This window comes from Magnolia sinica, chromosome 1 (genome assembly GCF_029962835.1).
Source record: "Magnolia sinica isolate HGM2019 chromosome 1, MsV1, whole genome shotgun sequence".
Taxonomy (NCBI): Eukaryota; Viridiplantae; Streptophyta; class Magnoliopsida; order Magnoliales; family Magnoliaceae; genus Magnolia; species Magnolia sinica.
In genome coordinates this window covers 11609814-11741310 of record NC_080573.1, presented here as the reverse complement: position 1 = coordinate 11741310, position 131497 = coordinate 11609814, and the positions used below count along the sequence as shown (strand labels likewise).

Genomic DNA, 131497 nt, shown 5'->3' with positions numbered 1-131497 from the left:
TTGTAGGCCCATACTCATGTATGGATGAAGTGGATATATATATATATATATATCTATGTCATGGTGGTTCCATCAAACTTTAGCTTCAATTATCAAGAAATCTCGTGGGAGCAATTTTTCTTTCCTTCGGAATCATGTGATATTTTTTGATATATGTATTTAATGCTAATTTGAGAAAAATATTATACAAAAATACATATAATTATATTAAACCAAAGCCTTAAATCTAAGCCCACGTGTCACCACTGACTTTAGGATTTTGAATGTTTTCAAATCTAAGCCCATGTGTCACAACTGTGCTTGTGTATTGTCCACTTCATCCATTAATTTCGTCCACCGGTGAAGTTATCGTAGTAGGCTGATATATAAATTTCCACGTGGCACTTTCTTTGTCTGATGGCTTACAAAACGCCACTTGAGCTTTGGTCCTTTGGATCTGCCCCACACGAGCGAAACTGACGGACGGAATGGATGCACGTGGTCCTCGCAGTGGGCCCAAAGAGGTTAAGGTAACGAGGACACGTGTCGCATCTCCTCCTTGAGCTGTGCAAAGACGTCGGTTGTGTAGCGGAAACGGATTGGCTACTCCCCCCGACACCAGCGAACGGCTGATGGTCGGTGCTATGTGGGCCCCCCATGATGTATATGTTTCATCCATTCCGTCCTTGTATTTTTAAAGATCATTTTACATTATAAGTCCAAAAATTAGGTATATCCAAATCTCAAGTGTTGACTGAGACCACATTATAGGAAACAGTGTTGAATGAGGGTCGACCATTAAAAACATTTTGGGTGCCATAAAAGTTTTGGATTTAGCTGATATTTGTTTTTTCTCTTCATCTGGGACTTTATGACCTAATCAAATAAACAGTATATTGGGCCTTTGGAGGATTTTAATGGTGGATATCCAATCACTACTGTTTTCATGTGGTGTGTTCCATCTGAGACTTATATCCTTCTAATTTTTATAGCAAAGTACAAAATGATCTGTAAAAAATGGATAAACGGAATGGATGAAATATATACATCATGGTGGGGCCAGAAAGCACCGACCATCAGCCACAGAGCTGGTGGCAGGGGGAGTAGCCAATCCGTTTCCTTGTGTAACATATAATTCCTCGAAACAGACAACTTTGGTTTAAACCGCATTTTGTCCGAATCTTACATTGGACTATTCATGCATGCAATGCATGCACCGTGAACTTGGTGGGCCCACTGGTTCTACGGTTTCAAAGAAAACGCGTGAAGAGGGCCGTAGGGAGGGGCAACCTTGAAGTGGAGCCGCGTGACACCGAACTGGTATTCGTCTTTAGTGATCCACTGCTTTGCAGTCGCTCGCATCAGGTTGGTGGAGAGCTTGCCGGATCATGTGTCAAAATGGCACACATGTGAGAGATCTGATCCACTCATCAGGTGAGTCCCACCATGAAAATGTCGTTCTGAAAAATTAAGGATGGTTATTTCATCAGGTGATGAAAATAGACTGTTTGTATTTATTTTTTTCTACCTGTCCCCTTCTTTTTAACACAATTTCTACTAAATAGTGAGGTGGAATGATAGTTATTTTTAAGTTTTGCCTTATATAAATGTGGGACTACGGCTGTACAAAGCTAAGCTAACTCAAAAAGTTTGCTTGGCTCAACTCAATGTAGCTCAACTTGGCTCGGCTTCAATGAATATTCGAGGCGAGCCAAGCTTTATATGACCTAGCTCTTTCGAAAAAAAGTTGAGTTTAATCGTAGTGGATCTTGACTCGACTCGACTCAGCTCGAAGCTCGAGCTCGGCTCGACTCAAATATATATATATATATATATATAAGTTAAAACTTAAACACTAATCTACCCGTATGTCTCTTTCTTGTCCTTTGCCTTTCTTAACCCAACCATCGCGAGTTTTGCGATCTCTCTCTCTCTCTCTCTCTCTCTCTCTCTCTCTCTCTCTCCACTTGGTCACTCGCTTGAGCTCGACTCAGTGTCTGCCCAACTTGTCTCAGCCATACGACACTCGGCCACTTACTCGAGCTCTTTCTCTCTTAGCACCAATAACAAGGTACCTATATGACTTTATCTTTTATATATGTGTGTGTGTGTGTGTGTGTGTGTGTGTGTGGGAGTTGGGTTGGGTGGCTGTGTGTGAAATGGGTGTGGGTTGGGTCGGGTTGCTAGCTTAAGTCGGGTACAGGTTGGGTTGGGTTGAGAGCAGGCTCAACTCGAGGTAGGCTTGCCTTAACTCAATCTACCAGCTCGCCTCGAGCTCGACTTGAAAGGTTTAGCAAACAAGTCAAACTCCAATAGTAAACTCGAAGCTGAGCTCAAGCTCGAGGAGAGCATGGATGAGTCAAGCTAAGCTTGACCCACCTTGACTCGACTCGGCTCGGCTTGATATACAACCCTAGGTGAGAGCTATTTGATGGACGTCTTGGATATCATACTTATATTCTACTTTAACAAGTGTTCTGCAATTCTCTTTTTCTATTTCATGCGCGTCAGTACACTTAGGATTTTTAATGACTATGGAAATGGGAAAAAAGTCGATGTAGAAGTACTTGGAATACACTCACTTCTATCTTTACCGTCCAAATAGTGGGCCTCTTCCTTGATAGAGGATAGCCCAAAATCACACCAATCAAAAGACGATCCTCACCACTCACCGAGTGCCTGTCAAATGAATGAATTGTATGGAACGCAATGAAATTTGATTCTATTTTCAACCAATCATGGCCAAGACACCAATGATAGTTCTTCACCATGTTAAAAATCATCGCGGGGCATTTACGACGCATGTGGACTCACAAACGGCTATCCGAACCATTCCAAATCGTGGAAAAGACCGGTGATCATTCATATATCTAAAATCACATTGATAATGTAATCCTAACCATCCAATTTATGGTTGTCACGTATATGGTAGAATAGTGACCGGTCCGAATTTAAAGGGCAGAACCAATGGTTAAAATCATCTAATCTATTTGGAATTTGGGTTATGGCCCATCCACAATTGATCTAGAGATGTTGATGGTCTGTATTCCTCGTAAAGCTATACCAGATGCTGTTGAAAAAAAATGTGGATATACCGAAAAATGAAAAATAAAATGAAATAAAATTCAATTGTTTTGTTTCACTAGGCCGAATCACATAAATTTATTAGTTGTATGTTGTGGCTTTCGAGGTAGCTATCCGTTTCTGAAAACGGTTGATTATTTCATATTAAAAATCTGACCGTTCTCAATTGCTTATAAAGCCCTGTATCATTTCATATCCATCACACCTAGGCTCTTAGTAGACCACTCTCACCATCTTGTGGCGGAGCGACTAACCACTCTACGACACGATGCGTACAACCACTCTACGACATGATGCATACACGTGCGAAATGCAAAGTGCGTCAACTAGCATCACTACAGCCACACTGCCCACGCCCTTGCTCGTCCCCAAGCGCATGTGCACGCAGCACTGGAATACACAACCCGAGTGTCCTAATCTCCAAAACTCCAAGTAAGAATACTACACACATATAAACTCCAAATTTTCTTCTATTATTTCCAATGTAGGACAAAATCATACACCGTACTTTTCTATATGAAATTCTCTAAAACCATTTTGGCAGCAAAATTCCAAAATTTTGAATTATTTTTTCAAAAAAACCACAAATTTCAACAGATGCAGGTTGAAGAGTCGCCACCGATTTTCAAATGGACCCGACCTGAAAAATGCACGTGTTTTGGACAGCGGGAAAAAAAAAAAAGAGAAGAGTCGCCACCGATTTTCAAATGGACCCGACCTGAAAAATGCACGTGTTTTGGACAGCGGGAAAAAAAAAAAAGAGAAGAGTCGCCACCGATTTTCAAATGGACCCGACCTGAAAAATGCACGTGTTTTGGACAGCGGGAAAAAAAAAAAATTCTAATTCTGCGGCACCATGTTTATATGTAAAATCCACACCGTCCATCAGGTGAGAAATATTATTTGTGCCGTACATAAAGATAAGCTTAATTAAAATTTAATTAAGGCCTCACGAACAGGAACGATGTAAAGTTGCTCCCAAAACCTATATAACTTCACATTGTGTGGCCCACCTGAGCAATCTATCAGGCCGATTCTTGTATCTTTTGTGCATCCTGGCGGTTAGACCTGTTAACTGGTTTTATGAAAGATGCAAACCTTGGTGGTCCTGCATACAAAACCTACGGTTGGCATTCATCCCCCATGTTTCATGTGGTTTGGCCCATCTGACTTTGTGATGTAGCTGATTTTCGGTCATGGGGCGAGGGTAGAAACCTTAAAGACCGAGTCTGATTCACATGTACAACATGGTGGGCCCCACAGACTTGGTTGTTTTGAGTAAGGTGTGAAGCAGATGATTCTACTTGAGCAGGAACTGTGGCACGTGCACACGAAGTTCCTACAGTCGGAAGTTATGTGGGGCCCACAGGATGCCTGTGAGAAATCCACTCTGTCCATTTGTTTATCCGCTGACTTAGCAGAAAAGGACTGAAAAATAAGGCAAATCCAAAACAGAAGTGACCATGCCACACAAACAGCTGGGATTGAACACCCACCATTGAAAGATGTTTGGGCGCTACAAAAAGAAATGGATCAGGTAACATTTGTGGCTATAATAATCTAGTGGTAGTAATCTTATGAATGGTCCATATGACATATAAACATCATGGTTTGCTTTAGAAAGGTTCCAATGGTGGACGTTTTTGCTCTCATAATTCCCCATCATGTGACCCATGTAAACTTTGTCGTGTGGCCCAACTAAAATTTAGTGGATTTCTTGGGGGCTGTTTGGATGTCTGTAAATAAAATACACTACAAATAAATGATTTACGGACCGTTTTTAAAAGTTGTGATTTCATTCACCAGCATTTCATTCATGGGCTATAATTTTAAACTTTTAAAGAGCATTTGGTTTTCATTTATTAGTGCAATTCATGGTAAATGAGTAAATGATTATTTACCTATGTATTTACAGCAACAGAGATAGGCAATAAAGAACTTCTTTGTAAAGCTATTGGCTTCATAAATTACATTTGTACAATTTCCACATGTAAGCTATTAGAGTTGAGTTGGACCAAGTTAGGGCTGAATCAACTTGATCCAGTTTTGAAATAGGCTTGACCCGAACTTGATCTGACTCGATACCGAGTCTAGCATGCTTGACTCGATTCGAGTCCAGTCTAGCCTGGACTGATCCGGACCAAGTTTGATCCGGTTAGAAGTATCGGGTCGGGTCAAGTTGGCACTGAGTTGGATTGAGAGATGAGGGAGGGAGAGACCGAGAGAGTGGAGAGGAGGAGGGTGATGGTGATGGGCAGTTGCCGGGCTTGGAAGATGAGGGAGGGAGAGGGAGGGCTTGGAAGATGAGGAGGATGGAGGAGGGAGGAAGAGAGAGGTCGGACTTGAAAGATGAGGAGGATGAGGGAGGGAGACAAAGATTTTAGGATCGGGCCGGGGTAGGGTGCTAAGGGTAGGGTTAGAGAGTCGGGTTTCAGATCGAGTCGGGTCTAACCGGATTGAGTTTCAGGTTGAGTCGGGTCGAGTTACTAGGTAACTCGAAGTCGACTCGGTTTGAGTTCGGATTGGGGGAAGCCTACTCGGTTCGAACCGACTCACCCATTCAGTTTGGGTCGAGTCGGATGAGTCAAGTTAGCCAAGTCAAGTCGTCTGGTGACCTCTAATAGTTATTATGTATGTATTTTATCCATGTTGTTATCCATACATTACGCTAGCTCATTTTAGGGCATTAGCCTAAAAATGAGATAGATCTGAAGCTCAAGTGGACCACACCATAGGAATTAGTGGGAATTAAGCACCTGATGTTAAAAACTTCTTGGAAGCCATATAAGTTTTAAATCAAGTTGATATTTGTATAAATCTTTCATATACCTTAGCGTGATCCTATGAACCGATTGGATGATTAGACACATACACATCTCTATGGACCTACAAAGGTTTCAATTTAAAATAGTGTACTTCATCAACCTATTTTGTATGATGTGGTCTACTTGAGCTTCCAATCTACTTCATTTCTTGGATCATGCCCCAAAATGGGTTGGTAAAAATGGATGGATGGTGTGTATTACACACATACATCACTATGGGACCCATAAATTTTAACAGTATCAAATCCCGTTTTGATTTCATGTAACAATGGTACCCAAGTTAACGTGGACGTGGAGTTGTCTATAAAGCTTACTACTCTAAAAAATACATTTATACAATTTCCACGTGTAAAATTTTGTGGGGCGTACTGTGATGTTCATATCTTATCTACATTGTCTATTTGTTACGCCAGCTTGTTTCAAGGCATGAGTCTAAAAATGAGGTAGATTTAAAGCTTAAGTGGACTGCATAGTAAATAGTGGGAATAAAATGCCTAACGTTGAAAGCCTTTTCGAGGGTAAAAAAGTTTTGGATCAGTTTCATATATGTGTATACTCCTTCATACACGCCAATGCGATCTTATGAATTGCATGATAGATATATAATACATCCCTGTGGGCTATATAAAGGTTTTAATTTTGAACGGTGGACGTCCTTAAGGGCATGTTTGGTTGATTGTATTTAGATGTATTTCCATATAATTTGTTTCTAAATTCAGCATTAAAATGCATACGGTTAAAAATTGCACCATAACAAGTCATTTTCAGCAAAAACTTGGTGGGCCTCACCATAATATATATGTCATATTCATATTGTCTATTCAATAGTTTATATCATTTTAGCATATGGCCTAAAAATGAGGCAGATTCAACACTCAAGTGAATCCCAATGCAGGATCCTTACTCTTGATCCAGTGGTGGACTCTCAGTAGTTTCGCACCCCGTCAAGGTTTTGAGTATTCATAGGTGGTGAAATTCCACTAGCGTGAGGGTGTGTGTGTGTGTAAAAAAAAAAAAGTGAATCACAATGCAAAAAACAATGGAGATTGAATAGGACCATTTAAATGTTCTTCCCATGCTGCTCATTACAGCTTTGGATTTGCTTTACTTTTTTGGATTATGTCCAGAATGATTTGGAAAAAAAAATGAATGGATGGCATGGATAAAACACATACATTATGGCACGACTCACATAGTTTGTCTCAATTTTCAAACCTCAAAGGCATTGTTGTCAAAGTAAGACAGCCTCTTTCACCCAAAATCCCTGAAGCAAATTGGGTCCAACCTTGATTGGACCTTAAAGCGTCTAGAATTACATGTCCCCACCATGATGTCTCTTTTTCATCCATCCCTTTTTTCATACCAGGTAAAGGTATGGGCCCAAAACTAAGGTAGATCCTTTTTTCATACCAGGTTAGGGTATGGGCCCAAAACTAAGGTAGATCCAACATTATAGTGAACCATACAAAAGATGACTCTTGTATTTAATCCATTGTGCATTTAATGTAACCCAAGCTTACTATTTGGTGTGGTCCACTAAAGCTTCGATTTACCTTCTTTTTGAGGATTTGAGAAAAGGGATGAATAGTGTGGATAAATAGATACATCACTATGGGCTCCCATGCAAATTTAGTCGGATGCTTAAAGGTCTAATTAGAGTCAAACACAATCCGTTTCCTAAAATCCATATGTAAGTAATTAATGTTAAAAAGGAATAAATATATTGTAATTCTTTGGGTCCTTACTCTTGCCTAGAGCTACACGAACCGAGTTAGCTCGGTTAACTCACTCAACTCAATTGAGAAAATCTTAACTCGGCTTGGCTTGAAATTAGGTTCAAGCTAGGTTGAATTAATTTATTGACTTTGAAAAATTTTGAGCAGAGTTTGAGTTAGACTCAGCTCGACTCGACTCGATTTGGAACTTGACTTAAACTCGACTTGATTCGAATTGATTTGACTCAGATGGAATTCACTTAATATAAATGTTTTGTAAATATTTATACATTTAAATAAATTATAAATTATATTATGTATATATATATATATATATATATATATATATATATATATATATATATATATTAAAAAAATCTAAAACTTAAACTCAAGCTTAGCTAGTAGGCTTGAACTTGGCTTAAATTTGGCTTGAGCTGTCCCAAGCAACTAACCGCGCGCGAGCTTAGTCGAACTGTCCAATTAACTCGATGACCGATTTAAATTGAGTTTGAGTTGGGATAGCCTGTTGGCTGAGCTGAGTGGAGCTATGCTAAGATAGACTTGGTTAGCTGGTGTACCGCTCTACTTTTGTCCAAATGTGTGCGTGCGTGTGAAAAGAAAAATTGTAATTCTGTTAATTACATTAAATCAAATAAGCCCTGATCCCTTGTTCAGTTATGGTACACCTGACTTCCAATTTGCCCGAGCTGTGGACTCATCCTTTATAATGAGATGATAAAACAAATGGAAAGCATAGATCACACACGTGCATCACCGATGAGACTCACGGTGAGTATTGAAACTCATTTCATGCCTGTGAACAATCTTTTCAAAGCCTAAATTGCATGGGTATTTTCTTCTCGGACAACCACTCTTCCTAACCGACGCGGGTTTCCTACTATAAAAGTTACTGCACTTTGGAAACCTAAGCAAGGCCCACCGTGGTATTTGTGAAAAATTCACTTCATCCATCTGTTTTTTGAGCTCGTTTTAAGGAATGGGGTAAAAAATAATCCGAATCGAAGACTCAAGTAGACCGCACTAAAGTAAAATGTGAGTAGGGAAATTCCTACTGTTGAAACCTCCGTAGGGTGACAATGATGCTTGCATGCCATCTATACCGTTTAAGGCCTGTTTCCATACGTATTTTGGGATGTATTGTATTGTATTAGAAGTTATGATTTGATGTTTATCGTGTTTTGATTAGAGTGAATAGGAGTTGAATCTCATGCGTGCGAATACAAACTCCAGTCAAATTTTCAAACCGATAGTAGAGTATTGTCAGTGGGTTCTGTTGCCGTCAATACTTCATATTCATTGCGCTGTATTCGGCAGTAGATGAAAGTTTGAAATTTGTATGATTACAAGATATCTGGTATCTATGCAATGTAAGATCGAAACTATTCATTTAGTACATTTCAATGTGAAAATCATTTGGGCTAGAAATCAGAAAGTTGCATAGTTCAAATGGGCCACCCGGCCCAATTAAGTTTCCACTGCACGAACCTGGTATGAAAGGCTTTCCCAGGAAATCCGCGTCCCTTACTAACTTATTGTTAGCCAAACACCTCTAATGCACAGAAAATTAGGCAAGGTATAATCATTCACCGTTTACAAACATCCAAAGGATTCCTCACGGAAATCAATGTCGCCCACGTAGGAATCCGCGAATTTTAAATACAAATTCTACTCGCGCGACCAATCAGTACCAGCATCCATGTCTACTCTCCAGATGCGAGATCCAAACGTTCATCGTATGGGTCTGACATTCCACAGAGAGTACCCGGAACCGTGCTAGTTATACGGGCATGCTGAATGCGAACGGTCGGTATATCTTTGAAGAAGCACGTAAAACTGCGGTCCACCAGATGAATGTACGGATCTTTCTAGTGTCGGTCGCACGGGAGTGGATTAGGTGCGACCCCGGATGCACCCATAATGGTGCGGCCCTTACTGTCAGCCCCACCTTGATATATGTATTTTATATCTGTGCCGCCCATTCGTTTTTTCAAATCACTTTAGTACAGGACCCCAAAAATGAAGTGGATCCATTTCTCAGGTGGACCATACCATAGGAAACAGGTGATTGACATTAATGAGCCACGAAAATTTTAGATCAAGCTGATATTTGTTCTTTCCCTTCATCCATGTGACCTTATCAAAAGGTTGGATGGAAAATAAACACTGCAGAAACCTTATGGTGGGCCCCAGGAATTTTTTAATGGTAGAGCATTCACTCACCACTGTTTCCTATAGTATGATCCACCTGAGATTCAGATCTTCTTAATTTTTGTTTTTATGCTATAAAATAATATTTTAAAACAGATGGACGGTGTGGATATATAATAAATACATCAAGGTGGGCCTCACCGTAAGGGCCGCACCTAATCTGCGTTACATTATCTCACGTACGATAGTAGGATTTTAGATTCAAACAGCTACTCGCGAGTAGCCATCGCCCGTCTCTTTATCTCTTCTGCGAAAACCAGCCCACGGAAAATAGAGGAGGAAAATGGCGGAGAAAATGGGATTGATGCTGATAGCGTCGGTTCTGCTGCTGATGTCAGCATCCGCAGCGGCCGAGTACGTGCGCCCTCCTCCTCGGGAGACCCTCTCCTTTCCATGGAAACCCAAGCATCCTTCCGTCCCACAACAGGCAAGCTTCTCTCTCGCCACGGATCCTGCTTTTGGATTCTATGTTTCTGATTATCGGGAAATTCGGAGAAATTGCGATTTTGACTATTTGTAGATGTGAAATCTAATCCTTATCTGGTGAAATCGGACACGCGGCATGGTTTTCCATGATCCGGATCGTTCACTGGATAGGTCCGTCCCTGAATGGACCACCGTCCTTGATTGGACTGAATTGGCGATCTCCTTTTTGAGATCTTCGTACCGTGTCGGATCTACGTCCAGACCGGCGAAATGAACGGTCCGGATTATGGGCACCTAGGGCACGAGGTTAGGAAATAATTCGTTCAGTTAGGTTTTCCATGTGTCATTTTGTTACTGTTTTGGGGAAATTCAACCTGTATGCACAGACACATTGAAATTTCGAGTATTTGGATGTATCATACAATGCTCGGGCTGTAAGTGTTTGTACATGAAAGGCACATGAACATCATTGTGGATGGATCATGCAACAAAAGTCACCCAGATTAGAATATCTTAGCCATTGAATATTTGCCCAACCCGGCCTACAGGTCAAGCTGGTCCAAGTTCAGTCTAGATCAGCCGAGCTTCCCGTCTGTTGCTAATGCTACTTTAGGTTGTGTTTTTAAGTTTTATTGTGAGTGGGAGTGTGCCTTAAGTAGTGATGTTTACATCCAACGTGTCATATTGAGTAGGTTGTCAAAAGGCACCTGAATCTGTGGATATCCAAAGTATCCAACTCGATTTTATTCGATATGGTTCTAGAATTTGGGCTCGATCTCAGGTTAGATTTGGGTCCTGCATATTTGTATCCGATTAGGATGGGGTCATGTTGGGTCGGCTACCCAAATTTATGACTTTTTTGTTTCATTTGTTATTTAGTTATATTTAAGCCATATAAGATGCATGTTTCTAGTATGGATCTGAATCTGGATTTGGACTCAAACCTGAGTCTAGTTTCGTATCTGGATCTGATTACAGATTCAAACTCCATTTGGAGCACTAAGCTGTGCTCGAGATAAGAAATGACAGGAGTCAATTTGATACCCAAATATGATTGGATTTGGATATGATGTCTCATATATGGTACTTGTATTCAAAACAAGACCCAAATGGGATTTCCTCAGTGAAGTCTGAATATGGGCACACTAGTATTCATAAGTTATGAAGTATTGGCCGAAACCGGTACTTATTGCCTGATATATACCGGTTTTGGTCACAAACGATCTGCTTCATCCACCTTTACATAGAAGTAGGGGCCAACTTGGGCAGACTCGCTCCCAAAGTTGTCCCTAACTCATTTGTATCAAGTCAAGTTGGGTGAGTTGGGGCTATTTGAACCAAGTCGCCCCATGCAACCCATCTTTGAACTACATGGGAATATGTTTCTCGAAGGTTGCAGCCTTTGTGAAGTGATTGGGGATGTTTACATGGTCGAGAACAATCTATCAAGGAGAATTTGGAAAGGAGAAAAATTCAACCACCATTGATGATCTTGGAAGGACACTGTTTTAAGAAGTTTGAGCAGACAGAAATTTAATCGCCACTCAAGTTTGGGACAAATAGGAGAAACTTCTGTAAAAAAAAGAAGAAGAAGAAGTATCTATCTTATTAGTTAGGCAATTTTGAATTGAATGAATTCGAAGAAGTTGAGGTTATGAAATTCATAGATGAAGTTGATAACATTAATGTTGGAAGAGTTTGTAAGAGAAATGTCCTGTAACACTTGAAGTGTTACTGGAATGGAGGAAGCTGTGGATGCATGCATTGCTGAAGTGTTCAAACCTTCAACAATTTCTCAGGATGTTGGTCCCAACAATCATTCTCTTTTGCTAGCGAAGGGAGTTCGGTTACATATAAAGAATTAAGAGAGAGTAGAAACTGGGGAGCTTAAAGGGAAGAGATGATAATGAAGGGGCATTTTCACACTGGGCTCGAGTGAGGTTGCCTGTGGGATGCAGGGGCACACTCGGGGTGGGCGGCCCATGTGAGGTGGTACCCATGTGATTTGGGGCCCACAAGGGGAGTTCAACCGAGGTCCTAACCCATGAGATGTGGGGCCTGGGCTATGAGATTAAGGGATTGATTCGTCATGCTCTAACGGTTCGAGCTTTTAGAGCAAGTAGTTAATTGTCCTACATCAGATGAGGAGAAGAGAAGGAAGAAGGAAATAAAAAGGGAGAGTCCTAGGGCAACAAGTTGTTGTTTTAGCCCCAACGACAAACATACACACATATATTTACTTGAGAGAAAGATATAATGCTCCACAGGGATACGTGGATAAGTCACATAGTTACATTTATTTTCCTACAAGAAGTTGATGGAAGAAAGTTTGGTAGACGGTGTTTGGTAGTATCATTCCTCTTAAACATTTAAATGCTCAAACACCACAATTGTCATTTATGTCCGTTCTTAAAACTTGTATAAACTTTGAACGACCACTCTTTTTAGTTGATGAAATTTTGGACTGACGTATATTCGTGGACTGAGATAGTGTTACGGAACTTGCTAAGTGCTTTGATGATGTCTAGGAATTATTTGGATAATCATTCGATTGCAAGTTCTCACCCTGTAAGATATCCACTTACTGACATCATCAGGCAACATCTGGTTTTACATTAGAAGATTCACAATTGACCTTGTCATCCTCAGCTACTGAGTGAATGATTATTATTATTATTATTATTATTTAATTTTTAATTTTTTTGCAGGGTATGTTTCATATGGTGCCATTATGAAAATTGTTAGAACACCAGTACCAAACTAGGAATCGTGGACATGTTAGTCTAGAAACAAAGTTGAGTTCCAAATGGCATCAGTTAAAGAAAGAGAATTTTCATCATGGTGTATTATTTTTCTAGAAGAAATTTCAAAGAAAAGAAATGGTATACGTGATCCACAAATAGTAGGATTTCTTGTTGGCATTGCAAGCATCTGTATAAATCACAACAACTAGAAAATTTTACTCATTACCATCTCCATCATCTGTATTTTCAAAATCTAATCTCTAAAAAGAAGAACAAGAAGAAGCTCAAAATCTTGATGCGCATGTTCCTATCAGAAGTTTGGCCTATATGTTGGCATCTAAGAAATTTTCACATAGCTTCTGGCTGGAAGAAGGCTGATGGCTTTCCTAATTGGGCTTTTCTGAATGGGGAACTAATTCTTAAAAGAATTTTATTGTGGTTCAGGAGTTGGTCAATTAAAAAGCCCATGATAATGGACATAGCTTGTTTCTTAGGTATCTACAATGTAAGGCCTGGCAAATGTGCTCAAACGTTTCATACAATATGCTAACTGCTAAGTAAAGAATATTTCCAAAAAATAAAAAATAAAAAATACAATAAAAAAGAAAAGAAAAGAAAAATGAAGAAGAAGTAGAATGGATGTCCATATCTATCAGATTCCTTGTATTTCCCACAAATGTGGAAGATTAGAGCTCTTGACAAGAACAAGAAGAATGGGTTACTATTCAAGTGTAAGATTTGTTCACCACTGCCAACCAATATATCAAACTTCTGTTTTAGGAGGGAATCTGGTTCAGAAGATTAGATGTTTCATTTCATGAGCTTTTATAAAAGTACAATACATCACACGGCGGAAAGTATGGACCTCTCTCTCATTGACATCCTATTCCTTTAGGGTACATTTTTTTAAAATTTTTTTAATGTCCCTCTCATTGTAGGGTGGGAATAATTGCTTTTCCGCTAAAAAATGAAATGCAATGTGTATCAGGTTAGACATGGAACGCATGGAATACTGATCTGGGTCAGGAAAGGTGGAAAAAATGGAAGTTCCCCTACTGCGTTCGATTTTCTGTGGTATCTCTAAGGATCAGCAGAACCGATTCCCATCTGTTCCACCAGCAAATCCAGTCTAAATGAGATTCGAGGGTATATCCAAATGGGACATTAACCTAAGGTTGTGGTTGGATGTGCAAGTTAATTGAGTAGCGAAAACAAGAGCAACAGACCAAATTGTATTGTGTTACCTAGCATTCATGATGAGAAAATCCCTAAAATTGCTGTTGCATCCCTTTCAATACCACTTAAAAGTAACATAATTGCAATTTGAAGTCCCATTTCTCAATATAGATACTATGGAAGGCAATTAAAACCTTTTCACTTTGCAATTTCAATTATCCTTAAAAAGTTGCAATTCGATTGGATAGTGCATCCAAATGCACCCTAGATGTATCTTTACTACACCATTTTGCATTTTGATTAATTTCACCTGCAACTAGATCATTGGCTTTTACAGGTCCACATTTCGTTGGTGGGGGACAAGCACATGCGAGTTACATGGATCACTGATGACAAATCTTCCCCTTCAGTTGTTGAATACGGAACGTCATCAGGAAAGTACACAGCATCATCTCAAGGGGAAAGCACATCCTACAGCTACCTATTTTATAGTTCAGGAAAGATACATCATGTGGTCATCGGACCTCTCAAAGATGACACGGTTTATTTCTATCGATGTGGAGGACAAGGTGCAGAGTTCAATCTTAAGACCCCTCCATCTCAATTCCCAATTACTTTTGCCGTTGCGGGCGATCTTGGTCAGACAGGATGGACATCATCGACTCTAGACCACATAGGCAAGTGCAAATATGATCTGCATTTGCTCCCTGGAGACCTTTCATATGCCGACTATCAACAACACCTATGGGACTCCTTTGGGAAGCTGGTGCAGCCACTTGCAAGTGCTAGGCCATGGATGGTGACAGAGGGGAACCATGAGAAGGAGAGCATACCGCTCCTTAAAGCTGGATTTGCAGCCTATAATGCAAGATGGAAGATGCCTTACGAAGAGAGTGGATCGACTTCGAATCTGTACTACTCTTTTGAAGTTGCAGGGGTGCATGTGATCATGCTTGGTTCTTACACAGATTATGATGAGTACTCGGATCAATATAGTTGGCTGAAGGTTAGTCCATTTTGTGCAAAGGATAATTCGATTTCCCAAAAATGACAAGAACAGAATTGAGATTTTCTAAGCGTGTAAAAGGAACCATATTTTGTGTGAGTTGAAACCAAACATCAATAGGCAGGCTAGAGTACAATGCCGGTTTGTCACAAGACTCACAACTCACCGAGTTAGGAAACTCATCCACTGTACACACCATATATGTGTGGCACTGTCAATCAAGACCTCTCCAATTGTGGGTCCCATCGTCAATAGATCATAGCCTGAAAGACTGGTAGGACAAGCTTAACTATCTGATTTTTTATTTTTTTTTCCACTCAATGAATTCAGGCTGCTAACTATTTTTCATTTGTCTATGTGATGGCAAGTAATTGGACATTTAGCATATCCGAACGTGTAGTTTTTGGTTCTGTCTGGATGAGCATGCAACCTCTGCCAAATGTATAGTGGATGAGACGCGACAACTTAGTGTTATGGCAGATGGACATCGTAATCTCATACTGACAAAATTGCCCATTTTAGAATTTCTTGATAGCTCTCTCTCTCTCTCTCTCTCTCTCTCTCTCTCTCTCTCTCTCTCTCTCTCTCTCTCTCTCCCCTCCATGGCCTTCTTGCCAAAAGCAGCAGCAGTTATTACACTCAAGGAAGACGACTGTGTTCTACATGATTATATTACATTTTTTGCACTTGCACACGATTTCCCATAGGAACACATGGGAAAGTGCACAACCATTCTTCTTGCCAGTTCCACCATATGTGGGCCAATTGGGCCAATTAGATGATCCTAACAGCTCAACTGAGAAAAAGCATCTACCATTCAATTTTGGGCTCCATTCCAATTGTGTGGATGGTATTATTCAATTGGCCTATTTTTGGGACGCAGATCATATATGAATTGCACTGCCACATAAGCAGTCAGGATCATGTACATGCTCCTGTGAGAGATCGATGTGCAATTAGCATTCCTCTTGAAAGAATATTTTCATGATGTAAAATTAACAGCATTTTCTTCTTTTGGAGCAAGCTACCCTCGTTCATATCATAGTGACAAGCATCTTTAATATTTTGAAAATATAGTGATACTCTTTAGCACATCCCTAGCCCTGCTTGGTAGCGGTGCATCCATCAGTCCCTAACCCTTAGAAAGTTTCCATGTGGGTTGATGTTAGGTAGGTAGCTGGTTGTTGAACTTTTGCCAATTAATCATTAGAAAAAATAAAGCCAATCCCAAATAGTTGGGACTGGGCTAGAATGATCGTGATGATGATAGTGGTACTCTCTCGGTAAATTTGAGGAAATGATATTTTTTCCATAATACCCCATTATGATCTAAACATTGTTTGAAGCATCCCTAGTATTATCAAAATATCCCCGATATTACCCGTATCTCCAGCTTAGCAATACTGTTAACATTGGAAGTGATACCGATAACACTGGCAGTATCAGAAATTCCAGGTATCGGCAATGTATCACTAAGTATCACCAATGCATCGCCAACTTTCGATTGTGTAAATTCCAGGCGTTGCTTGTATTATTGCCAATGTATCGATATCATCAATGTATCGCTAAAAAAAATTTCTGTGTAAATTCCATATGTTGCTTGTATCGCCAGTGTATAGGTGTTATTTCCATAGTATTGGCAATGTATTGATATCGCCAAAAATCTGTTTATTAAAAAAATTTCCATTTCAAATTTTTCGTATTGGTTTTATGCACTATTCAATTTGTCAACGATAATATTGATAAATATTATCGTTATTGCAACATGGGCGATATTGAGACCATAATATGACAACACATTGTGTGTGTGAGCATTGTTATTATTATTATTATTCCTAAATACGCAAATATGCAGATTTTATTATTCCTAAATATGCAAATATGCAGATTTTAGCATCTCCTGAAGTTTCACTGAAAAATTTCATCGTTTTCCCCATGTTTCTCCAATAATTCCCCACATTTCTGGTTATTGGCGATATCAATAGTGCTTTCGTATCCCCGGCCAATGAAACTTGTACCCATATCGATATCTTGAACACTGGTTTTAAATATCCCCAATAATATCACAGTATTTTTCTGATAAATATTCTATTTTATTTCTTTTAAAAATCCAAAAGTTCTATTTTTCTCGGAACCCCATTTTTTTCCTAACCTTCCCTTCTCTCCCCCTCATGATCTCCATCTCTTTATTATCATTGATTTATTTTCCTTTATTCTTCCCGTCATTTTCTATTATTTATTTCCACTAGATTTTCTGAATATATACTGATAAAATTCTCATATCTTGAAAATATCTTGAGAAGTTTCTTTGCGGAGAATCAGATTTGTGACTTGCTTCTTATGAAGATAACACCCTTTCCGTGCTTGGGTTTTATAGGCCGATCTTTCGAAGGTAGACAGGCAAAAGACACCCTGGCTTCTAGTGCTACTCCATGCACCATGGTATAATAGTAATCGGGCTCACCAAGGAGAAGGGGATGATATGATGGCTGCAATGGAGCCATTGCTTTATGCTGCAGGCGTAGACATTGTTCTTGCTGGTCATGTACATGCTTATGAACGCTCGGTAATCCAAATAGCGATTCTTGCGCATTTTATTTTAGAATGTAGTACTCACCTTATAATAACACTGATTTTGTCTGTCAGAAACGTGTCAACAATGGGAAAGTGGATCCTTGTGGAGCTGTCCACATAACAATTGGTGATGGAGGTAACAGAGAGGGTTTAGCTCATTGGTAAGCATCTCCTTGCATGTCTTTATATTGCCATACTGTAGATGTGGCTTTTCTCTTTTTTTCTTTTCTTTTTTGACATGAAAATTCACCAAAATCTGGTTTTTAGATTTTGCTCAGATTCCATAGTATAGCTTTTATTTATTTATTTTTCCTTCGAGCTAAAACTATATGTATTTGTCCTCTATGCTCTCCTTTAGGCAGTTAATCTCATATATGTTTGCCACGAAGTATCACTTCTTTGCAATCCATTGTAAATGTGGCATGAATGCATGCCAGTCCAGTTTGCGGGTCCTGCTCTAGATGGAGCATAGCTTGAAAATCACACTGACGAATAGGAGTAGAAATGGGCCAGGTTGCGTCAATGATAAATGGGTTTGTATCGAATTTGGACCTGTTTGGGTGACTTGGGTTGAGTCTGGTTCCAAACACCATCCTGATTATCAAATGGCGTGGATTTGGAACCTGTAAAAGGCTACCAGACCTAATCCGCTTTGGACATGACTTTTAATGAATTGGGTTTGGACCACCCAGAAAGGGACTTGGTCCTATGCACATATAGTTTAATTTTTTTTTTCTTTTTATCTTTGATTACCACTTATTGTTTTCATGAACTCACATTCTAAAAGTAGTTGATTTTGTTTATTAGTAGCTTTCTTTAATTAAGGCAGTTAACTAAGACGTTGATGGCCTACGCAAGAAAATATGTGATATGGTGCTTGATAGGAACTCTACATTAGATAGGTTAGGCAAACCCAACTCAGATTGACTCATAGATAAATGGATTGCGTCTAAATCCTCCATCTTCCAACCTGACATAGACACAAATTCCCCTGTTAATCTGTCAGATCTAGGGCTGAAATCCAGATCCTTTTATTGAATCTGTCGAGCTTGGAACTCCCCTTGACCCAACCTTTTTGCATCCCTACTGATCAAAACATCTTAATGATCTGTTTTGTGGCCATTGAATACATAGATAAGAAGAAAGTAGCTGCCAACCCAAGTTCAATGGGCCAAATCAGATTATCAATGAAATTTGAGGGCTGATTTCTGTAGTTTCAATTTCCTTTAATTAATTCCTACAGCAGCAAACTCCCTTGCCAATTGTTTGGCTTAAGTGGGTGAGAGTCCTAGTAGAGTGTGAATTTCAGGCTTTGATCCATGTAAAGCGGCACTTGTCATTATGACAGTCAGTCTAGGTCGGCGTGCATTATGCCATGTGTACCATGGATGAGTTGTCACAAAGGCTTCTTGCCAAATGCACGTGGTAGTTTATTTAACCCTTGATAAATATAAATATAAAAATAAATCTGCATGTATCTTGATTGGTGTTTGGAATACCATGGAGTTCTCTAGAAACAAAAAAGATTTCAGGTAGGATATTTTTTCAAAAGCCCATCTACATCTTTCTACCATTTTGGCACTTTTTGAAATCATTCTAGACTCGTAACCTGATGGTGGATCTGTAAAACAACAAGGTGTAAACGGTTGTTGTCTTAGGCAGTATGAGATGACGAGGCGGTCGCCCCATATCTGGTCTCATGTTCTAGCTATGTATCTTTGTTGGAGCTTATAATGACATGTTTTTTTTTTTTTTTTTTTGTAATAAAAAAAGAGATGGGTGATTTTTTTACCCTTTCTTTCTTTTTCCATTTGAGAAAAACATTGGTACTCTGTCAGAGTAAGATGGATGACACTCAGGCACTTCAAAATTACTTAGAAATTGCATATATGCCATACAAGAGATCTAAATTAAACTGTGCAAATCATGAGTCCTAATTTAGATGTTTCATGAACCAAAAATCAGGCTCATTTGATTATCTATCTGATTGGACGGTTAAAAATGAAAAAATATCCAATTGTGCTATTTCCACAAACAAGTGTCCACAAATCAGAGGTTAGGATAGTTCAACCAATCTGATTTTTAGGACCATGACTTAACGACAGTGGGTTCCACAATTTAAGCTTCATACTCTACCAGAGTATCAAAGAAATCCAGGTTCTTTAGAATACAGGCATTCCACAAAAAATACTCTTGCATGTCTTTTTCTCATCGTACTGAAGTGAATGGATCAACAGGTACATCAATCCCATACCAGAGTGGTCGGTCTTCCGCGAAGCAAGTTTCGGCCATGGCGAGCTCAGGATTGTAAATTCAACTTATGCTTTCTGGAGCTGGCATAGGAATGATGACGACGAGTCTGTAAGATCTGATCAGGTGTGGATAAACTCATTAGCCAGTTCTGGATGTATCCCTTCTAAGAGGCACGAATTCAGGAAGATCCTTATGGCTCCCTAGAACAGAGAACTCAGCGGTATGCGTATAATCGTATAAGACGAGATCCTAGTGTAAATATGGAGTTGTAAATCTATGTATGAAGATTGTTCTATAGACGTCAGTTTGAGAGAGGCCTTGGCTCAGTTTGATCGAGCACTGCTGGAAAGTTGAGGGATCTCGTCATGCAGACTCGACGGGGTATTGTATGGTTTGTGCTTTTGCTCTAAGCTAATGATGATGTAGAGAAAAGGGTATTATATGATCATGATGCAGCAAAATAGGGACTGCTGCGATGCACCAGTTTGTATGTAGGGCCCATGGTTTGGGATCCTGACTGTTGATCTGAAGAAACCAATGGTGGATTGGTGATTGCCTAAACAGGCTCTCAGGTTCTATGATTTCAACCCTGGGATCAGTGGCCTACAAGTAAATGGTCAGGGAAAGGTACATGACCTGTAACAATTGAAATGGGGGCTATTGTATCAACAAACTGGATCACAGAACCAAGGGCCCCATCTGTACAAAATGGAAGTATCAAGACGCTGAGGAAAATACAGTAACTGCATTAGTTCAATGAAAAATATTCCCACGGTCAAAGGGTTGGGATCTTCGGATCTGGTAGGTAGTGCCTATCAAATCGGCGGGGGGAGGTCAGGTGGAGCAGAAATTTCTCATGTTGAGCAGTTAAATGATCACTGACCCTAGGATATTCACGAAGTGTCCAAGTGGGACGATTACATCTGCTGACCCTGTGACGATTGGACTGGCTTGATTATCAGGCCACATTATATTTCAGTGGGCCCCACCAGAGGAACAGCCTGGATCATGCAATTGCATGCCCAGGGAGAACTCTCAGTCTCATGAAAGCAAATACCGTTAGCTGGGCTCTAGGTCAGAGGAATGACTAAGCCATTCATCTGGGTAGCCGGTGGCTGACATGTAAACATTGAATATGGGTGGTTGATCATTGTTTGGAACCATTGAATATGGCAGCTGGTGTTCTGTCAATTTTTCTCGTACAAGTGTAGTCCATCAGATGGTGGGCCGCTGATGCTTGTGATTAGGTGCATTGATTATTTGCTGATGTACTTCACTGGTTCACACGCTATCATTTGTCAATGGGATTACACTGATTTGAGAAATACAGCAATGCGCAACCATGTGTACAACATTGCCTACTCAGTAGCGAGTTGCTAGTGGTCGGCACTATGGACCCCACCATGATGTATGTGTTTTATCCATAATTTTCCAAATTGTTTTTGTGAGCTCAAAAAATGAAGCAGATACAAATCTCAGGTGGACTATACCACAGGAAATAGTGGTGATTAAACACCCACCACCTAAAACTTCTTGGGGATCACAAGCTTTTGATCAAAGCTGATATTTGTGTTTTCCCTTCATCCAGGCCTATGACGTAATAGACAAGTTGGTTGGCAAACAAACATTACAGTGGGGCCTAGGAAGTTTTTAATGGTGGGTGTTCAATCACCACTGTTTTCCTGTGGTGTAGTTCATCTGAGATTTGGATCTGCCTCATTTTTGGACTCATTCCCTAAAATGATGTGGAAAAACAGATGGATAGCATGGATAAAATGCATACAACATGATGGGCCCCACAGAACACCGACCAGCAGCCAGTCCATGGTACGTACAAATCAAAACAGCAATTTCTTTGAATTCTAAATTAAAATAGTGCCCAATTCATACAAATCAGGATTTGGGTGGGCATCCAAACACACCATACAGCAGCATCTCCAGCCATAAGCCTTTAATATCAACATATCACCAATACACCACAGACTAGGACACAATAGAATTACAAGGTTTCATATTCTCTCTGACAAACATATTCTAAACAAGATTCTCCAGTGACTATGACACGGCTATGCACAACAATTCATTGTGCACAATTCAAACCACGATCTAAAGATTTCAAATGAAAAGCCCAAAGATTGGCAGCTGAAGCAAAAGGAAAAAAGACAGCGTACTTTCCTATCCATTCATAACTAACTGCAAGAGTTCACCTGCCTCTCTTAATCTTCGTTCTGTGTTCTCTCTTGCAGCAGCAAGACGTGGATTCCTGCATGAAATGAAACCAGAAACATGTAAAGAGTGATGGAATGATGATTTTTTTTAATTTTTATTATTTTTTTAATTTTTAATTTTATTTTTTTTGTGATTTCAAATTATTATTCAGTGCCCAAGCATGCATTTGAAGAGTTCTGCTAAAGCCCAAGCTGTGCATCAGATCACCAAACAGTGTAGATGATTCGGCCCAGAAATCGGAGTGGTCCACTCATCAAGCCAAACAAGTACAGCAAAGTTGTGTTCAAAATTAAATTTTGCCAAACGGTCCAATCTCACCGTTGTGGACTGCCTGATCAGTAAACTTGCTGGATTTGAAACCAGGTAATCCATAAGGTGGGTCCTACATGATGCACTGCTTGGAAGTCTCACCACCATGTGTAGATGCATGTGTGGGCCCAACAGAACTTTCCATTTGAAAGAACAAAAAAGAAAAGAATTATTCATAGTTCAACCTCTTCTCCAAGTTTGCCTTCCTTTCAAGATCCTCAGCAAGATTGCTAAGCCTTTTTAAAAAGGCAGGTAATTTACAAATGGCCTCAATGCCCTCCTGTCTCGTGCATAACTTCTTCAGAAGGTCAGCAGCAATGAAATATCCTTCCTCCTTGTTTCTGAAGCAGTTAACAAAGAGAGTAAAGGTCAATGAAAGAAAGAAATCCACAGTGGGTTAAAGTTAGCATTAAGAAAAAAGTGGAATTTTATTATCCTCAGACGTGCAAAGTATCACAAGGCTATTGGTTTCAACAGTTCGGGCCCATGGTTCAGAGATCTAGGTGGTTGATATGATGGGCCCAAAAGCATCATAGACTGAAAGATCTTTTAGTTAAATGTGGACTAATGTTGTCTTTTCTTAATTGTCAATTCCGATGGGGTCAATTGAAGAGTTGGGACTATTTTGCAGCATGATTGATCCAGTGGAGCTCATCAGATCAATCTTTCATAAAACTTTATTTACCCATGTCTGTTTCAGTAATTTGTTTACATTTAGTACAATCAGGTAACGTGTCTGAGTGAAAATTGGATTTTTTCCCCCCATGCTTGATCTTGACTGTCCATTTGTCATACTATTTGATCAGATGGGTGGGATCATCCAATAATTGTGATTTACATATCATGGCTTGTCAATAGTGTTATGGAACTAATGAACAATTCAGACTGATGATTGGGTGTTCCACATTTCATGAAAAGCCCTGGGGAAATTGCTAATATCCTAATGGAGGTGTGTGCATGCACACACATGTTTGTGCACAAACTTCTTTTTTCTTTTATTGCGTTAAAATAATACAAACCTAATTTTTTTCACTCACTCGAGTAGACACTTCCCTTCTTTTTCTTTTTTCTTTTTTGACAAACTGAACTATACCTGATATATCTGCTCACTCTCAGTTGGCAATACTATATATATATATATATAAACTTGAACGTGTATTTGCACATCCGGAAAGAGGAAGTAGTTTGCCAGTCTGGGAGAGTGAAGTTGTAGAAAAGTAGATCTCTTTTGGTAGAGAGGACCCTGACACAGCTTCATCCTAAACTACCTAAATGACCTATCAATTGCTTAAAAAACATTCTAAATTCCTCTGATATTACATGGTTTGATTGTTTTGAATGACCAACTGTATGTAATTTTGCCTCTGGAGATTCTAGTAATCTATAGTAGAGATTAGTACAAGTCCAACCAGCCCAATGAGGGGAAGTTCAAAATATATGGTGCATGGTCTAATGGTATTGTCAGATGAACAAACCTTAGCAGCTCCAGGAATATTATTTCAACTGATCCATGAGTATTAATCAGCACTTCTGTGAGATGTGGGTAACGGCCAAGGTTCCTCAGAGTTGAGAGTGCATGCTTTCTAACCTCTTGACAAGGAGCACTACGATTGGCTGCCTGGATTTGGTTCAATAAAGCATTGATTGCCCCTGCAGCCACGAGGGTTTCACAACATTTCTCGGAATGTTCTGTAGCCATATCTGCACAAAAGTTGGACAGAAAAACCACTTAAGAGTGTATCTTCAACAATCAAAAGACCAAAAAATAAAAAAGTAAAAAGTTGTCAATGGATAATCTAAGAACACCTAATGCACTAAAGAGTCTGCCTCAAAATTCCCTTCCCTATCTGTGGGAGAACCATGGGACAAATTCCACAAAGCTCCCAATCTCCATTTGTTCATGCGGTTATATTATGAGCTCAGATCTGTCTGCTGCTGTTGTTTGCTGGCTTTCTTTCATTTCCATTCTTATTGCTACCAATTCTTGCAAATCCATGCAGTTGAACTGATTTGATTACAAGTTTTTTTTTTTTTAGGTTATTTATTTATTTTCTCTTGAATCTTATTCTGCATAGTGCAAGGATCGAAAGTGGTAGAATCCTGATCTTTGGATTTTTAAATCAAGATGCATTTGGGGAGAAGTTAGGCATTGGAGTAGCATTTGGGGTCCCAATTGATTCCAGTTTGCAGCGCCAAGAGAAACACCACAAAACTGGAAGCACTTTTAACACCATTCTGTGAGCTGCTTCTGAGACGCACTGTGGCTCCAAATGCTACTTTTTATTATGTGCCAGAAAGTATGGCGGCGCCAAATAGCTGGAAAAGGTTGTGAAGGTGGTGACAATGATGAATCTGAAATAATATATCTTAGCCTTTTATCTCAAGAATCTGTGATTTGCTTTAATGGTAGGCACAAAAGTTGTGTAACCAGGCTCTTGGAACCAGCCATGACACAGGCTCACATTGATGCCACTCACATGCCAACTCTCTCATCTAGCATCGATCCCAATCCCAACTATTACATGCAGACCCAGAAGGGCAAGCAAGCAGAATCTTGGAAGGCCAATTTACAGGTGAAATGTTAAACACAGAATCAACACATGAATGGTCATGGTCGAGTAGTTGGCAACCCAAAATAACAGGGGATCCCCTTCTACACAACTCACATGCCCACACGGTCAAGCCCCACGCTGCACCTTGCCACAACCACTGAATGGTATCCACAAAGGGAATTTGCAAGAAGTTGGCATCTACAGCATGAAGTGCCAAATGACCCCGCCAAGCACAAAAATATGAAATCAAATATCTTTGAAACAGTAAAAATAGGCTCCATAACTCTTTTGTCTAAGTTTCAAATAGAGAAGAAACTCATCCAAAACCATGACAAAGTACTGGAAATTTTAAAAAATAGAACTGTCTGTGGGATGCACCATACTTGTGTTGGCATTGGCCATGATTTCCAACTGGTTCGGCTGGGCCAGTTAGGAGGCATCCAATTCAAATGAAGGACAAATGTGAACAACAGGGTACCAATAATAACCAAACAACCAATGTGGCATGCCCAATTAGACCATGCATCCATGATTCGATTTTAACTTAACCACCACTAACATGGAGGACAAATGTGAACTATGGGGTATCAGTGCTCTCATTCTTATATCATGTGGAACCCTAAAGAAGAAAAGATGAGACAGATGTTCTGGAAGTGGAAAATTTATATGGGGAATCAGTGCTCGTAATCTTATACCATGTTGAACCCTATTGAATAGGGCTGTCAATGGGCTGGACCACGTTGGCCTTGGTCCGCTTCGGGCCTGACCCAGGCGTAAAATTTAAGCCCGTTTACTAATAGGGATGGGCTCAGGCTGCATCTAAGAGTCCATCAACCCAACCCAAACCTGGCCCATTTAGGGTTTCAAGGGCATTTTTTGTCAATATCATGCATGATTCAGCACACATAATGGACAGCCTAGATCTTGCACAAAAGAGTGTGGCTGGGCACAGGCTCTGGTCAGATTTGGATCCAGTCCATGCATAATCATCACAGTCTGGGCTCAGGCCTGTTTGTTTTAGCCCATCATGGGCTGGGCTCGGGCCAGAGTTCTACAATGCGGGCCAGGCTTGGACAGATTTCATGTCAGCCCGTTGACAGCCCTACTATTGAAGGAGAAAGGATGAGATGAAGAGTTGTTCTGGAAGAGGACAATTTTACTCCTTTTGGACCTTTATGTTGAGTTTATTATTCATCTGGCACAACTAACATGAAATGGCATGTCACCCTTGCATTTTAACTACAAAAACCAACCACCCATATAGGCATATACTCTAGACATGACTCTTTACAACTCATTTGTCACAAATAATTGAACTGAAAAAAAAAAAAAAGAAAAAAAAAAAAGAAAAAGAAAAACAGACAGCATTATTTGAAACCATATCAAGCTCAAGACTTCTTTTAACAATGGAACGGAGGTATATAAACACATAAATTGTATCCACATACATGCATAACAACACACAGAGATCTAATATTTTCAATACATTGTAAACTAATAAAAGAGACAATTATAGCATGAGAAACGATCACATACGAGCATTGTTTCTAAACCATTGTTATTAAATCTTATGATTCGCAATTCCAATAAATTCTTGTGGGTAACTATTTGAATTGTATGTTTGAACCCCATTCTCCAAAAATCCTAATTGAATCTAACTGTGTGGTAAATCTTATCATTGATGATTGGAACCTAACGATTTGACTAACTCTGTGTGCATATTTGTAATACTATTTTAGATCTCTCTCTCTCTCTCTCTCTCTCTCTCTCTCTCTCTCTCTCTCTCTCTCTCTCTCTCTCTCTCTCTCTCTCTCTCTCTCTCTCTCTCTCTCTCTCTCTCTCTCTCTCTCTCTCTCTCTCTCTCTCTCTCTCTCTCTCTCTCTCTCTCTCTCTCTCTCTCTCTCTCTCTCTCTCTCTCTCTCTCTCTCTCTCTCTCTCTCTCTCTCTCTCTCTCTCAGAAATCTCTCTCTCTATATATATATATATATATATCATAGAAATCTTTCTGACTTGTTATTTAAGGTCTACGATCTCAAGTTCTCAACCCCCTAAAAATTTCACGAATCCATACAACTTTCAGAACGTTGTTGTGAACTTTCACAATAGCTGTCTTTCCTGCTAACATGTCAACTGTGTAGGAGATCCGAGCTATGCAGAAGGGGAGCAACACCACGAAGCTTGACTACAACGAAAATTAAACATCTCCACTCATTAGGTGTGTCCCACCAGTATGTAAAATCAAACTATCAGTCTTTCACTGAGTTTCACAGTGTGGCCTGCCAGATGATTCAGTAAACCTGATTTTCACCCTATACGATCTTTATGGGATGAATCACTTCCTGCACAGCTTGAATGTCCTACAGAAGCAGCATGTTGGTTTGATAGACAGGACTGTATGTGAGGACCACATAGAATGCTTGTATGTCATCATTTCCCTCCCATAATGTAGCTAATAAAAATTTCTCCCTACAATACTCAATTACCAAGAAAGAAAGCCCACCTAATGTTGCACAAGTATGCAGAATATTGCTAACTCTATCACTTAGCAGTTGTGAAAGTGCCGCGACAAGGCGGTTCATAAGCCGCATGCTATTGTCCACATTTGTTGCAGACCTCTGCACCCTTTGACGCAAATGCAGTAACTGCTCCCTTGATCCTTTCCGTGCAAGATACCCTTTCCAATATGACTGCCAAACAGAAACAAGTGAAAGAGCCAAAAATTGAACAAAAAGAATTGTTGCAAGAATCCTGAAGATTCACAACGAAAGCAACAAACCACAAGAGGACGCATTCAATCAGAGATCTCTATGTACTTGTATTAGAGAATGCATCCACAATTCCAAATACAAGTTAGAATGAATATTGCCTACAAAGAAAGCATCATTATGGACATTATATAAATACGAACAGCAAGGGCAACAAGTAACTGGACTCTTAGATTGTCTTCACAACTGTCAGCCTTCATTGGGGGAAAGGGAAGCAATGGTGTGGAGTAGAGAAAAGTTGGGATGCTTCTCGGTTTGCTCCTTCTACAAGATACTTAAAGGGGCTTCGACAGGAGAGACTAGTAACCAGACTTTCTTTACTTAGTTCTATGGTGCTCACCCAAGTTGGCGGAATTGTATGGTTGGCGGGTCGGAAAAGGTGCATGTGGTGGATATTCTCCAAAGACGATCGATGGTGCTTCTCAACGTATGCTTGCTGGGCATGAAAAGTGCGGAGGCAATTAATCACCTCTTCATTCATTGCAAGTTTGCTCAAAAAGTATAGGACAGCTTCCTCGAGGCGTTCAAAACCCCATGGGTAATGCTGGGGTCAATAGAAGATTGCCTTTGGGCCTGGCATGGAGATGGGGTTGGAAAGAAGGTAAGGGTGGTGTGGTGACTGGTTCTTATAGCAGTTTTATGGGCTATTTTGTGTGTGTGTGTGGGGGTGAGAAGGGTAAGGGGATGGTGTTGGATCCTGTTTGAAGCAAATTTTGCTAATTTATTGTTTTGGGTAGTGATTATAAGGTTTGGAGGAAGAGGAACAATTATTGTTTCCGAAATTTAGGCGAGGTCGTAGTAGAGGTGGTGAGAAGGGTTAAGCGGGATGCTGTGGATTGGCCATCCTGTTTGAAGTCCATCAATATTTGTAATTTAATATCTTTTTGAGTTGTAGCTGTCATTACCCACCTAAGGTGTTCTCAAGCGGTGGTTTATATATATATAAAAAAGTTTCATTACCTTTCGAAAAAGGAACAATAAGGGCAACAAATAATGCTTAGTGGGGGTGTTTTTGGGTGGTAGCTGTATTGTTTTTTTTCTCTATTTTCAGCTCAATCTTGAGTCTCTGTTTTTCTGTTTTCACCGGTAATTGTATCTTGTACACTATAAAGATGGTCATTCATAAAATAATAATAGTAATAGTAGCAGCAGCAGCAGCAGCGTAGTAATGCCCAATGTTACTGATGTACGGGCTGGGTAAAGATTTAGGAGTCAGACATGCTTAACCCCAACCTCCACTATATATTATTTTAATGTATTTCTATCTGTTTATTAAGCATATTTGTAATTTTATTATTTTCAAATAAGTATTCAAGAACAAATGAACAAAGGCAACATGAATAGCTCACCCACACCAATGTTGCATCATGCACACACAGGTACACTCAGTGGTTTCAAGAATCAGAATAATATCAATTATGAAACTTGCAGAGTAGGAACACTTTTCCTAGAACTTCCGCAAGGGTATATGCTTCTAGGTTCTCATGATGTAAGGGATTTTGATGAGTGCTTGATAAAAAAATTTCTAGGACATAATGATCGTCTGCAGGAGCTTGTTTTGTTCTTTCATTGGATGCATATGATTGGACGCAATATGCAAGGTTCTGCACATGTATATTTGTATGGGAATGAACAGAATGTTAGACAAAATCAACTGCGAGAAGAAAATAAGTGGCTATCAGAGAATGAGCAAGTGACAAATCAAATGTCAAAGAAAAATAAAATTAACAGAGTGGAATAGTAAATGGCACGAGTAAGGAAGTTGATCAAAGAAAAATAAAATTAACACCAAGAGGGAACAAGACACAAATAAAATGACGAGAGAGTATAATTGGAAGTAGGCAATGCTTCATATCAAACTCAACTTTATCTACAACAGCTTTTGTTCAACCTGCTTGACCAAACCAAGTCATTGTGGAAAGGGCATTCAACACGTAGGTGTTCGCTGTTGTTTCAACATTCCTCTTCCTAGCACAGGTGATGAATATGCGGGCGTGCCAGAATTGGGATTGTGGTTCCAATTCAAACCAAACAACAATAACCCCGAGTGCCAAAGTAGGCAGACACTGGGTATGACCGAAGTCTGAGGAGATCGGTGACCTATTCGGCCACTCGCTCAAAGCGTAAATTGATCAGGCGATAGTCAGAGGGTGGGGTTCATCCTCTGAAGATGAGTTCCTCCTTGCCTTCCGTATGAAAGGACTTTCTCAATGCATGAATGACAGAATGCAAAGTGACGATTCAAAAATTCGACCGCTAAAGAGTATTCATATTCTAGTTATCGACTACTGTATTTACGTGATTGGATTCTAATTATCGACTACTGTATTCTAGCTTGACAATTCTGAACGATGTCTCTATTCTAACAATTTGACGGTTACCATAACCGTTTTTGCCCATGCTCTGCTTCCAGATTCTTCCCACGATCTTTTCTTTCTTGAATCTTTAACCCCTATTCAGCATTCGTGGTGACTCGACCGCTAGCTAACTTAATCATTCGGTCGCGTGAATTCATTCGTGCCTCAATGATTACTTGTCATGTGCAAAACACATGATAACACTCTTCGGGAATTTGGTCACATATTGATGGGGACATCATACGCACGCGCACGCCCCCCACCCTACGCACATACTCAAAGAGAAGGAAGGCCTCACTATCAATCTGCATCGACGACGACATTTATGGAGGACCTCTTAGTTAGGGGGTCATGCTATGGAGCATTGGAGTGGACCCGATCATCATAGGGATTCCACCATTGAATCTCATGATCGTGGCCCACTACCCTAGATGATCTAGGATTTTGAGTTTTGATTATTATCGTTATTAGAAACATCATGAACGGTTTTGATTACATTAATTAGTTGTTATTGTTGTTACTTCATCTCTAAGTAATAGTATGTGCACAGGGCGTAGCTTTTGGGGTTTAGGATTTTCTTATAAATAGGCAATCCCATGTAGGTTTTTTTTTTCATTGAAGTTTATAAATAAAATTTTGGGTTTTTTCTTTTCTATTCCTCGGAGTTGAATAAGCTAATTAGGTGCGAAACCCTTCCTTCCTCGAAGGGCTAACTACCGTGGTGCAAAGCCACAAATATCTCAAATCATCCCCACCTCCTACACTCCATATCCATCATCTTCCACAACCATCTCATCTTCAAATCAACCCCTTTTTGTACCCAAGTTCTCATCTACAACAGATTTTCAAATTCTGGCCCTCCAGGGGGGCTGAAACTTCAGCGGAACACCATGCACACACCGGACCGCGGATCGACATGAAACTTGGCGTGAGGGTGGATCTCCCCTGGACGACCAACCCCTAGCTAGCCGTTTCCAGTTTCGTGGGCCCCACACACGTGTGGACTGTCTCAGGTTATTCTCTCTCCCCTATTTCACTTCTCTCTTGCCTTAAATCTCTAACCCTAACCCTAGATAATCCCAAATTCCAAGTTTTCCAACTTTTGCAAACCTTAGACTTTCCCCGAATTGAAACATGGTGAATCTCTTGAATTGGGGAACAATCATTTGCAAGAGTGGATGAATTTTACACTCCTTTGGGCATTGTTTGGTTTATAATTTTATTTTCCAGCCCTAAACGTGTGTAGGCTTGGACCCCCGTAGATTCCCCTTGTTGAATGTTTGATCGTATGTGGACATTCAATCGTATGTGGGACGTGGAATTTTGTGATTATTTAAAATTGGTATATGATCTAAAGCTTGAAATCTTGCATGTCATATTTAATTTCATGTCCTGCATCACATATTCTTATTTTAATCTTTCGACCGTTAACCTCATGCACGTGTGACCCACACCAATTTGACGGAAACGGGATCCGGTCGAATAGGGTACAAACAGTAGGCATGATGCAAAATGAGCCCATCACTATGTATCACAGGCAACAAAGAAAAGTGACTAGGTTTTGAATCACCACAAATAAGTTGCAGTCACTCTACAGGAGAGACATGTCTAACGAAGCTTTCTTAGCAGTTTGATAATTCTTTCCAATTGTGCACCTAAAGTTACATTAACCATAAAGCCCAAGCAAGACATCATGTAAGTTCTTGGCACATTATACTAAATTTGAAGCAACAAATCCAGAAAAGAGAAACAAAAAGCATAATGGTTTGCTATATGCATCCCAATCTATTATTTTACAATACCATCATAGATTCAGATATATTTAAATCCTCTATCTATCACTACCTAACAGCATTTGTTACCTTAAGTAATGTTTTTTTCATAATTTAACAGAAGAATAGCAGAACTAAACAAAAAATTGCCATTAGTTTAAAACTCATAAAAATCGAATAACTGGTAGGGCAAGGTGGAAATGTTAGATGAACATCTTACTTGGACCACAACAATCCTACGCCTTGCTCTACTCGCCTTGCGACGAGCAATCCATCCACGAATGTGAGACTGAATAATGACTGCTGATTTTTTTCTAGACATTAGAACCAAAACTCTCTTCCACCACCTCTGGAGTTTCACAACTGAACACAGTAAAATTTTCATCTCCAGGCTTTGGATAGAGCTCCACCTAATCTGAATCAGGTGAGCTCTATGGATTCCTGAGCAAAGGGATGAAGCACCTGCATAAGTTTGAATCAAAATATTCATTCATAACTAAGCATTGACCACCCATGCCAATGCATGGACAAAGATGATCATAAACTTAAAACTTCTAACAAACAAAACAGATTAACCATGCAGATGGCAGACATACCTAATAGCCTACTCCGAGCAATGTGCCCCCGGATGAACCTTTGAATTTCAACTGCCGCAAGTCTATATCGTTGAAACGTCTTAAAGCATTTTAAAAATCGAAAACCACACTGAATCTTTATTATTGCTTCCCTTTGACATAAGAAATCTCTCCTCATCAGCCAACAACGCCAATGACTCTGAATTTTGATTGCAGCAAACGATTTCTGTATGAACAACTACCCCTTACTTACAGAAATGACCTACTAGTGTAAATAAATAAAACAGGAGTCCAAAAATTCACCCAAAAAGGTAGATGTCACTGAAGCGTATAGGAAAATCGAGAGAGAGAATTTACTTGGATGACAACAATGTTGTGCCTTTTACTATCAGCTTCTCGACGAGCAACCCATCCACGCATGTGAGACTGAATTACAATTGCAGAACTTGTTCTTGATTTGAGAAATAAAACTCTCTTCCACCACCTCTGCAGTTTCAAAACTGAATGCGATAATATTTCAAACTCAGGGTTATGAATGTAACTACTCCTTGTATGACCCGAGGAACCACTACATGACCTTCTTGAGCGAAGACAAGAACCTGCATTTATCAATTTCAAAACTATGAACCCCTAAAAGTAAAAAATTCAAATAACTGAACATAACTCAACCTCCAATAAATGGAACCATAACGTAGAAATAAAACAAGTATTCAATTAACTAAAGAGGAAAATGCAAAGTTCAGTAATTTTCTGAGCTCACTACAATGTATTTACACATCAAACCTTTTAGTGATCCATTGAAATGCATATTGGCCCCATGGAAGATGGAAGAGCCTAAAAAATCTACCTTGCAGTATGATCCTTACCATCCAGTTGGGCCAGGTTAAATCTCAACCGCCGACCACAAGTATCCCCTCTCATGATTTTGTCAGATGGTAAGCACAACTGGTTGGGGATGTGTAAGCCTGACATGGTCCATTCCAAGACATAGCCAAACAAAACCACTATTTCTTTCAATCGAGCATCATATAACAACTCTTAACTAGATTAGCAAACAAAGTAAAAGATGATAGCCAAACCAGCATACCTATTATCCTATTCTGAGCAATCTGTCCTCTAGCAAACTGCTGAATTTCAATGGCTGCAAGTCTATGCTGTGTAAATGCCTTTGAGCAATTTAGACATCGAAGAGCGCTTTGAAGCTTTATAGCTGCTTCCCTTTTATACCAAAAGTCTCTCCTTACCAACCAACCACGCCAATTTCTCTGAATTTTGATTGCAGCAAGGCATTGATAGGAGAGAAATTTACGCTCAGTAAATTTTCTCCAAGCGAGTTGAATATCAACTGCTGCCTTTGAACATCGCTTAAAAATTTCCAGTTCTTTGCTAATGGCTTCACCTTTGTGTAATTCTGCAACCAGCCGAACGTATTTAGACCTTTCAATAGTCCCACGAATATAAGACTGCACAATAGTAGCGGCAGCAGTCAGATCTGCAGAGGCTTTGGATTTTGGAAGAAGTGCACCATCCTCCTGTTGTCTTTGTTTGATCCAAGTCCTTGTTGCTTGTTGAATAAGTAGCACCGATTTTTGTACCCTGAGAAAGCTACGCCTTTCAATCATGAATTTCAGATATCTTTCAAAGATTTCTGAGGATTTCTGGTTTTCTGTCATGTCAACAAAACATCAAGGGGGAGTAAATTTCAATTAAACAGAAGTTCAAAAATATCAAGAAAGTGGAAGATTCACTATCCAGTCACTGACCAGAAAATATCTGTCGGACAAAGATTTTACCAAATCCATTAAGAGATTTTTTCCTGGTTACTGTTAGCCAAGCTCGAACAACAGACTGCAGAAAGGAAGTTGCAGTCTTAATCTTCCGATAATTGTGGCGTTCAGTTGATCCTCTGAAATGAGATTGTATAACTTTTGCAGCCCTTTCTGGACCAATGCATAAAAGTCACTTCCATGGAACAAGAATTGAGGTCAACACTCTTGTATTAAGACTGTTAAGTAAAGTGCAAAATGAAACTCAGTGCTATAGAAGTGTCAAGACTAATTCAATTCTTCTCAACATAAGCGGATGAAATGCCAAAGGAATTCTCTTTGCAGAACTTCAAAAAAGAGAAATATCAGCGAATACATATCAACTGATACTTGTGAAACTCCATTTATTTATTGGCTTTTGCTAACAACCCCTCCTTCATGGGGACGTTATCAACGTCCCCAAACCTTTTAAAGGTTACACGGTAACCTATTGTCAGTCCAAACCGTTCATTCATTCATACAGCTAGAAGCAAGCCATGGTGCAAAAATCATACCAATCAAGTGATCCAAAGCTTCTGATCAATAGCATGAAAATGGACAGTCAAGATTGGCCGGAGAAACAAAGTAGGTCCATTTGTCATATTGAAACAACTACTAGATAGATCCCACTTCGTATTTCTTATTATTCTAAAGCAACACTTTGATTTCTATGACTCTAACCATATGATTTATGGCTTGGAAACAACGAACAGTTGTAACAAATTGGCCCTATTCAAAGGGTTAGGACCACGTTGGTGTGATTTTTACACAATGGCATGCTCCTAGTTGCATGAATGAATGAATGGTTGAGATTGACAATAGGTCACCCTGTGTAACCTTTAAAAGGTTTAACGTACCAATGAAGGTGGGGACATCAGCAAAACCCTTATTTATTTATTATTATATTTATTTTAGGATGTAAGTTGGGTTCAAACCCAAGACCTCAATGTTGAAACACACCCCATCTACCATTAAGCTACAGGTTTGAACTCTGCTTCTTCTTCTTCTTCTTTTAATACATTTTCTTTGTCTCATTGCTAGGATTTTGATCCTAGAAAAGGGAATTCTTTTGCTATTCCCTGCTAGTAGGGCTATCAATAGTTACCCGGATCCACGGGTAACAAAGATAACCAACCCGATTTAAACATCCAGATCCAATTTTTGTCATGTTTGATAATTGGGTGAGGTTAGGGTCCAATTGGTTAAGAGTTTTTACACCCAAATAAAAATCAGGTCAAATTAGATATTTAATGGGATATCATATATACATGTGCATAATATGTTTCTACGAGGTAAATTGATAAGTTAGGGCCTAGGGGTAGAAGAGTAAATGTGTACCACATAACATATGATTTATTCAACTCTCGTGTTCTCATGCCTCTTCGATCACATACGTCACCCGACATAACCAAACACCCAACCTTGGACCGGAAAGGGCACAATCATTTAGACCCAAATAAAAATCAGGTCAAGTCAGATATTTAATTGGATACTTGACATACAGGTGAATAATATATTTTAAGAGGTAAATTAATAAGTTAGGGGCTAAATAGTAAACTGTATTATATAAAATATGATTTGTTCATCTCTCACGCCATCCCTCATCCATAGCATACTTCATCCGGTCTAACCAGCCACCCAACCATGGACCCTACTAGGCCAATGGCGATTGGCTGCCGGACCACTGTCCTTACCCAAACCCTTATCGGATTTGGGTCCAGTTGGTGGGAATTTCGAAAGACGAAAGTGTAAAACTTTGAAAACTAGTTTATAATATTAAGAAGACTGATTCCTCCATCTAGATATAATCAGATTTCATGGACATACTAGGCGGAACATTTTGGACTTTATTTCCCATGTCCCTAGAAAATAGGATCTTATATAGGAGGGCCACTAGGGTTTCATTAGACTTAAGAGAGCATGTTTTGGTACTCTTACAACATATGGACTCCGATATGCCCCACATCATGGGAAGTCCATCTACCTGCCTAATTGATACACCCAAATAGACCAATGCCCATTCATTAATTGTAGCATCCACACCTAGACTCTAAAACTTAATGCAAAGCTCTAGAATGGACATTAGAAGATCTAACCATTACATTCCTATCAAGCTTGATAAAAACAAACATACGGAAAAATGAAAGATCCGATGGTTGAAATTCATCATAAAACCTTTTGAAAACATCTAATGATGTTGGCCAACTAGTTCAAGCTTGATAGAGCAGCTAAAAGGTAAGATCTAGCCACTAATTATAGTCCCGGGCGATAAGTGGATTCCATGCTGAAGTGCATCGAGAATCAAATGAATCTTAGCATATGAACCCAATAACACCTCTATTTCCACCACTAATATAGCATAAATGGTGCATTAAGGCCATCATATCAAGATTCTTGAATTACCTCTACAATCCCAAGTCAAAAGACAAGTCTAAGCTAGTGCATGATTAAGTAAATTCAATCCAAGCATGATGAGTACTCTTGGTTAGAAACTTGACAACATATATCTAATATAAATATCCAATCAAGCCTAGAAGTACATCCTGATAAGCAAACAAAAAATGTACTTCCATGGATGAGGCATTGGCGACTAAATGCCCAGTAGTGGAGATTAATTCATCCTAACTCGTCATTGGTTCATATCACACGGGATGACCACAAACAAATCCCAGGTTTGCCCATACCTGCTGAGGTGGCCATGGATTTTTCAAGTATTCAAGAATAATGGAACATCAACTCCCTAATAACCCATCGACACCGTTATGTCCACTTCACTCTTTCCCTAAGGACCTAAAGAGATTATATAAGGAATCCTTATAACCCATTAAGACCTCCAAGTTTCTAATCGCAATTAATAATGAAAGCACGTAGAAAATGGATCACTAATGACCCTATTTTATTCATCCACGAAGGTCACTAATGACTAAGTTTGATCATCAAGGGATCACTTATGGTACTTGGCTTTCCGAGGCACATGCAAATCCAACGTTGGTACCTCAAATACGGTAATTGGACATGGATCCAACCCCCCAAGGGAGGAAGAGTTTAATCCCAACTAGGATTGTCCAAGTCAAGTCCTTCCCCCATGCATTTGTCACATATTAGGCCTGACAACACCCAACCCAAAAAAAAATCTGGTCTTTGTTTTTTTACCATTAGAGACGCCTCACTTGTTCCTACAAACGCTTGGCTCCTCATCCCTATTATAGTGCATGCCGAAATACTCAATTGCAGTACATATGTGCCATGTGCGAATGAGCCACAAGTGCAATCATTCATCTTTATGCACCAGAAATTGTTAGATTTAACCATCAAGCATCATTCATGTGATACATATGTCAAGTTGTCTCATGTGACAAATTTCACATGTACCACCATACATCAAGCTTACCACAAGTGTTGTTGTACACCATCAAGCACCTAGCATGGGCCACATGTACTACCAAAAATTTTTTAACACCACACATGCCAAATTGGGCATGTGCACATGCTCCACATGTTGTGGATAATCCTTATCCCAAGTGTTTTCCACTAGTTCAGATTAGTCTATGTTAGTAGTCCCAAATGGCTTAATTGAGACGAAACTTTGCTTTCTTCCAAACAAGCAATTAGTATGGTTTTAGATATGGGTGCAATGGTAGCAACTCGAACCCTACTTGTTGATAACTCTATCTACTAGTTTTGCGAAGAACGGTGTAAACTGAAGGCCCACTTAATGGATTGAAGCTATGTCCTCCAACCATGAACCTTTTGTGTTCTTTTCTGCTAAATATGGATTAAGTCACCAAAGATTATCGAGCCCATCCACACACTCGCACATGTGTCAAAATGACATACGTGTGCAAGACGCAAGCTTTCCATGAGGTGGGTTGCGTTGTTTAGGTCATCTAGCCTAATAATCATAATGTCACTTCCAAGGTGGAGCAGCATACAAAAACAAATGGATGGCTAGAAAAAATTGTTTCAATCATCCATTTATCTGGTACATTTTCAACTATGAGGAGTGAAACAACCTATTTTTTAGGCGAAAGATCCATTCAGTGTGTTCCGCAGCTCCCGTCTAATGGAAGTTCAAATCCATCGTGTGTCTTTGGGTATGTATGTTATGTCTATAACATTGATCCTCTTAGAAGCAAATTGTCAAATTGAGTTGTTATATGCATTTTCGTGGGATTTCGTCTACATAAAAAGGGTATAAATATCTTGATCCTCTTACTAAAAACCATTAGTCTCCATGGATGTTAAATTTGCGAAAGAAGCTCCCTACTTTTCTGATAAAAGGGGAAGACACATTCTATAGTTCTTCGTATTCCTATTCTTGGGTCTGATCAGATAGTATCTCTGCCTTCAACACCTAAGAATCCTAGAAATAAGGTTGATATTGATTCCACTAAGTTAAACTTGAAAGTATATGAACGAAGGAATGTTCATAAACACATTACTTCTCAGGACACTACGAAACACGCTTCTTCGACTACAGGTACAGATAGTGTTCCCACTCGATTGCTTATTTATGATGATCCTTATTCAAAACCTACCTTAGATCTACCTCTTATTGTCAAAGAAGCAAAAAGACGGTGTACCTCTCATCCTATTCAAAGGTATGTTTTCTATCATTCCTTATCCTCTCGGCATCAATCCTTTATTTCAATATTTTTCCTCCACCATTCTTAAAAATCTTAAGGAAGCTCTTATTTCTCCTCTGTGACATCGAGCTACAGGAAAGGAGACGGTAGCTCTTGAAAGGAATCATATGTGAGAGATAATTGAGTTACTAGTTAAGAAGAATCTAGTAGGTTGTCGTTGCATGTATATTCTCAAGTACAATCCTGATAGAAGTATAACTGGCCATAAAGCTCACCTTGCAACTAAAGGTTTTACACAAACCTTTGGTGAGGATTATTCTAAGACCTATGATACTGTTGTTAAGATTAACTATGTACGAATGATTATTCCTCTCGTTGCCAATTTGAATTGGCCCTTGCATTAGTTGGATGTTAAGAATGCTTTTTTGAATGGTGATTTGACCGAGGAGATCTATATGCTTCCTCCTCCTGGATTAGTTTGAATGGGAAAGAAGAGCACAGTATATTGTCTAAAGAAGGCAATATGTGGTTTGAAGCATGCTCCTCATTTCTGTTTTGAAAAGTTCAATATGGCAATTGATTCCTATTGGTTCTACTCACATCAATATTGATCATTTTGCGTTTGTCAAGCAGGATGCGAAGGGGACTATTATTGTGAGCGTGTATGTAGATGATATTTGGCTAACAGTGAAGTGTCAACTGACAGTGTTGTGTACTAACAAGCTAACATAATAAAAAATAAAAAATAAAAAGTAATGATGTTAATGGCATATCAGAGCTTAAATTATATCTGAGCAAGGTATTTGATGTCAAAGATTTGGGACCGTTAAAATTCTTTCTTAAAATTGAAGTCTCTTGGTCCAAGAAGAACAGTTTTATCTCAACAGAAATTTTCTCCTAATTTATTGAGTTGAACTTCTTGATGATCCTCGTATGTATCAACGCTTTGATAGAAGATTGATATATTTAATGATTACTAGACCGGATTTGTCTTATGTAGTAAGTTTGGTAAGTTCATGCATGCTCCCCTCACCTTCACCACTAAGCTCCATTGGAGAAATTGCCATGCCTCCTCTAGCAATCCAGGGTTAACCCAAACCTCTAGTCCTCTCGAAGTCTCTTCTTTCCATACCCTCTTCTCCATGCCCACTAACTTCATCACTACCTGCTCCCCACTAAAAGCATCTCTGCCCTCCATCAACTCCAACCTAGACATGTTAGCCGCCACCGCATCCCTATATGACTCCTAACCCTCCTCTCTCATTATTTATTACCGCTTCTACCTTCTGCAGCTCCCAATTTCCTCCCCCCTCTGAAGCCCCTGGGTTATCCCTTCTCCCTAACCCCTTCCCCTTCTCTTCCTTCCTCACCTTAGCTTGATTGATTTCCTCTAGGCCATATCGAGCCTTTTGGATGAGTAGCTTCTTCCCTCTGTAGCCTCTTCCATTAAAAGAGGCCACAACACTAGACACATCCTCCCTCTTCCATCCAGACGAAGGCAAAACATCAAATAATGGAAGATCACTAGATCAACATAATCACTATATACATCACCACCCAAAACCTTCCGAAGACCCTCCCAAAGTTGAATTTCTTCTAGTCCACCGGAAAAAAATTCCACAAACATGGTTGCTAGCTTCACGAGGTCTTCCAATGTGCGGCCACCCCTACCTCCCTTGCCTGCAACCCAACCCCTCTTTCCTCCTCCAACCTTGGTGCAACCACCCTCATCTTCCTCCGAGCCCTTTTCTCTAACCAACGAAGCTCTCTTGTCGACAAGTCGCACCCTTGAATCTCTCTTACTCCCGTCCTACCCTCTCACTAGACCTTCTCCTCCTTCAATGAACCCTCCCTTTCCACACAATCTTCCTCTCACCTTCCACAATCTTTCTTCCCTAAAAATCTACCCCTCTTCAGTCCCAACCCATCCCCCCTCACAACCACCCTCTCAATTTGCCTCCTGATCTCCCCCTCAACTCCAATAAAGACCCCCTCACACAACTCCTTCACCAAACCTCCTCAACACACCCCTTGAAATTCCTCTTGAGATTCTTTTTTGATACCCCTCTGGAGAAACCCCTTGGACTCCTAGTCGAGAATCTTAAAGATCTAATGGTGTCCCCAAACATCCTCCGACCTTTGAGCCCCTGCCGCTCCTCGAAACAAAGAGCCACTCACATTTGAAGAACTTTTTTCCAAATCATCTTGCACAATTGTCTTTACAATGTATCGCCACCGAGTATCATTGATCCACAATTGGCAATACACGTTAATTTGGAGCACATTCCATCTATGCCTCAATACGATACTTAAATCCTAATTTTAGTATGATTCAAAACAAGACTGATAATTTTTAACCACAGGTAATCAATAGAAATTAATTAATGAAAAACCCTCAATATTATATTCAAGCAATCCATCACACTGCGCGGTTTCCTCAGTATTTAAGAGAGACTTTTCCGGACTTGAATTACAATCAGGCATACCAGCATTTTCGATGCAGAGCAGTGGCTGGAAATTTTTTGGAGAATTTGCATACAGACTACGATGATTCCATCCCATAGGCTTATGAATATTTAGTTGATCCTGCAAAAACAACAAGAGTTTTGACCGTAGTTATCGAAGGACAACATTGGCAGACTAAATCATCAATTGGCAAAATAGTTCTAGGCTTACCATGTTAGGCTTCACATCCGGATTATGATCCTTCCATCCCATAAGTTTCTGAATATTAAGCTGATCCTACACAGATTACCAAGCATGCAGATAATAGTATCCAAGCACAACATTAACAATATTTAGTCCTCACTAAGAATAAAAAGTTCAGGATTACCATATTTCTTCTACCAATCAGTTGTGATGAGAGGAATATCAGCAGAATTATCACACTTCGTTCATTACAGGAAGGATCGTTTTCCAGTATGTCACTCATTTGCAACACCTGTAAAAACATGGTAGAATCATGCAATGCAGCAGTAAGCATTTGATCAGACATGAAAACAAGAAAGAACTTACCTCTGGAAAGTTCCCCAACATTGTTGTTACTCTTTGGACCAGAATAAAATTGTGAAGGACAACTGTGTTATCAGATTTTGACAGAATTGACTCTTCATCACTAGTATCCTGAGCCTCCTGTCAACACACAGTACAGTGGAAAACAGTACTAAATAACAAAGAATTATGTATACAGAAAAAAAACAATCAGCATGGAATGAATGAAAAATATACCCTAAGAGAAGAATAGCCATGAAGCTGGTTTCTGAAGTAATAGTCTAACATGTAGCACAGAGCTTTCCCATCAACCAATGAAGCAAAATTTTCAGCCTTCAAATCATAGTTTTTACAAATTGCCTGCAAAGGAAAAAGAAAAAGAAGCTGAACCATTCAAGAAATTTCTACACCACCTACAAGTAGAAAATTGCAATATCATGAGATCATTAGTTTATATATATATATATATATATAAACAACATAATGCATAAAGAAATGTAAAAGTTTTCAAGAAAAGAAAGGAGCACAAGAGTGACTTCTGCACCAAAAAACCAAAAAAGAAAAAAAGAGTAACTTCTGTGCTAAAAGCAGTATGGGAGTTCATCGAAAAGCAGTTCAAAAATTATTTTTGAGAAATACCTAAAACTGGAAGGATCAAGCAGTGGTAACTTATGGGCTGAATTGTTCTGTGGGACCCACCTGTTTTGGGAACTTCTGGGAACCCATTTTGCAAATTGCTGTCATCCCAAATGGTCTCTTAAAGAGCTAAATGGGGTTTGGGTTGAAGAGATACAGACTTTGGTCTAAGTTAATAAAGAGGTATGAAGAGGGATGGCTCTATTGTCCCGATTCCCATTCATATAAAGGCAATGCTGTTGATTGTTAAAATTAGCTTTAACATGAACTTTTTTAAGTTTCAACATTTGACTTTTAACTAAGGCCACTGGAAAGCATTTTAACAGCAAAAGAAAAGGACGAAGAAGAAAAAGATGCCAGAAAAACCAAAATTGCAATTTCCCAAAAGGCTAGTATCCGGTGCGTGCTCCCCCACACCATATGAATCGGTGCTGATTCATCCACCACAGATGCTGTACTTGTCAAAACAGGCCATCCTATTTCTTGGCTCCACTATGGATGAAGTGTAGCCCGAAAATCACATTGATTGAACAGTTTAACCATCCAGATGGTGGCAAGAAATACCCAACTAAAGAAATGGTGAGCCGTCCGAATTCAACGGTCGAAGTCTGATTGGTTTGTTTTTGGGCTATGCTACATCAACAGATAATGTCCACAATTGGGGCAATGTGGATTGATCTGGATGTATGACCGAAGCACATGCTTGAATCACCACCGTTTAACACTGCCATAGTAAACAAAACCAGAATCTAGCCCTGTTATCTAATATATTGAAAAAACATTTCAGTTTAAATGGGAAGCATGTATTTTAGGACAAAGGGACACCCACTTCCAATTCTTAGAACACTTTGTAACATGCTTCGCTAGTTTTTTCAACTACATTTCCCATTCTTTAAGAATGCGTTTCGCTTTCCGTTCCAAAAGCCGGTGCCATATACAGCAGTGTGATAACTACAGGTATAACTTTCCAACCAAATATTTATTAGATGCTACGGTAACAGTGAAAGAGTCCACACAAATTAAGAAAAACATACTATACTAAGATCATATGTTTAGCCTTTTGTTCTCTAGCTACTTCATGTTTTGAATTCCATTCTCATCATTTTCCCTATATAGTTTTGGTTATTATTCATTTCAATGAAGAGCCGAGGATCCCAAATTTTTCGGGTCATGGTTTACTCATCCAAACAGATCAACATACCCACACCCTTGCCTGTGGAAAATTATTTGGAAGCTGACACATAGTTAACCTGTTCAAGCAAGCTTGTTCACACTATATAATATTACAAGAAAACAACCTACAAAAACCTTTCCTGGATTCAAAAAGCTTCACAATTTCAAACATCGTAGAAGTAAGTCGCATTTAGGGTAAGAAGTTTCGTGGTACATAGATTGTCCCTCTAAAATCAATTTTTTTAGCACATATCCTTGCAAGAGAAATTTTCTCCTGAGAACCAATCAGAACACATGAGAACAATTAGAGAACCCATCCCACATGATGGGTTGGCATCCAATCCGTCCATCAGATGCGTCACTTCATGAAATCTCTAGGGCCCAAAAATCAGCACGATCCAAAACTAAGGTGGCCCATAGAAAAGGAAGCAAAGTGGGAAGGGGCAACCGCACTTGATTTTCATCAGCACTGACCTGAATTGCAAAGACTGATTTTTTATCCGATCCTTCATCCAAGCCAAATGAAGGGTCTGTATGGCCTAGATTGCATAGACATATCACGTGGGAGTTCTCAGAGGGTTCTCATGAGAACCAGTTTACAGGAGAAAATGTCCCACAAATATTAACATCTATGGGCTGTTTGGATTTGGGCAAAGTTGTGTCCTAACTAGTAGCCATCGACAACTACACATGCCCATGGTTTGTCAACACATGCGCATGGGAACCAATGCACATTTAGACAAGTAGTCATGGATATGAGACCATTAGACCATGGATTGGGTCTCTGGTGAAGAGGTAGGATACTTGTGAATAACACTTTTTAGTTTCGGTGCACATGAGGATCATATTTATCCATACACAGGCATGACATGTTTCCATGTGCCACGGGTGCAACCATCAAAATTCAAGCATCACACATGTGCATATGTGCCGCCATCAATCTTCAAGCAATAAAAATGTGGCACGTGTGTCAACATTCACATGTGTAATATGCACAAATGCACGTGCATAAGTGCACCACCAACCAAATTTTAATTTCCTCACATGTCATGATCCATGGTGTTTGACAAACAAGTGATGGAACAAGTAGTCAACAACAGCATGTTCATGACTAGCTAGCCTTGACAGCACGCCATGGATTGCTAGTTGCGAAACAACTTTGCACAAATCGAAACAGTCCCCTAGTCTTCAAAAATGCAAGATTGCTGCTTATTGTTCGGAAGGATAAGCATGGTCCTTCTACCAAATTGACTAATTCACGGAATGGAAAATTCACCCATTCGTTTTCTCAAAGAGGCTAAGATAAAAATGGCTCAATTAAAAAAATGCAGCTTTTAGTAACCAACAATATTCATGACAAAATGAAGTAGAGAAAATATCCAAGAAGCAAGCCAAGAGAACTCTTTAAACAACTATTTACACAGTTATAATACCTGGATCCATTCCAGAAGCATTTCTAAGTGGGCGCCAGCTTTAGACATTGAGAGGTCCTGTGAAGTAGAAAAAATTGCTCAATGCTAAAAGAAAATCATATCTTGTGAAGTTTGATTCAAAATTTGAAATTCCTAGAATGTGGGGGAAATAAAACGTTTTTACTTCACAACCAAAGTCATTTCATGTTTGAAATGGCATTTAAATTATGGGGTACACAATACATGTTTGAAATATTGAATGACTTGGGGAACTTCGAGTATAATAGCTTCCGATATTGAGTGAGACATGCACCATCAAATTTATAGTGAGATAAGAATGACTCAAGGATGTTCTTATCTGCCTTGAGATATGACACGAAAAGAAGGGGGGGGCGGAGGGAATGGATCCCATCACACATGGTTTACATTTTCCAAGATTCCCTTGGCACAAAAGGAAGTGGTTCTGCCTAAGGGTGTGTTTGGTAAACTGAATTTTTATTTTTATTTTTTTAAGTTAGAAATTAAAAGGGCGGAGGGAATGGATCCCATCACACATGGTTTACATTTTCCAAGATCCCCTAGGCACAAAAGGAAGTGGTTCTGCCTAAGGGTGTGTTTGGTAAACTGAATTTTTATTTTTATTTTTTTAAGTCAGAAATTAATTTAAGTATTGGATCCATTGTGTACTGAATGTTAAGTATTGATAAGTGTCGGAATGCCTATTTGGTAAACTATCTGAAAAAATTTCTAAACATTGAAATTTAGTAATGAATCTAAAATTTTCAATTTGGTAAAAATGTATGAAATTTGGCAATTTCACCTAATGGACCCATGTAATTTTTTATGCAAAACTTTTGTGGCCCCATGAATGTTTCCACAGTAGACGTAACAGTGGACGTTCAATCCTCACTATTTCCTATCCTTAGGCGAGTTTTGGATCTGCCAAATTTTTGGGCTCGTGTACTAAAATGATTTTTTAAAATGTATGTACAAGTCGATTTCTGATGAACATCGCAGTGGGCCCCGCCTAGCCTTTGAGCACCAAAACTTCATGCGACAGGGATGTGGATTAGGTACTAGCCCCACCAGTCCTAGCTCGGAATACGCTAGGGCTCTAAGGGGCCCACCGTGATGTATGGGTTTATCAACACCATCCATCCATTTTGGCATGTCATTTTAGGATACAACCCCAAAAATCAGACAGATCCAAGTCTCAAGTGGACCACAGCAAAGGAAGTAATGGTGATGATGATTCCTACCGTTGAAACTTTCTCAGGGCCCACTGTGATGTTTATTTGCCATCCAACCAATTCATGAGGTCACATAAGACCTGGATGAAGGCAAAACACAACTATCAACTATCAGCTTCATCCAAAACTTTCGTGGCCCCCAAAAGTTTTCAACTATAGAGGTTTAAACCCCATTGTGTGGTCCACTTGAGCCTTGTAACTACCTAATTTTTGGACTTATATCCCTAAAATGATATGTCAAAATGGAAAGATGGTGTTGATAAACCCATATATCACAGTGGGCCCCTCAGAGCCCCAGCCCGTTCCAAGCTAGTGACAGGTGAGGCTATTTCCTAATCCGTGTTCATGCAATAGGGTGTCGCATGCAATTCGGGATGTTGATTTCCTGCAAAAGCCTTCCACAATAAGTTCCTGCGCTAGGAAAAGTCTGATGGGCCCCACCATGATGTATGTGTTATATCCACACCAACCATCCATTTTGTCAGGTCATTTTAGGGCATGAACCCAAAAATGAGCCAAATACAAATTCCGGGTGAACCACACCATAGGAAACAATGGTGATTGAATGCCCACCATTAAAATTTTCATAGGGCCCTCTGTAATGTTTATTTGCCATCCATCTTGTTGATTAGGACACACGGACCCGGCTGAAGGGAAAACACAAATATCAACTTGATCTAAAACTTTTGTGGCCCTCAAGAAGTTTTTAATGTTGAGCGTTCAATCGCCACTATTTCCTATGGTGTGGTCCACCTGAGATTTGGATCTTCTTCATTTTTTGGACTATGCCCTCCAATGATCAGAGAAAACTGATGGATGGCTTGGATAGATAGCACATCTACTGAGGTGGGCCCCACAGTAAGGGCACCACTCCCTAATGTCTTACCTGGTAACAACTTGTCACCTCCATTTTACTCGAATTGTGTGTCGGCACCCAGGAGGTACTATCTTGACATGGCGAAGTTCCTTGGGCTACACGATGATGTACGTGTTATATCCACACCATCCATCCATTTTGTCAGGTTGTTCTAGGGCATGAACCAAAAAATGAGCCAGATCCAAAGCTCAAGTGGATCACACCACAAGAAACAGTGGGGATCAAACACCTACTATTGAAAACTTCTTGGGGCCCACAGAAGTTTTGGATCAAGCTGATATTTGTGTTTTCCCTTCATCTAGGTCCATGTGACCATATGAACAAGTTGGATGGAAAATAAACATCACGGTAGGCCCTAGGAAGGTTTCAACGGTGGATGTCATTGTCCCCACTACTTTTTGTGGTGTGATCCACTTGAGTTTTGGATCTACCTCATTTTTCAAGTCATGCCCTACGATGATCTGGAAAATTGGATGGACGGTGTGGATATAACAAATACATTATAGTGGAGCCCATAGGACTTTGCCACATCAAAATAGAATCAGTACATACAGAAGAGGCAAAGTCATCATTTTTAAAAGAAAAAAAAAATTAACCCAAAACCACTTACTGCATTCCGACTGCATCACTTACTGCTTTTGGCGCATACAACACCCCTAAATTAATTATGTGATTAATTTTAATTATGGACTATTTTTAAGTGTGTTAAACAAACACCAAAAATAACATAGTAAGTGGCTGAAATTTGATTTTAAAATTTCGGTGACATATTAAGTGGTAAACAAACAACCCCTAAAAGAACAAAACTAGTCTGGGAAGTAGATACAAACACGTGCAGAGTGAGATTGAAAAGAAAAAAAAAAACACACACACACTTTCCCATTGCTCATGGAGGAATTGTTATACAATCAAATGTAGCATGCAATTGACCATGGTGTAGGGCCCACATCATGTGTGTGTAACATGGAACCCTTCTAAAGGGAGCACCCCACTTGCCCACCATGAAAATGGGACACCAAAAATCAGACATCCGATAGTTGGGTGGGCCATACCATGAAAATGAGGATTTTGGCAGTTGGATCGGCCCTGAAAATCATGGTGTGCCCCACCTGATTATTGGATTGGCCCAAGTTTTGTGTCTTCAATTTTCATGGCAAGGCACACCTTTTGCATGGCTTGGATGTCACACACACGACATGGGGCACACATTACACCTTGAGTGTGCATGGTGCAGTCCACTGTATATGATCATTCTCCTGTGCATGTAGCTTTATGTAAACAAAATTATAATCAACTATACAAAAGTACCATATTAGATCTCTTGACTTTACATATTTCCTCAGCTAACAAGGTCTTGTTGATCAGTAGTGGTAGCTGCAAAATAATAACAAGAATCAGTCAAGACATAGCACAACTATATTAAATGAATGTAGCAACATCAATACTGATGATTCTTGCACTAATCATCCATTGAATCCCATGATTTACAAATTGTTCCACATATATGTGTTTATTCATCAGCTTCTCGAAAATAAAAATGGCAAGAAAATTAACAATGAAAGATTATGCTTACCTTGCATCCATATGTAAATGTTCTATTGCATTCATATAAATTTCAGATCAACACATTCAACAATTATCATAGAATCCATCTACAATAAGAATGCAATCCTACCAAAGATCAATGCACTAAGGAAAGAAGTTGCATAAATCACAAATATCTCCAAGAACTATGGAAACTTAAAGAACTGGTAAAGAAAATTGGTAAATAACAATTTTTTTTAAAAAAGAAAAAGTGTTATTCTTTCACATCTTTTAAGAGAATATTCTAAATTATGGTACTTTGAAAATAAATTCAGAAATGGATTACTTTCTACATGATGCTTTGACATCTTTTTAAACAATTAAAAAATTTTAAAAATATGTCTTGCCACTCTTACCACCTTGTATGGATATGGAATGCATGTGTTTGTTAGGCATCAGAAATATATGTATCTGAATATTTTTAACTTCAAACTATTGCAAGAGATTTTCAAACAACTGCTAAAAAATAAAACAATTATATTTAATAAGTCCACATGGAAAAGCAATCCCAGAGCCCTTCATAAAAATAGTACTAAAAAAGGAACGGTAGCTTGTTATTTTGTCAACTAGTATATGAGACATGATAAAAGCACATAAATCATCCTCTCTTTCAACTTGGCTATGATAATAATTTAGCACATTGATCCTTTAGCATATTTTGTTCATTTATTTTGAAATGCAAAATGTGTTTCCGAGAAGAAAACCAAGGCAGTAGTTGGCAAAGAAGGAAGCAAGCAAGATTTCAGAAAAACTTTATATTTATCTTTTTTATTCATAACCAAGAAATTATGGTCAGTGATATTGTAGAAATCTTTCACGAAGTCATTTATTCTGGAAAGCATTAATTCCACAAGAACAAGAAAATCCCAACTAAGTATGTTAATAAGAAATTAGTGTGGATGATCACACATAGATGTGGAGAATTCCAAAAGAGTAAACCTGTAAGTAAACAAAGATGTTCCAAACCAACGAAAGCGTCAGCTCCTTGTCTCCATTGGCAACATCTTCTGCTACAATCACGACTCCATCTTCATCAGATAAAGGCATTCCGGCTTGCTTGAGATATTGCATGGCGACACTGCAATTCAGCAAATTCTTCTTACGGGTGTCTGAAGGAACCACCACTTTCTGCTCATGTGATAAACTTTCAAATCATTAAACCAAGTTACACTGAAAGCAAAGAGATTGAGAGACATTCTTTAAAAGAAACCCACTGTGAGAATTGAGGCATCATGTTCCAAGAGTTGAACAGTTCTACAGAGCCGAACACCATCTTGAAAATCTTCAAATAAATCTGTGATGCCGAATTCATATTCGACCAGCGGAGACTGCAGGAGGTAAGGATTTAGGAAGGTATATTACTATAATATTATGGTCAAAGGGAGAAAGCAATGTGCCTCAGCAATTAGGATTTGTTGACCACAACCAAAGAAAGAAGAAATTAAACAAGCAAAGCAAAAAACAAAGAAGCGTGGGCTGCCAACCTGTTGATAAGATACTTTGTACCCAACAATCACTAGATGTGCAAGAAGATCACCTTCTCCATGCATTACCGGTGATAAGAATTCTAAATTAGTTGATAGAAACAGACGATGTCAGGCCTACCACATAGAAGAATTAATTCTGAAATCTAAATGGAAAGGAAAAAAAAAGTACAGAAGTTAATATGTCATCTTACCATGAATCATTTGTCTACTGGATTTAATATGTGATCGACAGCTGAAGAGTAGAGGGGAACCCCCATCTATTCCATCAACCCCATAATTGACAGGAAGAGTGCTCTGACATTTGGCTTTATCAAGTACAAGAACAAGCAGTAAAAACCTCTTCAAGATAACATTCCCTAAAGCCTCAAAATAACCAGGCCTGTACAATCCCTCAACCATCTTGTTGTATGCATAACATTTTGCAAGACCAGCATGGGAAAAGAACTGTTTGTCAATAATCATCTTTAGGAACAGATCATCTTGGTCAGAATTTCCATCTTCAGTGGGCAGTAAGGAATCGCCACCAAAAACAATATGTAATCCAATCCGGAGCCATATTGTGTTATAACACATGAGGATTCTTGTGGCCTTCTCCTTCAGTCCTACATCTGTAACTAGCGGGCAATGTGCCTTCATTCTCAATCTCCCGTCATCTATATTCTAAAAAAAATAAATTGAAACAGTCATCAATAAAGCAGTTGTAACAAAAAGAACAACAAATACAAGTCAAGGAAAACCTAAAAAGCTATAACTAAAGCGAACATGATGATATGACTCATGACGGCTAATGAGTGGTCGCAGATTGTGGGAGTATTTTGTTAGTATTTAGAAACATACCCAACCACAGCAAGAATATGGTAATGATACAGCATGGCTACATTGAATGTCCAACACAACTAAGCTTCCAAGGATCACACCAATGCAACAATAATGCATATACCAATACCAATTTGAAGTATCTGAGCATAACTACTGCCAAATAAATTCTTGTTGGGCCACCTTAACCAATATTCTTGTCTGGAAGATGCTTTCATTCAAAAAGCCAGTTGTAGTTTGTTCCAAGATTAGAAAGCAACAGTTTGGCCTTGACCAAAACATGCAAATGGGATGGAGATATGATGAACCCCATTTTGGATGAAGAATGGCTCAAAAAATATCACACTAATGCAAGCCCGCGGCCCACTTAGGCCCATCCAGGCCCACTGTAGGGCCTAGCCCACTTAAGCCCATCTAGGTCCACTGCAGGGCCTGGCAAGACATAAAGACCATAGCCCACCATAGAGCCCAACATATGCTGATTTTTTGGCTAATTATTTACAGAATTGGGAATTATAATTTACTATTTTTTAGAGATATGAGGAGTTGATTTAAAGATGTGATGAGGGTGTAATTGATATGATTGAAGATATGGGCAGTATTTAGAGATTTGATTGCTTTCCATGTTTGCTTTTCATTAAGCTTTTGCCATTTGAAGAAAAATTAGATTAGTTTGTAACAAGATTGTGATTGCTCTCTTAGTTGTAGAGATTTCAATGAAGGATTCCTTTTAGGATCTATAAAAGGAGAGGTAATGTTATAGGAGTTAATTATTAGAATAAGTTTCTAAGTGTGGGTCTTCTTTAAGTTTTTGTAAGAGAAAATGTTGATATCAATAAAAGTTCTCTCCCTCTTTACTCCATTGTTCTTGTGAGTATTTTTTAAATTTCTTTGCAATTTAGGTATCAAGATCTCATTGACTCGGTAATCGGATTGTACCATTTTGGTATTAAAGCGGGTCATCTTTGGGACTTTTCGACTCTGCATTATCCTCTAATGGCTTCGAAGGGAGTAGCACAAGAGTTTGTGCAAGTAACCCAATTGATCCGCACACTCACAGAGCTAGTAGATCAACTCACGCATGCGATAGGCAACCTCACTAATCAAGTGGGGGAGCTCCAGCTTCAAGAGAATCTGGAGAGAGAAGTTAGAGCACATGGATGCATAGGGGGAGGTCTCCACCAAGGTCCTAACTAACTACGAGTAGCCCCGATTTATGAAGACACCAAGGATTGAATCCTTCGATTGTTAAAACGTGATAGAGAGCCCGGAACTAAGGTAGAAATTACAGAATTCCATGGTCGGTTGAATGTTGACAACTTCATCAATTGGCTAAGCAATGTAGAAAAAGTGTTCAAGTACAAGGAAGTCATGGATAATCGGAAGGTAAAGCTAGTAACTGTGAAGTTTTCCGATCATGTGTTAGCATGGTGGGATGATCTCTAAGTCGAAGAAATCCATCAAGGAGAAAATGAATTCTTGGGAAAAGATGAGAAAGAAACTAAAAGGGAAGTTCTTCCTTGCGACTTAAGCCCATGACCTCTATCAAAGATGTCACGATTTACGTCAAGGGAGCAAGTCGGTAAATGAATACACAGAGGAGCTCCATACCTTGACATCACGAGCAAGGTTTCATGAATATAAAGACTAAAAGAGTTCAAGATATCTTAATAATCTTAACCCAGATATATGAAATGAATTGGCTTTCAAAGATGTTTTTTAAATGTCCGATACATATACACTTGCGTTGAAAGTCGAGGAGATAATTAACTGAGGACTTGGGAGATGATTTAGGGCCCCACAAGAGTCGTCATCGACGACGGGATAGCATGCTAACTTTCCACGTAAGGCAACAACAGGGCTTCGCATAGGCCTAGGGACAATGGGCCAACGTCCAATAATAAACCCAAGCACCAACGCAGGGGAGGTGGTTATAGATAAGGGGCTAATGCACCTAAGATGTGACAAAGCAACAATCCTTTTACGTGCTTTAAGTATCGATAACCGGGACATCGTTCCTTTCGTTATCCTGAACATCAATCCACAATTGAAATAAATTTGGTTGGAGAACGAGAATATGCTTAAGACACTATGGACCACACGCAAAACAAAATTGAAGTGAACACAGAATATGAAGACCATGAATATGAAGATGAGGTGCATGTTCGGAAAGATGCAGTAGATGTGTATGGTGATAGGAGAGAGTCGTTGGTTAACCAACGAACTATGCTATCGACACCTCGAATAGTTAATGAGGTGTGATAGTTGAGACACAATATCTTCTGCACCACTTGTACCTCTGGTGGGAAGATATGCACTATTTTGGCAAGATGGAGAGAGCAGTGAGAACATTGTCTCACAAGAAATGGTGAACAAATTAAAACTCAAAGAACATAGGCATCTACGATCATATCAGATTCGTTGGTTCAAAAGGGGGAAGAAGTTTCTGTTAACTCCAAGTGCTTAGTTTCCATCTCTATTGGATCTAAACACAACGATGATGTGTGGTGTGACATGGTCCACACGGATGCATGTCACATTTTGTTAGGGAGACCGTGTTTGTGGGATCGAGATATGATGCACATGACTTGAGCCAACACCTATTCCTTCATAAAGGATGGTGTTAATATCACATTGCACCCTATGAAACATCTTCCAACACCCAAATCTGGTAAAGAAGAGGGTAAAAAATCACTCAGTGCGCAAAAAATTGAAGATGAAAGCAAGGAGACTGGCATCACCTATGTCTTGGTTGCTAAAGAAGATACAAAGTTGTCGGATGTTCTGCCTCCTATATAGGAGTTCTTCATGAATATAAAGACTTGGCACCCAAAGAACTCCCGACTAGACATCCTCGTATGAGGAACATTCAACACCACATTGATTTAGTGTTAGGTTCAAGTCTACTGAATCTTGCACACCATCGAATGAGTCAAGTTGAACATGTCGAGCTCCACCAGTAGGTTACTGAGTTACTACAGAAGGGTTTGATTCTAGAGTATGTCACTGTGCATTGTTCCTGCATTAATAACCCCTAAGAAAGATGGATCTTGGAGGATGTGCATGGACAGTCATGCAATCAACCAGATGACTATCAAATACTGATATCTTATTCCTCGCGTGGACGATATGCTAGACATATTGCAAATGTCTTTTCAAAGATTGACTTGCAAAGCGGATATCATCATATACATAGTCGGCCCAGGGACGAGTGGAAGATTGCATTTAAGACTCGAGATGGATTGTATGAGTGGCTCATCATGCCATTCAGCCTTTCAAATGTGTCAAGCACTTTCATGAGGCTAATGACAAAGGTACTCCGCCTTATTATGGGAAAGTTTTTAGTTGTATATTTTGATGATATTCTTATTTTTAGTCCTGATGCATCTGTTTATTTTGATTATTTACAACAAAAATTTGATATACTATAGAGAGAATCACTATTTGTTAACTTGAAAAACTGCTCATTCCCCGTCGATGGTATTGTGTTTTTGGGATATAATGTTTCTGCAGAAGGGATCAAAGTTGATCGACAGAAAATCAAGGCCATTGCAAAGTGGCCCACTCCACGAACCCTTCCAGAGGTTCTTTCTTTCCACAGTGTGCAGACATTTTACCGAAGATTTATCCAAAATTTCAGCACCATCATCACACATGTCATCGATTGCATGCGGGGAGATAAGTTCGAATGGACTAAAGCAACATATCGAAGCTTTGGTGTCACGCCCCAGACTTGGTGATTGGATTCACAAGGGACCCGAAAGACGGTTCCGGCCACAACAGCCTGCGTAGTACCCCATTCTCAGCTCCTGAGGCAGGATTCCGATCCTGGGATCTTACAAGGAGGATTTCCATATCACAATTCCAAACCAAATCGAGCATACCCAAGATCATAGCAAGTAAATCTCATATATAAACCAAGGAACACACTGCAAAATCCACTATGAATTTAAACTTTACATGTACAAGGCTCAAAAGGAAATACATAATATAGAAAGAATGGAAAGGAAAGGTCTGCAACAGGTCCTCAGCTCGCACCAACCAAATCAACGGCTCCTCCGCTACTGCGCTGACTTAGGATCTCCTGCACGGATCAATCGTGCATAGTTATAGAAAGCTTAGAGGGCGGTGTAAGGTGTGTGACAATGGTGCTCAGAAGAAGATAGGGGAGAATGCAGAAGGAAACATGAATGATACCAATGTCACTAGCCATACCGAGGCTAAGCTATGAATGCAGTAAGCCGTACCAAGGCTATGTAATGTAATACATGAGTACTCAACGCCATGCCAAGGCGATGCAACATGAGGCTTATAGAGCCAATGCCAATGCAATGCGAAGTAATGTCAGTCCTCATATCCAATCCACATATCAAGTACAGTTTCATAGTAAGGAATCCACCGGTGTCAAGTACACTACAGGATTTTGTCGCTTTACAGACACGCACAGTCAAACGAGCGTAGGAGACCTCACTACCCACCTGTGGACAGCCAATCACCAGCGAGGCTCGACGGTAGCGGACCCGTTCACGAGCTGGTCAAACTCAGCCTAGCTATTGCCCTCTCTCTCAGGCGGGTAAGGCCACACCCCATCCCAACCGACCACATTGCAATGGGAGTCGCGGCCTAATAGTATAAGGCCCTCGTGCGCTCATGTTTTCCACTCGGTCTCGACGCTAGGGCGTTCCCTCAGTACCGTGGAAGTTTAGGGGCTTTCACCCAGGGATATCCTATGCACCCCAATGCTCAAGTAACATTTCCAGTGTCCACATACAGCCATCTACGATATACCTGTGGAGGCATCGGCCCTGATAAAGCAAGGCCAATAATATCCATGAGATGCGATGCTAGATGCATGAATCACGCACATCAATCATGCACCAGCTCCAAGCACTAAACGTGCACAGGAGGGGAAACTCCATCCCTCTACCGCATCTGCCCAATGACCACGCATAATGTAAATCCAATCACACAATGATACATATGGGTCATGAGGATGAACTAGGTGCGCCATACGGCGATCATAACATACACCTCCTTTACAAGGAGGGACTAAGTCTACGTACTTAGACAATCCTCTAAGGAGTCATCCTCTAGTGGGGGCCCAATAGTTTGGGGTAGCCCACAAGACTAAGGAGAACAATAACATGGGCCTAAATAGATAAACGGTCCTAGCAAGGGTCTATGGTGGGCCTTTAACCACCCACAGAAACCCATGGGCCTACCTTAGGACCACCAATGTGGACATCTAACCACAACTGGTCCCCAAGAGGTAACCCATCTCTAATCAATCGTAGATCAGGGCCCAAGGCCTATACTAATGCATAGGCTTAGTGGGCAACACACATAGCCCAACCCATATGCAATATCATGGGCCCATAAGCAACGTTTGGGCCCAATCATACAGGTCATTAATCCACGTATTGTGGTGGGCCTAGTGGGCAGCCCATCACTCCAACCACATGGGCAATTCACATGTATAAGTCAAGTGAGTTAGGCCTACAACCCGGCCCAAGCATAGAGTTGATTTGGTGGGCAACCAAGGGCCCAACCATTTGTGTAATCCGACCGATAAGCCCATCACAATGATATGGTAAAAATGGTCCAAGGGTCCAAGGGGCCTAACTAGAAAGTTCCAGCCCTTTATGGGCCTAAAGAATCTAACAGCTAGCTACATACATGGGTCCATTAACATCCAACTATGGTGGGCCTGAGAAATGCATTAATTAAGCCCAAGAATTAGGTGATTTAAAGTATGATTTATTCCTTTTAAGTAGCCACAATGTGGTGGGCTCCATTCCTCAAAATATCAGCACAAAGGCCAAGCATTTTAATAATATATTGCTAGATTTTTAACCCAACAGGTTTATGGTCCTGTTGGAGCCCAGAAGATGATCCATTTGGTTAGGACATTAATCCAAGTAGTCCGGCCATCAAGTCAAATGGCCCCACCACATAGGATTACATTACATTATACCGGGAATTAGGTGGGCCACACTGCTAGACCAAAGTCCAGCAGGTAGTCCACAAGGGGCGTCCCAATGGGCTGGACTCTCAGCCCATGTGCTAGCAAAAGGCGGGCCCCACCACATGTACTCCACACTCAGATGAACCATACACAAGTGGGCCACACAAAGGAAGGCCAGGGGGGAGAAAACACACATCATGGTGGGCCACAAAAAGGGGTGGACGGCCAGCCCATGCTGGATGTCCAGCCTGGTGGGTCGGTCCAGCCCTCGCCATAAATCAGACAGATGTCTGTTGGGCCAGAAAATTTTTAGGTGGGTCCTATCATGGGTGAGCCATCTTCTGGCAAAATTTTAGATTTTTCTGAGCTAGGAAATATTTTTATGAATTAAAAGAAAGCAGGCTGTCCAAAAATCTGGTTAGTGCAGAATTATGGCTGACCCTATTTTGAGCACCCAATGGGGTGGGCCCAAGGTCTCCAAAAATTAGGGAAATTTGATTTTAACATCCCCACATATGTATAGTACAAGGTAGGGTCCACCAAAGTGGCCCACCTATTCAAAAACTATTTTATATTTTAAGTTTTCTAGACTGTAATGTTACTGGACAGTCCAAAAAATCTGGACTGTCCACCCCACTTGGACCACACCTTTGGGACCTCAATCAAGGTCAAATGGGGCTGAAATTTGGGGGATATCTAGGTGGGATCCCCACCTTCCAGTAAAGTATATTTGATGGGTAGGAAAGGTCCCCAAATCAGTCCCAAAATCTGACACAAAAATAACCAGAAACTATCCAAAAAATTTCTAGACAACAACATATAAATGGAATGATCTGAGTATATAAGTCCAATAAAAAGGAGATTACCTTACAAACTTGGTGCTATGGTCCACCTTAGTGGGCCCCACAAATATCCAGGCCATATCTCCTCCCAAAAATACATTACATGCATCACATATGGGGGAAATGGGGCACCAACGTCCCAAGTATGGACAGAAAGGGGCATCCACAATGTTTGGATAGGCTGGACATTGCAAGGCCTCTAAGTGGGCCACACACTCAGAGATCAGATAGTGAGGTAAGGGAAAATAAAGAAAAGGAAGAAAGAAAGAAAGATCCGGCCACAAGAGAGGGTCTCTGCCACCATTGAGGCCCTCCCTTCATCACAAACATTACACCTTCCACGATGTTCATGTACAAGTTACATCATAGCCATGCATGCAATAAAATTTCAGATCTAAGGTGGGGATGTCATCCCCACCAAGGTCTAGGGTCTAGATGACCCCTCAAGATCATGGATCAAAGGGAAAAAAGCCATGATGGGGTCCATAAAGAATGGCCCCATAATGGAACATGCATGCAAGATGGTTGGCCATAGGCCTCATCCATGAACACTTGGGGACCTCCACCATCATTTGGTGAGCCCCACAAGCTCCTCAAGGTGCAATGAAAGATCTAAGAAGGTAGAAAAGAAATTTCTAACTAAAACACCCACCTCAATAATTCTACACCAAACTACTTCCAATAGGCTCTCTAGGCTTCAAGCTCCAAGGATCAAGAGCTAAGATTGGAGATAGAGGGTTAGATGAGAGGGTTTTAAACGGTGTAAGGGGCTGGAGATGGGGAGAAGGGTGGGACATTCCAAGGGTCGAGAGGAGAGAGAGAGATGAGGAGAAGAGAAGAAATGAGAGAAATGAAGTTAGCAAGGGAGGGTTTTAGCCAAAGTAATTATTGATTTTCTAGAAAAGGGGCTCTCTCTCCCTAGAGGAGAAATTCTGAAAATTTCAGATATAGGGAAGAGGGAAAAGTGGCTTTTGCATGGGAGAGTAAAAAAGGAGCTCCCTTGAATAGAGAACTCATGATTGCTTACTAGCTAGGTAGGGCTAGGGACCTAGTCTACTCCACCTACCCTATGATGGCTAGGGAGATGAAACCTAGGCTAGGGACTTGCACCAAATCCTAAGTGGGCCCCACAATCACGATCAATTGCCTATAATGTGCACGGCCCACATCTCATGATCTACAACTCAGATTGCTGCACGAGACGCGGCGTTGGAACAGCGGCGACGATGCGGTCGCTATGGGATTAAATTCGGGTCGATCCGGGTCGAGTCCACGTGACCGGACTTGAGGATGACCGCAAACACTATCCGAATACAACGGTCTCTCCCAAGGATGTCGTACTGACAATCCCTCATGGCAGACTTTAATGGCAATCTGATCGAACAACAAAAGTCTTTGAATACAAAAGGGTGCGATGCACCAGAATGAAACAAAACACGAGGTTTACATACGGAGACAGGGATAATACCCTCAACAACTCCCCTAATGACTAAGGGCCCTGCTGAGCTGCGCAAAATCTGGCCTAAGCTGGCTGGGGAGAGCCGTAAGACCCTACCCGAGTGCGTGCATTTCGTTCCTCTAGGTCACGCGGTCCTACAGGTCAGATTCCGGCGACCCGCGACCTTCAGATAGTGTTTATGGTCATCTTCTAGTCCGATCACGTGGACCCGACTCAGATCGACCCGAATTTAGTGTCATAGCGACCGCATCGTCGCCGCGGTTCCAATGCCGCGTCTTGTGCGGCAATCCGAGTTGTATATCATGAGATGTGGGCAGTGCACATTCTAGACAATTGATCGTGATTGTGGTGCCCACAGGATTTGGTGCAAGTCCCTAGCCTAGGTTTCATCTCCCTAGCCATCATAGGGTAGGTGGAGTAGACTAGGGCCATGTTTGTTAACGCTGAATTTTTGCACTTAACGCGGAATGGAGAAAATTTTCCGTGTTTAGTGGTGTTTGTTATTGCGTTGTTAACGCGAAAGACGGAAAGCGCTAAGTGGTTTTTCACTGAATTCTTTCAGTGATAGGAGTCTGGCTTAATGGTGAACGGGGAATGCGCTCCGTGATTTTTCATTAAGCAAAAATTTTTTACTTCCAAAAGTACCCCTTTTCAAGTTATTACGGAAAGTTTTTCTTTTCAATTGCTTGCGCAATACAAAATCAACCTTTAACCTGCAGATCTTCTTTATGCCCCACCATGATTTATGTGTTTGATCCACATCGTCCATCAACCTTTTCAAATAATTTAAGGTGTGATCCAATAAAAGAAGCAAGTCCAATGATTAATTGGACTATAAGGTGGGGATTGAACGTCCACCGTTAAAAACTTCTTGAGAGCTTGAGAAGTTTCAGATCAACCTGATCTTTGTGTTTTCACTTCATCCATGTCTACATGACCTAATGAATAGGTTGGATGGTAAAAAAAATCACAGTGGCCCATGTCACTTTGATCTCTTTGAACTGTTTGGACGCAGATTGCGTACTGCCCCCACCCGTCCCAAGCTCCGAACGGGCTGTTCTGTGGGCAGGCCCACCGTTATGTATCTTTAAATCCAAACCCTCTATCCCTTTTCTCATATTATTTTAAGGCATCAAGGAAAAAATGAGTTAGATCCAACAATCAAATGGACCACATCATAAATGACTCTTGCATTTAATGCAACTGGTGCATTTTAATGCAACCAAAATTATTATTTGGTGTGGTCCACTTGAGCGTTGAATCTGCCTCATTTATGCATCCAAGCCTTAAAATAATCTGAAAAAGGGGACTGACGGTTTGGATGGGCCCGTCCACAGAACTGCCCGTTCGGAGCCAGGGACGGGCGGGCGTAGTACACAATCCGCGTCCTGCTTGAAAACGGGAACGGATTGGCTACTCCCCCTGACACCAGCCAATGGCTGATGGTCGGTGCTCCGTGGGACCCACCATGATGTATATGCTTCATCCATGCCGTCCATCTATTTTAACAGATCAATTTACGATCTGAGAACAAAAATGAGTTATATCCCAATCTTAAGTGGACCACATTACAGGAAACAGTGTTAAATGAGCGTCCACCTTTAAAAAACATTTTGGGCCATAGAAGTTTTGGATCAAGCTGATTTTTGTTTTTTCCCTTCATCTGGGGATTTATGACCTAATCAACCAATTGGATGTCAAATAAACAGTACAGTGGGCCTTAGGAGGATTTTAATGATAGATGTCCAATCAATATTGTTTTCATGTGGTGTGGTCCACCTGAGATTTATACACCTCTCATTTTTGCTATTAAGCCATAAAATGATCTGAAAAAATGGATGAACGGAAAGGATGAAACAAATACATCATGGTGGGGCCCACAGAGCACCGACCACCGGCCACGGGGCTGGTGTCAGGGGGAGTAGCCAATCCGTTCCCCTTGAAAACGGACGCAGATTTCCTGCAAAAGCCTTACGTAGGAAGTTACTGCGCAGGGAATCTGGGTGGGCCCCACTGAGATGTTTGTGTGAAAGCCACACCGTCCATCCTATTTTACAGATCATTTTACGGCATGCAGCCAAAAATCAGGTATGTTCAAAACTTTAATCGACCACACGAGAGGAAACAGTGGAGATTTAGTGACCACCGTTGAAACATTTATATGGCCACGAAGGGGTCTAATTTTTGGTATTTTCACTTCATCCCAGTGAAAATGACCTTTTAAACGGCTTGGATGGAATATAAACATCAAGGTGGCCCCCACCATGCATCCCAACGCGGGAACTTCCTGGGAAAGGAATCCCCGTCCAGCTCCAACACGTGAACGGACTGGCTGCTCCACTGCCACCGGCCAGCAGCTGATGGTCGGTGCTCTGTGGGCCCTACCATGATGTATGTGTTGCATCCATGCCATTCATCTATTTTTTCAGATCATTCTGTGGAATGGGACAAAAAATTAGGTATATCAAAATCTCAAGTGGGCCACATTACAGGAAACAGTGTTGAATAGCGTCGACCATGAAAAAACTTTTGGAGACCATAAAAGCTTTGGATCAAGCTGATCTTTGTTTTTTCCCTTCATCTAGGCCTGTATGACCTAATTAAAAGATTGGATGTCAAATAAATAGTACAGTGGGCCTTAGGAGGATTTTAATGATGCTTATCCAATTAGTGTGGTCCACCTGAGATTTATATCCCTCTAATTTTTGGGGTGATGCACTAGAATGATTTGTAAAAATGGATGAACGGAATGGATGAAACACATACATCATGGAGGGGCTAACAGAGCACGAAGTTCCTACGAAAGGCTTTAGCAAGAAATCCGCGTATGCTCCTCTTTGCACGAAGTTCCTACATTGGAAGCCTATATGGGGCTCATCGAACTCAAGTTGTACGAACAGTTTTAAGGAGATCAAAGTTGGCGGGAAATAATCTGGTGTAGTACCAATTCACGTTTATTTTTTTCTAAAATACAACAGGCTTCTCATTTACTTCTCCACTGCATCATCAATTATTTTTTCAGCATCTTTATAAAAGATTATAAATATTTCTCTTCGACAGGTATTACAGTCTCTTTATCTTTCAAAATTGACTTGATTTTCATGAGTTTTTGTCTTTTCTATTTATTTTAATCAAGTAAATTTATTAAAAGATTTTTACTCAATTGTTCTTCGTTAAACAATTCTCAGTTTATAGTAGACTATTGTAGCGATGACTTCAAGGGATAGTGGCAGGGCAAGATGGAGTGATTTGGAGAAAAAAATATTTATTGATTGTTGTCTTGAAGAAGCACATAAGGGTGGTAGGTCAGGTTCAAGCTTGACCAAACAAGCATGGAACAAATTAATAATTGAGTTGAAAAAGCGTACAAGAAAAGAATTTAATCAAAAGCAATTGAAGAATTTATGGGATTATCTGAAAGTACAATATACTGCGTGGATAAAATTGATAAGCATTACGGGACATGGGTACAATGCATTGACAGGCCAATTCGATTGGCCTGAAGAAAGATGGGATGAGTACATAAAGGTAATTATGAAATTTTATTATATAGTTAAATAAGAAATTGCCTTTCATCAAATTAAGACATGATTTTATGATTTTTTTTTGTAGGCAAATAAGAATGCAGCTCAATTCCGAAATAGACCACTAGCATTTGAGAACGAATTGAGGGCCTTATTTGAAGGCTTTGTTGCAACTGGTGCTGAAGCCTACACAACACATAGCGATAATCTTCCCGAGGAGTATTTTGGGTCGTCATCTCAAATACCTTCAAATACACCTATGAGTGAAAATGAAATCAATTTAGGCAGTCTCGATGTTAATATAAATTCAGCTACTAAAGAATGCCAACAGGCACCGCTTGTCGATTTAGAAGCTCATCAACGCAAACGGCACAAACCAAATAGGAAGAAGGATATCCAAAGCAGCGTAGATGCACTCATACATCAGTTGGAAAAGACAGATGCAGAAGGACCCACTATCAAAGAATGTTTAATGAAATTAAACAGCATGTTATCAATAAGAAGACCAGATCCATTATACTTTAAAGCTCTAAAATCGTTTACCAAGAAGAAGGAGAACAGAGAAGTGTGGATCCTTCTAGAAGAAGAAGAGGATATGAAGCTTTGGATAGAGACTTTAGATTAGTGTGTGGTTTATTTTTTCACATTTTTTACATTAGTTTTATTTCTTTTTCTTTAATGTTTTGACATTAGCTTTGCTTATAGACTTTATATTAGTGCTGTTCAGTTTGAATAATTTTAATATTAGTTTAATAGTTTTATTTCTTTCACATGTCTTTAATTCCATTGTAACTCTTGATTTATCGATATGCTGAAGATTATTATATAGAGCATATCGATTTTTATCGATATAAGATATTTAAGAGATTTGTTAATCTTAACTAGTTAATTGTTTAAACATCTAATTGAAGTCTTTACTTTCGATGTTGACAGAATTATGGCATTAACAAATGAACAGAAGAAATTCTTGAGGAGTATTGTATTAAAGCTGCTATTTAATTATTTAGAGACGTTTACCAACAGAATACAAGCAAGTTCTCCTGCATTACCTGGATCATATTTTGTGAAAGAATTGCTAGATGGTCCATCTTCAGTTTGCTACGAATTGTTTAGAATGGAGAAAGATACATTCAATAGTTTGTGTAACTTGTTTCGCATTCGAAGGTGGTTATTTGATAGTAGATATGTATCACTCGAGGAAAAGATTGCCATGTTTATAATGACAATTAGTCATAACCTTCGGAATAGATTGGTAAGAAATCGATTTGTACATTCAACACAAACGGTGCATAAGTACTTTCATGAGGTTTTATTTGTTATGCTAAAATTTGCCAAAGAAATGATTGTCACTCCATCATTTGATCAAAATGTCCAAGAAATCAGAACACACCGACATCTTCGGCAAATATTTAAGGTAAAACTTCATATAAAAAAATATAAATATATTTACTTATAATTTAAGGGTTAACAATTTACCTTTAATGTTTAGGGTGCCGTTGGTGTGTTAGATGGAACCCTCACTCCTGCATGTATCCCGATAGATAAACAAATACCTTACAGAGGAAGAGGAAGGGGTGAATGTGCCCAGAACGTTATGGCCATTTGTGACTTTAATATGATTTTTACATATGTCATAGCTGGATGGGAAGGGGTGGCACATGATTCAAGGGTACTTATGGATGCTGTACTTGATCCAACAAAGAAATTTCCGTTGCCCCCTCCTGGTAATATTTAATATACTTTTTTATATAACTTGGTAAAATTATAACTTGAAATTTTGCTAAACTGTCATTTGTTTTTATGTAGATAAATATTATCTTGTTGATGCTGCTTACACTCACACAAGAGTATTTATGGCACCATACCGTAATGTTCGGTATTGGTTGGGTGACTTTCGTAATGGTGGGCGGCCTACTAGTAAAGAAGAAGTTTTTAATCATATGCATGCAAAGTTACGGAATGTAATCGAAAGGTCTTTTGGCGTGTTGAAGGCGCGTTTTGCAATTTTGAAGCGGATGACACCATATTCCTTCCCGACGCAAAGAGACATAGTTATTGCATGCATAACACTACACAACTACATCAGAAAAGAATCCATCTCCGATCCACTCTTCCAACAGTACAATGATGAAAATGTTCTTTCAGAGATGAATATCGAATCACAGAATGATATGCCTGAAGTGGAAGGAGTATTTGGAAACTTTGAACAAACTATTATGTCCAATATGCGAGAAGAAATTGCCGTCACACTTATACATGCAAATCATTAATTTTTTATCTGTTTTTATGAATAATGATATTTTAATTTTCTATTAAGTACTTTATAGTTTATTTGAATTCAATAGAATAATTTTATTTTCATTTAATAAAAAATAATTTCTTTATAATATAAAGCATTTCAAAACAGGAGATAGATAGGGGTAAATGTGTCAAATTAACATATTTCAGACATTTCAGATGTTTGTTAACAAACAGATTGTTTCAAATTCAGTACTTAATTTTCAGACTTCAGCCATAGTTACCAAACAAGTTTTTTGACTTCAGATTTCAGATTCAGGCTCCAGATTTCAGATTCAGGCTTCAGATTTCAGATTCAGGCTTTAGACTTCAGATTTAACAAACGGGGCCTAGGTCCCTAGCCCTACCTAGCTAGTAAGCAATCATGAGTTCTCTATCCAAGGGATCTCCTTTTTCACTCTCCTATGCAAAAGCCACTTTTCGCTCCTCCCTATATCTGAAATTTTCAGAATTTCTCTTCTCTAGGGAGAGAGAGAGAACTCCTTTTTCTAGAAAATCAATCATTACTTTTGCTAAAACCCTCATTTGCTAGCCTTTTCACTTCATCTCTCCTTTCTTCTCTTCTCCTCATCTCTCTCTCCTCTCTACCCTTGGAACGTCCCACCCTTCTCCCCATCTCCAACCCCTTACACCCTCTAAAACCCTCTCATCTAACCCTCTATCTCCAATCTTAGCCCTTGATCCTTGGAGCTTGAAGCCTAGAGAATCTATTGGAAGTAGTTTGGTGTAAAACTATTGAGGTGGGTGTTTTATTTAGGAATTTCTTTTCTACCTTCCTAGATCTTTCATTGCACCTTGAGGAGCTTGTGAGGCCCACCAAATGATGGTGGAGGTCCCCAAGTGTCCATGGATGAGGCCTATGGCCAACCATCTTGCATGCATGTTCCAGTGATGGGGCCATTCTCCATGGACCCCATCATGGCTTTTTTCCCTTTGATCCATAATCTTGAGGGGTCATCTAGACCCTAAACCTTGGTGGGGATGGCATCCCCACCTTAGATCTAAAATCTTATTGCATGCATGGGTATGATGTAACTTGTACATGAACATAGTGGAAGGTGTAATGTTTGTAATAAAGGGAGGGCCTCAATGGTGGCGGAGACCCTCTCTTGTGGCCGGATCTTCCTTTCCTTCTTCTTTTTCTTTATTTTCCCTTACCTCACTATCTAATCTCTGAGTGTGTGGCCCACTTAGAGGCCTTGCAATGTCTAGCCCGTCCAAACATTGTGGATGCCCCTTGTTGTCCATACTTGGGACGTTGGTGCCCCATTTCCCCCATATGTGATGCATGCAATGTATTTTTGGGAGGGGATATGGCCTAGATATTTGTGGTGCCCACTAAGGTGAACCATAGCACCAAGTTTGTAAGGTAATCTCCTTTTTATTTGACTCATATACTCAGATCATTCCATGTATATGTTGCTGTCCAGAAATTTTTTGGACAGTTTCTGATTGTTTTTAGGTCAAATTTTAGGACTGATCTGGGGACCTTTCCTGCCCATCAAATATACTTTTCTGGAAGGTGGGGATCCCACCTAGATGTCCCCCAAATTTCAGCCCCATCTGACCTTGATTGAGGTCCCAAAGGTGTGGCCCAACTGGGGTGGACAGTCCAGATTTTTTGGACTGTCCAACAACATTACAGTCTAGAAAACTTAAAATATAAAATAGTTTTTGAATAAGTGGGCCACTTTGGTGGACCCTACCTTGTACTATATATATGTGGGGATGTTAAAATCAATTTTCCCCAATTTTTTAAGACCTTGGGCCCACCCCATTAGGTGCTCAAAACAGGGTCAACCATAATTCTGCACTAACCAGATTTTTGGACAGCCTGTTTTCTTTTAATTCATAAAAATACTTTCCTAGCTCAGAAAAATCTAAAATTTTGTCATAAGGTGGCCCACCCATGATACGACCCACCTACAAATTTTCGGGCCCAACAAACCTCTGTCTGATTTATGGTGAGGGCTAGACCGGCCCACTAGGCTGGACGTCCAGCATGGGATGGCCTTCCACCCCTTTTTGTGGCCCACCATGATGTGTGTTTTCTCCCCCCCGGCCTTCCTTTGTGTGGCTCACCAGTGTATGGTTCATCTGAGTGTGGAGTACATGTGGTGGGGCCTGCCTTTTGGTAGCACATGGGCTGGGAGTCCAGCCCATTGGGACACCCGGGCCCATGTGGGACGCCCCTTGTGGACTACCTGCTGGACTTTGGTCCAGCAGTGTAACCCACCTAATTCCCGGTATAATGTAATGTAATCCTATGTGGTGGGGCCATCTGACTTGATGACTGGACTACTTGGATTAATGTCCTAACCAAATGGATCATCTTCTGGGCTCCAACAGGATCATAAACCTGTTGTGCTAAAAATCCAGCAATATATTATTAAAATGCTTGGCCTTTGGGCTGATATTTTGAGGAATGGAGCCCACCACATTGTGGCTAGTTGGATGTTAATGGACCCATGTATGTAGCTAGCTATTAGATTCTTTAGGCCCATAAAGGGCTGGAACTTTTCTAGTTAGGTCCCTTGGACCCTTGGGCCATTTTTACCATATCATTGTGATGGGTTTATGGGCCGGATTACACAAATGGTTGGGCCCTTGGTTGCCCACCAAATCAACTCTATTCTTGGGCCGGGTTGTAGGCCCAACTCACTTGACTTATACATGTGAATTGCCCATGTGGTTGGAGTGATGGGCTACCCACTAGGCCCACCACAACACGTGGATTAATGACCCTTATGATTGGGCCCAAACCTTGCTTATGGGCCCACGATATTACATATGGGTTGGGCTATATGTGTTGCCCACTAGGCCTATGCATTGGTATAGGCCTCGGGCCTTGATCTGCGATTGATTAGAGATGGGTTACCTCTTAGGGACCAGTTGTGGTTAGATGTCCACATTGGTGGTCCTAAGGTAGGCCCATGGGTTTCTATGGGTGGTTAAAGGCCCACCGTAGACCCTTGCTAGGACCGTTCATCTATTTAGGCCCATGTTATTGTTCTCCTTAGCCTTGTGGGCTACCCCAAACTATTGGGCCCCCACTAGAGGATGACTCCTTAGATGATTGTCTAAGTACCTAGACTTAGTCCCTCCTTGTAAAGGAGGTGTATGCTATGATCGCCGTATGGCGCACCTAGTTCATCCTCATGACTGATATGCATCATTGTGTGATTGAATTTACATTATGCGTTGTCATTGGGCAGATGTGGTCAAGGGATGGAGTTTCCCCTCCTGTGCACGTTGAGTGCTTGGAGCTGGTGCATGATTGATGTGCATGATTCATGCATCTGGCATCGCATCTCATAGATATTATTACCCTTACTTCATCAGGGCCGATGCCTCCACAGGTATATCGTGGATGGCGGTGTGTGGACACCGGAAATGTTACTTGAGCATTGGGGTGTATAAGATATCCCTGGGTAAAAGCCACTAAACTTCCACGATACCAAGGGAACGCCCCAGCACTGAGACCAAGTGGAAAACATGAGCGCACAAGGGCCTTATACCATTAGGCCGCGACTCCCACTGCAACGTGGTCGGTTGAGATGGGGTGTGGCCTTACCCGCCTGAGAGAGAGGGCAATAGTTAGGCTGAATCTGACCAGCTCATGAATGGGTCCGCTACCGTCGAGCCTCGCTGGTGATTGACTGTCCACAGGCGGGTAGTGAGGTCTTCTACGATCGTTTGACTATACGGGTCTGTAAAGCAGCAGTCATCCTGCAGTGTACTTGACCCCGATGGATTCCTTAGTATGGAACTGTACTTGATATGTGGATTGGATATGAGGATTGGCATTACTTCGCATTGCATTGTCATTGGTTCTATAAGCCTCATGTTGCATTGCCTTGGCATGGCGTCCAGTACTCATGTATTACATTGCATAGCCTTGGTACGGCTTACTGCATTCATAGCTTAGCCTCGGTACGGCTAGTGGCATTGGTATCATTCATGTTTCCTTCTGCATTCTCCCCTATCTTCTTCTGAGCACCATTGTCACACACCTTACACCGCCTTCTAAGCTTTCTATAAGCTTATGCACGATTGATGCGTGCAGGAGATCCTTAGTCAGTGCAGTAGCAGAGGAGCCGTGGATTTGGTTGGCGCGAGATGAGGACCTGTTGCAGACTTTCCTTTCCCTTCTTTCTATATTATGTATTTCTTTTTTAGCCTTGTACATGTAAAGTTTAAATTCATAGTGGATTTTGCAATGTGTTCCTTGGTTTATTTCTGAGATTTACTTGTTATGATCTTGGGTATGCTCGATTGAATCGGATTTATAATATAGAAATCCTCCTTATAGGATCCCAGGATCAGAACCTGTCTCAGGAGCCGAGAATGGGGTGCAACGGAGGCTGCTGCGGCCGGAACCAGCTATTAGGTTCCTTGTGAATCCAATCACCGAGTCTGGGGCGTGACATTTGGTATCATAAAAAATAAGATGACAAAAGCTCCATTTCTTGCACTTCCGGACTCCAATAAAGTCTTTGAAGTGGAAAACGACGCTTTAAACGTTGGTATTGGCGTGGTGTCGACTCAGGAAGGAAAGTCAATCACTTTCTTTAGTGAAAAGCTTAATGACACACAGAAGAACCACTCCACGTATGATCTCGAGTTCTATGTAGTGGTCTAGGCACTACGACATTGAAGACATTACTTGATTCATTGGGAGTTCATTATATACTCGGACCATGAGGCGTTGAGATATCTCAACTCCCAAAAGAAGTTAAGTGCTCGTCGTGCAAAATGAACAACTTTCCTAAAAGAATATACCTTCTTTTGCGCTATTAAGCTGGAAGACGGAACAAAGTAGCGAATGCTTTTAGGAGTGATTCTACCAGGAACTCTCGCCGTGGAGGTCGTCGAATTCGAGGCAATAAAAGATCAACATGAAGAAGACCCAATTTTTGGCAAACACTTGACAGTGTGTGTGGGTGGTCGAGATCCAAAGCGTGAATTCATCTCACACAATGAATATCTATTTAAGGGTTCTCGCCTATGCTTTCCCGAGGAATCGATGCAACAAAAGATCATATCTGAGCTACATGGACAAGGATTGGATGGACACATCAAAAGGGATAAAACATTGTCCATGGTGGAGGAAAAATATTATTGGTCTCATATGCGGCATGACATTTAACGGTTCGTAGCAAGATGTTGCCAATGCCAAGTTTCTAAAGATCATGTGCAAAATACTAGCCTTTATACGACGCTACTCGTTCCAATCGTGCCTTGGGTGGATATTTCTATGGACTTCATTATGGATCTTCCTAAGACTCAAAAGGGAGTAGATTCAATTTTTGTTGTGGTGGACATTTTTCAAAGATGGCCCACTTCATTCCGCATAAAAGGACGATGGACGCTACACATATCGCAACATATTTTTCAAAGAAATTGTGCTACTTCACATTTACTGAAGACAATAACTTCATATCGTGATTTGAAGTTTGAGGGCCACTTCTGGCCTACTTTATTGAAGCAATTGGAGACCAAGGGGTCATTTGGAGCCTGTAAAGCCCTTAAGTTGTAAAGGGATTACATGTAATCTAATTACAAGGGTTGTTTGGATGTATGTATTTGCCTGTAAAGACTTTACAGGCTATAAACAGATTACAACTTTTGGTTGTAATCTGAAACCTTATAAAAAGCCATGTTTCAGATTACAAGTCTTTACAGCTAAGAAGGCATTATACATGTTAGAACACAATGGTTAATATACACTCATGATATGTGCGGCCCACCGTAATATGTATGGTACATCCAATCTATCCATCATGTACTTCCCTTGATGCTCTCTTGTGGCTCTAAAAAAACAGCTCGTCCATTATCAAATGGACCACACGAGGGAAGGATGGGTCGTCCACCATTAAAACCTTCTAGATTGCATTTGGGGCCCACTGTGATGGGTGGAAGACATCCAATCTGTTTAATGTGTGCATGATGCTCTCTTAGGACCCCAAAAAAAAAAAAAAAATTTGAAGTCTTTCTTATGTGATTTGCAGATTTTGGAATATTCACCACCTAAGCTCTATGGTATGAATACCTAATTTATTCATTGTAAACACTTTATAGGCTAGCCAAACAAATAATATGTTTACTTGTAAACAGATTACCACTTAAAAGCCAAATGGAATAGCATGTAAACGGATTACACCTGAAACTCTTTTCAGGTGTAATGTGTTTACAGCTAAAAAAATTACAGGCATCCAAACAACCCCTAAGCTTCAATTCTCTAATGCATATCATCCTCAAATAGATGGCCAAACCGAGGTAGTCAACAGAAGCCTTGGTAACCTCTTGAGGAGTATCGTAGGCAACAACATATCCTAATGGAACTTGGCTTTATCTCAAGCTGAGTGTGCTACAACAACTAGTGAATTGTAATACTGGAAAATCTCCATTTGAGATCGTAAATGGGAGAAGTCCACATCACGTACTTGACTTACTACCATTACCAGTACAAGATCAAGTGAGTGAAGATGTTGATGCTTTCGTCAAGCATGTCCAAGACTTGCAAGTTCAAATAAAGAAGAAGATCGAAGACAGCAATACCAGGTACCAAGAAGTTGCAAATGAATATCGACGTGAGAAGATATATAACCAAGGTGACCTAGTTATGGTCTATCTCTGCAAAGAAAGGTTTCCACAGTAAACTTACAATAAACTCAAGTCCAAGAAAATTGATCAATGCCGAGTCAAGAGGAAGTTGGGTAACAACGCCTATAAAATAGAGTTGTCAGATGACTTAGATATCTCACCGGATAAATAACTCCCAAAGAAATAGAATGAAGAAGTTGAACAAGTGTTGCAATTGAAGACTGCTAACACTCGATGTGGCCAATACTGAAATGGAATAACAAGCCATGTTCTAAATGTACGTGGATCATGGGCAACGAATTGAAAGGGTTGGATCCAGACCTCTACTACTTACATGAAGTGCCCAACTCGTCGAAGTCAAGTTTTTTCCAACTCGGGGGGAATGACGCAGGCCCACTGTAGGGCCCAACCCACTTAAGCCCATCTAAGCCCACCATAGGGTCGAGCAAGACATGAGACCATAGCCCACCATAGAGCCCAACATGTGCTGCTATTTGGGCTAATTATTTACAGATTTGGGAATTATAATTTACTATTTTTGGAATATATGGGGGGCTGATTTAAAAATATGATGAGGGTATAATTGATATGATTGAAGATATGGGCTGGATTTAGAGATTTTATTGCTTTCCATTTTTGGTTTTTGTTAGGCTTTTGCCATATGTAGAAAGATTAGATTAGTTTGTAATAAATTGTGGTTGATTTTCTTAGTTGTGGAGATTTCAATTAAGGATTCTTTTAGGATTTATAAAAGGGGGGCAGTGGTGTAGGAGTTAATCATTCGAATCATTTTCTAAGTGTGGTTCTTCTTTAAGTTTTTGTAAGAAAAAAGGTTGATATCAATAAAAGTTCCCTCCCTGTAAGAAAAAAGGTTGATATCAATAAAAGTTCCCTCCCTCTCTACTCCATTAATCTTGTGAGTTTTTAAAAAAAAAAAAAAAAAATCTTTGCAATTTAGGTATCGAGATCTCATTGACTTGATAACCAGATTGCACCGGACAATCTTTACCAATTGATTTCACACAATGACTTTCGCACTGCTGAACATTTTCTGTTAATTGTTCATTTGTTGGCCACCAATTGGACCGTTAAGAATATACCCTATGTGTGATTTAGATGGCTCAGCTTGATTTAAACATTTGGATGAGTTGCCACAATTTAGTGGAGTTGCTAACACATAGTCTAGCCTAAAAAACAAATTCAAATACAATTTATTTAAGAGGAATGATCAGATATGCCCCAGCATGTCACCCACCCATGCATGCTCACACTTTCATGCATGCACGATTCAAATTAGCGGAGTTGTTAACACATACTTAGTCTAGCCAAAAAACAAATTCAAAAACAATTTATTTAGGAGGAATAAGCAGATGCACCCTAGCATGTCATGTGTGTATTACATCAGAGACAGCAAATGTTGGCCCCACCACGAACATCAGATAGCAAAAGATTCAGGGTGGACCACTCGTCACATTGGACACACCGTACAAAAATTATGGATAGTTTCAATCAGCCCTTCTGTTGGCCCAATTCAATGTACAATGTGTGGCCCACTTGATGAGTGGACCAGCCAGGTTTTTGCACCAAATGAATTTCATGGCCAATTTGCAAGGCTCAGATGTTGTATACAGGTGACATGAGGTGGGCCTTGACTGACCATCCACCATGGGGTGTATGTAATCACTCCTTATTTGTAATTTGAAACCCCAATCAGTACCCACCTTCTTTTCTTCTTCTTTTTTTGGAAAAATAGAAACAAAAACAATTTCATGAAAGTGGTACTGAAAACTGACCTTTGCCACCTGATTCATCATAGAAAGCACCTCATTACGACACTTCACACTCAAACACATCTCCATCCTCTCTTTCAAGTCCTCAAAGCTACAAACATCCTGCAATGAGACCTCCAACAACGGGAACCCTGCCGAAGCTGCCCCCGACAATGACGAGGACTCCACATCGCCAGCCGGCGCTGCAGCCCACCAAGAGCAGTTCCTCTGACGCTTCGGGCTCCGCCACGGGCTATCAATCCCAATCCCCCTTCCCTGCAAGCTGTCCCTCTTCCCATTAACCACCGACTCAGATCGAGCTTCTTCATCCCAAGCAGCAACATCACAGCCGCACGATTTAGGGTTCTCAAACAAGAAGTTGAGCCAAGCAGTAAGCGATTTGGATAACGTCCTGATCGTCTTCTCACGACGGATCTGGGCTTTCCGAGAGGACTTCGATTGTTCGAGCTCGAAGGCTTTGAGCCGGCGAGTAGCTTTGGATTTGGAGGCGGAAGGGAGGACGGAAGGTCTGCGGCGGAAAGCGGAAGAGGTAGACGAGGAGGAGGAGAAAGGGGTTTGCTTGGAGGCGGTCAAGAAGAGAGGAAGAGGAGAAGGAGGATTGTTAGGGTTATGGTTTTGGATGGAGGGTTTGGGGGTTTTGTAGTTGGAAATGTCTCTGAGGAAAGTCGAAGGAGTGGGCGGAGGTTGAGAGGGTGGCTGTGGTGGGGGTGGTTCTCTCATTTTTCTGGGGGTGGAATAGCAAAAATGAGGGTCTTCTTTTCTTTTCTTTTTTCTGAGAATTGAGAGAGTGTGGTGCGATGTAGAGATTTGAAATTTGAAGATGGACGAATGTGGGAGAAGAGGGACGAGCGGGAAATGAGAAGATGAAGAGGAAAACTTTGATACTCTGGCGGATTATGATGGTCCATACGCATGTACTAGAAAATTGTACACGTGGAATAGATGTAGATCGGATAAAAACCGTCCATATCATGAGATCAACTTTATATTATCTATAAACTGAAAATTTTTATTTTTTTGCACTACCAAAGACTCTGATTAATATGCATGTTGTTGATTTATGTTTCTGCATATTTTAAATTTTAATCGTATATTAGATATCCACATATGGTGTAACTTTAAATTTATTAACCAATCTGAAGTGTGTCCCACAATATGGACTGTTTACTTTGAGTCTATGTGTTTTCTATGTATATAATTTTTAGTGAATGTGTATGAAGTATAGTACTTAGCTAGAGTACAGGTGTTTATTGAAATTTTAAGGGGAAAGGAAAAGTAAAAGGCAAGATCATCATCTCGTATGAATATAAATTCGGAGAACTGATCGCCAACAGGCAATGGTACCACAACTTGTGGTACATTTCATCATTCCCACCACCTTGAAATTTTTTTAGTGAATCAGTACCATGAAAACGATATTCCCAGATACAAATATCATCTTTATAAAAAAATTAGAATGATCCACTCGATAGGTGGGACACAAATTTATGTTGGGTCATACCGTCGGTTTTCTATTGGTTACGATAGTGGGTCCCACATATTGAGTGGAACATGCTTCTTTTCTGAAAGAGGTCTTCATGGTGGGGCCTACCATTATCATGGTACCGATGTCCTACACGAGTAATGTGTTGATGGTGAATAAGGTAAGGTGCAGCAAGTTGGGGCACATTGCCTGTAGGTAATCAGTTCTTGAAAAGCAGACCGTCGGGGATTCGCGCCTCTAAAAGCGGGTGGCCCAGTTCGTTTTCGTGGGGATAAAAGTGGGCCCTGTAGATGGGTCTGGCGCGGGTACAAAACTCATTTTGGGAATGATTTGGGATGGCTTTGGATATGCATAACGACTCAGCCTGGCCTGATGGCACTGGACAATGAAAGGTGGACCACACATTGGGATGGAACTGATCAATGGATGGATCCAAATGGCCAAACCAAAATAACAGACAAGATTCATAGGGTTTTGTATATTTAGGTGAGATACGCGTACTTATGACCGCTTTTTCCTTGGCTAAAAATAAAAGATAGAAGTATAAGACTCATCTCTCTCCCTACTTTTTATTTGTTTCGTAAAGATGAATAGAATGAAATACCATTCTCTCTCTATGTAATACTATTCTTATATGGACATAGGGGTGTACACGAACCGAGCTAGCTTGGTTCGCTGGCTCGACTCGACTCGACTCGAAAAAGCTTGATTTGACTCAAAGTTGACTTCGAGTCAAGTCGAGCTGATTTTTTAAGTTTGAAAATGACTTCAAGCCAAGTTCGAGGAGGCACCAGCTCGACTCGGCTTAGATCAAATCCAGCTCGAATTGAACTTGGATTGAACCAGTTCGATGACTCAATTACTTTGCCATTAATGTTGCTCACCAAGTGTTTGATAACATGACTCAACAAAGCGTGGCCGGTGGCAAGCAAGGTATGTATGTGAAACAAATACCATTTTTTTCTTGATTTTTATGTTGCTTGAAACATGTTTGATAAAATACTTGTAAAACCATTGCTTCTATTTCACATACAGAAGGATTTTGAAGGTGTAGTCCAGGTGTAACGTCTCCGAAAAATCCGTACAATGACCCGAGTACCACTTCGGGCAGAAATCACTAAGGACTGAATTCTTTAGAAATTAGACGAAAATTAATTAAGTATTAAACTAAATAAATCGAAGAATTAGCTCGAACCGCTTTCTATACGAATTGCAAGACCTAAAACCATTAGAATCGCTAACCCAATATTACCTAGAAACCTAGGACCAATCTCAAAACCCAGTTGCTCTCTGAAGCACATTGAAACTCCATATCGAGCTTGGACTGCACGTCGAAAGTCTGATGACTGCGAAACTATAAGGTTATGACCATCTTACTAAGCTTGACAATCATCACAGAAATCAAGTCCAAATAGTATCAAAAAATGCACAACTTGAGCCTGGAGCGAAGTGTGTGAGAAACGCGAATATTTTTATAAAATGAACTCAAACTTAAGTGAATTGGGTCGTTCACTTGCAAATCAAATTTAAGGTTTCAAACTGTCAGATTCTGACCCAACTACGCCATTGGATTGGAAAAATTTTCCTGCACCCATTGGTATACTTGTTACCCTGATCGAGTGACGATGACCGTTGAACTGAAACGGGTCCTCCGTGATCAATCCACTAATCCGTTCGAACCGAAACCTTAACCTGCCATTGATTTATTGTCAGAGAACTTTCTTCAGACAGTATGCGAGCAATGAACCTCTAGATGAGCTCCGTTAGCCCGAAACAAACGCCTTTTTGGCTATAACCTAAGTATACCATGGCCCTGGGGCCATTGACATCACTGTTGGGCCTATATAATGCCTTAAACCCACCCCTCTCTTATTCCATACGAATTTTTTCTAACCATAGGAGAGAGAAGAGAGAGAGAGAAGAAAATAGTGGAGATCGAAGGGAAACCTTTGAGATTTGTTGCAGTACTCCTATTGAGCTACTCCACTCATCGAATCGCTTTTACATAGAGCTACTCAACTCGTTTCGACTTCGTTTTTGGGTAAGAAATCATAACCCTAATCTGTTTTAGGAATCCAAATAGAAAAACCGGTGAAATAGCCAACCTATTTCAATGTTTAGGTAGTCGTTGTGCCGTAGACAAAGACGTGGTGTACGAACCGAGTTCGTAAGGAGCGTACCGATAAAAGGTGCGGACTATAAACTTTTAGGTTATGGTTTTTAGGGCTTTCAATGTCAGCAATGATTTATGTCTGACTTGATTGCTGCATATGATCTTAGTTATGACTTTTTTGACATATCATGTATGTGTAAATTAGGTTGTATACTAAATGCATTTTATGTGTTTGTTGAAATGTTTGAATAAATAGAAAATTATGATTTATGCTTGCCATGACTATTAATCTAGAATTCATGTTTGTTGTACATATGATAGCTCATTTGTGAAAGGTTTTGCCATAATATATGTTGTAACTAATTTATTATGTGTATGTTGAAATGTGTAGTCTAAGTGTTTGATAAAATGTCTAAATGAGAAATTACTTGTTGAAATGTATTTAATGAGGGAGTTGAGATAGGATTCTCAATTACCTTATCTATAGTTACAGTTTCCTTCATATAACCTATCTTGCTACTATGTGATTTATGGATGAAATACCTATGTATGGTAACATGTGCAATATGGTTGTTAAAATGCCCGAATGAGAATTGTATTTAAATTAGTTGTTAAATGTTGTTTTGACTATCACATATGAATGCCTGTTATATTTGAGTATGATTGGACTAATACGTAGTCCAAACAATCGGTAACAGTTTCCGATCAAGTGGCCAAACTAGTTTCGCCACAACGGATATGTTTGATGAATCTGAGTCGTACGGTGATTATTGGCAGTGGTTAGGCCACGAGGAGTGTGTATGCACTCCATGTCGATTAATTTAGCATGCGCTTGTATCAATCGAACTTATCAAGTAACCCGATTGACTTAATGTGTGTTTACCATATACGAACACTACTGTTTGAATATAAGATACCACTTACTAATGTAAAGCCCGTTTAACCTTGGTACCACGATCCGCTAAGACTCATGAGCCGGGCATGGTGGTATGGAACACCGTGGTCGAGCTGTCGGCCTATGCTGGGGTGACGAGTCTCCCCGTACTGACCAGTGAGCAACTCAAACTCGTGAGCCAAATACGGTGGTATGAGACACTGTATTCGAGTTGTCGGCCTACGATCAGGTGATGAACCTCTCGTAGTGACCTCGAGTGTAAAATAGGCCTATGCGAATGGTGACGAGCCTCCCATAGTGACCTCGAGTGTAAACTCGTGAACTTGCCTATCGTATGTGATTAACTAGGATTGACGACCCTAGATAGATCATCGTTTGGGTAAGTGATATAAAGGGAGGTACCTTAGCTTCCCGAATATGTTGTATGAATAAGCCTAATTAAGTATTCAGCTAACATGACCATGCACCGCACTGCATGTACTTAGGCAATGAAGGCACAATAGGAGTAGCATGTGCGACCGTGAGATGGTGTTGCTGAGGGAGTGCAGGCACGGGCATGCATCATTACCACATATCATCCTTGCATTAATTAGAGTAGTTAGGGAATATTTTTTGTATTGTTTTATCATTACTGCTTGACTGAATTGATAACATGTTAACCTTTACCTTATAGTACCACTGAGTTGATCACTCACTTCCACTCTGGGACGATGTTTTAAAACACCAACCAGACTCTATTGTAAATGCAGGTGGCGACGATGTCTATGCTGCTGATTGGAATTTCATAGACGAGGAGGAAGAATTCTCCTACGTTCAACTATCAGGCGGGTCTATGTAGAACATGTACTGATCGATGGGATTACAGGGACTATAAGGATTAGTTGGACATTTACATTTTTGTATTTTGTAAATTTTGAATCAACACATGTATATATTTAGCTTGGTAACATACTCATACTTTAGGGATTGAGAAACACTTCTATACATTATATTCCTATCTCAGTCTTCCGCTTGCTTAACTTTTTGGAGTATGATATGTTGTTTCAGTATAATCTCACTCCTGTTTAATACACTAATATGGACAACATTTAAACATCATTATCTATGTTGCATAAGTGATACGTTGGAACTCGGGAGTTGAGCTTCTGCTCGACCCTCGATTTTCGGGGCGTTACACCAGGTGTTTGTGGAAATGCCTCAGTGGCAAACTCGGCTCGATCTTGGCTTGAACTTGACTCGAGCTAGCCCGAGCTGCTGACTGAACCAAGCCGAGTTGGCCAATCAAACTTAAGGACCAAGCCGAGCCGAGCCGAGTTCGAGCTAAGGTCAGCCAATGGGCGAGCCGAGTTGAGCTGAGGTCAGCTTGACTCGGTTCGACTCGATGTACACCCATATATGGACAATAGCTACAAAAGATAACATATGGTAAAGTCCTAAAGAAATTGGGTTTTACACACTGTACGTATATAGGAGAGGAAGGGGAAAGATGTCTCACATGAGAAACCTTATTACAATATCTTAACTCATGATGGTTTATTATCCACCACCTCGACATTCTTCCACTTGAAGATTGGTTCATCAAATACTGTAAAAAATATTCATAATAACAGTTAGAGGTGGGCATTGAGTCGAGTCGGACCGAATTGGGTCCAACTCGATTTGATCTGATCTGAATCCTTGTTGGCCTGACCCGAACCGATTCCGATTCGATTAGGGAAACCTAACCGAGTTGGATCGAGTTAAGTATGTCCAGTCGGGTAGAATCAAAATCGGGAGAGAGAGGGAGAGAAAGGAGGAGGGAAAGAAGGAGAAAAAGCAGGAGGGGAGATAAAGAGGAAGAGAAAGGAGGAGACATGGGTGGGTGTAACACGAGAAAAAGAAGGGAAGGATTAGGGTTTCGTTCAGGTGAGGTGGGTAGTAATAAATGAAAATAAAAAGTATTACTTATATAGTACCCAACCGAATTAGATCATATCTGATTGGATCGGTTTGGATTAACCACGATCCGAACTCGATTTGATATATGATCGAATCTGAATGATCCTACTCGAACCGCACCAATCTAGGCCTTCGGTTCGGTTCAGATCGGGTCAGATTCTGCCCCACTCTAATAACAGTTACCCAAATGTCATTAATTGTTAGGCAAAAATAAGTCAAAAAATTGTTATGCACCAAACAATTTTTTTCATTGTAATAGCTTCGTTAACATAATTGTTGCGTTGTTATCAACGTGAATCTGCTCCAATGTATTTTGTTCGTCTTCCACCACGTCACAAACAAGGTGATATTAAATATTAATATACTCAGTACGAGCAAGAAATACCAAATTCTTTACCAAGTATAATGCATTTTGGCTATTACAATGAATAACCACTACCTTCTGTTTGAATTTTAATTTTTTTAACAACATATTCAACCAAATGTGTCCTTACATTACATGCTCGTATAGCTAATGTGTTATACTTTTATATTTAACAAGGCCACCACTGATTGCAATTTTGACATTTAAGTTATCGCACTACCAGCCAAATATAAAACATAACATGTGGCAGATCTTCTTTCATCATATTCTTTTACATAATCCGTATTTACAGACCCAACTAACTTTAAATTTTGGCCATCATAATAAAATTTCCCCACGAGTATCCTTCATGTAACGGAGAATCCACTTCATAGCAGTTCAATGATAACTCCCCAGGTTTACATGTATTTATTGACTACTTCCACTACTTGCGTAATGTTTAATCTAGCGCACATATGGCAAATATAAGCCCCACACCCACTGATGATTGTGGTGCCTGAGATATATTTGCCTTCTTTACCTTTGTACCAGTACATTGATGCAAAAACAACTTATAGCCAACAAAAAATGGAGTATTGACTAAGTTATAAATATACAATTGAAGCGATGTAAAACTCTTTTAATATAATTGTTTTGGGTTATCCAGACTTTCATGCTCTTCCTCTCTCCAATTACGATCATCCTATAAATATAATTAATGCCACTCAAATCTTTCATATCAAATTACTAGTTACATAAGCTTTTAATGCTACAACAATATCTCTACCAATATTTGCAATCATCATGTCGTCGATATACAATAATATGATAATGAAGCCAACATTAATATAGCTACAAATATAAGTATAATGGTTTGCCTTACATTTCTAAAATCTCAAGCTCATAATAAATAAATCAAATCACTTGTACTGATATATTGGCGTTTACTTTAAACTGTAAAGTAATCTATTTAGCCAACAAATGATATTCTTTTTATTTTTTATTTTAATAAACTCTTTGAGTTTGATAATATAAATTTATTCATCAAAATTTTTATATAGAAAAATAAAATTTATATCAACTGTTCAAGCTCTAAATCAAGAACCGTTGTTATACTCAACATAGTACGAATGGTACTCAATTGGACAACTAGAGATAAATTTTAATTAAAGTCACTACTTGATTTATAAGCATCCACTTTTACCATTAATTGGGCTTTGTATATTTCAACATTCTCATTAATACCTTTCTTTAACTTGTAAAGTTATTTCCAACTAATAGCATCTTTGTCATTTGGTTGATTCAACAAATTTTCAAGTTTTGTTTTATGTATAACTTCTATCTCCTCCTCTATTGATAATCTCAACTAGCTAGCGTCAACAAATTCACTACCTCTTATTATGAACATAGTTCACGGTTTTCTATCTTACAAGTGTAGGTCGTAACATAATCCTCAAGTCAAATAAATTTTTTTATAGTTATCTTATGTAAACCTCAAATTATTTGTAATTCTCTTATGTAAACCTTAAATACTTTGAATTTTAGCACCCAATATCTCTCACACACACACACACACACACACATTCTTCATTAGCTTCATCCTTAACAATATAACCAAGCTATTGTTCTTATGAATAAAAAAGTTGATTTTAAATATCATTTTAAGGTTGCAGTTCAATTATTTATTGTGACTCTTGAGTTTCACAATTCTATATCTTTCAGTAACGAATCATTATTAAAAATTATATCTCAACTAATCATTGACTTATTGCCATTAGAGTCCATAACCTGTACTCATTTGTTCAATTTACATAGTTAAGAAAAATACTTTTTTTTTTTTTTTAATATTGCATCTAAATTAGTTCTGTGCTCTTTGAAATCAACACATAAGTGTCAAATCCAAAATTGTGAAGGAGTGAATAATTAATTGAATTTTCAAACCATACCTCTTTAGGAATCTTACAATTTAGTACAATTGTAGGTGAACGATTTATCCACTAACAATTTTTGTTAACAACTTTCGCTAAAAAAATATTGACTGAGCCCGATCAATATATCATATATTTTGTGACTTCATTCTATTATAGAATATTAAGGATCATATAATGTCTCTCAATGTCATGCTCATTGCAAAAATACTTAAATTTTTTTTGAAGCGTATTATTATTCATTTTCAGTTATTGGACATGAATGATAACATGTAAACTTATCATTTATTGAAGAAATTAATTAAAAAAAACAAAATACTTCGAATTTCTTAAGGATTTGATAGATGCCTCTCAAGTATTAGAAAGAATCTGATTCACGACATCTTTATTTTGATTAATCAAAGGAAAATTGAAGTTTTCCACGCAAACATTTCAAAAAAAAAAAAAAAAAAAACAACCTACATTAACATACTTTAAACCATGAGGTAAAATTTGATCAATAGGTATTTTTAGTTGTTGCTAGCTCATGTGGCTCAACCACCACCCACTTGTGCTAGATTGTAACAAAGTTTATCATAATATTAGACACAATAACATCGTCAACTATAATATCTTCAATCAAATGATATAAATCGCACATCGGCTCTTTCCTTGCTATTACCACATTTACAATATTCAATTAACCATTTCACCAGAAAATTTATAATCATCTCCATTGGATTTTCCTAATAACAAAAATACTATTCCGCAGGTTCGACACGTGTTGCACACAAAAAACTATAAACAAGATACCATCAAATACAATAATTCAAACATTTTCAATCCTTACAGATTTATACATGCTATTATCGCTCATATAAACTGTGATCACGTGACTAATATATGTAAAAATAATCTTCATATAGAGTAATATGCAACGAAACGCCCAAATCTAAAATCCATTGATGGGTCGGATTCTCTTGTAGAATCACAGCGGATAACACATGGAAGACATATCTCTTAATTAATCAGTAATTAGTGGGATGAAAGTTCATGAAAAAATAATTAACTGTTACCCTTCGAGATGTTGCCCGGTGCACTGAGAGCTGTAAGTTATAGTGCTCTAGTTTCATCCATTCACTTGGACATGCCAATTGAACCATCTGAACGGTCCATTTAGTTCAAAACACATTTTTATTGACTACCTCGAGAAAAGAACTGATCGGATGATGAAGTTCTTCCTTCATCTGGCCCCTTTTTTGTAGCGGTTCTTTTGCCAAGCCATCGATGAGATGTCCATTGAAATGTGCATTGGACCTAATGAACGGTCTGGATCAATAGACCGGACTGTCTACTTACACAACCCCACTAGGTGCACGATAATTAAAGTGCTCTGAGAGCACTGGAGCATTTCTCTTAATATTGAGATTGATTTTAATTTAGCTTATATCCCAAATTGCACATAATGTTCGAATATCATTATAAATTGAAACATTGGCACGTGTTTGACATCCTGATGGCTAAAATATCAGGCCCCACCAGTCCTTACAGTAGGATTTTGATGGCAAATAGCTATACTAGGAGTCCTGGAACACCTATTGTACTGTCAGGGCTCTGTAGTGACCACCATGCTATATGTGTAAGATCCACTCCGTCCATCAGGTGAAAAACGTCATGTTTGCTGTACGGTGGGACACACCAAGGGAAACATCTAAAATCATGTCTAAAACCTATCATGCAGTGTGGCCATACTGAGTTTTGGGTTGGGCCGATTCCTGGAGCGTCCACTCATCCTGATAAGGCTAACCTGATTAACGGGTCGGATGAGATATACAAACCATAGTGGACCCCACACACAACCATGGATGGCGTCTCATCCCCATTATTCCCAGTGCTGTGGCCCACCTGAGTTGTGGATTGGGCTGCTTTTTTGTTCCAGGTCATAACATGCAGAAGCACACCTAATGGACGGAGAAGATGTCACACACGCCACAGTGGGCCCCATAATAAAACTCGTGTCATCTGCCCACTGCTTCATTGTAGACGATTCTGGTCCGTCATGCTATGGAACAGCTACTGTGCAAAGGGAGAGAACTGGTTATAGCTGGAAGAAGAAAAATACAGTAGAGCCATCTCTCCTCCACATGTGATAATGGCGTGTGAATCAGAGTCCATCCATCAGCTTTTCATTTCTCACTTTCCTGAAAACCATGAATCCAAACAGGCCCTAATGAAAAAGAGGACTGTCCATGGTGGGCCCTACATTCAAATGTGATCTTAGACCGCTGGACGTGGCCATATCGACAAACTATGATTTCACATTACCTGTAAATGAAAAAAAAATCAATCAAAGACGAACAAAACACATTTCTTCTCAACACAAATCCATCCCCAAGCTTGCCATCCAAAGTCTATTTTCACTCATCACGGCAATAATCCACCCACATATCTCTTGCAATCTTATCTCGCAAAACATCGGCGGGAGCCCTTCTTACAGCATAAGGTTCCTCCCAGGCCTCTGTTTCTGAGAGTTCGTCCTCCTCCTCTTTGTCCTCCTCTTCGGCAGGTGGATATTGGTTCTCAGAGTCATATTCCACATAAAGCCAATCTTCACCACCGGCCACAGTGTGGATGTAATTGTGCAAAGTGCACATGGCAAGGACTAATTTGACTTGGGAATCGATCGGATAGGAAGTCGCTGCGGTTAATATTTGGAATCGTTTCTTCAAGACACTGAATGCCCGCTCGATTGAATTCTGTAGAGATGAATGACGATAGTTAAAGATCTCCCTTTCATTCCGTGGACCTGGTTGTCCATGCGCAAAGTCCTTTTGGTGGTAGCGTATGCCTGGATATGGAGAAATGAATCCCGGAGAATTGCCATAATCCGCATCAACCAAGTAGTATTTACCTAACAGCATTAGTAGACTAAAGTTAGCTACATACTTCAAAAGGTTGGAGTTTTGCTAATCCCAGGATGGCAGAACCCCTGCTCACCCACCACATGTGCTGATCTGGCATGAATGCGAACACCCAAGTCATCCATCAGGTGGGTCCCACTCCCATTACATCGATTTTGACCCAAGAATTACATGGTGAGCCACAATGTTTGAAAGAAATGGATGACCATACATTTGTTTTGATCATTGTGGTAGATTGAACTGATTATTGAGCCAGGGAGTGGACAGAGTGGGGCACCTGATGAGCAGCTTGGATGTTTGACACATATGTTAGACTGACACATGTGCATGCTTGTGGAGGGAGTGTGTTGTACACGTGCTTGTGCAATGGAAAACTATCGTGATTGTTTTAAACTACCTTCTGGGACTTGGAAGTCTGTACTTAATGCTGCTTCCAAAACTGTCGAATCCTCGATGGAATCCTCCCAGCCAGCAAGGACGTATGTAAATCGTGAATCAAATGAGCAAGCAGCCATCACATTTTGTGAAAGAATGCATGTGCCATCGATAGCTCCAATGCAGTCCTTCAATCATAGAAAGGCAAATGAGTCTCCTATCAAATATGAGAAGGGTATCTACATCCTATGATAGCATTGTTTATTCATATTTTTCAACCTTGAAGTAAGGGAAGAAATCGGGTTGATCATGTATTTCAGGAGGGATATTCGGCGGAGGAAGACAGATATAACGAGCTGAGAGATGGGTTAATGCATTAAGCGTGTTGTTGAAATGACGACTGACAGTTTCTCCCGAGTGATGGAACCGCTTCTGGACTTGGCGATTGCTTGCATTGTGGCCAACGGTGAATAGAAACATTGCCAGTTGCTCTTCAACATTGACGCCGGCGGTATTTTGTAGGAGACGTTTCCGTCGAAGAATGTCACAAAGCTTTTTGAAGGCGGGCAGCTCCATGCGGCAAACCTCACGGAAACGTGTTGGATGACCTTGAAGGATCTCCTCCACATAGGTAGCGCCACTATGGGCTGGGGTCTGGCGGACCTTCTTTCCCATGTACGTCATATAATATGCACCACCGGCGAATGCGGCTGCCAAGTTCAGGGCAATTTGCTTCCTCCGTTTTAAATTGATATCGGGGTCTTGCATGATGCAGTGTTACCTGAAATACCATTACTCAAACAATAGTCAATTATACAATTTTTTAAATTTATTATTATTATTATTTTTTTGAATATGGTCAATTATACAATAGTTACAACATGAAATATTGAAATTATAAAAGCTTGCCTATTTGAATAGTCCAAGCAGTCGGTGAAAAATCATTGTATCACATATTGGTAACGACTGTGTCAGTAGAATGTTAAGGGCCCATTTGGACAATAGCTGCACGAAGCATGAAGTGAAGCAACAACAAATTCAAGTGCGGGAGCAGGAAAGCATCTGTTTCAAAATGTATGCAGGTATAAATAGGTAGGAAGTGGGAGTGGAAGTCTGAATCACAATTCGAAGCGGAAGCCGCACCTAAGTTGGAAGGATCTCGCAACTAATGTTTGGACGTGCCCTTCGAAGGGGAGTTTGAGGCCTAAACGCCATTTTGATCCAAACAACAATAAATGTGGTGTGTTTAGATGCACTTTGCAAACCCCAGTCTCATCTCCTGCTTGACAATATAGGTGCTAAAACGACAACTCAGAAAAAAACCATTGGTTTTTGCTGGGTCGACGAGAAAAGAAGGCTTTCCGGAAATCATTGGTAAGTGGGTCTCATTGCAAATGGTCCATGCACCAAAATATCCCAAACTGGGAGATCCTATCCATTAAACTTCTTCCCCTTTTTCATTGAAGGTGGGCTGTTGCTGTATTTTCATTCTCAACTGTTTATTTGCTGGAAACATTTAAGGGTTTGGATTTTTCCCTTTTGGGAGATTTTTGGTTCATGGACCATCCAAGTGGTCCAATCCTAATGGTTTGGACCACTGACCCAGAAGGGCTCACTTGCACTGGCTGAAAACCTGCACAGGCTATGTAAACTCTCGGCCCATGCCCATACAATATGATTTATACAGATGAAAAATACAGTGCATGTTGCAGGTAGACACTTGAAGCGAAAAGACATCAACTTACAAATGTCTTTTTCTAAATTGTTGCTAAGAGACCAAGCAACAATGATACTCAGTTTTCTCCAGCTAACACAAAAGTCAGGCACAGTCATCAAAACATCAATGCAAGTTAGCTTTGATCATAAGCTGTTGATCTTCAAGAAAAAACAAACCCTGATATGAGAAGATCAGCTCCTTTTTGGGAGAGTGGAAAACATGATTTGTACCATATCTAAATCTTGCTAAGAAAAGCCTGTGTGGAATGTGGTCCGAGAGGTAAGATGATGGAAATGGAATATATTCTTGGAAACTAATAAAATCTTACTGCTTTACTGATGAAAATGTAAAAAATCAATTGAGATATAAATGTTGTCAGTATGGTATATTTACTAAACAAGATGCTTCCCTATAATAGGGATCGAATTCTAGATGAGGTCATCATTTTCTTATTTATCTTCTACTAGGATGTAAATATTGTTATTATATTTCAATTGCCAACAAGATGATCCATTGTAGTAGATGTCTAAGATCCGTCAGACTCTAGTTCTGGTTCTTATTTCTTAATTTTCGTCTACTCTCATGCTATATTCATGGCCTATAAGTCTCATGTCATGATCTTTCATGACACCCTACCAACTGTTCTGAGAAAAAAAAAAAGCTTCTTGTTGTTGTTGTGCCTACTATGACAGGAAAATGAAGGTGAACTAAAAATAACAGGGATGCTACCATTTATATCCATTCCTCCCATGTTCGGCAGCTCTTTAGGGGCCCCATATCTACAGTCTGAATTACCTGTTGATTGACCCACAGAAGTAAAAGAAGAAAAACGAAAGAAAAAAGAAAAGAAAAAGGAATGAAAAATTGGATCTATCACCCACTGTTGTTGAATTCTTAAGGAGTCCAGCTATGGTCCTCAAAAGTAGGACTATTAAAAAGTGGCCCCTCGAAAGTAGGATTTCCTGAACATGCCACTGTGGCATGTTTGCAAGATCTGATCTGGGTTGTTCATCAGGTGGATCTCACTGTGTATGTCCTGCAGCAAGAAAATTAGGCTGGTCCAGTCCTGAGATGGCCCACACACGCCTATCCAATGTGGATTGATGGGCATTTCAACCATCCATTTTCTTGATATGTGTGCCCACATGATGACTGGACTGGCCTAATTTTCAGGTCACAGCACATGGCAGCCTGGACCTTGCACACAAGTGGTTGCAGTACAATTCTAAAGCTCGCACTCCTGAACAGCCATTGCATTTCTCAAGTTTGCACTCTCTCTCTTGTTCTTGTCCTTATCGTTGTTCTTAAAGCTAATCTCTTCTGCACTTTCTGCAAAAACTCGTCTATTGGTGGCTTCGATTCTTCTATTTTGGATAATTTGGGGAGGGCGTCACAAAAGAAAGTAGGCATCTCTCTCTAGCAATCGACATGAGCGGAACCACATTGCAAAACATGGGCGAGATTATGTGGGCTGATGCATTGAAGAAATTGAAAAGGGTTACTCTTGTAGACAACGAACATAAAAAGGTTTTCTCATGTCTGGAATTGGTTACAAACTTACAATTACCTGAAAGCTGATGAAATCAACTCATGCTTCTTGTTCTATTCTCTATTCCCCAAAGGCTCTGACAAATACAGAATCAGCGAGGAGTTCTTTGATAGCATTGACGCTTTGAAGGAAAAAAGGGAGAGAATGCATAGTACCATGACTGACACACTTAAGGCTTGTTGCTTGTTGTTGAATTGGGAGCATGCTAATCTTATTTTTAATTAACAAAATCCTCTTACACTCGTTTAACTTCTCCTTCTTTTGCCAATCTCTCATCTTCATGTTTGCTCTTACAAGAAAAGCAATCTCAACTATTGATGTGATTGATCTGGCCACATCTTTGACAACATCATGCATTTTTACACACCCTTTTTTTAATCGCTGTCCAACAACAAGCAACAACCCTTAAGTTTGTCAATCATGATATACATTCTCTTCCTTGCTTCCTTCATAGTGTACATGTCATCAAAGAACTCCTTGCTGATTCTTTATTCCATGAATGCTTCACTCAAATGTTGATGCCTTTGGGGAACAAAGAACATAATAAGAAGCATCACTTGATTTCATCAATTTTCAAGTAATTGTAATGCAATTTCAGACATGAGAAAACTTTTTTTATGTTTGTTGTCTACCGGAGTAGCACTATTCAATTTCGTCAATGCATCTTCCCACATAATCTCGCTTTTGTTTCTCAAAGCGGTTCTAACCATGGCAATTGCTAGAGGGAATACGCTTGCATTCTTTTTTGATGTCTGTCCCCAAAGTATTGAAAATAGAAGAATCAACAGCACCACCTGTTGCCATCGTGGAGGTGTGGACTGTGACATGTGAAGATTGAAGAAAGCTACATTGTCTGCACCGACAACGTTCTCCATGTCAGATAAACATATAGCCCTGACCAGATCATTCTATAATCACATCATAATTTTTCTAAGGACTTGTCCAAACACTAGCTGAAGCTCTATGCAATTCTTCCACATTCTGGCCAGACCCGTTCATTTGTTTAACATGTGGCAACGGGATGTACTTTTCAAACTACAAACAACTATAAGTAATATGTGTGGCAATATCCCTTTATTGCATGAACTACTAACAACTCCTTTGAGTTAGGAAGAGAAAATTGATTCAACTTAGAATTCAAATCAATTAAGTCCATTTTGCTCAGTATGGAAATCTGATCCAGGGAAAAGCATTACCAAAAAAGTTCACAAAAACTGCAAGAGGACACCATGAAGAAATTCAAAACTTCAGGTGTGTTTGGGTGCACCATAAAATCAATTTGCGATCATTGGTTTGACAAGGTGAAAAGATTAATAAGCATTCATAATGGGTATGACCTCCAAATTACAATTATCTTACTTTCAAGTTGGACTTCAAGATAAACATAATGGTAACTTGAGGGCGAATGACAATACACGTAAGAGGAGAAGTGATCAATCATTGAAGGGCTCCAATTTGGTACATAATGCATTTTGTAGTTGGTCAAGATGAGAACCATACTCATAAAAGAAACAAAAATGAGAACCATATTCAACGTGATGACAAACTATCATTACAGAAAGGTGGAGTGGTGATGCAGGACCGATGTGAGGAAGCTGCATAAGTAGATGAGGGGCTTTATAGGTTAAAGGATTGGAGTCGGAACTCGGAAGGGACAAAAAAGGGTTGATTGGAATCTCTCCAAATATACATGATCTAAAAGAATTGCACTTGTAGCAACATCACACCCCATAGGAAAGCCCATTGCAGGTTAAAACAAATAGGAGACTGAAATTTCACTAAATAAAGAGTAGAGAGAGCTCTTTTCCAAAGCAAAAGAAACCCTAATCTAATGATTCATTAAGCATAATCCTAACATCTATTTTACTAAGCTATTCGAATTTGACTAAAATATCCTTAAATACCATCACAACCATACAACCCCTCTGTCAATTGACCATAACTCAAACAATATTGGAATTGAATCGAATGATCTCAGGCTAGTTTGAAAGTTAATACAATAGGCTTTCAAACATGACCAATTTCATGACATTTGGACATTGTTTGGAACCCAGAAAGTGGCCCAGAAAGTTATGAAAATACTAAAGGGGAACTTGCCTAACAAGACATTGACTAATTAACTGTTGCAATGGGAAATATGGACTTCAGGATCCTGTCAGACTAATCAGACCATTAAACTGTCCACACAGAGCAGCTAGATCATCATCAGAGGCTTACAAAACCGTCCAGATAGGTCATGGGCCCATAGCTTTCTCTCTCTCTCTCTCTCTCTCTCTCTCTAAATAAAAAAAAAGGCCATAGCAATCAAGGGCAGGCAGTAGGTTTCTAAAGGAGTGGTTCCGACTAGCCACAAGACAATAGTAATGATGGTGACACCACACAACCTGCTAAATGACCTAATTGAATTACAGATGCTAAAAATGATCAAGACCAGTACCAACTAGGACAACAAAGACCTAAGGTTGTTGTTCCATGAGAGCCTACCATGTATGTGGATCCTCGAAATAAATTGTCAAATCGGGCCGTTAAATGTGTTTTCTTGGGATATTCCGCTTGTCAAAAATGGTACAAGTGTTTTGATCCGATTAATAATATTAAAAAATAGTTACATTTCCATGGATGTCAAGTTGCTTGAAAACATTCATATTTTTCTAAAGATAATGCAGAACAATAATCTATGGTTCTTCCTGTACTTGTTCTTGACCTTGATCTAGTTATTTCTATTTCATCTATATTCAAGGGGCATGCGCTCCATCTAATAATGGTACAAATAATGTGGTTTCTGATTCTCAGAAGACTAAACTAGATTTGAAAGTTGTATAAAAGAAAGAATGTTCGAACACCTCTCTTCCCACAATCTACGACAAAGCAGGCTCCTTTGAACGCAGGTACCGATTATAGTCGTACTTGTTTACTAATTTATTCTGACCCATATTTCGATCCATCCCTAGATCCGCTTGTTGCTATCAAGAAAGCTAAAAGACAATATACTACTCATCTTGTTCAAAATTGTCTCCTATCATTCCTTGTCTCCTAAACACAGGTCATTTATTTCTAACCTTAGAGAAAAGGGTAAAAAATGAACAAAATAAAGGGAACTAATAAAAGGGAAAGAAAAGGCCCACAGCCCAAGTAAACGGAATGGCCCAATTACATTAACAAATATTAATACCCTTCATAAGAACTTCCAAAGTTAAGCTTCAAAAATCCCACTGGAGGAGTCCATTGCCTCTCTCTCTCTCTCTCTCTCTCTCTCTCTCTCTCTCTCTCTCTCTCTCTCTCTCTCTCTCTCTCTCTCTCTCTCTATATATATATATATATATATATAAAATGATGGTTGGAGGTAGTAAGAAAAGAACTGATCACAAATAATCTAACTAAAGGTTTGGCACTTGATAGAGTGGAATGGAAGAACATGATTCATGTAGCCAACCCTAATTGGTATAAGGCTATATGATGATGATGATGTAGAATGATTTCCCTTTCTAAAAGAGAAAATAAGAGTAGATAAAGACTGTTAAAAAGGAGGCAAGGACGATGGACAACAAGCTTGTCACACCCTCTTTGTCAAGGGAATTTGTTGCTCATTTCATTTGACTCTTAATCTATGGTTGAACAAATTGAGCCCATATGAAATGGAATTTACTCCAATCTACAGCCCCCACTCCAAACGAAGTCCTGGCCCAATCAAATGCAACATCTTCCTAAGAATTATTAGTCTGAAATACCACTGATCACGAAAACATTTTTTTTAAAGGGTATCCCATTTTATTCATCAAAGAAAACTAGAAATACAACAACAAACTGGCCACATGAAGAGCACTAACATGGAAAAACCTAATGAATAAAGTGGACAAGTACAACAATTTTTTATTTTATTTTTTAAAAGTAAGTACAACATTTTTTTGATAGGCAACAAAGATCATTTATCATAAAGGTAGTTTGATATCCAACAACAAGGTGGATAAAGATCGCCCTATGGATCCGAGGACATCTATACGATCCAACCCTCAACAAAAGAGCAATTGCACAATATGATCTCACACTAGAGAATCCAAAACCTCAACCCATGAACTTTGATAAATTCCTAAGCTGACATGCCCAACTCTCTCTCTCTCTGACTTTTGCACACCCACCCGCTTTGTGAGATGCTCACAACATGATGCGGACGGTTTTGTCTGGATGTTGAGGAATTTAAATGGGCCTAAAGAATTTATTTCTAGGAAACAAAATTATTGAGAAAGGGATCTGTTTGTCATGTTTGGATATTAGGAATGTCATTCTGTGGATTCCAAAGACTACGTACGCGTATTGGGAAAGAATGCAGCTGTACAGCTGCAATTTGAAAAGTATGACTGTTGGCAGGGAATTCATACCTTGCTATTTGCAAGCTAGCCCCTCCCTAGGAATTTCAAACATCTACTTCGGTGGGAAATGGATTTCACCAGGAGACAATTCCAAGCATTTGTTGGAGCCCAAATTCAAGAATTTGCATGTGCTAAGGGGTTGTCTGGCACCATGGATTTTGGGGGGATTTCAAATCCCATGTTTGTTTGGTACCATAAAGTAACTAGGGATTTCAAATCCCCTTAAACAGAAGGTTTGAAATGCAAGGTGGAAGCTAGGATTACATCTAAAATCCTCCCATGAGTCGCATGCGTAACATGTGCGCCACTAGGCTACAAATCTATTGGGCACGTGGGGCCCACTGATGATATCCCAAAAACAATCAGATTATCTACTGCATCACTAAAATTACTTCCATAGGATGATCTATGCAGTCCAAACATTAGTCGCTTGGTTGTGATCCTATGCTTGTGGCACATCCGAGACTTGGAATTTCAACATTTTCAGCCAATGTATATATTTCAATGGGCTTATTACAATCATGGTGTCAAACATTACATATGTACACTAATTAGAAATAATAAAGTTGATTTAGTAATTAAATTCAAACCCCTATAAACATATTCTGCAAAACTACTTTTGGATTACAGGGGATTCTGAATCCAAGGTGCCAAACGCAACTGGAGGATTTCAAATCCAGGGGATTTCTAATCTACGGTGCCAAACGTGGCCTAAATGGATTTCATTTCCATATGAGTTATTTGCTAGACACCCAAACGATCCCTAAACATACATTGTACTAGAAAAAACTTAACAACATCATCAAAGCAGTGAAAAAACACCAAAAAATCCAACAAAGCCCACAGCCGACAAAGACATCACCCCCAATTATAATTCAACTTGTGGCCTTAAACCATATAGTGGCCCCACCACTGATGGACATGGCCACAATCCAAAAATCCCACCAACTGGGTACTCATACCATCTGTTACATAACCTGAATATGACAAATGTGCCACAATCAACGGTAAAAATTCACTGGTCAGACCACCGGGATTTTTAGGTCTGTGAGATTTTCGGATTGCAATAGATAGGAAGAAACACCCATCAGATGGACGGTCAGGATCACCATACTGCTGTGCCATGTGTCCATTTGAAAACCAGCGGCATTTTAGTCCGTGCATCTGATTTTTTATTTCTTTGGGAGTGCTCAGATTCAAACAGAAAGAAGAAAAACACAAAAGCGAGAGATTATTACCGTTTTCTGGCCCGATTACAGCAGTCGCCCTAATCTCCCCTGAGTTTCTCCTTTTCGTCGTGGGAGGAGAGAGCTATGGCCGATATTTTGAAAATATTGCGCGAAGTATACTAAACAATATTATCGCGAGATGTGTTTTATCGTGATATTAACTCAAAAAAGTGAAAACGTGATGGGAACTGAAGCGGATTGCGTCTCTGTGGGGCCCACCATATTTTGTAGGTATTATCCACGCCATCCATCCACTTTTACAGATCATTTTAGGTTGTTATCCTAAAAACGAGACAGATTAAAAACTCAAGTGGACCACACAGTTGAGATCGAATTCACACCATTAAAAACTTCTTGTGAGCGGCAGAAGTCTTGGATCAGGCTCATGTTCGTGTTTTGATTTCATACAGGTCTATATGACCTTATGGATAGGTTGGATGGCTAATAAACATCATGGTGGCCCCTAGGAAGGTTTCAACAGTGGGTGTCTTCATCATTATTGTTTCCAGTAGTGTGGTCCACTTGACCTTTAGATCTTCCTCATTTTTGTACCCTACCATAAAGGCAAGTTTGGCCAGGCGGATTGGAAGGGATTGGATGGTATTGGAAGGGATTGGAATTTAAATCCCAGGATTGGCCGTGTTTGCCAAACAAACTGGGTGATGTGATCCTGGGATATAGCAACCCAATGGATCTTAAGACAATCCACTGACAGCACCATCATTACCATTAAATCCCATCCAATCCACCCTAGTCTTTTCAAATTTGCCTGGGATGTGTTTGGTTTGAAGGATGGGAACGTTTAATCCCAGAATTGGCCGGGCATACCAAACAGACTCAATATAGTAGTCACGAATATAGCAATCCCATGGATCTTAAGACAATCTACTAACAACACCATCATTACCTTGAAATCCATGCCATCTACCCTAATACCAATCAATCCCTTCCAATCCACCTGGCCCGTTTGGCCTGGTGGATTGGAAGGGATTGAATGATACCATGGTGGATGGCATGGATTTTTGGGTAATGATGGTGTTGCCAGTGAATTGCCTTGAGATCCATGGGATTGCTCTATCCTTGGATTGCTATATCTAGTTTGTTTGGTAATTCCGGGATTAAACCCTGCTATCCCTTCCAATCCCTTGAACCAAACACGTCCCAGGAAAATTTGAATAGGATTGGGTGAATTGGATGGGATTTAAAGGTAATGATGGTGTTGCCAATGGATTCTCTTAGGGCCCGTTTGGCCGGATGGATTGGGAGGGATTGAATGGTATTAGGGTGGATGTCACGGATTTCTAAGTAATGATGATGCTGTCAGTGGATTGTCTGGAGATCCATGGGATTGCAATATCCGTGGATTGCAATATCCAATCTGTTTGGCGCGCCTGGCCAATCCTGGGATTAAACCTTCTCATCCCTTCCAGTCCCTCAAACCAAACACGTCTCGGGCAAATTTAAGGGCCCGTTTGGCCGGTCAGATTGGAAGGGCTTGGATGGTATTGGAAGGGATTGAAAGTCAAATCATGGGATTGGCCTGGCGTGCCAAACAGAGTTGGTGATTTGATCCCAATCCCATGGATCTTAAGACAATCCACTGACAACACCATCATTACCTTTAAATCCCATCCAATCCAACCTAATCCTTTCAAATTTGACTGGGACGTGTTTGGTTTGAGGGATAGGAAGGGATGAGAAGGTTTAATCCCAGGATTGGTCGGGCGCGCCAAGCAGATTGGATATTGCAATCCACGGATATTGCAATCCCATGGATCTCCAGACAATCCACTGACAGCATCATCATTACTTAGAAATCCGTGCCATCCACCCTGATACCATTCAATCCCTCCCAATCCATCCGGCCAAACGGGCCCTAAAAGGATTAGGTTGGATTGGATAGGATTTAAAGGTAATGATGGTGTTGCCAGTGGATTGTCTTAAGATCTATGGGATTGGGATCAGATCACTGACTCTGTTTGGCACGCCAGGCCAATCCCAAGATTTGACTTTCAATCCCTTCCAATACCATCCAAGCCCTTCCAATCCGACCGGCCAAACGGGCCCTTAGGGTCTGTTTGAGCAGTGGGATTAGAAGGGATTAGGTGGGATGGGATTCAGAAGACATAATTATTACCCATGGCAGGGATTGTCCCCTATTCCCATGGGATAAAATTAATTTCATGCTTTGTTGATAATACGGTGGTGCATTGAATGGATATACCCATCATCATTTGAAATTACTTAGAATAACATATATTTGTTATATCTAAACTGTTCATTTGTTTTGTAATCTAATTTTATGGCATAAGCCTAAAAATGAGGTAGAACCAAAACTTACGTGGCCCCAAAGAAGTTTTCAACAGTAAATATTCAATTCCCATTGCTTCCTATGGTGGGGTCCACTTGAGCTTTAGATTTATCTGATTTTTTGGCCCATGCTCTAAAATAATCTGGATAAATGAGTGGACGGTGTGGATATATCCCACACATCATGGTGGGACCCACACAACTTCCCAAACATTGAGTGAAATTGGCACGAGACCCAATGCAATTCCATTTAATGTAATTCCAAGCTTTTCCATTCTTCCCAAACATGGAGTGGAATTGGCACGGGACCAGATGAATCCCATCCCGCCTAATCCCTTCTAATCCCACTGCCCAAACAGACCCTCCAAAAAATTAGGTAAATATAAGGCTCAAGTGGACCCCACCATAGAAAGCAATGGGAATTGAATATTTACCATTGAAAACTTCTTTGGGGCCAGGTAAGTTTTGGTTCTACCTCATTTTTAGGCCTATGCCATAAAATGATATTACAAAACAAATGAACAGCTTAGATATAACACATGTATGTTATTCTAAGTAATTTCAAATGATGGTGGGTATATCCATTCAATGCACCATCGTATTATCAACAAAGCATGACATTAATTTTATCCCATGGCAATAGGGGACAATCCTTGCCATGGGTAATAATTATGTCTTCTCAATCCCATCCCACCGAATACCTTCTAATCCCACTGCCCAAACAGCCCAAACAGGCCCTTAAGATCCATGGGATTGGGATCATATCACCGTCTCTGTTTGGCACGCCCTGCCAATCTCGGGATTTAACTTCCAATGCCATCCAATCTATTCCAATCTAACCAGCCAACGGGCCCTAAAATGATATGAAAAAAAATGGATAGACGGCATGGATAAAATCATACATCACGGTGGGATCCACGGAGATGGATTGTAGTCCGGGCGGGCAGGACGCAGTCTTCCCATCGGAACTGTTATGTAAGCCTATATTTAAAAAAATTTAAAATAGATATTTTTAAATATTTTTATTTACTGTGAGCTTTCACTGATGATACCTGGACAAAACTTCAAAATGTAGAAATCTCTCTAGGAATTTGTGGGCCCAGAAATGGTCGAGAACTAAAATCCGTTATCGTGTTGCGCTGTACAAGCCCTGCAATGATGATTGTGCTAGACTGTTAGTTTCACCCAAAAATCATATAATTTTATAACATGAAAATATAATAATTATATTTTATTTACCTCGTGTATTTGACTCTCAATTGTCGACTATAATCTTAATTTTAATGAACAAACTCCTAGAAATGGTAATGGTGATTTATTTACATTATGTTTCGCAAGAAATCAGATAACTACACTAGCCCAAAAGCAAAAATTAACTTCCTTTATAGTATTATTGGACAACGTTTTTGCTCTCTCTCTCTCTCTCTCTCTCTCTCTCTCTCTCTCACACACACACACACACACGTCCTTTACGGCAAAGAGGAGAGCAAGCTTGGGAGGACGGGTGTGACTAACTCCCCCCCAAATGGAGGGCACCGTTTGAGGGGCAGGGGAGGGTCATGTAAGCAAAAGAATGGTAAGTACGCAATCACTGATACAGTTTCTTCTTTTGAGCTACATTGATTTATGAGTGATGACCAGCGGATTTCCAAGAAGCTGACAAAAATCCACAAAATTCTTCTTATTTTATACATAGCTCATCGATTCAGCATTGGATAGAAAAAGAGTGAGACACCCATTTTTTCAGTAAATGGTTCAAATCATTTTTTCGATAGGAGTGTTCTGTATTGGATAAATTGCCAACTCATCATTTGGTGGAGATGACCTATCATCTTACATAGATGCGAATTGAGCTGGTTGTCCAAATGACAAATGATCAACCGTAGAGTTTTTTTTTTTTTTGGGAAAGAACTGTTTTGTTGGAACATAGCATCACGAGCAAAACCAGCAACAATTAAGAGTACCATGTGATAATGATGACGGTCTGAATTTTGGTAGTACTGGTGGCATTCGCAAGTGGAGAGCTTGCAGAGGTAAAGGGCGGTATTTGAACACTGAGAGAGGTATTGAACCCTTACGTTAGGCTCTTAATCTAACAATATCTTGATTTTGTAACATAGATCATTTCAAACCTTAGCCAATCATCAATCTCCAACCTAAAGCTTTTCATCTTCTATTCCAGATAATATTTCATTTATTATGGATTTCTTCTAATCTATATTGCGGTTTCGATTGTGGAGAGATAGAGCAATAATGGTCGGCCAAGGATTGGCGAAACCGATTCAATAAATATTTCTTAATCGTCATCGAATGATTCTTGACATTCCTAGTTCCAAATTGGATCAATTATCGATTTCTAGGTTTCATTGTAAACCTAATTGGTTACATACAATTATATGTAAATCAATAGTTCAAACTGCACTCAAAGGTAGGGCATTTTCCATTGATATATGAACTTCTGTACCAGAAACAATGGTATCTCCAATTATAGCCCCTCTGGGGTGTAAAATATATCTGACATACAGACACATACAGTTATAAAATAACACATGGTTGAACCTAGTCAATGTTGTTGATAAGTGAATTTTAAATTTAATTGTTGACTATATTAAAATGATAATTAGGGCCTATTTATTTTCCCATTTACCATATAATAAATGAAGGTATGAATAGGTAATAATTAATTGCCCAAGGAAATTCCTATAACCAGGGGTCTTTACATTCACAGTTTCATAATTTTTGAAATCGAGAAGAATGACATGGGTAAAATTCATGAGGCCCACTGTAATGTATTGGTTTGATTCTAGCATATTTATCCCCTCATTCTAGGGCATGAGCCAAAAGATGAGACAAATCCAAAGGACCGGTGGATCACACCATCCACTATAGTGGAAATTAAACACCAATTATTGAAAACTTCTTTAGAGCCATAGAAGTTTTCAATCAAGCTAATATTATTTCCATTCATGTCTTTCTGACCTTATGAGCAAATTGGATGATAGATGTACATGGCTGCAGGCCTAACACAAATTTTTGCTTTCAATGGTGGATGTTATTATCTCCTTATTTCTTGCGATGTGATCAACTTGAGCTTACAGTCTACCTCATTTTTAAAGCTAGCTGATGAAATAGATGGACAGCATGGATCAAATATATACATCATGGTGGAACCCACCAATGCAATCCCTGGTTCTCAAGGCATATATTAGCTTGTGAATTCCACCCCCTCTCTTCAAATAGAGGTTAAAAATAATAATTTTCATTTACCAACATTTGTCATGGATAATGGTTAAACAAACATGCTCTATCTCTTTTAACTTTGTAGAGGCAGAGAAAATTTTTCATTTTGGGTGAGATTCAAAGTGCTTGTTACGTAGGCCCTATCACATGACCTATACCATTTAATGGTGGACCATTCATGGCATTTGATCTAAACCATTTAAATAGTGGGTCATAACCATTCAAACACTGTAGACAGTCTCTTACAAATATAAAGACAAAATGAAAATTTATCTCATCTCTATACAATCAAGTTAAAATTTAACTTTCAAGAGGCACTTTTAATAGTATATACAATCCATTTTGAAAGATTATTTTAGGTATGAGCCAAAAAAAGGTAGATTGAAGGCTCCAATGGACCACACCACGGGAAAAAGTGAGGATTGAATGCGGACAGCCCAAAAACCTTCTATGGCCACAAGTTTTTTATAAAAATGTTTTCCCTTCATCCAAGTTCATGTAACCTTACGAACGGGTTGGATGGCAACTAACCATCATGGTGGGCCTTAGGAAGGTTTCAACAGTGGAGGTAACTGTCACCACTGCTACCTGTGGTGTGGTCCACTTAAGCCTTCGATCTAGCTCCTTTTTGAGCTCATGCCCTAAAATGATATTTCAAAATGGATGGACAATTTGGATAAAACATATATATCACAGTGGGCCCCACAGATCACATGACAGGACCGTCCATGTCTGGCTAGGTCCTAGGTCGTGGTGGGGGGAGTACCCAACCCGCTCCCGGTTAAGAATGGTTTGGGTCGAGTCCACCGTGTTTAGCCCGTTCAAAATGGAACGGGCAGGTCTAGTAATTTTATTTTATTTTATTATTTTTTAAAAGCAGGTCTATTTAATTTATGATAATAATAATTAAACATATTAATCTTATATTATACCAGCGGAGTAAGGTTTTCTACACACATGTATGGAAAAGAGCACCTGTACACAATGTGTTAAAGTAGCACACGTGTGTGATCAAGTCCATCCATTTACGTGGGTCCAACCACTTGTATGCGTTCGACCCGGACCCAACTCAAAACCAATGTCCAAGGACCCAATGGGTACCTGAACCTGGTCAGACTTGAGCCCGAGTCGGCCAGACCTGGACCCCGTCAGCCTAAGTCGGGTAACTCTAGAACCGGACCTGTTAACAAGACCATATCCTCAGTAAAACATAGGCTATTAAGTCTTTCTTTTGAACCTTTTCCCTCCAGAGTCGTCATTCCACTCTATCAATGACTATATCCTCATTCCTCAACTAAAACATAGGCCATTAAGTCTTTCTTTATTACCTCCCCTCATGAACTTTTTCCTCAAGTCGTTTGGATGCTTTTGAGTTTTATTATTTGTAAAGGATTTATAGGTAGCTCACTTATAAATGGTATTTGCATAAAAAAATTCACCTGTGAGTTACAACTTGCAAGTCACTTTTACAGCTTTCCAGTGCATTTGAAAACTTCAAAGAAAGAAGTGATTTCATTTACCTATAAATAACTTTCAGGCGTATTTTGTTTACAACTTAAAAATTACAAGCATCCAAACGACCCCTCTGATAGAAATTAAACCCTTATTAGACTAACAATTGCAATTTAAACAAATAGTACATCCAAACACACCATAAAGAGAGATTAAGACCATTAAAAAAAATGTGTAGTTATAACATGGGCGCCATCTTCAATGCTGACAATCTTGGGCAGGTGCTGAGGTAGGACGGGTGATGCGCATTAAGGGTCATTAGCCCACTCCACTATTGAACTCTTTAGGTTGTGTTTGGATGATCATTTGAAGTGAATTGCAAGAAAGTGGATAGTTGATCTAAAAGCCTCTGGGCCTTGGCGAACGAGTCTGTACAACTTGGAAGTTTCTTTCTTCTCGAGAGCCCAGCACCGACATCATCGTTTGAATATTCTGTCTGAGGTGGGGATGAGAAGCAATTATCTTCCTTCATTGATGTCTCCTAATCATTCCTTCTTTTCAGGATAAAAGAAAGGAGGTAGTAGCCTATATGATAGGAGTTTTCAAATACTGACATCATTTCATGCACAGTACCATGTAATTTCTAATGCCATCATTAGCAATGAGAGGGTGGCAAGAGCAAGACAAGAACCAATAAACAGAGTGGATTTAAGACTCGGTGACTCAGACCAACTAGCTGGGTGCTGAGTCTAGTCATGACTTGGCCAAGGCGCGGTCAATTCTGACTTGTGCTATCGAGCCGGGATGGGTCTCAGTCGAAGTCGACTTGGATGAGTCGTGCGAGACTTGTTTGAGTTGTAAAACCTTGATAAATAGGCCTGGATAAAGGGTAAATGTGACACAGCAGATCAGAATGATGTGACTAGCTCCAAAATTTCAATTCCTATTAGTTTTTAAGTCCAATGTCAGATGGACGGAAATGAAAATTGGGTTTGGTTGCAACTGTCGGTCAAACAGTATGACGCCCACTTTTCCTCTACAACGAATTGAATGAATTGCGAAACTCAAGTTCAATCGAGCATGAAAACTTGCCACGTGAGAACTGAATTGCAGATGGTCAGTTTAATTATCAGGAAATGGCAAACATGTAACAATGTTTCCATGTCTTTGTAATGAGGAAGTAGTCCTCAAATTGCGGTTTCATGCCCATCTTTGATATTTGGAGCAAATAACCTCAGTGTGAATGCTAGGGAAAGTACAATCTTGTTATTTTCAATTTATAAACTAACAAATGCAATTCAGTTTGGGGAGGAACACAACTGCACCCTTGGTACGACAGAAGCACCAGAAAAGTTTTGCCTGTACATGTCAATGCCTATGATATGCATTAGTACCCATACTAGAAAGAGGCTGCTGTGATAATAGAGGTGGACAGTTTAATATCAAAATTGGTGGCTGAATAGATCTAATGTAAATATATGGGTGAAGCTGAAGCATTTGAGCACCCGATCATGCAGTAGTGGGAGAAAAGAACAGAGAACAAGGAGCAATGTCATCCCACAACCAAATCAGAAACACCTGAAAGAACTCTACCGGGTGTGTTTGGCTGCACAAAATTTCATGGAATATAATGCAATTTTGCACAAAAGTAGATTGATTGATCATGAACTATCATGATATTTGGTGCAACCAAACACACCCAAAAGCAAGACATTCAATTAGAGCATTTTGATTCAAGTATGATAAATTGCACAGACAACATTGTAAATGCAGAACAGGCGTCATAACATTCGGAACAGACTAACGCTCTCTATAACAAATATATATTGGCATTTAGATAAAAAAAGATTTCGACAATTATGAAATTATAGCCAAAATTGACAAGCTGGCAATCAAAATACCTGGATGATGTTGAAACTAAGATAAGAACTGAAAGAAAAAAGAAAGAATCCATAGCTTGTCGTGCCTATTTATGGCAAAATACATATTTCCCCACAATTCATTAATAAGAAACCAATGATGATAAGTTCTACATGACAACAGAATCAGAAGGGAGCAGGACATTTCTCACAAATTGCTTTCAAAATCACCAGTAAATATGAATCGAGTAGAAGGGGCATTCCAAGAAGATGTCTAGCCCACATAACTTCTCATCTCTATTGTGTTATCAAAAGATCCAATGGAGTTAGGATATATGTCAATCGCATTAATCATTAATTTAGGTCTTGTTTGGATGCACCATCGAATTGAATTGCAACAATTTTAGTTCAGGAAGTGGAAACGGCCAAATTGCAATTAACTTAGTCCTCACATTGAGAAACTGAACTCCAAGTTGGACTCGAAAGGATTATGACTGTAGTTTTTGGTTCCTTCCTCATTATGAATTCCAAGTTAATTACAATTGAGAAACAACCAGTTGTGGCTCATAAGCAAATGCAAAGATTCCCAACATGTGGTGCACATGGTTTGGTGATCCAATCTGTTAATCTGATGGGCCCCTCCATGAATGGGAATCCACTGGAAATCTCCTAAATGTATAAGATCCAGTGCTTCAATTAGCTCCCAACAATTAGATGGCGAAGGTCCACATTCAATGGAAAAGGCTAGATCTTGGGGGGTAATGATAATCTGATCTCAGAGTTCCAGCACATCTCCCACCCACATAGGAACCCATCAGATTAACAGTTTGGATAACTGAACCAACGCCCCACATGTTGGAAGTCCTTTGCATCACCAAACAAGGACCTTGCAATTCCTCATTACAATCTAGCCATTTCCTCTTTGTTGAACCATTCATTGCAATTCAGTTAAATATGTTCATCCAAACACAGCCTAGTGAATGGGTAGAAGGGATCAGAAGAAGCTTACGCCGCCAAAGACTCTCTACTCAACCTCTCATCTTTGCATTGCCTCTGATCCCTGACCATCGATTCAAACACGTTCAGAAGATCATCCAAACCCGTACTATCCTCTCCCAATGCCTTCAAGGCACAAACAATGCTCTCAATGGTAGACAAGCACCCAGCCTTTGGCTGATGCCTTACTTCGCTGTATAAGCTTGTTTCCCTTGAATCCAATTTCAAATGCGGCAAAAGCTTCAACCATGGATTCTCATGGTACATCCTCTTCGCCTTCGCCCATGTTCCATCCAAAACGATCAAATGCTTCACCTTGAAATCAACAGAATCCAAACCAATCGATTTCTCACTTGGAAAAAGGAGGGCTGATCCAGGTGGAACTGCAATATTGAATTCCTCAAACTCTCCAACTTTCGTGCTACTACCAATTGACAGCTTTGTCTGCACCCTTTTCACGATGAACCCATTTGAAATGGCGTCTTTGCCAATTGAGGAAGATGAAAGGGAACCAAAATCGGGTTTTTTGGAGCTGTTTTGAGAGGTCTGGAGGCAGGTAAGAGAGCAGGTGAAATTGCATTTAGCAATGGTGGCGGTAATGGTATCTTCTCTAGCTGTCATGCATTCTTCCATTTGATTGGGACTCAGGTTGATCACAGGTTTTTGGGTATTCAATGATGGTTCTTTGGCTGTGGTAGAATCTGAAGTCATATCAAACTCTGTTTTTTTCTGGTTGTTTTGATGGATCTTCGAAGTAACAGCAAAACTTCTATCCTCATTGCCAAATTCTGAGGCTGGATTTTGCTCAAAATCTACCTTTTCCGAGAAATTTTGACTGTTGTGATGATATGAAAAGCCATTTACAAAACCATTTTCTGCATTGGCAGCAATTGTACTGGTTTTCAAATCTGACCCCAATAATGTTTCTATCTCCGCTGAGAAATCGGGAACTCGCTCAAAATCTGATTTTTCTAATTGTTTGTGATTGTTCAGCAAATGGGCATTTTCCCTCTCTGTTGGAGATGCTGGAATTTGTCTGGGATTGAGTTTCTCCTCATGGGATTGAGAAATCTGCAAGTGGGTATGACAATTACTTACTCCATTATCAAATTCCGTAGCAAAAATTGCAGCTTTAGAGTCCCATTTGCCAGCTGCTTTCTGGGTTTCTTCGGAATGACAATCTGTTTCTTCCTGCTGGTGTCGACAGCTCCCATTTTCCAATTTGGCAGCAGAAATTGCAGTTTTGGAGTCTGATTCTCTGACTGCTTCCTGGGTTTCTCCAGAATCCAAATTTTGATCAGAATTCAGTTTTTGCGGGCGGTCTCGACAGCTCCCATTGTCCGATTCAGCAGCAAAAACAGCCATTCCAGAGCACCATTCTCTGACTTCTTTCTGGGTTTCTACAGAATCTGAAATCCAACCAAATCTGGGTTTCTCCAAACGGTCCCTACCACATTCAAAACCGTCATTCATACCTTCCAGGTCGGATTTCATCAGCTGGATGTCGAACCGGGCTTCAAAATGGACGTCGGAAACTGGAACTATAGCAAGATTTTTCAGCCCCAATGAGGCGATTCGAGTCGAATTGAGAGGGTGATTTTTCTCGTGACTGTGTTGGAGGATCGTCACAGCAATCGAATTTTCAATAGGCGGGTGTTTGATGCGAGAGCAGAGGCAGAGGCGGACGGGTTTGGAGCAGGAGGGGCAAATGGGTCTTTTGCCAGTGGCATGGGCGGACATTTTCAGAGTCTGGATTTGAAAAAGATAGGGTCTTTGGTAGAAGACGGCAGGAAAACGGGAAACGGTCGGGAAAGAAACGGACGGCATTGATAGTTTCAGGCCATGAATAAGAGAGAGAAACGAAAAACCCTAATTAGAGGGTTTGGGAGTGGGGTGGCGTTTGGAAGAAGAGAAAAACCCTTGCAGCGGCTCGGTTCCGCTTCAGTAACTGACGAAAACAATCTGGGCCGTTCAAATTGTGGTCCCCGTCGTGAATGGAGCCTGTCCCAGAAATGGAGATGATCGGACAATTTAACGGACGAGGATTGCTTACCGACACTGCCAGCAGCGTCCTACTGGATGTTGCTCTGTGGGCCCCACTATGATGTAGTGTTATATCCAAGCCGTCCAATCGTCCACTATGATGTAGTGTTATATCCAAGCCGTCCAATCGTTTTTCGGCTCATTTTAAGGGTGGGCATTCAATCACCACTATTTTCCTGTGGTGTGGTCCACCTGAGATTTGGATCTACATCATTTTTGGGATGATTTCCTGAAAAAAAAATCCAAAAATAGATGGCCGGCTTGGATAAAACACATACATCATCGTGGGGCTCACAGAGAGACGTGGCTATCGTCAGTGTCAGTACGCAACGTGGTAGTTTCCTGACTCGGATTGGGTGGTGACGGTGGTGGAAAAGCCATGTGAGTCCCACCACGATGTATGCGTTTTATCCACACCGTCCATCAATTTTGCCAGCTCATTGGTCGATGGTGGTGTGATCCTAACCGTTCTATCATTGATCTGGATTATCCGTCTTGTGGGGCCCACTTTCCATTGCCAATCACTCTTCAAAGGCATTTTGATTTTACGATCCAAACCAACCCATCATGTATAAGAAATGTATGGTCCGTATGTATTATAGTAGAAATTGTCTCGTAAATAAATTGGACCGTCGATCATGTAGGTGTGACATTTGGTCCTCCGAGACACTTCTAAAAATCACTTTGGCCTACTAAGGCTAACCATCCGGTCAATCTTTTGAAAATGAATGGTCCATATTTATCATTCTAATGGTAAGAGTATTCGACCCGTGGGACCCAACTTTATTATCCATCCTTTTTAATGTAACTTTGTTTTGATGATCCTGATCATTGGATCATGGATAAGAATCTGATGGGCCATATTGATTACAGTAGAGGAGTTTCTACAGTGATCTGGACCATGGATCATGTAAGGCCCACCTTTGATTAAATACCCTTCCCAAAAGTCACTTCAACTGTTGATCTCAACTAATCAATGTTTATGAAAATAGACGGTTCATATTAATTATAACAGAGAAGGTCAGATTATTAATCGGGATTATCAAATATGTTGTTGCACATTAGTTGCCAATCCCTCCTAGAAGTGAATTTGATGATGGCACAATAAATGACTAGAAAAATGAATGGTCGATATTAATTAGAGTATATATCTAATGATGATTTTGAACTTTCATGATATGGGTCCACCTTTGATTCCCGCCTTTGAGGTTCTTAAAATTAGGCCAACAAATAAATGGGCCGAGCTTGGGTTGGATGTTGAATGGTTCAAGCTCATCCACATGTACTGATGAGCTATCCCCATCATGGTTTTGAGTAGAGCCAAGCATTGAGTGAGTCGAGTTGAACTGGGTTTGGGCTGACTTGACTTGATTTGGTTTTAAAATAGACTTGACTTAAGCTTGACCCGGCTCTTTACTGAGTTCAGCATGCCTCACCCGATCTGAGTCCAGGTTTAGCCTAGACTAATCCAAAATGAGTCTGACCTAGTCACAAGTACTGAGTTAGGTCGAGTCAGCATATCCCTAGGTTGAAATGACAACTCAAAACCTAGGTGCACTTGCCAGAATTGTGGCATCTCCATCAGTTACATGGTATCTCAAATCGGAAACATCAAATCTTGGGTTACATGTGTGTGTGTACGAGTTAGGTTTCAAATCGAGTGGAGTTAGTGTCGAGTTGGATTTCAGGTTGAGTCGAGTCGAGTTATTGGGTGACCGAACTTGACTCGGTTTGAGTTCGGATCAACTCACCCACTCAATTCGAATCGACTCACCTACTCAGTTCGGCTCGAGTCGAGTCTAAACGAGTCGAGTCATCCCATGCCCAACTCCAGTTTTAAGACTCAAACAACTCCCGTGCAACTCGTTCGAGTCGACCCAAACTTGGTTGAATCCAATCCGTTTTGACGCCACAAGTCCCCCAAACAAGGTAGGGCTGCAACATGGGTTCTAGTTGACCCAAACCTGGTTGACCCAAAACCCAAGTTCAGGTCCGGTTCAGGTTCGAGAACACCGAACCAATTTGAAATTGGTATCGATTCGAGTCGACCAAATTCGGGTCAAGTTGGAAATAATCATTGTGCATGTGGGCCACGTTGGGTTGGGTTGGTTGAGTAAAGAGGAATTCAGGTTGGCTTGAGGTTGAGCACCACATGTTCAAATTATAGTCGAATTAGGTTGTGGGTTGGGTTCTCTTTAAGTTAGGTCAGGCACCCTCAACCTGACCCAACCCGCCCGAGTTCCTCCCATAACATGAATCAGCCGACTCAGGGTGAGTTGCGACTCAACTCGAGACTGGACGAGTCAATCTGAGTCCCTGAGTCTTTTAAAAAGGCCAAAGATTGGATGGCTTAGACCTTCCCAGTCTGGAAGATTTTTGGGTCATCTTGGATGAGGTGACCATTCAAACTAGAAATTCTTTTCGGCCCATCATACCAACAGTCATGTGTCATTATAACAATGCATAAATGTTTTCCTAGCATTTGCAATCGTTTAATCACGGCCGTTGCTTACTGTCCCATTGAACACATGGAGCGAATCGCCATTTCTGACACCGTGCCGCCGGAGGCTCTGATCGTCTTTCATGATCCGTTGTTTATGAATGAAGAAATAATCGTCAGGTGGAAGTAGGCCTCGGCCCAACAACACTTGCCTCACTTCACTAACACTGCTACTATCATTCATCTCTACTGGAATGTTCATTGAATTGAATGAGCTCGTAGTCTGCACGACGAATCTCAACCGTCGGGGAGGTGGCACCGCCTTCAATCGTGGAATTGGCTTGATGATGGCAATGATTTCTGAATGTTCTACTATCCCATAATCCCCAAGACATCGCGCATCTTCCATTTTTGTGCCTGAATAGAAAAGTGTCAACCGTTCGATCGGTGTCCCATCCTCTATTTGAATTCTCTCCTTCAAGTAGGCCACAGTGTCCAAACCTTTCACCTCTAAAGAAATCTGCCTCGTCGATATCTTAATGCAGATTTGGAATTTGTACATCCCTTCTGGTGCAACGTCTAGATCGATTTGCATTCCTTCATAAACGTCGTAAAATTCTAGCTCGAACCCGTCTATCAACTCAATGCCATAGATGGAGAGTGCCTGGCTAGCGGTCGGTACGCCTAAGATGAGTTCTAGCCGTTGCTTTACTTCGAGAACGGTTTCCGTCGGGCCCACCACCACAAGCAGCCTGCCCACTTCGGTAACGACGAAGATGTTCATTCTCTTTTGCTGCAACAGTGCATTAGTAAGCTTATAAAGAAAATCTTAGTTGTTTTAGCTTCTATATATTATAATTCAAAGGAATGAAATAATAGTAATCTTCTTAAGAGAAAATAATCTAATAGTATCTATAAATAGAAAATTAGACTGTCCACTCTTTAGGATGATATTTTGATACTAACATTGAACTTCCAATTTGAAAGTGAGGCTGAATCATTGTTTTAAAACATGGACTGGACCTTCGATTTTTGTGGGTGGTTCGGTCTAACTGGTTACACCTGCTCTGGCCCATTTCAGCATGGAACTTCTTTCAAAATCGTTAAAAAATAGATAATTACCAATTAATTTTCTTTTAGCCTAGCAGTTGGTGTCTTTGATTTTAAGTAGAAGTGGTGAACTTGAGCTTTCAGTGTAGTTGGATTCCACTTAAGTGATTGGGTTTTAAGGTGACCCTGTGCATTTTTAGTGGCCCAATTCAGGTTCGAACAAGAGGCTGCCTTCGCAATGCTACTGATGGACCCGGGTGAGCAGAATTCAATAGAGGCTCGAAGAGGGGCTTACTGACGCGAAGGATTACAGTTCACTGTGGCCAAGATGCCAGCTAAAGCTAGGCCAAGAGTCTTGTGTCTTCACAAGGATACTCAAATTCAACCATCCGTCGACTGATCACATTAACAGTCTACCAGTTCATTAAAGTTCATTAGATTTTGAGTAAAGGTTGAAGGTCCGGTTCTTTTTTGAATGCGGAATCATTTTAGATTGTACCCAGCTGAAAAACATATGCACGCACCTTTGACATAACCAATCGTTGATTTCATCTTAGTTTTAAGAAACTGGTCTGAATGTTTAAATTTATATTTCAAATACTGGTCTAATGATTGAACCATTCGAATCCAAAGTAAAGTCATTAAGAACTATAACACATTAGGGGTGTTTGGATCAAACCTATGCATTTGTAAAGGAATGTAAAAGTGTAATTATTACATTAAAAAAATGTTAAAGACTCACTACAGTTATAAAGCAAATTCGTATTTACGGTCTTGTCATTTCATCGAAAACAGGCGAGATTTGACACACCTTTTGCCAGATTTCCATCAAATACCAAGAGAAGTCGAAAGAGACTGTTCTTAGCTCATGTTCTCGCAAGTCATTAGGCACAGATAAGAATGTTTAAGAGCGTACAAATAATTCTTGATGAGGTGCACCGAAACATTGGTGAGTCATACAGTCTGTCTTCAACCATAGCCAAACTATGAATAACTGTCGACAGACATGTACTCATCTAGAGAAATGTGTATACAAACGACTATCTATAGTGAGAAAGGAATGTTAGATTGAATTTGTTTTTAATGAGAGGAATTCCACTAAAATACTGCCAATCCAAACACCCCCTTAGCTTGTTATAGTTAGGACATTGTGGCATTCATCCATTGTAAAGTATGCATAAATGAAAACCCAGACCATATAAATCATGGGCTGTATTGTGGATGGGATACAACCTGAAAATCACATTGATCAGATGATTCTAACCATCCTACAATCAAATGGACACTTAGAAACATCGGGGGCCACTTTGATGTGTGTCTTGCACTTCATAAATCAAGAGCCGAAATTAGATGATGAAGATCATTCAAAAGATTTGAATCTTATTAAGGTGTTTAGTTTCACCTATACCAATGAGTTTTCCAAATCCATCGGCTTGAAATAAAGGGAAGAGGAGTTAATCCTAACCGATACGGATTGGAGACAGCCCATCCAAACAAGCCCTTACAAAAAGGAAAATTCCAAACATTTGGGTTTTACCTTAATATGCCAAAGAGCTAGTAGCTGTATATTGATAAATACCTGTTTGGCTTCTTCAATCTCAAAAAAGCTATATCTTGTAATGAAGAATCAAAGCTCAAATGAGTAGAATTCGTTGTATTATGCTTTGGATTCATTCCAAAAGCATTCTAAAATGTGTGGATTGAAAGGATATGCATGTGATGTCTTTCATGCGACTTTCATGGCTTTCCATGCAGATGGAAAGAATTCTCTCTGTCACGAAAACAAACTTCCACACAATCAGTTGGTCCCACCATGACCATGGCGCACCAACAGTCACATTTAACAAGTAAAAATTTCCATTTTTTGGATCATTAGGAGAAATATGCAGCCACGTGTACGGCCAAGATGACGCTTATGGACCATCCATGTCCCATAAACAAAAGAAATTAAATGGAAGTCCTTGGCCATCTGCCTATTCTGCCAGTGGGGGCACCATAGACTATGAACTGGCCCAGTCTCATCCTTGGACGGTCCTGCAACTAATCAAAGCCATTAATCTGGTGGGCCCTAATGTAGATGGGCTAATGGGAAGATTCCAACTGTTCAACCTGCATGGTCGTGGAAAACAGGTAACTTCTATTTTAACTATCCACTTGTATGTCACCATCTGAACAGTTAGGGTCATCTGATTGGTGTGCTTTCTACACTGTGGTCATCCATAGTGGAGGACACTAGATGAACGGCCATGATTTCAAGCATTAGATTGAAATATCGAATGTAAGAGATGCTTGTGGCTTAATAAAATGAATACTGACCTGAGCATGATGACAAGCACCAGTTGCTCTCCCATCCATCTTTTCTACAAAAATACAAGACCAATAAACAGTTCCGAGCCGTAAGATTGATGGGGCCCACCTGAACCACATGTTACGCCTCAGCAAATGCAGGGCCCCACAATTCTTCAGTTTCCCCATTTTAATTTTCATGAGCAGCAAAGATTACTTCAGCCAAATGTTTTGGCAGACTGGTTGTTGGCTTTCTCACCTCTCATTTCAATAGCAATTGAACCAGAACCGCAGTTGGCGGGCCACAGGTTTTCTGCCTCTTTGGTCCTAAAACAATCCATCACGTTTCAGCTGCGACGCGAAACATGACTGATGTCAAGTCGGGCGGAAAAGCAGCCCACTCACTAACCTTTATAGTGGCTCCCAAACATACCCAAAACTGGGAAGTGTCCTAAAAGAACCCAATCTCCTTTCCCGACAAACACATTATAAAACATCTTTTACGGGCTTGTTTGGTTACCACATAAAAACAAGTTCATCTCAACTTAGTTAACCGTAATTCTGTATCAGAGACCATGATTTGTTAGTTATCAAGATTATTTTCAATCCATATGTGCGCATTTGGTTGCACCATACATCATGATATTTAATGATTAATCAGTCTCATATGGGGTAAGATCTCATGATATTTCATGTAATTTGGTGCAACCAAACACACCCTACCAAAAGGAAATATGATCTCTAATATATAATTGTAATCTAACTAAATGAGATGAACTCATTTTTAAATGGTAACCAAACAGGCCCCAAGTAGACCTTAATAGAGATGAGCAGTTCTCATAACTTCTCTCATTTCCCATTCACCTAAATCGTCTATCAGTCAAATTAAACTTCACCGGATAACAGTTCTTTTGCTTTACTACATATTTTCTGAGAATACAGATTTACAAGTGGCCCACCAAATCTGTACACTAGACGATTCATGCACAGTAATATAACTAACATCACTACAACTATACATAACTGCCTCAGTCGCCATATGACAAGAATTCCAAGAGGATTGAAAAGCAGCTTAACAGCCTTCCGTTCTAGTGTATTTTGGGGGGAGAGACGGGCACCTCTCATTCATGTGGGCGTATGGCAATATGGTGTTGTATTCCGGCAATTCCATCCGATACTTCCCCTTTATTTGACAGAAAGGCAGCTTCACATCGTCGCCTTGGTTGCACCATACCGGCAGGCGGCTCATGTCGTCTTCAAAAAACTTGAGGGTATAAGCGTCTTTTATCTGCATGTTTTGGAAAAATTCATTGGTTAGTGATGTTTGACAAAAGTGGAGATGTTGAATTTCGGTGATGAAACAGCCTAATACAAGGCGATACAGGGCAATATGACCCCATCTCAGCTGTGAATGAGAGAGGGAGGAAGAGAGGAAGAGGGAGGGGGAGCAAGAGTGAGCATGAGGGAGGGGGAGGGGGAAGGGGAAGGGGAGGGGGAGGGAGCGCGAGCGCAAGGGACAACTTACTGTGAACTCTGTGACTTGAATGGAGCTGGAAATCGGATCAAACAGCCCTGCCTGCTTGTACATTTCAAGAACGAAGGCCACACAAGATGTTGAATATCCATCAGTATAAAGCCAATCATCCTGTTCAGGTATAGCCAGCAATCGATCAAAAGTAACACCGCGGCGTTCTGTTTCAACTAGAACTTCAGGCAGATTCAGGCCCTGCATGAAACATAGGATTCTACCATATCAATGCCTTTGACGAAGCATAAACTCTTTAAATCGAAAAACTAAGCGCCTGTTTGGGAGACACCTAAAAATGAGTTCATCACATAGTTAATCGTAACTATTTATGAGATATTATATGGTAGCTGAAATTTTATTTCTAATGAAGGATCTGAAGATCTGGAGATATCACAGTTCCTTTTGGTAAAGGATTAAAAATAATCTTGATAACTAACAATCATGATCTCTAATACGTAATTATGATTAACTAAAATGAGCTGAACTCAATTTAGGTGTCTACCAAACAGGCCCTAAGGATATGTTTGGGTGTTGCAGTGCCCAAGGCTAGTGTGGGAACTTCTGTGATCTGTCCCATTCTCACTTGTGAATAGGGCAGGAAAGGTGGGAAACACTAGCTCAGCTAACATGCCGCCATGCCCTAAACACTAAGCATGTTAAGCACTTGTGATTTGGGGCGAAAAAGTGGAAAACGCCAGCCCAGCTAATATGCCGCCATGCCCCAAGCAGTACCCAATTCTACTTGTGATTTGGGGTGAAAAAAAAGAAGGGAAAACACCAGCCCAGCGCCAACCACTACCTAATTCTATTATTTTCTATCATCTCCTCCTCATTATTCATAGGTTGACCCAATTTCTATTTTATTCTGAATCTGCAATAGAAGAATGCATGATATATACTCAAAGCCCAGTAGAGTTTAGCACCAGATCCAACACATAGTGCCGATATTTTACTCACCAATGTGATTGACATTTATGTGACTGAATTTTATTTCGTCAATAAAGTAGGCTGTTGCTCATATATTTGTTACGTTTTAGTTGCTCATGCAGATATTTATTCTATCAGAATGCTAATGGCACGGACATTCCCATGGGGAAACATGACATCTGGACCAATCATCCTCTAGGAATGGAAAATACATGCGGGCCATGGGCCAAAAATTAGGCCTTTCGGACAAATTATAATTGCTTGATCGAAACAGGGCTCAAACAGACTGGAAAATTTTCATCAAATCAAGTGGTTAGGATCATCTGAACAGTCTGATTTACAGGACATGGCCCATGTATGGTGGGATCTACCTAATGAGCATTCAATACTTGTCTTAGGTGCAACAAGTGTGCAAAGTCGCATTCAGCTAGCAATTGCCTTGGTTACACAGTATCTTTTAGGAAAAGAAGGATTCTAGGGCAAGAGGGTTTCCGTTCCAAATGGCGCAATCTAGATCATAGATTATTTGCAATCCAGATTGCAACGTTTACTGACCCGCAATCTAGGCAACCCCGGATATCGATACCAGAGGTTCGCCAAATCTCAAATGCATGAAAAAAGCAGCCCATCTACATGCTACAACATAGGTGCCAACATGGCAAAGAGGTGAAAAATCCAAGTCATCCACTAGATGGATCCCATTATGTAAATTCCCTTGCCCAAAGATCACGCAAGTCCTTTGATCAGTTGTGGCACAACTTAAAATGGATGGAGAAAAAGACTTGAACTTTTTCTATGCGGTCCACTTGTTTCTAAAATCATAGTCTACATGCTGCGTGAACAAACCAGATTATTATGTCATGGAATCTACAGGGTGGGACCCACACGATGGATGACACGTGGTGACAAATTGATGGTGCAGACTTAGATACACATGTGGGATCCACAAACCTCTAAAAATAAATTCCAGTAAATTTTTTCAGAAAACTTTTTCAATAGCATTCAGTTAGCAAAATGCAAAATGTGATCAAGATTGATGCCTGAGTTCCGAGTCGCTTGTTGAGGGCTTCATTCCACATGTTAGCAGCGTATGCTGGCTGGATATTAGTCCACATGGTCATAACAGAAGCAACCTGTAAACCATCAGAGGTAATAGTTATTCCCAGAAGATGCATGGCACAACGTATTAAAGCAATATGTAGATGGCCAAAAATTTCTATTGAATTTGTTATTTCTAATTGAGTCTATCATTTCCATTAAACTCAAAATTTTAACATTTCATCCACTACGGTTTTGTAACTCATCAAAACTTCAGTTAAGGCACACAAAAACTTTGGACTCTATACACCTTGCAAGTTATGTGTGCAAAACAAAGAAACAGATAGAAGTTAGCCGGGTCTGTTATCATAAAAAGAAAGATCTGTTCAAGTCCGATGATTGTTATCATGGATTAGAGGTCATTTACTATTAGAAATATGGTTAGAAACTCTCTTGCTCCATCATTACTGTACATGTAGTCTTCAAATGGGCAGATTAAAAAAAAAGGGTAACCCACCACATTCAACTGGCAAAAGTCCATTAATTGGATGGCTAGCATCTGATTGCAACAATTTTGGGTATAGTCTATAAATAGAGGGCCCCACCGGGCAAATGTCCGATTGTCTGATTGCAGGCAACATGAATGATGGTAATAGTGTGACACACAGGCAACTATCATCACACTGGATCTATTGTGCAATTTTTGGGTAATATACAAAAGGAGAGGACCACTGGGTGGACGGCAACGATTGTCTGACCGCAGGCAAAATAAATGATGGTAATAGTGTGACAGATATGCAACTAACATCACACTGGATAGAAATAAAGCCTATTGTGTGGACCACCCTTCGAATGTATTGTGTCAACAAGCTAGATAATATGAATGTATGATCCCACTTAATTCATCAGCTATATTTCAAAAAAGAATAAATCTGGAAAAAAAAAAAACTATAATGGCTCCGGTACAGCCAAAATAAAGGGGAAAAAACTATAACAGCCCCATAACGGGCCGTTATGGGGCCTTGACAGCCATAAAAGGGCATTTTTATTTATTTTTTTCCCGTAATGACAGTTACAGCCCCATAATTCATAACAACTGTCACGTAAACGTTTTTGGATACCATGCTCGTAGCAGTAGTTAGCAGCGGCGGTAGTTGGTGTTTTCCAACCAAACACAATCCGAAGACCTTGACAATCGCGCTCAGGTTGACCTGAAGCCAAGTTGCAGCCCTATGAATACACATGCAAATGCAATAACTACTCCAGATTTTGAGCATGCAATGACAATATGACTCAAGTAACATTGAAACGACATGTCCCACAAGTAAAACATATTTCTAAACCGTTGTTAACATAAATATCAGTGTTATCCTAAAAGCAATGTCACATACACAGAAAAAGTATACAACAAAGATCTAATATAACTTGAAAAGAAAAGTGAGATGGTGCATGAGAACTAGGAAAGTATACCAAGTGGGCATCCAAGGGTGGTGGGTAGTTCCCGTTTGTGGTGTCTATCCAGCTAAATATCAGGTTATGGTAACCATATGGCATTCCATCCATGCTTTTTGCATACTCCCAAGCTGCAGTTGCATTAAATATGGCCCGAATGTCAGGATGCAAGGGAAGCAATGCAATCTGAGGATTAGCATCATCTTTAGTCAGCTCAAAGTTCCACCATTCATCCCATGGCAACATAGCAATAATGTCTTCCCCCTAAAAAAGAGAATAGACCAGTTTGAAATGAAAAATATGGTACTGTAAATAGTTTTGCTAAGCCACACCCACTTCCACATGCACCTATACACACGGACACACGTGCCCACCAAGCACGGATATTTAACTTTAAAGAATGCGTCAGGTGGGCAACAATGTGTAGATGACCTGGCTCGAATGTTCAGGCCAGTCAATTCATCGGGCGGGATGCACATTGGCGAAAACAATGGGAAGTTTGAAAGGAATTGCCAACAATCCAGAGTCAGCATAGAGAGCCTGCCTGATGAGTGGACTAGCGTGAAATTTTGGGCCAGTCACTGATACCGTAGGGCCCAACTGATGCATAGCTTCGATGTCTGGCATCTAGAGGAGTGTGTTGGTTCATATGCTTATGGTGAGGGGAAAAAAAACAAGAAGAAAATCAAGAAGATTTGCCTCATCATTTTCATGCCCAGATTCTCCAACCCAAAGTTTTCCTTCGGAATCCTTCAAGCAAACTGCAGTATGACCTGCATAAGCTCCAGTAACCCACTTCTCCAAAGTCTCAAAACCACCCCACCGCCCACGAATTTTTGATAACACCAAGAAATCTCCTGAGTGAATATCATCGACACTGATGTTGGTTACCCACGGCTGAGGACGCACTTCGAATGATGCTCCCATATGCTTCTCAAGGAAAGCCAGGTTCGAATTCTCGCCCCAACCTGTATTCGAAAATAAAGGAAAGACATCCCACAGTGCTCGAAGGGTCCCCAGCATCCCTGACTCCATGAGGAAGATAGAAACTCCGTTATGTTTCACCTGATGCCACAGAAAGTAAAGCAGTCCTCGATATGGAAATAAATGTTTCATGGAAGAAGGTAGATACTATATCCTTGACAATTAGAAGCATCAACTCACATATTCAAGCTCTGCTTCTCCTTCCCACTTGTCAAACTCAAGGGTGTGGTCCCGAGCAAGAAAGTAGTAATCCCAAGTCACACGGTATGGAGTTGCAAAGACATAAAGATCTATACACGTCCAACTATGTGCTTTGCTCGTCTGGAAAGAAAACAAAAAAGCTCATAAAACACAACATGTACATACATATATTAGTGTCATCTTGCATTTCAATGTGATTGAAGAAACTATGGTGTGAATATATTCGCTAAAGACTAAACAAATTAATATTCTATGGTGGTACCTTGAAATTCTTTTTGTAATGCTAATGAAGAATGTCACAACACAGTGGATGGAGTTAGGTAATAATTGAAGAAATTCAACACACATTGAAGCCACTAGTCACAAGGTCCAATGATCAATTGAAAAACTGATTACAAACATGGAAACATCGTAACATAAGTACTTATTAAGGGGGAAAGAAGCTAGAATCCTAAAATTTAGGTTATCGGTGTCGACTACCAGCACGACTCTACCTATCTGACTCGGCCAACCCAAATCTTAGGGTTCAAGAACTAGGCTATAAACATAAGATTGATAAAGATTCCTCCAAACATGTCTCTGTCTATTACCTAGTATGAGGTAATGTATCGGTCAGCTGCCTGCTACTTTGTACATCCAGCTACTTGAGCATGACCTTTCAAAACATGGGTGCTCCGTGCTCATGTTATGGCTGGCAATTGCCTCTCCATGAGTGTACCTTGCTTGCCTTTTGGGGCATGTATGTGATAGCTGAGCTAGAGGTCAATACACGGCAGGCTTGTGTTGACATTTGAGTGGTGTCAATTTGAACCTCTACCATGGCCAACTCCAAGGTAAGGTGAATCTAGTAGGTATCCAACCGTAAAACTTCTGACAATCTACCATTTAAAAGCCAACCCCAAACTGTTGGAAAAAAGTCTAAGACGAAGATGATGGTGATGGTGATTGGTGATTTTCTTCTAAAATTGCACAAAAGTTCTCCCAATACCCAGCCAGAACGCTAGACCCATTACTTCAATTCCTCAAAAATTAGTACCAAATTGCACAAAAAAGCATAAGAATCAATGAAAGCAAATATCCAAATAGTTAGATTCCTATAAAACATGAAGAAAAGAGAAAGAAAAGAAACTATCTATACTTGTACAGAAACCAATACCTAACAAATGCATTTCACCAACTCTTCCGAAATTAATTCGGCTCCTCAGTGTTTGGATGTGAAACTGAGTTGAACTATGAAAACTCAGTTAGTACAGTGGAAACACTAGCTGTAATGATGTCTCCTTGCTTTAACAGTGATGCAGCAGCCTCAAGTTGATGTACGGTTACTTTCAAGTCCAACTTTCTTTTTTTCCCTTTTGAAGTTGGGATTTAGACAGGAGATAGATCTATTGAAGTGACAAAATTATAGGCCAATGAATCTTTTCATGAGAAATTCTTAGTTCACACCAGGACGAGTTTATTCATGGCACATGTTACAACCTGGTACATGTTTGTAAAAGATCAAGGCCATTCATCATGTGAGGCCTTTGTGAACATTCCTCAGTCCAGAATCAGGCCACCCACTGATCAAATAGGCTGCATGTATTTGAGAAAAGTGGATGATCAGAAACAAAATACCAACAACAGTCTATGTTCGACATACATGTGGCCCACTTGTCATGTTAATGATTGATGGCCCCTGCCTGATAAATGGCCTGGATCTTGCACGATTGCTCCAGGTCTCACATCTGATGCAAACCACATATTCAAATTGTCTTAGTGTCTCTCAACTTTTCACATAAACTTCAAACTGATACTTATTAATTACAAGCTCAAATTGAAACCAATGTAACTGCAATTTGGAGACTGGTCCACCGGAGTGAACCCAGAGGAAGTTAGTTGCAATTTGGGCATTTCCTCCTTTTCAAACTAAATTATTGCAATCCAATGCAATACTACACCCAAACACAGCCTAGAACATTACATAAAAGTTCGAACAAACCAACCATTCAGATTGTTAGGAAGGTCATCACGATTCGGGCATTTCCTCCTTTTCAGACTAAACTATCGAAATGCAAATCATAGTACACCAAAACACAACCTAGAAGAATACATAAAAGTCTGAACAAAACCAACCAAACCATATATTCAGATAGTTCGATTCCTGTAGAACCCAAGAAAATCCGGAAAGCTCAATACATAGAATTCAAAATGCTGAATAACTAACAAAAGGATGGACCCCACTTCTTGATGCATACAGCCCTCTTTTCTACTTTTGGTACTGAAATAGTCTTATCATCCAGCTATTCCAATGCCAATATAAGGAAAGAAAAGGTGCACATATCAGAAAAAGGGCTTAAATATCACCCCAACAAAAACCCAAATTTCAAATTACTAAAAAACCCGAAAAAAATCAAGAAAAAGATGAAAGAAGAGAGAATACAGATTCTACCCAATTCCAACCATGATATGCCAAAAAAAAAGAGGCAAAAGATGGAAGAAGAGAGAATACAGATTCGACCAAATTCCAACTTTGATATACAAAAAATAAAAAATAAAAAATCAAGCAAAAGATGAAAGAAGAGAGAAAACAGACTCTACCCAATTCCAACCTTGAGATGAAGAGTTCCACCGCCGAACTGGGTCTTGCTCTTATTGTTGAATTCCATCCACGCCGTGTTGTTGTAAAAGCAGGCTCCCTTCCACTCTAGAGGAGCGTTCGAAGAAGCGGGAGCGGCCCCGACGAAAGAAGGGAGGAGATCGACAGCACTGTTGAGAGAGTTGATCAACGGCCAGGATACTTGCCTGGGGAGCAAGGGAATGATGTCCCTGGGGTGGAAGGGGGCTTTCCAAGCACCCCCATGTAAGGCAATGAAAGGGAAGATAAGTAAAACAACACATAGGAGGATTGAACGCTTGGAGAAGAGACGGCATGAAAAAGCTTCGTCCATTGCAGAGAGAGAGAGAGAGGTTGAGTGGAATAGAAGCCTTTTCTTTGAATTGAGTTGATATAGGACAAAAAAAGAAAAAAAAAGAAATAAGAAAAAAGAAAAAGGAAAAAAAAAGAAAAAAAAAAAGAAAAAAGAAAAAAGAAAAAAAAGTTGATATAGGCATGTTTGGTATCTTGCAAAGCACACACGCATTCGAGCCGTGCCCAGACGCAGGATAGCCATGCCGACCCGCACGTAGGTACACGTGCCAGACGCCATACGTGCGAAAGAGTGTAGCTTTTCAATCGGTGGGTCTTTTTTTCATTTTTCCACTCCCAGGGTGAGACACCGACGCGGATTGCGTGGTGTGGCCAACCTCGTGGTGTGTTGACATGGTGAAGTTACGTGAGCCCCAACATGATGTATGTGTTATATCCATGCTGTTCATCTATTTTGTGAGATCATTTTCTGGCCTGAGCCTAAAAACGAGGCAGATCCAAAGATCAAGTGGACTACAGTACAAAAAAAGTAGGGGACAATAACGCCTTCCGTTGAAACCTTCCTAGTGCACACCATGTTTTTTATTTACCGTCATCCTGTTCATAAAGCTACACATACCTTATTCGGATAAACACAAATATCAGTTTGATCCATGATTTCTGTGGCTCCCAGTAAGTTTTACATGGTGGGCGTTTAATCCCCGACGCATTCCGTGGTGCCGTCTGCTTCATCTTTGCATCTGCCTAACTTTTGGGCTTATGTATTAAAATGATTTGGCAAATGTAAGGACGGTGTGGATATAAACATATGGACGGCTAGATTTTTCTTTTACTAGATTATTTTAGCTGTTTGCTTTGTATTTTTTGGTCTGCCATTGTGGGGTTTTACTTCAGCTCTGCGTTGTCCCATTTTTAGACTCATGCCTTGAAATGATGGGGCAAAATACATGGACCATGAGGTGGATGATAAGATTTTTCCTCTGGTAAATTATTTTTAGCTGCTTACTTGCTTTGTATTTTGCTGCCCAATGGAGTAGGGTGTTTTTATTTTTCAGCCCATGGATATTAATAGGGGTCGTATGGCACAGTGGATTTGATGGGATTTGAGGGGGTTTCAAATCCCTTGGTTGTTTGGGGGCATAAAGTAATTGGGGGTTTCAAATCCCCTCAAAATGGGGGCCTGAAACCCAGAGTGAGAGCTTGGATTAAACGTAAAATCATTTCAATAGTTGCATGTGTAACATGTGTATCACTGTACTATGATTATATTGGGCACATAGCCCACTAATGATGATCAACACCCTCCAAACATTATCCATGTATATCAGCATTGACCAAACATTGTCCAGCACCATCCAAACATTGTCCATGTAAATCAGCACCGACCAAACATTGTCCAGCACAGTCCAAACATTGTCTATGTAAATCAATGATTAAAAATCATTGGTTAGTTACTCATACATGATCTTCTGCTTATGGCCTATCCGAGACTTGGAATTTCATCATTTTCTAGCAAAGCATATATTTCAGGGGCTTATTATAACCATTATGTAAAAAATTACATATCTCACAAATTAGAGATGGTAAAGTTGATTTAGTAATTAAATTCAAACCCCTGTAAATATCCAATGCATAGCTACTCTTGGTATAAAGTTGATTCACAATCCAGGGTGCCAAACACATTAGAAGGAGTTCAAATCCAGGGTTCCGAATCCATGGGTTTCCAAATCCACGCTCCATTGGCTAGTTGCATTAGGTGAGATTAAGGTGGATAGAATTGTAAAAGTTACAATAAATGTATGTGTAAGGTATTGTCTCTGGATTGAGTGTATCCCATGTTTTCTAGTACTATGTTTGAAATGTTTGCATTAAAAATTTCAAAGTGGGATTAGTAATGCAATCCCATTTAATACAACTTAATACCACTGTCTAAACAGGCCCGTAGTTTTCTGGCTCAAGTGTAATTACCTTGTAAACGAGTTATTATTATTTACCAAGGTAACCATGCAGATTTGATCAGTTACTTTTTCAGCACTTAAATCAAGGTATTTGTAAAATAAATATGGGACCCACCATAATGTGTGTGGCTTATCCACACCGCCCATTCATTATGCCAAATGAATTTAAGGCATAAGCCCAAAAATTAGGCAAATCCAAAGGTCATGTGGACTACACCACACGAAATTATGAGAATTGAATGCCTACCATTAAAAACTTATTGAGGCCCTTAGAAATTTTAGATCAGGCTTATATTTATATTTTTCACTTATCCATGTCCATGTGACCCTATGAACGGGTTAGATAGCAAATAAAACTCAATGTGGGCCCAGTAAAAGAATCAACTTTCAACATTGGACAAATTAAGTCCATTGCTTCCTTTCATGTGGGCAGATTAAACATTAGATCTTCCTAATTTTTTCGGATCAAGCTTCAAAATATTCTAATAAAATAGATGGATGACATGGATATATTATATACATTATGGTAGGGCCCACGGATTTAAGTCGACAATTTTAGACCAGTTTACAAGGTGAAATTACTCGCTCATTTTCAAACAAGTGAAAAAAAAATGTAATAATTACTTCTTTACAGCGATACTTGGATTATGAAAATCCAAACAGGCCCTTAATGTCTTATACACATGCGTTGTTAAAGGAAAAACCGAACTGATTTATTACATAAACTACTGCAGCAGGTATGCCTGTGTATGCCTATATCCACACACCAGATGACAAATCAGTGTGGCCCACCTGATTGATAGATCGGCTTTCGAATGCATGCAAGCCCCATGTTTATGCATAGATCAGGCGAGTCACACAGTTTAGGCTTACAGAGCATTGTTTACCGGTTGACTGACAACCTCCGAGTAGTCAGTATAATTTGGGCCGGGGGAGTGGAATCCTCATCCACGCGAGTGGATTAATACTAACTAAAGTGTTAGGCCTGATATGGCGTATTTTTATTGCCGTGCAGAAGCTGTCAAATTGGGACCGTCAACTTTCAAAAGTCAAATACCAAGTTACTGAGAGCCAATGAGAGGAAGCCTCGTTTGGAGTAACACATTAAGTCATCATGTTAGCCACGTAACACTTAATCTGTGGGGCCACGGCGTATTATTATTAGAAATAATGTAAGAGATGACATTAGCAAATATGTTTGAAAGTTGTTCGGCTCAAAATATACTTCATTCTTAGGCTATCTCAAACATCAGCATGTAATCCAATCATATATGGCCATGTTAGAGGTTATCCCAATCCAATGAATCTGCATCTATATGTATAAAATGCACTTCGTCTATCAAGTTCTATGCCCTATAGCCCATAAATTAGATAGATCTACAGCGTAGATGGGCCACCTCACATCCAACAATGAAGGTGTTTTGCCTTTAGGTTTGTATGTGGGTCCACCATGAGATGTATCTTCCATCAAACCTAATAATGGAAATAAAAGAAAAGATACAAATACCAACTTATGTGAAACTTAGGCAGGCCCATGATGTGAACTTCAATTTTGGGTGAAATTTTACATTGTCACCGTTAATGTGGCCGTGCAAGTTTTTTTTATTAGGCTCATCTTATATGTAAGATGTTTAGTTAAAATAGCAGTTCTCACTTGATTGTCATTGTCGGTGTGGACTTTGCATTACAACCTAGTGGTCCTCATTGAGTTTAAATAATTTTTAGCGGCTTAAAATAATTGTTTGGTCTCATTTGAGAGCTGGTATTTGGAATGCATTGGCAACCAAATCAAAAATCAAGGTGATTCAGAATCACCTGTGTGCGGTAGTTTGTAATAGGAATTCATTGGAATCCAAAAACAGGAATGCATTAAAATTTTGTAACATACTCCGAGGAATTTGAATTTATTATTGAATCAGTGTATATATATATATATGTTATTTTTGATATAATGATTTTAAAAAGCCAATTGAATTATATATGTTGAGAAAATAATGATGAAATTTTGAGTCTCAGGTGGGCCATAAGCATAGGATCACAAACAAGTAACTCACCTATCTTTGGATGATTCATATTACTCTATTGACTAATTTTAGTGTAGTTGATAATATGATTATTTTGGAGTATCATTAGGTGCCATGTGTACAATATATAAGTATCCTAATAGCACCTAATTTCTTACTGGTGCGACTCTTCTTGCCTTTAAAAAGTGGCCAAAAGAGGCATTTACAAAAGAGAATTTTCAAAACACATTAAAATTGTGTATTTCAAATATTTCTGATTCCAAATACCTCTTAATGCATGTTGCCTAATAACTTTTGGATTCCAAATGAACTAAAATACATACTACCAAAATAACCCTTTAATGATTCCAATCCCATGGTAGGGTGATATGTCAACCAAGATGCCATCGAGTGGGACCTACTAAAGGTTACAAAAGGTCCAAGATACATACATACATTAAATACCTGTTTGGTTGTAAAGCCGTGTTTTGGAGAATCTGTTAGAAAAAGGTTGGATATACAGAAAAATAAAAATGAAATAAAATAAATTTCAATTTCTTTGTTTCACTAGGCTGAATCACGTAAAATGGTACGCTGTCCTTAAAGCGTGATTCACCCACTTATCAATTGCTGATGGGTTATAGGTCAATTGCTTCCAGGATAAGACAAGCCTATTTGGATTCGGCGTGCAATAATCACGATGGGTCCACTTATGAACAATTCAACGCAGCAGATCTGTTCTGGTAGAATCAAACAGTGGATACGTTCACAATATTCTTATGAAGGAGATGCTATCTGGAGAATCTAATGGAATGAGAGGGCTTGGTGTTTGAGATGATGAATTTGGACCGGAATATCCAGTTTATATAGGCACCAGGGAGTGGACAGTTGCTAGGTGGCCATCAATGGTTCAGAACATTTGAAAAATGTTTCTGACCGTTGATCATTAATTTCAGCCGTTTTTGGTCGTCGGATTGGAAGATTTGACCATTGGATTATCATGGCCCGTTCGTTTTCAGACTATTGTGGCTTTTAAGGTAGCTAGCCATTTTCAGAAATGGCTGACCCTAGACCATCTCACCGCGATCACATCTTCGCATCGTGTGAAGTGCAAAGTGTGCCAACTAGCGCCACTATAACCACACTGCCCACGCCTGTGCCCGAGCTCGTGCGTGCATGTGTTCCACTGCGTAACCCAAGCGTCCCAATCTCTAAAGCTCCAAGTAAGAATATTACATACACATTCACATATAAACCTTAAAACTTTTTCTATCATTTATGTGGGACAAAAGCACACACCACACTTTTCCCATTTGAAATTCCTGAAAATCATTTTGGTGGCAAAATCCCAAAATTTGAATTATTTTTTCAAAAACCACAAATTTCAACAAAATCTATCTAGGTTATGTTGTGTTGAATGGCTATCCATGTCATTGTGTATCGAATCAACTACCTAGTTTGTCAAACAACTAGGAAAATAGAGTAAAGACGTAGTGTGAAATATGTTGGAAGCTTATAAATAGATGGTGTCATATGTAGTAGTTACAACAAACTTGCATGTTGATATGTGTACAATTAAAGACATTGGAAATTGATGGTGGTGCGTGTAAGGTGTTAAATGTGGATGGTGGCATGTTGGTACTTTTAGAGCCTGCTTGTTTTGCCAATTATTCTTATAATATAAAGGAAAAGTGTCATCATTACAATTTTACCTACACCAAACTAAGTATGAAATATCATCGATTAAATGTAGAATTTATAATCATTAATTACACATTTTTTTCTACCTTTATTGTGAAAATTTTAAATCCAAGCAAGAATATTTGATGTATTTTGGTGATGATCTGACATTAATGTAAAAATATCATTATTATAATTTTACTGTAGATAAACCAAACATGAAAATCAACAGTCAAATACAAATATTGTTAAGAGTCAGGTTAAATAATATATAATCATTGCTTATTTTCTTTATATTACTATGATAATTGAAGAAACAAATACACCCTTAGTATATGTGAAGTCGAGACTATTAAAATATGTTTTCCTCATTTTATTTCACATTTTCCCATGGGACATACCATCTTTATTAACATTCAAAATTTAAATACATGGTGTTTTTTTTTTTTTAATCTCTTTTTCCATATATACATGAATTAGATAAAATAATTATTTATAAGATTTTTACCAAAATGGCTTCTAGGAATGTCTGTTGCAAGGGAATAACCTCTATTTTCATTTCATTTTTTTCCTTGGCCTCCTCGTAGCTTTTCAGTTTTTACAAAGACTAAAATGCACATGCCTTTGGTGTTGCGCTTGTACTTGCTTTTACTTGTAAGTATGGTTGTACGCGGGTTGATCCAAGTAGAACTGGGCAAAACCCAGCCAGGCCCGGCCACCAGCCAAACCCAGCCCGATCCTGGACCGGCCTAGTCACCGGGCCAACACGTCCAGCCCGAACCCGGCCCGGTCAGCAATCCGGCGAGTTCGGGCCGAGTTCGGGCTAGTTTCGGACCTTACAACAAGTTAATGGGAAGGGCTTTGGCAGGTAATCCGCGTCCCATTGCAAGGCCCTCGATCAATGGTTTAGATAGTTGAACTCTAGACTCCATAAAAAATCTAACTAGTCAGGACATTATAATTCATTTTGGTATTTGGATGAATCTAGGCCGTTCAAGTTATACGTCTGTGAGGTGGATGAGTCACTGTCACTTCAAAGATGGGCGGTGAACTATCCCAGAAGGGTAAAGGGGAAAGGGACGTGTATGGTTTTGAATACACACACACACACACACCCCACTTGACCGAGTCGGGCCGGGTCAGGCCAGGTCGAGTCGGGTTTCAGGTCGAGTCGGGCTGAACTGGGATATATCCGAATTCAGCCCGAAGAAAATGGCCCGTCTCGACCCGAACTCAGTTCCGGGTTGGGCCGAGTCGAGTGAGTTAACCGGGCTAGCCCGGTTCGTGTACAACCTTACTTGTAAGAGAAGCTTTAAAGCCCTAATCCCAATGCGTGGCGTGAACATCGCATGGTGATTGAACCCACTTGAAGATAGATTCAATTTATTCATTCTTTTGTGGCATTCATTTTAATGGGAAGACACTAATTTTAGCTTAAAACGAGCTCTCTATGATTCACAACAACTGATAACAGTACTCGTTCACTTCCATCTATTTTCTTGTGATGTGATACACCTTATCTGTGGATATGACTCATTCTTTGGTCCATAGCTTTAAATTAAATTTAAATCTAATTGATGGAGTGGATTTAATACATACCCCACGGTGGGCCTCACAAACAGTGTCTAAGGACTGTATAGGAGGGTGAAGTATGTTGAGAGATCCTATTTTTACATTTTGTAATTTTTTCAAAGAGCTTCTTTGTCCTTCGAAACTTATTTTGTGGGACCCATCACCATTCTTTGCCCCACTTCAGTTTTTAGCATTACATTCTCTAGTGTTATTTATTCCAAAACCTTTCTTCTTTGAAGCTTCCTTGACGAAATCTGCTACCATACTTCTATGCTTTATTTTCCGGTGGATCGTTCTCCTATGTTACATTCTTCGGTGTGAGAATTAGGTCGGGTGTATATTCTTCCTCATTACTAGAGTATCACGTCGGGTATATATTATTTCCCTTAACATATGACAAGTTACTAGAGTATCACATCGGGTATATATTATTTCCCTCAACATATGACAAGTAAGATCCCTTAACACATGACAACTAAGACCTTAATATACGACAACCATAACCCTTTAACTTATGGCAACCAACACCCTTGCTAATTAATACATGACGACCACAATTGTTAACACGTGACAACCATTGAGTGCCCATAATGACAAACCTAATCCTTAATAGGTGACAACCTTAACCCTCATGTTGTTAAGGGTGGTGGTTGTCATGTTTTAAGGGGAGGAATTGCACCCAACTTGATTCTTTGCTAATGGGGAGGAATGTGCATCTGACCCAATTTCCACGGTATAGAATGAAACATAGGAGAATGATCCATTGAAGAATAGAGAGTAAGAGCGTTGTAGTGGGTTCCGCAGGTTGTGGTTGTTATGTATGAAATGATCAAATTTTTTTTTTTTTTTGGTTGTAGCCAACAGGAAGGCCTTACGCTGAAAAACATGATGCAAGTAGTGGTATGCCCAGAAAAAACTCCATTGGAGGGTGGTGTTAGGTCCCATGGAAGAAGGTTCCAAAGGAAGAAGAAGAGGTTCTGTAAAATATATAAAAAAAATGCAATGGATTCTTTGAACAACTTGGCCCTACCTATGGGGTCTTCGAAAATCATTTGTGAGGCCTACTATAGCATGTGTTGAATCCACTTCGTTTATTGGAATCATAATTTCATAGAAGGTAATGAGTTAAAAGAATGAGCCGCATATGTAGATAAGATGGAATACATCACAAGAAAATAATTAGGAGTGAATAATCACCCTTGTCAATTGTTGTGGGGCAGATGGAGCTTATACCATACTAAAATTAGTTTCTTGCTAAAATAGCAGGCCACGAAGATAATAAATGTATTATATATGCTTTCAAGTAGGCACAATCACAACGCGATGGTTATGTCATGCATCATGACTAAGGATTCAAAACTTACTCCGCAACTAAAAGTAGGTACGGATGCAGCTCCAAAAGAAGAAAAAAAAAAGAGGATATTTTATTCCTTGTAGAAACTAAAAAGTTGTTAAGGAATAAAAAAATGAAAAATCTATTCTCTTATAACCGCCATATATTAGGGCCATTTTGGTAAATATCTCTTAGCCACCCGGACATTTGCCTCCAAAAGAAAGCACCAATAGAGAAAAATAATTAAGGGTCATCATCCACTGTCATAAACCGAAGAAAAGTAACGAAATTGAAACCACGTGCATATATGATTTTTTTTTAAAAAGCCTCGATGGTGAGATCCACTAGATGGACAGTGATCATTTCTCAGCCTTACTAGATTCCAAACAACCCATTTGCGTGGGCCATCAATGTTGGACACAGATGGGGCCCATTGGATAAATGACCAATACATCAGGCCGGTCCACTCACCAGCCAGACCACACTTACAGGTGGATGGGTTTATTTGGTCCGTTAAAGTAGTGGGCCCTGTGATTGATTACTTAAATTAAAAAAATGAGACCCATTAACCCATCATATCCATCAATTTTTTCGTAACCTCGCTGGATGTCATGTAGGCCGTTAACCATTCAGATGGCTACAATAATCGAATGTATATGTTTTTTGAACCATTTTCCTTCCTCAGCAAGGGAAACTAGATGAACGGTCCCGATTGATAAATTACCATGCCACGTGTGCAGAAATGGCTCTACCAAATTCAAGTTCTTCAATCACTTCCAACGTAGAAGTGCATGATTATTTGATCCATTGACCATGCTAAAAAGTTCACACGAGTCTACTTATCAATAGTTCCATCTTTGATCCGACTGGGGCAATCACCTACAAGTGAAAGGGTGTGGCCCACCGCATTAGTTTCTGATGAACGGTTGACTGTGAATGATTCATTAATTGCCTTTTTTTGGCAGACTACTTCAATTAACGTCAACAAAAGACCAAACCCACGTGCATCTGCATGTGCCCATGACATGCACTCACGTGACATACGCCCGACTGAAGTGATCTACTCATCAGGTGTTCACCTTAGTAGGTGGGCCACACTATAACTAGAGGTGTACACGGGTCGAATCGAGTTGAGCTTGGCACAACTCGACTTGGCTCAGCCACTAGCTGACCCTAGCTTGAACTCGGCTCTACTCGGTTCGGCCTAATTTGCATGTGCAACATTTTCACAGACACTTGTATTGCACATTCAAATTCTCACCATATGTAAAATGACAGCAGTGATTTTAAAAGTATTTCATTAAATACCTTGCAGGCAACATTAAAATTTTTTAAAAAAATGTAGTTACTTCATATACATACCATCTTTGCCACTGGATGACATTTTATCAAACACTTGGTGAGCAACATCAATATCAAAGTAACGGTGTCATTGAACTGATTTGTTCCGAGTTTGATTCTAGCTGAGGTTCGATCCAAGTTGAGCTCGGGCAAGTGAAATTTTTTTGAGCTCAAAAAACCAGCTCAACACAGCTTGAACTCAATTTGAATAGAGTCGAATCCAGCTTTTTCGAGCCTAGTCAAGCGAGCTAACTCCGATCGAACTCGGTTCGTGTACAGACCTATATAGCCCCACATGTACGAGGATGTACATTTTAAAATAGGATAACCAAGTGTCCAATTCTACACATTCGCCAACGTGGCCGAAGGGTGCGAGATCCAAGCC

The 131497-nt window shown here is 39.9% G+C and overlaps 6 protein-coding genes across 14 annotated transcripts; 1 reads left to right on the top strand and 5 right to left on the bottom strand.

Annotated features, from left to right (window-relative positions):
- The first annotated feature begins 10076 nt into the window (after positions 1-10076).
- On the top strand, positions 10077-20462 carry LOC131239986 (purple acid phosphatase 18). The gene is made up of 5 exons (XM_058237960.1): positions 10077-10262; positions 14519-15187; positions 17565-17753; positions 17834-17922; positions 19999-20462. The coding sequence occupies exons 1-5, from the start codon at positions 10119-10121 to the stop codon at positions 20216-20218; spliced, it is 1311 nt and encodes a 436-aa protein (XP_058093943.1). The 5' UTR covers positions 10077-10118; the 3' UTR covers positions 20219-20462.
- A 1386-nt stretch (positions 20463-21848) lies between these two features.
- On the bottom strand, positions 21849-74736 carry LOC131239954 (uncharacterized). 6 transcript variants are annotated; one of them, XM_058237931.1, is made up of 21 exons: positions 73678-74736; positions 50566-51034; positions 50372-50454; positions 50102-50215; positions 49827-50015; positions 48612-48677; positions 45198-45254; positions 42193-42315; positions 41980-42096; positions 41798-41905; positions 41641-41706; positions 41451-41550; positions 34337-34513; positions 33661-34239; positions 32931-33172; positions 32595-32811; positions 32219-32439; positions 27605-27791; positions 24028-24253; positions 22738-22893; positions 21849-22277 (listed from the first exon to the last, which is right to left on the bottom strand). In XM_058237931.1, the coding sequence occupies exons 1-21, from the start codon at positions 74392-74394 to the stop codon at positions 22190-22192; spliced, it is 4302 nt and encodes a 1433-aa protein (XP_058093914.1). In that variant the 5' UTR covers positions 74395-74736; the 3' UTR covers positions 21849-22189. The 6 variants fall into 6 exon arrangements, with proteins under 6 accessions (XP_058093914.1, XP_058093899.1, XP_058093922.1 ...); XM_058237916.1 differs by having other exon boundaries at positions 32219-32460; positions 73678-74735; XM_058237939.1 differs by having other exon boundaries at positions 32219-32460; positions 34367-34513; positions 73678-74735.
- Positions 74737-84653: 9917 nt separating this feature from the next.
- Positions 84654-94645, bottom strand: LOC131239943 (uncharacterized). Of its 3 annotated transcripts, XM_058237901.1 has the most exons (5): positions 94521-94613; positions 88096-88161; positions 85929-86430; positions 85672-85837; positions 84654-85264 (listed from the first exon to the last, which is right to left on the bottom strand). In XM_058237901.1, the coding sequence occupies exons 3-5, from the start codon at positions 86415-86417 to the stop codon at positions 84771-84773; spliced, it is 1149 nt and encodes a 382-aa protein (XP_058093884.1). In that variant the 5' UTR covers positions 86418-86430; positions 88096-88161; positions 94521-94613; the 3' UTR covers positions 84654-84770. The 3 variants fall into 3 exon arrangements, with proteins under 3 accessions (XP_058093884.1, XP_058093877.1, XP_058093888.1); XM_058237894.1 differs by lacking the exon at positions 88096-88161 and having other exon boundaries at positions 94521-94645; XM_058237905.1 differs by lacking the exons at positions 88096-88161; positions 94521-94613 and adding an exon at positions 86554-86655 and having other exon boundaries at positions 85929-86425.
- Positions 94646-101664: 7019 nt separating this feature from the next.
- LOC131239932 (uncharacterized) lies at positions 101665-106330 on the bottom strand. Of its 2 annotated transcripts, none has more exons than XM_058237883.1 (2): positions 104382-106329; positions 101665-102098 (listed from the first exon to the last, which is right to left on the bottom strand). In XM_058237883.1, the coding sequence occupies exons 1-2, from the start codon at positions 106193-106195 to the stop codon at positions 102059-102061; spliced, it is 1854 nt and encodes a 617-aa protein (XP_058093866.1). In that variant the 5' UTR covers positions 106196-106329; the 3' UTR covers positions 101665-102058. The 2 variants fall into 2 exon arrangements, with proteins under 2 accessions (XP_058093866.1, XP_058093859.1); XM_058237876.1 differs by lacking the exon at positions 101665-102098 and adding an exon at positions 102108-102391 and having other exon boundaries at positions 104382-106330.
- Positions 106331-108789: 2459 nt separating this feature from the next.
- Positions 108790-112876, bottom strand: LOC131239926 (uncharacterized). The gene is made up of 2 exons (XM_058237864.1): positions 112218-112876; positions 108790-109644 (listed from the first exon to the last, which is right to left on the bottom strand). Exons 1-2 carry the CDS (start codon positions 112386-112388, stop codon positions 108904-108906), a joined length of 912 nt encoding a protein of 303 aa, XP_058093847.1. The 5' UTR covers positions 112389-112876; the 3' UTR covers positions 108790-108903.
- Positions 112877-113021: 145 nt separating this feature from the next.
- LOC131239919 (uncharacterized) lies at positions 113022-121306 on the bottom strand. Its single transcript, XM_058237854.1, has 7 exons — positions 120909-121306; positions 118297-118437; positions 117832-118197; positions 117151-117396; positions 115683-115775; positions 113713-113913; positions 113022-113475 (listed from the first exon to the last, which is right to left on the bottom strand). The coding sequence occupies exons 1-7, from the start codon at positions 121245-121247 to the stop codon at positions 113260-113262; spliced, it is 1602 nt and encodes a 533-aa protein (XP_058093837.1). The 5' UTR covers positions 121248-121306; the 3' UTR covers positions 113022-113259.
- Positions 121307-131497: the final 10191 nt, after the last annotated feature.

Coding starts and splice junctions, on each gene's coding strand:
- LOC131239986 (XM_058237960.1), top strand. CDS start 10,119: ATGGCGGAGAAAATGGGATTGATGCTGATAGCGTCGGTTCTGCTGCTG. Junction 17,754..17,833: donor TACATGCTTATGAACGCTCG/GTAATCCAAATA, acceptor TTTGTCTGTCAG/AAACGTGTCAACAATGGGAA. Junction 17,923..19,998: donor AGAGAGGGTTTAGCTCATTG/GTAAGCATCTCC, acceptor ATGGATCAACAG/GTACATCAATCCCATACCAG.
- LOC131239954 (XM_058237916.1), bottom strand. CDS start 74,394: ATGAGAGAACCACCCCCACCACAGCCACCCTCTCAACCTCCGCCCACT. Junction 32,461..32,594: donor TGCTCGGAGTAGGCTATTAG/GTATGTCTGCCA, acceptor AAACTTATGCAG/GTGCTTCATCCCTTTGCTCA. Junction 24,254..27,604: donor GCATACTTGTGCAACATTAG/GTGGGCTTTCTT, acceptor ACTTTTGTGCAG/ATATGGCTACAGAACATTCC.
- LOC131239943 (XM_058237894.1), bottom strand. CDS start 86,417: ATGCAAGACCCCGATATCAATTTAAAACGGAGGAAGCAAATTGCCCTG. Junction 85,838..85,928: donor ATTTCTTCCCTTACTTCAAG/GTTGAAAAATAT, acceptor CTATGATTGAAG/GACTGCATTGGAGCTATCGA. Junction 85,265..85,671: donor AGACTTCCAAGTCCCAGAAG/GTAGTTTAAAAC, acceptor TAATGCTGTTAG/GTAAATACTACTTGGTTGAT.
- LOC131239932 (XM_058237876.1), bottom strand. CDS start 106,195: ATGCCGTCCGTTTCTTTCCCGACCGTTTCCCGTTTTCCTGCCGTCTTC. Junction 102,392..104,381: donor AGTAGAGAGTCTTTGGCGGC/GTAAGCTTCTTC, acceptor CCCTTTATCCAG/GCCTATTTATCAAGGTTTTA.
- LOC131239926 (XM_058237864.1), bottom strand. CDS start 112,388: ATGAAAATTAAAATGGGGAAACTGAAGAATTGTGGGGCCCTGCATTTG. Junction 109,645..112,217: donor GTGCTTGTCATCATGCTCAG/GTCAGTATTCAT, acceptor GCACTGTTGCAG/CAAAAGAGAATGAACATCTT.
- LOC131239919 (XM_058237854.1), bottom strand. CDS start 121,247: ATGGACGAAGCTTTTTCATGCCGTCTCTTCTCCAAGCGTTCAATCCTC. Junction 118,438..120,908: donor GTGGAACTCTTCATCTCAAG/GTTGGAATTGGG, acceptor TTTTCTTTCCAG/ACGAGCAAAGCACATAGTTG. Junction 118,198..118,296: donor GAGAAGCAGAGCTTGAATAT/GTGAGTTGATGC, acceptor CTGTGGCATCAG/GTGAAACATAACGGAGTTTC.